Genomic DNA, 143,819 nt, shown 5'->3' with positions numbered 1-143,819 from the left:
GTTATAACCTTTTTCATTTTTTTCCTTTTTATTAAAATAGAAAAGGGGAAATATGGTGGTATTTTATTTGTACTGAAATGTGATTTTAATTGTATGTTAATAAATAAAGTTGCCTGGGGGTCAGAGCTATTAGAGCCATAGCAAGTGCATGGTGGCGGTGGCGCACGCCTTTAAGGACCTGGAGGGCGGTACATTCAAGCAGTGATGAGGCAGTCACGTGTTTGGGTTTACAACCAATGAGAAGGCAGAACAGCTAGACTATATAAAGACAGGAAGTAGGCCCCTTTCGGAGAGCTCTCTTGGCTGAAGAGGATCGCTAAATCAGGAAGGGTGAGGCTCTTAGCTCTGACCTCTTGGCTTTCTTCTCTGAATTGGCTCTGTGTTTCTTATTTAATAAGACAGTTGGTTATATCTACAGATAAGAACAAGGAACCAGGGGAGGAGGTGACATTGAAGTGACTATGAGTGGGCTTACCACAACTTCTTGGAACAGAGAGGTCTCTGTCAGGCTCCATGAAATGAAGCAGCAACAACCACACTGTTCAGTTATTTTAAAATGACATGAGACAGTACTCATAGGCAGTGTACCCAAAGTACTCACCTCTTTGATCTGGGGGCAAATCAGAACCTGAGGGCAGTTGCAGATCCAGACAGATGTTGAGGGGTAGGAGTGCATAGCTGACACTTCAGCTGCCACCTGCTCCCCTATAAGGACAAAGGGGCCTTGGCAGTTTACCCTTTCAGCTGCAGGAGGGGTACGAAGTGAACCCAGCTTGCCATGGAGGTGTGGATTTAAGTGAGCGTAGATGAGACTGGAAATCCTCCTTGCTTGAGGATGGCAGAAAGGAGAACCCCAAGACAGAGAGTACTAGGACACTCCAGTTCTATGCTGTGTCCAGGCCTGTGGAGAAGAGGGGGCATCAGAGACTTATGCAAAATCCTGGACCTACAAGTGGGCTGGCCAAGGTGGTGCATGAGATGTGAGTACCAAGAAGGCCTAGGGACTGTGGCAGCCAGCAGCTTAGCAGGTGGAAAGAAGCCCTTAGACCTAGGTGTGATCTACACACAGCCCACAGTCACATCCTGTCCTGGGGACTTCATCAGGAAGTTGGTGGTAGATGGTCTGGTACTGAAGGAGAAGGGCCTTACCCATGTGATGGATCCATACAGTAGTCCTGCTCTGAATGGCAGCAGAGGCTAGAAGGAAGGGCAAGGTGATCAATCCAACAGAGATCCATATACCCCATGTTTACCTGACTTGGAGCCCCAGGGGGACTCCTGGTCCTTCCTGTTATATTGGTGCATGCTTCCAGCACCTGTGGCCTGGTGGCTCAGTGGTCCTTATGACCACTGTCCTAGTGATTACCTCCAATCTTATTTAATCACCCAATACTCATAATGTCCCCATTTGCCTGATATGAGAAATTAAGGTCAGAAAAATCTGCTTTATAAGCAGAGGCCCTAAAGCCAGGGCCAGCCATCAGAGAGTCCTAACCTCACACTGGGGAAGAATTTTTCTGCTTCCAGCTCTGGGCACATGATGGATGAACAGAACCTGGTTACCTGAGGTGTGGGACTGGCCAGAAGGCTAAGTGCTGCCCTTGGCTGGATACTCCAGGGCACTATTCCCTCCTCAGCACCCAATTTCTTTGTCCACTAATTACATTTATCTCAGTAAATTTAGTCTCCCTGAGTTGGGTCACCTGCTCATGAAGAAGGGTGGGGTGTAGTCCTTGTATACTTAACAAGTACCCTTCAGAGAGCAACACTATATGGGAAACAGGGGAACCAAGGTTACACTGGTCATGACAAACCGATGGCTCAAGTTGCTGTGAGCTGCTTGGCAGCATGATCTGGCCACTGATCCCCAGAAAGCTTCATTGTGGGCACAAGCCAGCCAGAGCCATGTTGCCACGGCCAGCACAGCCCAAGTCATAACTGGAACTGCCCAGACCTCAGCTACAGAGCTAAACGTGTACTTCCATGTATTTGGTTTATTTCATCATGAGTTTGACTTTGGATTAAAGGGCATGTGACACCATCCTTGGCTCTGTAGTCTTCACATGCATAGGATCATGAATGTCTGATGGAGAGCAAGCTCCTGAGTTTCAGCAGCTGGGGAGTCTCCTCTATGTCAGTAAAGCCAGCTGTTGAGGACAGCAAGTGGAAAATGCTTTATTAAGAAGGTTCAAGCAAACACAGAATAGTTGTTTTCCTATTGTACAATGTCCTCCCCCACAAAAAAGAAACTGTGTAGCCCACAGGAAGATATTGAGCCCTAGGACCTTGGATGGCTGGGATGCAAAGAACTTTTGTGGCCTCCAAGGGATACCACCATGGTGCCACCCAGGTTAAGCCAGGGTGCCTGCCAAAGAAAGGCTCAGAGAAAGCCAAACAGGTGACCCTGCTCCAAACTGTGGGAAGCCTCAACAGAGATTTGTATAGATGTAACAATCTTATTAAATAAGAAACACAGAGCCAAATGCAGAGTTAAAAGCCCAAGAGATCAGAGGAGTAGCTAAGAGTTGATACTAAAAACCCTTTCTTACCCTTCCTGCCACTGTCGTCCTTCCCCTCAGAAAGAGTCCTACTTCCTGTGTGTCTGTCTTTTTATTGACTTTCTGTTCTGCCTTCTTATTGGTTGTAAACCCAACCGCATGATCTCCTCGTCACTGCCTGTCTATATAGACCTCTAGGTCTCTATGGTTGGTATTGAGATTAAAGGTGTGTGTCTCCATGCTGGCTGTATCCTTGAACACACAGAGATCTGCCTGCCATGTGATCAGGATTAAAGGTGTGTGCCACCACCATCCGGCTTCTGCTATGGCTTGCTATTAGTTCTGACCCCCAGGCAACTTTATTTATTAACATACAAATAAAATCACATTTCGGCACAAATAAAATATCACCATAGATTTGGTAATTCATTGCCCTGGTGAGTTAAGCCATCCACCTCAATACTATTGGCTTCTTCATGAGCCTGGGCCTGCAGACCATGGCTTATACCACAGTCCTTACCTAAGAAACTCACTGCAAGAAGAGTGTCAAGGAGTCTCTGGAAATACATCACCATGCAGCTGCATTCCAAATGGGTTTCCCTTCTTTGACCCACACCTTCAGTTCTGGTTAGGGCTAAAGCCACCATACAGAGCTGTGGTCTGCCATTTGTGAGCTGGGCCCTGCTTTGTTGCCCTTCAGAGATGAGGCAGAGGCTGACAGAAAGGGATGGGATAAATAGACTTGGTGAACTATCTTGGGAATGCCTACCATGAATGTGCCTGAACATGGAAGGTGTAGGTAGCAGAGAAGTCTGCTAGCCACTGCAGCAACCATGCCACAGCCCCTTTGAGACAAGGGCAGAATCCAAACAGTTGTTTGATCCTAAAGTTTGTGATGAGAAATCAGACCAGCAAAGTCACCAAGCCAGGTTAAGACAGGGTGACTGTCAAAGGCTCAGAGAAAGACAGACAGATGAGCCCGCCCCAAACTGCAGTATGGATAACAAGGAGTATTGATACCTCCAGAACAATCAGAGGTGATATCCATCATCTTAAAGCCATCCTTTGAGGGGTAAGAGACTGGCCGAGAGATCCCAGGGAAGTACTCTAGGGGTCTCTTGGCCTGAGGTGAGATCAGCCCCAGGCCCCCGTGGAGGGCAAGAGTGGGCATCTTAGGATCAAGAAGCTTGTCCTCATTTGGGAGGATCTAACAGGCACCACAACAGTTCCATCATTTCATTATAAGATACCACAGAAAAGAGGCCTCTGCTGAGCCCCAGTGGGGATTGTGCAGCCCCAAATAAATGGAAAACATTCCAAGAATCTCAGCATCGCAGTTATGTTTTCTATTGGCTTTGCAAAAGTTTAAGGAATGTGTAATTATTTATGAAATGCCATTGCACTGGCTGTGGGGGTACTGTTTGAAGGGATGGCAAGGTACAATGGAGCCCCTCATGCTCCAGGGTCATAGTGCTGTGCATTTCTGCCTCACTGGCCACAGGCATCAACATCTTCAAAATAGGCAGAGCTGGATCCATGTACTTGGTGCTTGCTAAGAGCAGGCTGATGATGGCTCTCTCCCATGATGCCCCACCTGTGTCCTCCAGGGTACCTCACACCACTACATTACCTGCAGTCCTGAGCTAAGACTGGCAGACCCTGGCACTACTGAGTTTCAGGTGAGGCGGGCAGAGCTTGTTCCAAAGGATCTTGGGTATTTACATCCAAGTCCAGAGACTGGGTCTTTCCTGCCAAGCTCTGGAAGGCTCCTTCAGAAGCAGCTTCTCTGGTTTGTGACCCTGAGCTTCTGGAGGGACCATCATGAGAATGAGACAAGGGTGAGGCTAGGTGAGAAGCTCCTCAGCCAGTCTATCTCTTACTCCTCCCAAGCCCTGGCATCATTTTACCTTGACTCAACAGGAGCAGCCTTGAGACCCAGGTTTCCATCCATAGTCACTAAGAGGGACCCATTTTTCAGATGGGAAAGTGAAGATGCAGAAAAGAAGGCACTTTGTAACCATGTCCATCTGGGTGGTGAGAGCTGCCGTGGGGTCACAGACAGACCTACTTCCTCGGGGCCCACATTCACAAAAGGAAGAAGGAAAGCATATGACCACCCTAATAGACACAGGCTCACATCTGGGAACACTCAGCTTTCATTCATGAAAAAAAACCCTCAGCAGACTAAGAATAGAAAGGAATTTCCTTAGCTGAATACGAGTCTCCTGAAAAGACCCTCAGCAAACACAGTATTAATCGGGGAAGCAGCAAACGTTCCCATGTGACCAGGGCATGGTCAGGGTGGCTTCCTTCTGACATTTCAGGAAAGGCTGCTGTGATTGTCATGTTGTAGGAGAGGTGGTGGGGAATGCCCAGGAGGACCTTGATGTCACTCTCGGAAAAGACAAAAAGAAAAATATTGTTTGAAAGTGAAGAAGAATGAGAGGAAATAATGAATATAAGAAAAAATAGATTATATGGTAGAAAATCTAAATGAATTTATAACCCAGTTGTACTTGGATCCAGCTCTGTCTCCCTTGAAGATTGCTGAGACACACATAGACACACACACACACACACACACACACACACACACACACACACACACACACACACACACACACCATGGAGTCTTTCTGACAGTGACCAGTAGAGCAGAAGTCCCCAGTACTGTGGCCAGGAAGCATGAGGGACTCAAGGACCCTCTTGAGGTAATACATACATACAGAGGCAACAAGGAGCAGGAAATGGGCTGGGAAGATGGCTTAGCAGGTAAAGGGACTTGCTACGAAAATCTGGAGACTAGCGTTTGTTCAACAGGACCACATAAGGGTGTAAGTAGAGAACCAACTCCATAAAATTGTCCTTTGACCTACATTTATACACACCATGCATGTGTATGTCCCTTCCCCACATAATATATACACAATGATTTTATATATATATATATATATAATTTAAAAGGAGCAGTAGCTGGGTGTGGTAGTACACACCTTTGAATTTTAGTACTTGGGAGGCAGGCAGGTGGATTTTTGTGAGTTTAAGGCAAGGAGGATGAGGAGGAAGAAGAGGAGAATGCTGAATGCAAATCCAGCATAAAAAGTCAACTGAAGTTCTATATTCCAGAAAAAATGTTTTGAAATTTAAAAATTTAATGCAAATAACAATATCAAAGGCAAACCTGTATGAACTCACTGTATTTAAGACTTAAATTCAAGAGGAGCCTGTGCCATGGCACAAATCTCAGTGTTTCACACAACTCTCACCCCGATAATCATTGTTGTAAAACTTGACAAATGACTGTGATGTCCATGTAGATAAGCTAAGGTGAGGGTAAACCCCAGGGGGAAACCATCAGTGACTGACTGGGCTACCTCAAAAGGATAGGGCCAAGAGACCCAAACAAGCAACTGAGCAAAAGGAGTGAGGGAGACAGACGTGTTCCCCCAGATGGAGACAGATGATGGCCATGCTGTGGACAGAGTTTGCAGTGACACTGTGAGAAAGTTAGGCATCTGTTAAGAAAAAATTAAGTTGTGTTTTTACTTCTTACCATGGGTATACTAAAGACCCAAATGATACACAAGAAATTAAACAAATTAGAGATGGCATGGGGTAAAATATTATGCCCTCTAGACAGAGGAATTTCTTAACTCAAAAAAAAAAAAAAAAAGCACAGAACACCAAAGAAGAATTGATACATTCAGTCTCATTAAAATTAAGACAGTATGTACATCCAAAGATATCACAGGAGCTGAGGAGATAGCTCAAGCAAGTATGAAGGCCTGAGTTCAATTCCCAGCACTCACATTAAAAATAAATAAATAAAAAGCTGAGCATAGTGTCCTGTGCTTATAATCCTAAGCACCAGGGAGGCAGAAATAGGCAGGAGGATCCCTGGCCTTATTGGCCAGCTTATCGCCTCAAAACAGTGTGGCAGTTTAAATGAAAGTAGCCCTGATAGGCTCATACATTTGAATGTTTGGCTATTAGTTGGTGGACTGTTTGGGAAGGACTAAGAAGTGTGGCCTTGTTGGAAGAGGTGGGAGGCGATTTCAAAAGCCCATGACAGGCCCATTCTCTCTCTCTCTCTCTCTCTCTCTCTCTCTCTCTCTCTCTCTCTCTCTCTCTCTCATGCTCTCCACCATGAGGGTCATGGACTCACCCTCTGAAACTGTAAGCCCCAATAAACTCTTCTATAAGTTGCCTTGGTAATGGTATCTCTTTACAACAATAGAAAAGTAACTATGCCAAAATTAAGTCCCATGTTTCAGTGAGAGACTATTTAAAAAAAAAAAAAGAGGGATAGAGCAGGTTGGAGAGATTGCTCAGTGGTTAAGAGCACTGGTTGCTCATCCTGAAGACCCAGGTTCGATTCCCAGCACCCTCATGTCAGCTCATGCTGTATCCTATGCATTTTGGTTCTGGAAACCTGATTTGTGTGACAAGGGAATGAAGAAAGAACAGATACACATACAGAAAAGCCAGGATCAGATGGGTTGTGCTCACTCTCATGGAGCAGCACTAACTACAGAACAATACCCCCCACCTCATTACTAACCACACAACACCACCCCCACCTCATCACTAACTACATAACACCACCCCCACCTCATCACTAACTACACAACACCCCCACCTCATCACTAACTACACAACACCCTCCACCTTATCACTAACCACACAACAATACCTCCTACCTCATCACTACACAACAACACCCTCCACCTCATCACTTACTACACAACACCCTCACCTCATCACTAACTATACAATAACCCTACCTCATTACTAACTACACAACACCCTTCACCTCATCACTAACTACACAACAATCTCCACCTCATCACTAACTACACAATACTCCTTCCCAAACTTCAGCCCTGTTATTATGTACAGTATAGGGAGGAGGGCTTAGGTAGTATCAGGAGGAGGTCTCTGTAGGTGAGCAGTCAATCAGGAGAAGGAAGCTCCTGGTTGATTATTTTTGCACACACTACCAACATTTGTGCTCACACCAGAAGAAGACTTTGTTATCCCTCTGAACCTCACCCAGAGGAAAGCTTTTCTGCTCCCACAGGTTTAATGTCTTTGACATGGTCATGCTCATGTCAAACAATACAGTCATTTAGGACATCTTCCCTTTACACAGTCACCCAGGGTTTACTTGGCTTCCCAGAAGCTTGCAACCATCTGTAACTCCAGTTCTAGGGAATCCAACGCCCTCTTCTGGTCTCCATGGGCACTAGACATGCAAGTGGACACAGACATACATGTAGACAAAATACCCACACACATAAAATTGAATAAAATAAAATCAAGAGGGAAGGCTCCAGAGGAATAAGACTTTAAGTTGACTTCTGGCCTCCTTCAATAAGCATCTGCATGTGCGCGCGCGCGCGCGCGCACACACACACACACACACACACACACACACACACACACACACACCCCTGCACATTAACAAGCACACAAAGATATCACAGAGAGAAAAGAAGCAGCCATAAGATTAAAAAGGAGAGACCTATAATGCTTCCTACACAGTCCAAATATTCAGAATATGATAAGATGCCCAGCAAAAAGGGCAAGCAACTGAGAGCACGTAAGATCTTTAACCTTATTAACAGTAACCAACTGAAGGGATTAGATCATTCTATATGAGCTACTTTTGTAAAAACTAAGAGGTCAAGCAATTCCAAGTGCTCAAGGGGAGGTGGACCAGGACGAGATTTAAACTCTTACAGCTGCTTCACAAAACATCTTGACATTATGGGGCTGAGTTTGGTATGTGATGTGACCATGGTCCACCTGACCAGAATACCACAAAGCCTGCCTGTGATGTAGGAACAAGCCACCGTGTGGGGCAGGGAAGACCTGCTACAACAGGGCTGAACCTACCACAAGCTACACACATACCATCACACTTCTATGGATGGGTCTCAAAATCACGGTTGAAGTCACCACAGGGTATAATTTCGCACATAGTACAAAGTAAAGTGACACCTAGCTACTCTGAGGGGGTTTTACTATTCCTTTGAACCTCACCTGGAGGAAGGTTTTTCTACTCCCACGGGTCTAAGGCATGGTCATGCCCATGTCAAACAATGCAGTCATGCAGGACTTATATGGTCTTTACGTATTCACTCAGGTATTCCTTGGCTCTCTTAAAAATGTGCCATTCAGCCGTGTGGTAGTGGCACATGCCTTTAATCCCAGCACTCGGGAGGCAGAGCCAGGCAGATCTCTGTGAGTTCAAGGCCAGCCTGGGCTACAGAGTGAGTTCCAAGAGAGTCACAAAGCTACACAGAGAAACCCTGTCTTGAAAAAAAAAATGTGCCATTCAAATGATATTTACTTTCACATGAAGACAGACAAGCTCATGGAGCAGACCCTGGTGATACTAGGTGTGGCCCCAGGGCCTAAGATACTGACACTCTCTAAATTGTATAAGTACTTCTTTTTTTTTTTTGGTTTTTCGAGACAGGGTTTCTCTGTGTAGCTTTGCGCCTTTCCTGGAACTCGCTTTGGAGACCAGGCTGGCCTCGAACTCACAGAGATCCGCCTGGCTCTGCCTCCCGAGTGCTGGGATTAAAGGCGTGCGCCACCACCGCCCGGCTTGTATAAGTACTTCTATACAGCTTTGTTAGAACGTTTTGCTCCATAATTGTAAAACCTCTAAGTGAACCTGGGACTCTGGCACCTGTTCCTGAACTGGCTCAGCTCTCTAGTCACTCTCCTTGGCCTCCAGTGGGCTAGCGTGTACCCCCAAGTGTGAGGATTTAATGCCCCAAAGAAGTCTCACTTCCCTTGTAACTAAGTTTTCTGGGGTATCCCATTACCACCACCAGCCTACTCCCCCAGGACATGGTTCCCATCACCCTGGGATTCTGCTGGAAGCACAAGTCCATTACTCCTCTCTGAGAACATGCAGGTCCAGGCCAGATACAAAGCCTGATCCCAGCTCCAAGCTGCTGCCTGACTCCCCTTTCCATTCCAATGGTGAGTGAATCTGGACAGAGCTGTGTTGCAAGGATCATACCATTTAACACATGAACTAGCCACACTGCTGTGGCACTACTTGACCTGCATTGGGAACTGTTCTAAGTCTGTCCAGCACACTGCCCTGGCAGGAGGGGGCATTTTCACCTTGATCTGAGTATCCCTTTCTGTGTAGGCAGTTTTCATGGCTTTTCTCCCCAGGCTCTTGTTGAGTTTGTGGTCCTCTGACATCCTCATATCTTCTCCCAAACACCGTCAATCTTGTCCTTCTTGCTCTTCAACTTGTCACCTGAATGTGTGGCTGGTGATTTTTCCCCACTATGTCCATCTTGTTAACCTAAGCCTTGCACTCCGGGACAGATCTCATTTAGACTTGATTTCACATGTCCATCAGTTCTTCTCCCAGCTTCAGCTCATTTCATGTGTAGTTAGTGGGATTTTTGGAACTTTATTCAAGTAGGAATAAGTGGGACCAAGCCCTTTACTATGGGTTTCCTAAGGCCTCACTTGGGAAGTAGTGGCCACGTGGGACTGGGAGCCAGGCTGCTAGGTTTCAACCTTATAGATTCCAAGCTGCTGTGCTGGTGATACCTGGGAGTCAGGGGTGAGGGATAGCACTAGTGAGGGGCACCCCCAGGGGAAGCTGGAAGGCTGATTCTCACAATTAAGAGTAAGGCAAGGGTATCTACTCCTACTGAGCTGTCCAATAGAACAAGGAGGACCTGGGGGTGGGGAGAGCAATTAGGCAACAAAAAGGAATTACATGCTTCTGTATTAGAGGGGAAGAAATGAAACTTTTCAGATGACATGTTCTTATAGGTAGAACACACGATGGAACCCAATGACTCTGGTAGAACTAGTAAATGTGTTGAGCAAATGTGATATAAAATCAACATAGGAAAAATATCAAGTCTGCTTCTCTGGACTGGCAATGACAGTCCAGAAGTAATACTAATGGAGCAGGCTGTGTTCTAATGCCATAAAAATAATACTTAAGAATAAAGTTAACAAAATAAGTATAAGGTTTGTACACTGAAAACTTAAATATTTTTCAAAGAAATGATAAAAATGTATTTCATGTTCGTAGGTTGGAATGCTTAATACTTTAGGGACAGCAGACAGGCATGGTAGTGGATTGGGTTGACAGAAGAGGCAGGAAGGTGACGGAAACGCTTGGAACTCACTATGGCAATGGCTAGGGTTATCCGTGAGTGTGAAAATCCATTTAATCCTTTGCTTTAAATGAACAAACGTGTATGTTTACTATTTATCAGTAACTTCATTAAATCCAAGTGTTCTGGACTGGCAAGATGACTCTGTGGGTAGGAGCAATTGCTATTAAGGCTAACGATGTAAGTTCAGTCTCTGAGACTCACATGATGGAAAGAGAATCAATTCATGAAAGTTGTCATCTGACCTCTGCACATGCACCATAGCATGCATTTACTCAACTCCCCACACAACAAATAAATATACAGGCTGCCTGGTCCAAATGTCTAGTGTCCTGGGCCACTGACTGCCTGGCTGTTGGTAGCACCCACATGGCTTGGGCAGGTCAAGGATCATGTGGAGGTAGGTACTCCTTAGCTTGGAGTGACTTGGAGCCTCTGGTGACTGTGGGTGTCTCCAGAATTCTAAGGTGATCTAGGGTGGACCCACTGATGAGAACTGCAGAGCTTCAGGTTATCCAAGTCTCTTTGCTGCACCAAGGTGAGGGGACTTCAGGGAGTTTGATGATTTTAATGAGGATGTCCCTGAGAGTCTTTGGCATTTGAATACTTGGTCCCCTGTTGGTGGTACTGCTTAGGTATGTTTAGGAAGGGTTGCCTTGATGGTGGGAATATGTGTGTCTGTACATCACTGAGGGTGAGGAAGGGTTGCCTTGATGGTGAGAGTGTGTCCGTATGTCACTGAGGGTGAGGAAGGGTTGCCTTGATGGCGGGAGTGTGTCCGTACGTCACTGAGGGTGAGGAAGGGTTGTGTTGATGGTGGGAGTGTGTCCATAAGTCACTGAGGGTGGGATATGAAATTTGGAACCCATTCCTGTAGATGTAACCAACGGTCTTATAAAATAAGAAACACAGAGCCAATTCAGAGAAGAAAGCCAAGAGGTCAGAGCTAAGAGCCTCACCCTTCCTGATTCAGGGATCCTCTCCAGCCAAGAGAGCTCTCCGAAAAGGACCTACTTCCTGTGTGTCTGTCTTTAAAGTCTTTCTGTTTTGCCTTCTCATTGGTTGTAAACCCAAACATGTGACTGCCTCGTCACTGCCTGAATGTACCGCCCTCCAGGTCCTTAAAGGCGTGCGCCACCGCCGCCATGCACTTGCTATGACTCTAATAGCTCTGACCCCCAGACAACTTTATTTATTAACATACAATTAAAATCACATTTCAGTACAAGTAAAATACCACCACATTTCTCCTTTTCTATTTTAATAAAAAGGAAAAAAAAGAAAAAGGTTATAACTAACAAAAGAAAAACTATATACAAAAGTACAATGACTATATACAATATATACAAGTAATAAATGTCTAAACAATGTCTAGTCCATTTGTATTTGACAAATTCAGAGAAAATAATTTCATTATCTATCCTATTTTGTTAAGTCCAAAATGTATCTAATTCACTTTCTATCCTAATTAATCTTCAACTATAACTAACTAACCTTTAACTATAACTACCTAATCTTCAACTCCCTCAGAGACCCAAGAAGGAAATAATATTAGCTAACAAAAATAAAAACAGAAAGTGCATGCAAGCAACTTCCAAAAATTTGTGAGTTGACAGAAACAGCCAGCTGCCTGGACAGTCACCTGAGGTTTCTCCACAGTGTTGGGGCATCATCTTTAGCCTATAGGCTTAGCATATCTGACAGACTCATTTGTGAAGTAGGATGTACACAAGGTCAACAGTTCAACCTCACATTGGGTGAGCGCAGTCCATGTACCAGAAACACCTGAATTCCACTAGTGTCATGTCATGATTCAGGATTTTAAATTCTGGAAATTGTTGTTGATTTTTTAATTTAGCTGTTCATTCTTCTTGGCTGTGTATATATGGCTTTATCTTAGCATCCCGTTCTTCTCCACATCCCTCTGTCAAATGCCAGTTTACTATTGTGAGGCATGAGCTTAGTTACTCTTTAAGAATAACTGTTTCAGCTGCTGTTCCATTGCACATCAGAAGCCATCGGCCCACTGTCTGTTCAGCTGCCTTCAAAGAAAAGGGCACTGTACCTTTTCCAAATTGCGAAGGCCACTTCAGGGATGGTGCCATATTGTCCTGGCCTCAGAAGATGCCTTTTGATAAAGCCATAACCACACTTGTTTTGGCAAGAATCAGTAGTCCTTTGTTTCATGTCCTGTCTGTCCATTTTGTCAGCAGTTTATTCAAGGATACTTTGTTGTCCAGTGGCTAACTTTTGCCACAATGAAAGTTAACTCCATACACAGTTTCTTCAATGCCCATATTTTCCCTGAAGTAGATTGGTACTGCCAGGAGCCGACATGTCTCATAATCATAACAAAAAAGAAAAATTTTCTAAGTTATTAAAACATTTTAAATGCCATATTTTGTAGATCTCTGAAGGGTTTGAAGATGACCTGTCTAAAATATATCTGCTCAATTTTTAAAACATATCTAATATGACTACAAGTTCTATTGTAATGTCTAACTACTAACTTTCATTTCTTTATATCCTAATAGTTGGTAATAATAACATTCAAGGATCAGAAAATTGCATTGTTAAATGAACGGTATAAGTACAATTAGAAATATATATATAGCATTTTCTAACAATATCAATTTCAATATATATAATTTGTATACAATATAAAACAATCCAATCCAATGTAAAGTATTTAAAACTATGTAACCAATGGTCTTATAAAATAAGAAACACAGAGCCAATTCAGAGAAGAAAGCCAAGAGGTCAGAGTTAAGAGCCTCACCCTTCCTGATTCAGGGATCCTCTCCAGCCAAGAGAGCTCTCCGAAAAGAACCTACTTCCTGTGTGTCTGTCTTTAAAGTCTTTCTGTTTTGCCTTCTCATTGGTTGTAAACCCAAACATGTGACTGCCTCGTCACTGCCTGAATGTACCGCCCTCCAGGTCCTTAAAGGCGTGCGCCACCGCCGCCATGCACTTGCTATGACTCTAATAGCTCTGACCCCCAGACAACTTTATTTATTAACATACAATTAAAATCACATTTCAGTACAAGTAAAATACCACCACACATTGCTAGTTCTCTCTGTTTGGTGCTTGCAGCTCAGGATGCCAGCCTTCAGCTTCCGCTCCAGCCTCACTGCCTGCCCCCATGACCTCTGCTCTGCCTTCGTGGACGTAACCCTCTGGGACCATAAGCCCCAATAAACTATTTCTTCTTTAAGTTGCCTTGGTCATGGTGTTTTATCATAGCAACAGGAGAGCAACCAATACAGACAGTATCAGGTAGATTTCATCAATCAGCCATTGTCCTGAACTGCTATGCTGGCCCAAGAACAGAGGTAGAAATCAGTGCTTACTTTAATTAACTGAAAATATTTGGAAGCAATTTTTACTTGTTTTTCAGCCACATCTTCATGATATAGTCTTGCCATCCATGTGGATATTATTTCTTTTTTTTATTATAATGATGGTCATGGGATTAAGTTGTAGTCTGTATGTGGGGTATATGTTGTATGTATATGTGAATATATTTAGAATCTTCAATACAAAAGAAGAGTAGTGGAACATAACAATATTTATAATAATAATTCAGGAATAATTTATAGACATAACAGAATATGAGTAAAACATACAGTACAAATGAACTAGAAAATCATCCCTGAATACTCAGCATTAAAACAGAGCCTAGAAATGGCTGGAGTTTATAAAGATGAGGAAAAAAAAACTATTCAGATAGCGTGATGGTTTGAATAGGAATGGCCCCCATATGCTCGTGTATTTGAATGCTTGGTCATTAGGGAGTCTGTGCTTGTTGGAATAGGTGTGGCCTTGTTGGAGTAAGTGTGTCACTGGGAGATATAGGCTTTGAGGTTTCAAATGCTCAAACCAGGCCCAGTGTCTCTCTATGCCTGCTGCCTACAGATACAGATGTAGGACTCTCAGCTCCTTGCCCAGCACCATGACTTCCTACATACGACCATGCTTTCTGCTATGTAGACAATGGACTAAACTTCTAAACTGTAAGACAGCCCCAATGAAAGGCTTTCCTTTATAAGAGTTGCTGTGGTCATGGTGTCTCTTCACAGCAATAGAAACCCTAACTAAGACAGATAGTAAAGGAAAATATGTCTAATTTATTTACAAAGGAAAAAACAGAAGATTGGCTCCAACTATTTTAACAATAATCTTTTACTAGAAAACAGTGGAGAAACAACTTAGAGACTCCAGGGAAGAAACAGTGAGCCAAGAATATTGTGTGCAACTGAGCCATTCATCCAGAACAAAGTCAAAAGCAGTTGTAAATATGCAACCTGTAGCTTGAGTTTTCCTGCCTGGCCCACAGTCAGGGCAAATCTCTCTCACCTGCCAGTCCCACAGCCGCTCAGACCCAACCAAGTAAACACAGAGACTTATATTGCTTACAAACTGTATGGCCGTGGCAGGCTTCTTGCTAACTGTTCCTACAGCTTAAATTAATCCATTTCCATTAATCTATACCTTGCCACATGGCTCGTGGCTTACCGGCATCTTCACATGCTATTTCTCATCGTGGTGGCTGGCAGTGTCTCTCTGACTCAGCCTTCCACTTCCCAGCTTTATTCTCCTCCTTGTCCCACCTATACTTCCTGCCTAGCCAATGGCCAATCAGTGATTTATTTATTGACCAATCAGCAACACACTTGACATACAGACCATCCCACAGCAGCAACCACTCAGGAAATGCTGCCCCTACAAGTCCTTCTTGAAGAATTTACTAAAATCTAAACTTTTACCAACCACAAAATAACCAGAAAAGCAAGAGGACTTTCTCTGGGGACTGGCCCAGGACATATTTAGTTGTAGGACTGACACCAGTGACTATGCATTGGATGACAAAAATAAAACATAAATGATACATGCTTTGAAATGTAGAGCCGATGCAGTGGACAAGTAGCAAGTTAATCATTGCAATCACCGTATGAGTATGACTCCAGAGTAGAGTTCACTTAATGGCACATCTGAGGTAGATGTTCGAGTTGCTTTAAGGGTTACACCAAATACCAGTAAAAATGGTAGTGCCTGAAAGTAGTTAAACTGAAGTGAACCGCTACACGCCACGGTTTGGATTGGCATCCTGTGTGAATTTCCAGGGAGTTGTTAAAGAAATGCCTACCTCCAAATTGGTACAGCACCAACAGACCAAAGAATGACTCAAACCAGTCCAGCTTTGTGAGTAACTGAGTTTGTCAGAGGTTACTTACAGAGCACTGGCTGCCTGGCAGGCAGCTGCACTCACCAAGGCTGCTTTCCTTTCCTAGTTTACACAGCTCCAAGTTTATGTGGTACTCAGCATAGGGCACAAGCAAACAAGACCTGTGGAGGAACTGTATTTAGGTGTACTCTATCCATATGCTTAGGAGAATGTCCAAGGTCTCAGAATCACTGTCAGATGGTGGGAAGGAAGGCTTTGTTTTATTGAAGTCTGGCACACAGCCTTAGTGTACAGAACAACTGAATGGAGGTTTCTGAAAAATGAAATTGTATGGATAGGATTTGGAGGACCATTTTCCTACCCACCTTCAAAGGTCCCACGTGAGCAGTGCTGGTAGAAGGTGGTAGAACCTTTCAGAGGTGAGGCCTGGTGGATGGTCTTTAAGTCATGGGCATGTTCTTGAAAGGGATTGTAGAGTCCTGGGTCCCTTATCATTCTCTTTTCCTTCCTGGACACACCATGAGCAATCTGATGCACCATAAGTACCCTGTCTTTGCCATTTGACATCCCCACTAGGGTCCTAAAAGTCTGCTGATCTTGAGCTAGAAATTCCAAGGCTGTGAGCCAAAATAAACCTTTTTCTTTATATGTTAACTATCTGAAGTATTTTATTATAGAGATGGGAAGCTTATTCACACCCTAGGAAATGACTAAATCCACAAGGAGGTGGAAAATGAGAAGCAAGGGGATGAAAAATAAAGGGAAAAACAAAGACCAAATAACAAAATGGTGTCCTCTATCCTAGTGTATGAACAATTAAGTCAAATGTAGATTCTCTTAAAAATCCAATGCATAGCAGAAGTGCTGAAAATGGATTTTTAAAAATTACCCAATACATGCTATGTCAAAAAAACTGACTTGAAATAACAGTAATAGAGGAGATTTAAAATTATTGAAGAGATATATACTGGAAATCAAATAAATGCTGGAGTAAATACGTTAAAGTCAAAGTGGATTTCAGAACAAAGAAAATTTCTAAAAATAAGGATAGATATTATATAGTGACTAACAAAAAAAGGGAAGAAAAATAAATTCAGCAAGAAGACATAATCCTAGGCAAGAGAGATTCAAAGCACATGAGGCAAAAATGAATAAGCTGAAAAGACAAAAAGACAAAGTCACAACTTTAGGATGACATGTCAATACCACATTCTCAAAAATTGGTAGAAACAGTAAAAACAAAGCCACCCAATGTGTATAGAATAATGAACATCGTTGACAAACCGGACCAACTGGCACTTGTAGCACACTCCATGCCACAACTGCAGAAAGCATGTTCCTGAGGCACATCAAGTCTTGTGTCATAGGAAAATCTCAATGGCACAAAACTGACAGCAGACAGCTGTGTCTGAGTTCAACTGGAAGTCGGTGACAGAAAGATAACAACCACATTTCCTAATACTTAAAAACCAGGCAGCATCATACCACATCACCCATGGGACAGTGGAGTAGTGTTAAAGGGGTGCTGTGGGATGGTCTGTATGTCAAGTGTGTTGCTGATTGGTCAATAAATAAATCACTGATTGGCCAGTGACCAGGCAGGAAGTATAGACGGGACAAGGAGGAGAAAAAAGCTGGGAAGTGGAAGGCTGAGTCAGAGAGACACTGCCAGCCGCCACGATGAGAAACAGCATGTGAAGATGCCGGTAAGCCACGAGCCATGTGGCAAGGTATAGATTAATGGAAATGGATTAATTTAAACTATAAGAACAGTTAGCAAGAAGCTTGCCACGGCCATACAGTTTGTAAGCAATATAAGTCTCTGTGTTTACTTGGTTGGGTCTGAGCGGCTGTGGGACTGGCAGGTGAGAGAGATTTGTCCTGACTGTGGGTCAGGCAGGAAAACTCTAGCTACAAAGGGGACTGTGTGGTGGGTGTGCATGTGCATGTATATGCATGTGCAAGCCAATATTTTCTGTGCCCTGAATTAGTCCAGGGTCAGATAACAAATTACCAGAGACCACTGTCCTTGTCTCCAGACTTACTCTTAGTTCTGCTGTGGCTTACCCACAGGAGCTCCTCATCCATCCCCTAGGGATTCTGTACCTTGGTGTGGACTAAGAGTTCCCCTAGCTCTTTCCCACTACCCCTTTCAGCCTTTTCTTCTAGCTCATCTCTAATCCTTTGTGATTTCCACTGACCCACAGAATCACTCTCTATCAGGTACCCTACATCCACCATACTTTTCTAAGACCCTGAGTGGGCAACAGCAATGGAATATTCACCCTACAAAAACAAGACCAAATATCTACACTAAACAACATTTTAAATATCATAACTCCAAATACCTATATCTCAGTGCAAAAACACAATATGAACAACCAAGAAAATATACCTCCTCCAAAGCCAGCAACCCTACTGTATCAGGCCTTGATAAAAGCAGTTTAGCTGAATCACAAGACAAAGACTTCAAAATAGCAATTATGGCTGGGCAGTGGTAGCCTCAGTACTTGGAAGGCAGTAGTTGGGCAGTGACAGAGAGAGAGGCAGATCTCTGAGTTCGAGGCCAGTCTGGTCTACAGAGTGAGTTCCAGAACAGCCAGGGCTACAAAGAGAAACCCTGTCTTGAAAAACCAAAAGAGAAAAAAGGGAGAAGGGGAGTAAAGAGAAAAGGGATCAGGTGAGCTGATCTTTTGAGCCTATCCAGCTTTGACCTAGATCATTCTAAATGGCTCCTGAAGGCATTAAAATCTTTTCCCTTAAACCTGGGATGCTTTTTACTCATAGGTCTCACTTTAAGGGAGAAATCTCTCCCGCAACTCCTCAGAAAGCAGAGCTGGATAATCCTGAGGCCCACAGGCTTGTCTTGCCCAGGACTTAGCCTTGCTGTGGATGTGCTACACCTACTGACCAGCCCTGCTCCAAGTTCCCCCCCAACATGCCATGTCCCTCAGCCACCGGCTGGGGTACAGTCCTGGGGGTTAGCTGCCATCGATGAACTTCCGTAGCCCCCAGTGGCCAGAACCTATTCCTCTAGCTGCAGAGGACATCACGGGCATGGCCAGTTCAGGTGGAAATGTGAGTTGATGGGAATGCATTCCACAGGCCAAGCAAATGTCACTTATACACATTACAGGGTTCCAATGTAGGCTCTCTCACTGAGACTATAACCCATACACTAAACACCCATTTCATTGTCCCTGAAAGCCAGGTGTGGGTCATAAGGACCAGAACATCTTCCACACTCAAAAGGGACCCTAAGCTGTGTTTGTAGTGATGCACAGGATGCCATATCCTTTAAAACCATCACCTTCAAGGGAGATGAAGCTTTTCAAGAAAGGGCAATTTTCTGTGTTGGATGACCATCTCATGTGATGACATCAAGGACAGGATTTCTTGAAGTCTGAGGGCCATGCAGACTCAAGGGCCTTCTGTGGAATTTGTGTGGAGTAAGGGGTTTGCAATCCATATAATTGCACACAGGAGTCTGTTCTCACCAAAGCAGTTTCTACTGTGCAGCAACATCACAGTCTGCCTTCCAGTCAAGAAACAGCTCGGAGACACAGTCTCACTTCAGATGGTTCTCCAAGGCTCATGCAGCCATCCACCTGGGCCAGTATGAACAGTACTTGGAATTTGTTCTATGCTGACTCACAGTTGTCCATCTCTGAAACAGTTTCTCAGATCAGTAACTGCAGCTAATCAGGGGAGACTTCACTCTACAAGCTTCCCTTATTTCCTGCCCTAAAGCTGCCTGTTGAAGAATAAAAACGTAGTCCATCCTCCTTTTGCAAGAACAGCCTCTTGTTGAAGACAACAAAGGGAAAGAACAAAACTACATGTACTTAAAGCAGCCCACCTGTCTGCTAGGATTAGTTATCAGGCTGCTTTGTCAACTGATGACATGGTGACTGACCTCTTAGCTATGCCTGATGGCTTCAGGGTGGCCAGGTGTGATCTGGGCCAGGGATGTAGATCTTGGATCATGTTGTTTTAATAAAAACGATGTGATCAGGTGGGCTGTCTAATGCAGGTTTTCTAGCAAAGCCTTTAGCTGTGCAGTTCAGAGTCTGGGTCATGGACAGAGTGGTCTACTTTTGGAGCCTCCTGTTGGGCCTGGCTCACAGATGCCATTTGGCTTCCCAGATAAAAGATACTGCAACTGGCAGCTGTCTCCCTAAGGATGGAGCTGGACTACTGGGAACAGAAAAGGGGAGCCCTGGGGATCCTGGGCTGTCTGCTGGACTCCAGAGCCCTAGGAGGTAATTCTTGCCAGTTGCATCTGAAGATGAGTTCCAAGGGTGAGGCCCAGTCTTGGCCAGTGACTGTTCTTTCTCCATCTTGCCCTGGGTTGTAGTCTCTTATTTCTGTAGGATCATACTCTTTTATAATTGATGATAGTGATATCACAACCATCCCCATATTACTGTCAAGCTGAGAAGGAACAGTACCCCACCCAGAGGCTGACAATGGAGTAGACAGCCTAGTACTAAGCTCACTTGGCATTGCTGCATAGGAAGAACCTTTCCTCCTGGTGATGAAAGAAGAGCTAGAAAGATCTCTAGTGCTGTGGAGCCTGCTTTCCTAGCTACTAAGCTCACAAGATGGGTCTGGCACTTGACTCTTTGGGACCTGCCTCTGGGTAGAAATGCATTAGTGCAGCCTTTAAGGACCAGGATCTCCAAGTTTATAAAGCCCTGGAAGGTAAAAGGCTATCTGTTCTCAGTAATTCCCTGGAACAATCAGGTGAGAAACTTTATTTAAAAATATATATTTTTAGATTTTATGTGTATGAGTGTTTTGCCTACTTGTATGTCTGTGCACCACGTGAATGCCTGATGCCCGTGGAGGTCAGAAAAGGCATCCTAGCTCCCGGAATCAAAATTACAAATGGTTGTGACCTGCTATGTGGGTGCTGGAAACTGAACTCAGGTCTTCTGCAAGGGCAACAAGTGGTCCTCACCACTAGGCCATCTGTCCAGCCCAAGGAAAGAGACTTTATGACAAGGCAGCCAAGTTTTGCAGAGAAGGTGGGGAACAGGGAGAGGAGGAGCAGGAGCTGGGAAGGAGAGAGTAGAGAATCAGGGGGAGGAAGGAGAGTGGGGAAAGGAGGAGCAAGGAGTGGGATGAGCAGGAAAAGAGGAGACAGAACAGGGGAGGAGAGGGTCAGGTGATAAGAAGAGGGAAGAGCCAGGGAAGTAGGGATTAGGAGGAAGTTATAGGACGAGGAATGGGAGGAACAGGAAAAAAGGAACATAGATCAGTGGATGTCTTAGTTTCATTCCTGTGGCTGTGGTAAAATATTCTTACAAAAGCAATTTAAGGGAGAAAAGACTTATTTGGTTCACATTTCTGGGTTCTAGTCCAGTATTGCAGGGGAGTAAAGACAGAAGGAACTTGAAGCAGTCAAGAGCAGAGAGCAAGGGATTAATTCATGAATGCTTATGAACTTGCCCACTCTCTTCAGTCCTGGGTCCAGCCCATGAAATGGTGCAGCCCACCACATTCGGGATGAGTCTTCTACCCTGAGAAAAAAGAGGGAAGCAGTGAGAAGGGCAGAGTGGGGGTGTGGAAAGGGAAACAGAGGTCAGGGCAGAGGAGGAAGAGGCCAAGGATCAAAGAAACAGCCATGTGTTTCATACCATCTCTATGTCAGGGTCTGTACTGGGCTCTGTCCTTGGAGACTCCGCTCACTTTCTCCAGACAGTTCTTCAGAGCCCTAGCTCTAGTGGTCTCTCCAGGTGTGAGGGTCGGTCACTTGCCTGCTGAGTGGCTCTAAACTCCACTTAAACATTTTGTGGGCAGGACTGTGCTCATTCCTTTAGGTGGCTCGTCCCAGAAAAGGGATACTTCTGATGAACACAAATTCCCTTCATGGACTCCACACCTCCCCACCACACTGTCTTTGACTTTCACCATGTCACCCCACTTCCCACCCCATAACTACTGAAAAGCCCAGACCTCCTGCTTAGGGACTAGCCAACTTCTTTAGTAAAAATACAACTTTACTTTTGGCTATGTGAGTTCTAAATTGTCTTCTGCTTTGTCTAGACATTGAGAGGAGGCAAAGGCACTGAGGACGGTGTCACATCTGCCCAGATGCACCGCTCATGCCCCAGGAACTCAGATTCAGGTTGTGTAAAAATGATGAAGGAGAAATGACTTCTTTTTCAAAATGAGCCCAGTGGTCAAGGATTTCTGGTCTTTACAGGAACCACAGCAGCTCAGATCCCATCTGGCTCAGAATTCCAGTTTCCAGTCTCAAACGGGTCCAAAACTTGGCCATTTTAGCTTGGTGCCTAGTGACCCCCAACTTTAAGGACTTTGATTTATTTGTTTCTAGCCCCTCACCTCTAGCTTTTGTCTCTGGTTTGGGTCCTGGAAGCCAAGCTCAGGGTGGCTAGAGAATGAAGAAAGGATAGACACACAGACACACATACAGAAAAGCTGGGATGAGGCAAGTGTGGTCAGGGTTTCTGGGAGGAGTCCTGCACCTGGCCCACTATGAGACACTCTGAAGATCTCTCCTAAAATCAGGAGTCTGAGAGTAGCATCCCCTTCTGTCCAGGGCAGATCCTGGAGCCCCCTCCCTGTACCCTGAATTTTGGGTAGTGGCCTTTCACAGCAATATGAGTGTCTGCACTGGCTCCTCCCTGTTTCAAACTGGGGATTGTGACAGACTCAGGAGCACCACCTCTGTGAGAAGGATGACAGGACTAGCAGTCAGCCGGGAGGCAGCCACAGAAGACCTTCAGAATACGGATTTAAAACTTAGCAAACATCCACAGACACAGGGAGCAGAGAAAGTGTCTGGGTCTCACCTAAGGCCATAGCTGTGGCAGCATCTTCCCAGAGACACTGTCAATCAGTGAGGAAGGGTGTCTTCTGCTTCCCCATCTTGAAGAAACTGAAGCCTGACCAGAGCCTGTCTTATCCCTGGGAAATATGCCACTCCAATGATGCAACAGCACTGTTTATTTTCTAGAGATTCAGGGTGAATCCCAGAAGAAAGACAATAGGAGATGCATCCAAAGCAAGGCTAGTTACAGTGGAAGGATTCAGGGTCAGTCAGAGAGTGGTACCAAATCCAAGGACTAAAGAATAAGCTTGAAGAGAGTATCTCCCCTGGAATTCATAACAAGTCTATGGGCCAACCGAGCTTGCAGCCTTGCAGTCACCTTCCTGGGGATCTGATGCCATGGGCTAAGGGTTTGCTTTAATGTGGTTCAAGGCTAACATTGTTCTCAGGTTCCCAAAAGAAGTAAAATATCAGTCCTCTGTGTAGGGTACCATACTCTCATGCAGGCCTCTTTTCAAGACCTTCCAGATAAGGAGGTTCAAGAAAACTTAGTAGCTTGCAATAGAAGTCCTTAGAAACAGCAGGAGAGGGTACTATTTGTTGATACAGGCAGCAGAGTCCATCAGGGTTGGAAGTAAAAAAAAATAAATGGGCTCCATGTGCTTTTAGACATGTAATAGAGACTTGAAAGTAGTTAAAAGCAAAACCAGGAAATTAAGCAATAATTGAAACTTAAGTCAGAGAGTTTCAGTATTATATTAGACACAAGAACTTGAGACCTGCAGGAAGTCATGAAGAAACCATCTGGAATGAAGCCCAGAGCACAAGAGAAAAGTACAGAGTGACAGTGACATTCAGGACCAGAGCCCTCAGAAAGAAACAGGAGGGAGACTGATAGCCAATGGCTCCCAAAGTGAACTGAGGCTACAGCTCCCTGGCCCAACAGAAGAATCCTCCCAGGACAGATGAGAAAGACTCTGTCCTAGAATACCCAGCTAGCTGGAGACATGGCTTGGCTGTGAGGCAGCTGACTTAAGGGAGGAGGCACAGCATGCACTAGGCAGCAGACAACAGAACACACTCTAAGGAGGACAACACAAAGGTATTATGATACAGCCAGGCAGTGGAGCTAATGCAAGAGCTACCATGCAGGAAGACCTGAAAGGGTGCTGTTGACAAAGAACCCAGATGAGGCATCCTGGGAGACGGGGAAGGAAAATACAGAAGGTGATGTGAGTAAAGATAACAAATGGGTATGAGTGAGTGTAATGCCTGGTGGGGGTCATCAGACCAACATTCCGGGGAAGTGGCAGACAGAACATTTAGGCATTAGGACATTGAGTTTATTATACCTCAGAGCAGTTCCTACAGAGTAGTTAGCATATGATAACTTCCTTTCCCATCAGTAAAGTGCACAATGGGAAAATCTCTAAAGGAGGAAAAGGCTGTACCAGGAGGGGCAAGTGTCATGGAAGGGGGCTGGCTAGAGCCTTGGGGCTAAAGTCCAAACCAATGGTCATATCCACACAGGGTCCAGGGGCAAAGAAAAATGAGTGAAAAGCAGGATACATAAAAACTAATAACCAGCAAGTTTTCAGAATAAAAATAAGACTAGATTGATTAGACATATGGTTCACTGAGAAGACTGGCAAAGGTCCTCACAACAACCATGGTAAGAAAGCTTCAGAGATCAAGGTCCAGTAGAAAAGAGCACAGTAGCAAAGGAATATAGGTGGATAGCAGAGCCAGGTGATCAGACCCATCTTTACCACGAACTTCACATAAACTATTCCACAGCTCAGACACAGAGGTGGCAAAGTCACAGACATGCAGAGACCCCGTGTGAAGAATACAGTCATGTAGGGACTGAGAAGCTGATAGGAAACAGTCTTAAGTGTGAATCCAAAGCAACTGAAGAACAAGGATGAGTAAATATGTGACTTTCACACATACTGGAGAAAGTGAGGTCCCAACATGGAAGCAGCAAAAGGTCATCAGGAAGGCAGAACATGAAGTCTTCCCACACGGCAGCACTTGTGGTAAGTCCCACTGCTTCGCTGTTTCAGAAGGAAGAACCTGAGTCTGATGAAGACTATTCCTGAGAACCATGGCAAGCACAAGGCCTCCAGAGAGATTTTGGACACTTCTGCCCTAAGTTAGGAGACAAGATAGCCCAGGTGCTCAAAATTCCCAGTAAATAGAGGCATTGGTAGCATTGGTATTGAATGGGATTATTGCCTTTTGCATCTCTGTGCTTGAAGTACCAAGACCTGGAGGATAGTGGTGTGGTGGTTCTGTCCCTCAAGCCCGTGCTAGCCTTGGAACGGCTCCTTCTCGGTACAACCACCCTTTCAGTGTGATGCTGTAGCACTGCTTCAACTGCCACTAGTAGAATGGAGTCACAGTAACAGGGAAGTCTATGTATAGGGTTTATATAGGAAACAATGGGACAAGTATGAGGGCTACCACAATGCCCCAGGTGGCCTGATGTGCTGTACTACATACATTCTGGAGAACTCAGGTCACCTGTGAGGTCAGAGATCAGCCACTGTTCCATTATTTGGATGCAACACACCTCAGGTAAAGGGAAAGGAGTCAGCAAGACTTTGGAGGGCCAGATAAAGCAATGTTCTTCTCATGGTCAGATGCAGGCCTCACTGAGGACTGAGAGGTTCCCAACACCGCTGTCTGTAGCAGAGTGTCTGGACTTGTGCTTGACAACACCTAGCTTCCTGAGGACCCCAATGATTAAGGCACTCAGCTCTGTCAACAGGCATCAATTCCAATCCCCACAAATAGGAGCTGAAGGGTCTGACTGGTAGTTATTTACAATGTAAGATTAAAGCTTTTGATCATTTAAAACTGACAGCTTGTCATTTATTGGCTGGAAGTTCAGGTTCCAGCAGTTGAACTCTCTTCTTGCATGTAGACAATGAGCTCTTCCTCTCTGGAGTGGGGTTGAGTGAATATATAAAGGAATAGCAATAGTATGGTTCCAGAAAGAATGGAGACCGCCCTGCCATTGGTGGCTGTTAGAAGTCCCTTCTTCCTTTGCAGGATGTGGCACATTCAGTTTCTCCACTTGCCAGGCCAAGTTCAGTAATAGGTTGTGCTTCATTTTCACTCTAAAATTTGAGCCAAACAAAAACTAGCCAGAATACTTGGCAGTTGTTCTCCAAAAGTGAAATACAAGAAAGCATTTCTCTCAGCAAAAAATAGAGCCCTGCCCTGAGTCAGCATTAGGTCCAGGAATTGACTTTCTGCTGGTGCTCATGTGGCTCTGACTCTCCTTGACACAGAAGACCTGAGTTCTGTTCAGCTAAAGTCAAGAGTCACCTGAGCTGTGTTCCTCACTGGTAACACACTGTAGCCAGAGGTGGAGATGGATTCCTCTCAGCCAGCCAGAGCACCTGGGGAGGATGGATAGATGGTAAGCATTGTCCTGTTGTTGTCTGATTATCACTATTAATTCTTAGATCTGCCTGGGATGTAGATAACAAGGCTGAGGACATGAAGACAAGGCCTCACTCATGCAGACAGACCTAGGCAGCGACCATGTGCAAATGCTACAAGTGCTCAACAATGTAGGTATGTGGCTGTCACATTCTTATAGTACAGCTATCCTTACACTCCAAAGAGGGGAAGGTGGCTGAAACACAAGGTGTACACTACAGACTCAGGACACAGGACCAGAGTGAACATGATGGTAGTACTATTTCACACACAACACCTCACTACAAACCCAGCTATAGAAACATGATGCCCAAGAGACTCTGGTCTATGCTGAGTCCATCAGAAATGAAAACAAATGGGGCCAGAAAGAGGTAGCTGGCAGATCATTGCCCCTTACTGCACTCAGCTGCCCTCCCAGAGAGACCTCAAAAGCCCCCTATGGAAAAGACCCTCTTGATGGGATGTGGCCTGATTCCAAACTGAGTGTGATTTGAAGTTTCCAGAAAAGAGTCATACCTACTGTATTCAATATTGTACAAGGATGACTGACCAATTTAGAATTTGTGATTGTGGAAAGTTGAAATAGTGAAGATCTAGAGCAGTGGTTCTCAACCTGTGGGTCATGACTCCTTGGGGTGTCAAGGTACCCTTTCACATGGGTAGCATATTAGATATCCCGAATATCAGATATTTACATTACTATTCATAACAGTAGCAAAACTGTAGCTATAAAATAGCAACAAAAATAATTTTATGGTTGGGGGTAACAGGATGTGAGGAACTGTGTAGCAGGAAGGTTGAGAACCACTGGTCTAAAGCAAAATTACTCTGGGTACTCTTTAGTCTCCTTTATAGCCCCTCATTGTTCACTGCTGTCTGACATAATATCTTTGTGACTATTAAGTAAAATCTTCTACCAACCTGAAAGCTAAGAATGTCATCGGATAACATGTGAGACCTATAGCAGACTTCATTACTTTGTTAACCTGTCCTACCTGATGTTTCCACCAATGTATTTGAGAAAGACCTTGATTTATGACTTAAAAAATTCTATAAGCATAAAAACTTGGTGAAATTGTATGCACAGTGGTACATGGTTTTTTTTTGGCGGGGTGGGGGTGGGGGTGGGGTGGATTTCATGTTCTTGGGTCATGGTCACTCTTACTTGGCACAAGAATTAACTCTTATTCCCTTTCAGATGAAAGTTGTGTTTTGCATCAATATGAGTGATCTGCTTTAAAAGGAAGAGTTGGACCATTTGCTTTGGTAATGTTTTCATCTCTGGGAAAAGAGCCAGTTCCTGAAGTCCACACCCTGCCCTCCAGACCCAGTTGGTGTACTAATGTTTGACAATGGCTTGCTGTTTCAATTCTGAGAAGCAGCAGCCTCCTAAGTGTGGGGTCAGGCAGCCTTCTATCTTCTTTCATGACACAATTTGAAAGAGCTAAGACTGTTATTTATTATGCACTGCTGTTTACTCATTAAGCAGCGCTGTTTATCATGCGAGAAAAGGTACAACAAAACTCACTATAAGAGTTTACTAGGGGAAGGGGAACAGAAGGGATGTGCTTATCCCTATGGAAAGATTGTGCAGGGAAAGAGGGGAGGGATAGATGGAACCTGCTTTTTTGTTTTTTTTTTTTGGTTTTTCGAGACAGGGTTTCTCTGTGTAGCTTTGTGCCTTTCCTGGATCTCGCTCTGTAAACCAGGCCTGCCTCTGCCTCCCGAGTGCTGGGATTAAAGGCGTGCGCCACCACCGCCCTGCTTTTTTATAGGTCCCCCCTGCACATGTGCATATGGGCTTATGTAGGTAGCTACGCCATGCATGTGCACAAATTATGTGATCGCGCAGCGCACAGATTACACAGGATGTAAGCCCTGGGATGACTAAGTGTCTTGCCAGTGCATGCACAGCCATGGGGGAGTGCCTATGGTCTATCAAAGACCATGCACCCAAAAAGATACTGCTCTGGATGTGGACCATGTTGAGTTCAAGGCACTCAGAAATGACAGCTGTAATAGTGTTACTTCCCTATGTCCCATTCTAAGAACCATGAAATTCCATGGGAAGGAATGCCAGAAACAGAGGCAAGTATTTTGTTGTTGCTGTTGTCTTTTTAATCAACAAGGACCAACCCATTCTGTTAAAATCACTTATCTTCTTTCAGCCTCTTTCAAGCCTCCTACTGGTCTGAGTTGGCACATGGGTGTTCTACTAACTGTGCTTTCAGGGCTCCATTTCCTTATGAAAGTTCCTATGCTTCAGGGAAGCTCTAATGAATTCACTTGTATGTTTGGCTTGGTCATTTGGGTCTCAAGCCGCTATGTCTATAGGTAAGTGCATGTGTAGGTGAATGTGCTAGTGGCACTCCCTCTGGACACTGAAGACTTGAGAAGTTCACACTCCGGAGTTCTAAACAGTCGTAAAGTGCACATCCATTTCTAGACATCACTGATATTAGCCAGCACTCTCTTCAGCCCTAGGCAAAGCTTCTTCTAAACCAGGGGTTCTCAACCTTGCTAATGCTACGTGACCCTTTAATACAGTTCCTCATGTTGTGGTGACCCCAACCTAAAATTATTTTCGTAGCTACTTTATAACTATAATTTTGCTACTGTCATGAATTATAATGTAAACCTGATATGCAGGATATCTGACATGCGACCCTGTGAAAGGGTTGCTCCACCTCCAATGGGGTCATGAACCACAGGTTGAGAACCATTGTTTAAGTATATGGATATGAATTATGTAGTTCATAGGTGGCTATTAGCAGAATGAAAATTTAAGATATCTCAGAAGGTTGCTGGTTTAAACATATTTTTATTTTTATTTATTTATTTTTTTTTTTTTTTTGGTTTTTCGAGACAGGGTTTCTCTGTGTAGCTTTGCGCCTTTCCTGGGACTCACTTGGTAGCCCAGGCTGGCCTCGAACTCACAGAGATCCGCCTGGCTCTGCCTCCCGAGTGCTGGGATTAAAGGCGTGCGCCACCACCGCCCGGCTAAACATATTTTTAAAAAAACTAACAAATCAATGTAAAATAACATTATGTTAGAAGGACTCACTAGCAGTTAAACCAACTTTGGGGAGTTTCTGTCCCACAAGAAGCCAGCCGCCACTCTGGCTCCCTAGTAAATGAGTGCTTGTGTTGGCAGAATGAAAGAGTACATGCAGCAGCCAGGAGGAAGGGGAGGGAACAGCATTTTGGAACCAAAGCTAGGTTTGTTGCCCACATGAAGAGTGGATCACAGGCTGGCCATTAAGAGTATCATCAGCTGATGGGATACCTCAAAGTTACTGGTGGCACCTGTTGTAACCACCCTGGGATAGTCCTGAGTCTGCAATCTTCTCTGGGTGGCCAATGGGAACTCCTTCAGAGGCTGTTTTCCAGTGAGGGTCAGCAGAGAACCACAAGAGGTTTGTATCAGATCCTAGGGATGTGAGTGTCCGGGCTATGGACTGTCCTGAAGCCCAGTTTCTGTGATCATACCCTAGGTGAGGCTGAACCAAGTATCTGAGCTTAATCTGCAGTCAGAATGGCTATCATCAAGAAAACTAGATGGAAAATGCCAGCAAGATATAGGGGAAGGAGACCTTCATTCACTACTAGTGGGAATTAAACTGTGCATCTACTATGAAAATCAGTATGGAAGCGCATTAAAAAACTGAAAGTAGAACTACCATGTGTTGCCAGACGATTTCCTGTGTCCCGGCCAGCCAGTGGTCAGGACAAATCTCTCCCACTTGCATCCCCCAAGAAAACACACAGAGGTTTGTATTAATTATAACTGTATGGCCATGGCTCAAGCCTTTTGTTAGCTAGCTCTTGTATCTTAAATTAGCCCATGACTATTAGTCTATATATTGCCACATGTTCCATGGCCTTACATGGTGTTCCTTGGGCAGCTCACTGGCATCTCTCCCTGCCTTATTCTGTCTCTTTTAAATGTCCTGCCTGCCTCTAAGCTGCCTTGCCATAGGCCAAACAGCTTTATTTATCAACCAATCAGAGCAACACATATTTGCAGCGTACAGAAAGACATTCCCCCAGTAACCATGTGACCCAACTAGATCAGTCTTGGGTATATTCCTAAGTCAATGCACCATAGAGATACATGTACATCTATGCACATTCACAACAACCAAAAAATAGAACCAGTCTAGTCATCTATCAACAGATGAATAAAGAGAACATGGTATATATACATAATGGAATTTTATGTAGCCATCAAGAAAAATGAAACATGACATTTACAGAAAAATAGATATAACTAGAAACCATCATGTTGAGGGAAAAAGCAAATTTCAAAAAGATAAACACTGCATGTTTTCTCTCTCATATATTGAACCCAAATAAAATTATATATATGTACATATATGCATGTATTCATATATGTGTTTGTAGGTTACAAAATTAAGAAGGGGATTATAAGAGGGGGAAGGAAGATATTTTAAAGATAAATAGAGAGGATAATGGATTCCATGTAAACAGAAAGCAGAAGGGGACTAATTCAAGAAGAAAGAATCAACTAGAGAAGGGAAGAAGGAAGTAGATTAGTAGGTAAGAATAACTGAGAACAAAGTGTAAGAAAGCATATGTAATAAGATGCCATGATGAAATCCAATACTTACTATGCTAACTTCTGGAAATAACAATATTATCTGCCATAGGAAATAACTCCTGAAATAGCTTGTCTAATAAAAGGTTTTCAAAATAAAATGAAACAAACAAAAAAAATAGTAAGGTGAGCCACAAAAGGTTTTCAGCCCTAATTCTTACAACAGAAAAGAGCCTGATAATGCCAGTGATATATGATAACTCAGTAACCAAGAAAGGTTTCCATCATTAATAACTCAGGTGGCCAAGAAAGTTTTATTGTAAACTGTGTGTGGTAGTTTGAATGAGAATGGCCTCCATAGGCTCATATATTTGAATGCTTTGTCACCAGAGAGGGGAACTATTTGAAAGGATTAGGAGGTATGGCCTTGTTGGAGGAGGTATGTCACCGGGGGGTTGGCTTTGAGGTTTCAAGAACCCATGCCTGTTGCTAGAGTTTTTCTGCCTGGCCCACAGTCAGGGCAAATCTCTCTCACCCGCCAGTCCCAAGCCTCTCAAACCCGATCAAGTAAACACAGAGACTTATATTGGTTTCAAACTGTATGGCCGTGGCAGGCTTCTTGCTAACTGTTCTTACAGCTTAAATTAATCCATTTCTATTAATCTATACCTTGCCACGTGGCTTGTGGCTTACCGGTACTTTACATCTTCCTTGTCCTGATGGCGGCTGGCAGTGTCTCCCGACTCAGCCTTCCACTTCCCAGCTCTATTCTCCTCCTTGTCCCGCCTATACTTCCTGCCTGGCCACGGGCCAATCAGTGATTTATTCATTGACCAATCAGCAACACATTTGACATACAGACCATCCCACAGCACCTCCCCTTTTCTTTTCTTAAAAAGGAAGGTTTTAACCTTTACACATCTCCAAAGTCAGCTTGGTATATTTGGGAATTTGGGCGTAGCTTCTCTTACTACTTCCTGCTGGAGGGGGGCGCTGTATCTTCTGGGGAAACAAAGAAAATTTTAGGATCATGGAGTAGTCCGTGAGGCTGTATCATCTGAGCCAGTTGTCTTGAAACGGTTCTGGATGTTGGATCATCTGGGCCATGGTGTCATCGGAGACCTTTCAGGGGGTCTTGGCTGGTCAAACCTGATGTATCTTACTCTGGAACAAATCCATAGCCTCTTGCTTTCTGTGGAAACAAAAGAGACTCTTTTCCAAAGCAACATATCCTTACATCCAAATTTTGAAGTCAAAGTATCTTTAAAATATACGTACTGGTTTAACTCAGCTTCCTTTACAATCAAACATCTCTCTGTAGTTAAGAATCCCAAAGACAACACAATCCAGACTCTCTGTGTAATAGTCATCTCTACGTGGCTTATTTTTTATATTAATTTTACTGTCTCTTTAAAGACTTTATTTTTTAAAACCATGTATTTGTTTCTATACTGTATATATCACCTTTTTTTTGTCTCTTTCAAGCCTACGTATATTTTACACACATTTTAAACTATTACATCTGAATCTGTCTTATTGTGAATCTATTGCTTTAAGCTGCAGCAGCTGTGGCTGCTGGCTCCGCCCACCTCAGCTTCCCAACATGGCGGCGGCGGTACTGTAGTTTTCCGCCAGCTCTGGGAGCTATCGTGGGTCTATGCTTTTATCCAAGCAGCGTGTAGCCCAGAAACCTCTTTTTTTGTTTTGTACTAGCAAAGGCTAAATCCATAATGCAGCTTAATGTGCCACTTGCAGAGGCTTCATTCCCGCCATACGGGGGCAGGTCGAGCGCACACGCTAGGAACCCGCCAGTAGCTCAAACCGGCAGCTGCCTCTCATTTGAGAGAGACAATTAGGAAGCTGTTTTTAGCTCCGTTTTAGAATCTTTTTTTTTAGGTTTTAGGTGGAAACTCTTGCCACCACGTTGGACGCCATTTGTAGCTAGAGTTTTCCTGCCTGGCCCACAGTCAGGACAAATCTCTCTCACCCGCCAGTCCCACAGCCGCTCAGACCCAACCAAGTAAACACAGAGACTTGTATTGGTTACAAACTGTATGGCCGTGGCAGGCTTCTTGCTAACTGTTCTTACAGCTTAAATTAATCCATTTCTATTAATCTATACCTTGCCACGTGGCTTGTGGCTTACAGGTACTTTACATCTTCCTTGTCCTGATGGCGGCTGGCAGTGTCTCCCGACTCAGCCTTCCACTTCCCAGCTCTATTCTCCTCCTTGTCCCGCCTATACTTCCTGCCTGGCCACGGGCCAATCAGTGATTTATTCATTGACCAATCAGCAACACATTTGACATACAGACCATCCCACAGCACATGCCAGACCTGGTGTTGCTCTCTTTCTTTGCCGATGGATCAGGATATAGATCTAAGCTACTGCTTCAGCACCTGCCTGCACGCAGCCATGCTCCCTGCCATGATAATAATGGACTAACCCTCTGAAACTGTAAGCAAGCCCCCAATTAAATGTTTTCTTTTATAAGAGTTGCCTTGGTCATGGTGTTTCTTCACAGCAATAGAACAATAGAGTGACTAAGAAGCTGTCTGGATGATAAGAATACAAAAATTCTTCAGTCATGAAGATGGCTGAAAAGGAGTTTTGGTTGAAAAATGAATTCAGATAAGGGGAGCAAGGGTTGCAGTCATAAGCAATAACTTGGGTGTTTGAAGAAAGATTTTTAGTTATTAGTGGTGATGACACGATGAAGTTTTCTGTTCATAGTTATGACTCAAGTGATGAAGAATGGCTTTTCAGTAAAAATGATAACTCCACCAATTAAAAAGAGAAGTCATAACTGGGAGTTCAGATTATAAAGAAAGGTTTTGTTGTGAAGGCAACTCATGTGATGTAGCAGGTTTGCAGTCTGACCAGTGATGACTTAGCTGATGCCTAAGTGTGAAATCCAAGTTACAATTCAGGCAATAGAAAAGTATGTTATCTGGTCAAAAATGATAACTCAGGCGATAACAGAAAAATGGTTTTCAGACACAAAAATTCAGATGTTAAAGATTTCCAATCATAAAAGAAAATTTATACATTAGAAAAATTAAATTTCAACCCTAAGTTAATGATAACTCAGATGACATTCAAAAACAAAGCCCCCAGTCACAATTAATAAGCCAGGCGATAGAGAAAGGACTCCAGTAATAAGTTATGATATGGTGACAAAAGTCAATCACCAAATCACAATCAAGTGATAAGGGTTCTTGTTCATGAAAACTTAGAAAATAGAAAAGGTTACCAGTCGTTAATGGTAGAACAGACAAGGAAAGACCTTAGTCACTAATGATCTCTAGGCTGAGATCATTAAATCTGTCAGAGTTAAGTATAACTCAGGTGATAGACATTGAACATTTCAGTCAAAAGTAACAGCTGATATCAAGAGAAGGAAGCTTTCCAGGTACAAGTAACTAGACAGATAAGGGAAGTTTCTGGAGTTTGACGGATCACCAAAGGCAGAATGCTTACATGGCATGAAAATAGCCCTGGATCCCATTGATAGCACCACAATGGGAGTGGGGAGGGGGGCTTCTAGTCATAAATAAGAATTCTTTTGAGGAAAAAAAGTGTTCCTGAATAAATCAAGGGACAAAGAAAGGTTTTGGTCACAAGTGACAACTCAGACAACAGACAGAATAGGTTTCTAGGCTCAGTGATTAAGAGCATTTGCTGCTCTTGCAGAAGATCCAGGTTTAGTTCCCAGCACCCATAAGGTGCCTCACAACTGCCTGTTCCAGAGGATCTGACACCTTTTCTGGCCTCTGCTGGCAACAGGCACACACATGGTACACATATACACATTCAGGGAATCACACATACATATAAAATAATAATAAATAAACCTAAAAACAAAAATAAAACAAGGTGGCCAGTGCTTGAGAATGACACCCAGATTGATTCCTGGCCTGAAGGTGCACATCCTCCCACCCATATACACCACACAAGAAAAACAGGAATAAAAGATGGATTGCCAGCCACCATGGTGCACACCTGTAGTCCTGGCACTCAGGAGGCTGAGCAAGAGGATCTCAAGTTTGAGGCCTATCTGGGCTACACAGTGAAACCCCGTCTCAAACAAAACAAAATCAAGAAAGGATTTATTAGGAAAGGTAATAATTTGCTTTGAAAAATCAGACTTTGTAGTCATAACTCACATGATTACTTAATCATAAATAACTGAGGTAAACTGAAAAAAGTGCATGGTTATTGGTGAAAACTCAGGAGATAAGAGAATGAAAGTTTCCAGTTGTAAGTAGCTGCTCAAGTGGTGAAGAGTTCTTAATTATATACCACGTTCAGGAGACAGAGGCTGAGTTTTCAGGCACAAATAACTAACTCTGATTATGATGGAAAATACCTTAGGCAACACAGGGAGAAGTTGTCCAACATGAGCAAATGTCTCCTGTGACAGAGAAGGTTTCCATGACAGGTGGAAATTCACATGAGAGAGCAAAGTTTTGGTCACAAATGATAACCAAGTTGTCAGATGAAGATGCTTCCAGCTATAAACATCTCAGATGAAGTGTGTCATTAATAAACCTTAAGCCAAGTGACAGAGAAAGACTTCCAGCTGTAACTGAAAATTCAGGGAATGGAGAAAGACTTCCATCAGGATAATGGCAGTGGAAAGGGCCAGAAGCAGGGTGCCTCAGCCCATGTTGTATGAATAGCTTGCCGTCCCAGGATGGGATTCAAAAGTGTCACACCCCTAACGCCTGTTAGTCTCAAGGGGACTCTCCAGATCGGGGATCAGAGCCTACAGTTGTTACTCTCATTCACTCAGTTATTCTTCCTACCATAGTTCCACTTTCATGTCAAGTGAGTAAGCATGGTTTTTTGACAGCCAATCTCAGGACATCGTTCCTAATCCCTGCACTCAAGGGTGGCTGATAGTAGCTGCCCAGAGGTACCCAGACATCATAAATACCACCTTCCTTTCCCACCAGCCACACCCAACAGTGAAGTTAGCTGGAAAAGGCACAGGTGGTACTCTCTGGCACAATACTTCATCTTTTTTAAAGATTTACTTCATTTTTATTTTACGTGTGTTTTGCCTGCATGTATGTACGTGCACTGTGTACATGCCTGGTATAGGCTGAGGTCAGAAAAGGGTGCTGGATCCCCTGGAACTGGAGTCAAGGGTAGAGTTAGGTGAAAGAATGATTATAGGCACATCAGGGCCCACTGTACACCCTGCTGCTGGAGTCTCTATCTGCTTCCATTTTTTTTCACTATCTCAGAAACCCTGTATCCTGGGGCAGCATGTCTAACGTTTACATTGGCACAGCTTCACCCAGGACCTATACTTCTCCCAGGTCTAGCTCCCCCTCTCCAACACATCTCTGAGATGTAGATCCTAGAAGCCATGATCAAGGGCTTCTAAGCTATTCATCTCTTGCTGGACATCTGCTTCCTCTGACAACAGTTGACCCTTGGGCTCTTTATTGAGGGTAAAGTGGATGCCACAGCCTACATAGGCAATAGACTTCTGTGGCCTGGTTTAACTAAAGGGATTAATAACTGGATGCATTGCCTGTTCTGTGTCCCTGCAGGGGAAATCACAATTTCCTGTCTCCTCTCAGGGTTCTGCACTAGATTCACCAGAAGAAATCATGCAAATTTAGTATTTTTTTAAATGAGGCATTGGAGGCCCACAAAAGATGTAAACCCCTTATGCTTTGGAGCAGGACAGACAAATAAAGGCACTGCTGGATACAGTCCTGTACACCTGTAATTCCAACTCCAGGGAGCTGAAGACAAGCAGATCTTTGGGGTTCAACAGTCTGCCAGATAAGCTGAATCTGTCTATTATAGGTGTCTTAGTCACTATTCTATTGCTGTGAAGCCACCATAACCAAAGCAGCTCTTATGAGTGAAAGCAGTTAACTGGGGGCTTATACACAGCTTCAGAGATTTAGTCCATTATCATCATGGTAGGAAGCTTGGTGGCATATAGGCAAGTGCTGGAGCAGTAGCTGAAAGCTACATCCTGATTTGTGGGGGGCGGGGGGGAAGAGAGAGAGAGAGAGAGAGAGAGAGAGAGAGAGAGAGAGAGAGAGAGAGAGAGAGAGCGAGCACACTTAGGCCTGGCATGGGCTTTTGAAACCTCAAAGCCCACCCCCAATAACACACTTCCTCCAACAAAGCCTCTACTACAAGGCCACACCTCCTAATCCTTACAATCCTTTCAAATAGTGTCACTCCCTGGTGACTAAGCATTCAAATATATGAGCCTGTGGGGGTAATTCTTATTCAAACTACCACAATAGGTTTGTTGTGTCATGAGCAATGAAGGCCTTCATCTGATTTGAGTCTTCCGTTCTCTGATAACAACTAGTTTAAAACCAGGTGCTTCATAAACGTATAGCCCTCAGTAGGGATCAGGGTCTAAGACTCCACTAATGAGTACCCTACTTTGTGAAAGGAGGCTAATTCACCATTGTCCTTGCTGGGAGGTGGTGTTCTGGACCAAGAAGAGACCAGACAAATATTACACCTTCTGCTGATACAGTGGTTGGGACCTACTGGTCAAAGGCATGTGCTTGTTCAGATGAAGGGATTAGTTGTTGTAAATAAGCTAGAAGAAATGTTGAGGGAAGTTCACAAGGAACCATGAGGGTACAGGGCCAGGGAGTCCGTGGACTTAAGAGCCAACGACCAAGCAGATCAAGATGGCTGAGTTTTCTTCTAAGAGAAAGCATACTCAAGACCTTATAGAGCCCAAGAACTCTCAGGCTTGTCCAGACCCTCTGAGGCTATCAAAGTGTCCCACTCCTAACACAAGAAAATAGGGTTAATCTCAGCACAACCCTATAGGGATCTGTTGGATCCCATCAAAGAATGAGGAGTGCCAGAGCCAGGAAGGTGATGCTGCTTTCAGCTAAGACTGTGGGATTTTTCCAACTCACCAGCTTACCCCCTACAGAAGAGAGGTAGGGTGACCCAGTCCTACACTACTCTGCCCTGGGATCTGTGGCCCCTGATCTGCAGGTCAAGTCTTATCTGGCTCAATGATAGCCATGTTCAACCATGGCTTTCTCAGAGAACACTTATACTGTTCCCCTGAGTCAGGAGACTCCCCGGGGCCACTTGACTGTTCATCCCATTAAGGATAGGACACGGCATAAGCAGGGGCTCCACAAGCATTTTCAAATCTACCTGCCTTTCCCTACTGACTGTTACAGGCTCCTCATAGGCAGTTTCTTTTCCCATTTTGATGGGTCACTAGATTCTATTTGATGTCTACACAGTGACGTGGGGTATTCATTGCTTATGGAACTTTTCAAGGGCTAGGCTCACTGTGTGAGGGAAACTGTGGGCAGTCACCTTCCAAAGGACCCCGTTAAGAGTCAGGCTTCTGGCTATCAAGTCCACACCAGCTCTCTCACATTGCTACTCCACACTCAGGAGCCATCCCTGAACTTGGAAGATAATGCCTGTCCAGCAAGGCCAGAGAATGTCGCTAAGAGCCTGCAAAGGAGCTCAAGCTATTTCCGGTGAGAGATCCAGGTAGCTGTAAGCTCTCCTCAGTCTACCTTGTTTCCTTGGCAAGATCCCCTCCTGTTCTATAGCTATTTCTTCCAAATTTTCTACTGGAGAGAAAAAGGAAGGAAATTCACAAGCAGGATGCTCAGGCAACTTACAAGACTCCCATCTCCATCACTGAGTTTATATAAGCAGCGAACAATTGCTAGTGGGAGGGGACTCTTTAGTGGAGCTTCCTGCAAGTTGCTCAAGAAACTCCAATTACAGTTTTCATAAATTGGCAGCCATGATGGAGTGGGGCTTTTAACAGTGATGCAGCTGTCCAAGTCACCATTCTTCTGTAAGTTATCCCCCAAACACTGATTTCCAAAGCTATATTTGGATGAAATAATTTGTTTGGGCTGTCATCATGCCGTCTGGGGTGAAAAGATGTTTGTTCATATCTCCCAGGAAATGTCACACAACACAAAGAGATGACCATACATGCCCTTTCACTGAACACATAGGACCAGGAGGAGGAAAGAGCTGCAGTTGATGGCTGAGAAAAACTCCACTGACAATGCTCATCACCTCATCCCTAGTCCTGACTGCTTTGCAGGATGATATTGCCCTCTGCTGGTCTGAGAGAGAATTGTCAGATTGAGATTGTCAGGTCTCTCCAGAGAGGGGCTGGCTCTTCCTTATCAGTGCCTCCCCACCTCCTGTCCTTGGCTCTTCTATCTAAGTACCTACCCTTCAGCACACACTTACGTCCTAACCTCTCTCTTCTTAGTTGCCAGACCTCATCTTTTTACCTAGACACTTAGATGCTGGATATCTTAGTTGTAGGAAGATGGTCCTTGACCACTCCAGCTCCAAATCCTAGAGTATGGAATAACCCTCCCTCACCCTTTCCTGACCTTTGTGCCTTCAGACTCCATTCATTATCTCAGGTTGTAGGAACCTGTCCACAGGGTTAGGATACAGCATAAGGGCTGGCTAGAGTGGAAAATGGAGGGGGCAGTAGAAAGCCAACACAGGGATGAGGTCACAGCTACACACATTAAGAAATGATATGTCCTGTGCGTTATCTACATTTGCACAGGTTACATATCCCCAGTATCTGCACAGGTCACATCAGTTAACCAACCTATGGTCGTTAGGTATCTGCCCATCAGCAGAGGTATTTACTCTGAGTCATTTTCAGGAAATTTTGCCAGGTAGAAACAATCACCCTGAACACTCTGTTGGGCCTATGTTACAGCTTCAGGGTTCTGTCTTGGGTCCTGAGGGCAAGGAGGAATAGCTCAGGAGTCCCCTACCTCTGCTGGACTTCCAGGGATAGTTCTGAGGTATTAACTGAGAACGGCCACCAGGGTTAGGATGCTTGGACATCAGTGAAGGCATGGGGACAAAGAAGAGCCTGGAAAGGAACTTAACTCAAGGCACCACTATTTATAGACTATCCTGAGAGCTTAAGTTACAGGAAGTATAATGAGATGTGGGCCTGGCTGTAGGGGTCTTGCCCCAGTTCCCTCCCTGAGACTTACCAGACTCAATGTGAGTAGTAAGAAAAAAGAGGAACCATCAGTGCTTTCTGCACTGGAACCTGCCTGTGCTGGTCATCCTGACATGGCTGGCATTCATCATGCCCTGACACTCAACACATGCTCACACCTGGCAAAGACCCATACAGACACACAAATAAATCTTTTAAAAGATCAGACTCCAAATAAATAATGCATCTTAAAATCAGGCCAAACCTAAAAGCAGGAGGCAGAAATAATAAACAAAACACTGAGATTTGCACTGATGAAGGAACCAAGAGAACCCTGTACTCTACCTGCTAGTCTGTACTTTTAGATTTTACCCAGTAGTGAACCATCCTGGAGAAGAAAGGCAACTGCAGAAACTGAATGCTCTTCTAGACCTGGGCTAAGCTGTCTTGCTAAGCAGCAAACCACATACAGCAAGGAGGTATCTCATATGTTCTGATTCTGTAGTCACACTCTTCTTCTGCAGGCTACCGGCTCATCTGTTTCTCAAGCAGGGTTTTGGAATCCTTGTATGGTTTTTCTTTTTTTTTTTTTATTTCTCAATATAGCAAAGTGCATTAGTTTTCAATATTAAAAGAACTCAAAGGACTGTGAAATATTGTCTTACAGGCATGAAACAGTTGCAGCACTCATGAATTCATAGCAGCTGAGATTGCCTGCAGAGGGTCTATATATAAGACCGAACCCCTGAACACTCAGTTATAGATACAAGAGTAGCTTATAAAGGCCCAGCCTTGCCCAGGAGAGCTAATGACAGTCAAAGGCTGCTGAGGAAGAAGAAGTCCTTGTCTTCAGTGGTGTGGACATTGATGAGTTACTCAAGCACCAGTGGTTAGCTTTACACCCATGACCATGCAGGTGGCCCTAGGTAAGCTCAGTGGGTCACAAAGTAAAAACAAAACAATCAAACAGACATAAAAGTTGGATGGGTACTTGGTGGGAATAGGTGGACTGTGTGGGTAGAAGGGGGATGAGAAAGGATAAAGGGATGAGAATGACCAAAGTGTATTTTTTAGATATATATATATATTGAACTGTAGTGGGTAGCCATTCCAGTTTTGATCTGGAAGTTCCAACCCTCACTGAGGCTTCGGTAACTGTCATGCTACAAGGCGGGGCCGAGAGAGGACCCTGAAGACCTGAGATCCAGATGGGCCAGCTCTCTTGGTTCCTGGACCCAGGACACTGAAGGTAGACCGAGCAGAGTTCTCCAGAGAACACCGCTGGACTGTGCTTCACCTTTCCCAGACCCTGTAAACAATCCTTTCACTTGTAAGTTACCCCACAAAATAAACCTCCCTTTTAACTACGTGGAGTAGCCTTAATAATTTCACCAATATGGAACTGTCAATGGATTTAAAAAAAAGAAGAAAAAATACGTAAATTCAAAACATAAACCAACATAAAAATAACTTTAAAAATCTAAGAGCTCAAGAGATAGCTCGGCAGTTAAAAGCACTTACTACATAGTCAAGAAAATCAAGAGTCCAGATTCTATCACCCAAATAACAAACCAGACAGTCCATACATACTTTTAAGATTAGCTCTGAAACAGACAGAGATAGGAGGATTTCTGGGATTTCTAGTCAATCTGGAACACCAAGCCTCAGGTTTAGGGAAAAATCCTTCCTTAAAGGAATAGATGGAGACCGAAGAGGAAGATACCTATGTCCCCTTCTGGCCTCCATGTCTATGCAAAGGCATGTACACCCACGTGTATATCTCTTATAGACATGCATGCAAATAAATAAAGCATTAAAAAAATCCTTGGAAGCTGGACATGATGCTATATGCCTTTAATCATAGCACTCAGGAGACAGATCTCTGTTAGAGGCTAGCCTGGTCTACATTCTGAGTTCCAGGACAGCCAAACCTACATAGTGAGATCCTGTCTCAAAAAATCAAAACCCGGAAATAAAAGTCTAGGGAAATCCTGCTTTGGTGTAACCTTGTGAAAAGTTTTGAATATATATTCATGAAAATGATATTTTCTAATTCTGTGTTTTTGTATCAAAACCATGCCATTTTCTTTTGAACTGACAATTTTCTTTTTCAAGAATTTCTGTAGAGTTCTTGTTAACTTTTTTTTTCTTTCCAGTTTGTTAGAGGTTAACTTCTAAGGTAAGAAAATGGTTTAGAAGCATTAGTCTTCCGTAAGTCCATGAATGAGAATAGTCAGAACAACAACAGACAAATTTCTCCCAGAACGAGGAAGAATACTGGGAATCATGAAACAGAGTAATTAGCTGGAAACCCTGATCCACAGATCAATGGAAAGGATGCATAGAGAAAAGCAGGAAGAGGCCCACTACCCCAGCCATCGCTGTCCCCAGCTTCCCAGGTGAAAGTGAAGTCAAAGCCCCCATGGCAGCCCCAGGAATCAAAGAGCAGGGCTCTGCTTTCAATGCCTGTGCCAGGAGGTGAAGCTGAGTTAATAGGCAGTAGCCATGGCCTGTGGTGTCTCAGAAGTACTGTTCCTAAACCTGACTGGCAGGGTGGGCATGCTCCTGCCAATGACACAACTATACTGTGAGGTCCTTGGAACATACCAGATTTAATGTGTGTGAATACACCAGTCATTATTAGTAACATTCTCAGCATTTGAAGCAGATATAATAATAAAAATGAGAGCATTCTGAAAACAAGTTTAATATTTAAAAAATTCTATGACAAAGGCAGGACCCCCTTTAAAAGTGGCTTCATGTACAAAGCATCAATGTCAAACTACTTTTAGCAGAAGATGAAGTAAAACATGATATTTTGTGAGGTGCAACACTTACACTGACTTATTTTATATTTGGCAACATGAATTTTCACATGAAATATGAATAATATTACCGGAGAAACAAAATACTGAGCAGAAATTTCCATACATTGCCTGCTTCACTTGACCATACAAAGTATGCACTGCTCCTGTGAACATGACATATGATCACTGTCAAAGAAGTCCTTACCTGCAATCCTCTTCTCAATTTCTGTATCACAGGAACATGCCTTTCTCACCCATTACACAGCATCTTGTGCTAACTGAAGCAGGCTCAGGCCAGAAAGTAACTGCTCCCTTCTAGCTTGAGCAAAGGATCTATCTTTCTATGCTGTAACTGTGTACTTACTTAGCATCTCTCTTGTTCTTGTTTCTTGATCTCCCTTTATTTTAAACAAATTTTAACGTCTTGTGTTCTGACAGGCTAGAGTCAGGATGGCAATCAATATTTAGATGGGTCTTTACATAGATCCAAACAGAATTTGAACTATCATTTAAAAATAGTGGAAAAGATGGCAGTTTGTCTTTAAATATGCATTGTAAAAATAACACAAACAGTCCTTCTCTTGACAAAGTTTGCCCACTCATCTGTCTGGCTTGCAGACCTACATGGTTTAGTGTAATTTCTGATACACACTGTGAGGTAGGTGGTGCCACCTACTAGTTGTCCATTGAAAACCACAGATATGGACGTCTGGGATCAAACATACGCTGAAAGCTTCTTTTTCTCCTCAAACTGCTTGTCCACTGCCAGAGACAGGGCCTGGAGGAAACCCTCAATGGTGACACTGGGAGCCTGAAAAGATACATGGTCATTAATCAGTGGACCTGGGCCTTAGAAGGGCTACCTGGCAGCTACTATCTATACATTTGCAGTTAGGAAGAGAGGCTCAGCTCTATGTGGGCTAAACAAGCCCACGACCTCTCAGGCCCACGACAGGGCATCCAGATGTAGTTTGTAAAAGAGGATGTAACTCGTTGTTTCCTATGGTTAGAAGAGGCTAACAGAGTAGGCAAGTGAGACCAGCAGTCAACCATCTGCTAAAAAAGAAGAGAATCTGTTTGAAAGAGAATGTGGGGCCTCAAGGCCTAATATTTTGGAACCTTTCCCAAAGAGTTCACCCAATGTCCAGGAGTTGTGAGGCACAACACTGCTGCTTTATAACCGAGAATCACTATACAGCTCAGCACCAAGCTCTCCCCTCTGTGTCAAGCACTCATACTCATGGTCCATGGGTGTTTCCTTGGTACTGAAGACCACACCTAGCATAGCAGATGCCACTGGCCAGGTAAAATGCCAGATAATGGATTTAAGAGAACTGTGTGGCTGATGAGCTTGTGTTGGGGGCCTGGCCCTGGGAAAGTAAGGGAATGACTCCAGGTCACCATTGTTTGTAAACAGAACCCAGCCTCATGGGGCACAAGTACTGAGGAATATGAAGTGGGCTTTAGACACAAGTTTCCAATGCACCACAGTACATGTATGCCTGTAAGTATCACATATATATATGCACTTAGGAGCAGACACCTTGAAGAGCCATTTCTTCTCAAGTACCCACAGACTATGATGGATAGTGTTGTCAACTTGAGAGAGTCTAAAATAACCTGGGAGACAGGCCTCTGGGCATGTCATTAGAGAATTATCTTGATTATATCAATTGTGGTGAGAAGACCTGCCCGCTCTGTTGGCATCACTCCCTGGCTGGGGTCCTGGACTATATAAATGGAAAAGGGAACTTCTCTGCTTCTTGACTGTGGACCAGCAGCTTCAAGCTCTTGCTGCTTTGACTTTCATGCCGTGATGGTTTGTACATGTGAGCTAGAACAAACTCTTTTTCCCTTAAGTTGCTTTTTAAAGATTATTTTACCACAACTAAGACCCTACCCCAGAATTCTATGAACAGTGTGGGGGAGGAACCTGGATATCCACAACACAGGGCCAAGGGAAGCTTACCTGGATGTAGAGTGCATGAGCCAGGAAAGGGAGTTTCCTTAGGACCCGGCCACTGAGGCCCTCACTCTTCCTGTAAAAAAATAATCACATTCATGGATGTCAACTTCATATACAAATGTATACAATTCAGGGATAATTTCCCTCTTCCCAGCTCAAATGCTGGCCAAGGCAACCTAAAAGTACAAGCGTCTGTGTGACTCTGGGTACAGCCTTGGCCTCAAAGACTGCTGTCCTCTCTTCTCCCCAACATGATCATCTTTGGTTCCTGCTCCAATTAAGACTCTAGGACCAAGTGCCCACGTGGGAGCATCAGGTGTAGAGTAAGACACTGTGGCACAAAGTTGCCAGCAGAATCCCCAACCAGGCCACTGCGTCTTATGTTTTTACAGAAATATCTGATGTACTTCTCATTATTTAAGTCTCCTCTCTAGCAACATTGCATTCTTCATGTTAACCTTTCACTCAAAATCTTCCACATGCTTCATGGCTTCTGAATAAAGTCCAAATTGGCCAGAAAGTGAGGTTCACAGCATGGTCCCTCTGCCTCTCCAGCACTACCACACTGATCTGTGGGGAATACTCCATGAAGATGGCTGCCAACACATTGCCTAGCAGCCTCCTGATGTTCTGCAATTGTACATATAGCCTGTCTTTTGAGGCTCTATGTCAGACTCTTACCTGCCCTTCATCCCACCTTAATCACCGAAGTTATTTCCCTTCTCACTTTCTTTCTATGAGTTGCAGGCCTCTGCTGCCCCTGAGAGCTACTCATGCCCACTTTTGCAGTGCCTGACAGCTCACCTCCAGAGCCTTCTCTGGCCTCCAAAGGAAATCACAATACCTAGTTACCTCAGCAAACCTCAGGAAATAACTTTTCTTAGGTAAAAAATGACATCAGTTTGTACCTTGAAATTTCACTCAAAAGGAGGCTCAACTTTGACACATTATTTTCAATGAAGCCAATCATTTCCAGCTCTCGGAGGGTCAGCAGCTGCTGACGAGGATATATGATCTGGCACTGCGAAACAAAGGCAGAGTAGTTATGACAGAATCCACAAAAGACAAGGTACAGGAACCATGAGCAAAAGGGCCAGTACTTCCAGAGCTATCAGAAAGTTTTATGACTTACATAAGTTCAAAATAATCACCCAAATATAGGCACTAGGAAATAGCTTTGTAAACTTTGAACTTTTGTCTGCAACATACATACCTATGCTTCTTCAAAGATCAGGATGTAAACAATAAAGCACAGCTCAGAAACCAGCAGCAAACCAGATGCTGAGTTTTTAGCTAAGCTATTTCCTGGCTACATGTCAGAGCTGGGAGGAATGGGTAGGGGGAGTGATGGGTGGTACTGAACTGCTGCCTTAGTTCTAGAAATATGTGTCAAATCTATAGGAGCAGAACTGGAATGCAGAGCCAGGACCACAGCTGTCTTCAAAAGAACAGTCTTGGTTTGCTCTTCAGTTATGACTAGGAGAATGACAGACAAGGCAGTGGTTCCTGACTCTCCCTCAAGGAACTGCACTGAGCTGTCAGAGTGGCACTGACTGCTTCCACAAAACCTTTTTCTATATAATTTGGAGGTTTGTGGGTAAACTAGGAAACAGGTTTCTGTTCAGTATTCTTACCTCTCTGGTATTACTGTTCAGTATTACTTACCTTCCAGGACCCCAGAGAGAATGAATTTATACAGGTAGGCACACAGTATCTGCTTTCAGGACCAGCCTAAGTCTCATTACAGTGTCTGAATCTCTTGTTCTTTCTTTGCATATGCATGTGTATGTGGCTAGAGGCTGACGTCTTTCTCAATAGGTTCTGACTTGAACCCAGAGCTCACAAATTTGACTAGTTAGCTATCCAGATTACTCCAGAGATCTTGTCTCCATTTCCTGACTCCTGGGATTACAGGTGTGTTTGCCACGTTTACGTGGGTATTGGGAATCTGAACGCTAGTCTTCGTGCTTGGGTGGCAAGCATTTTATAAAATAAACCATCTCCGGAACTCTATCTTAAGTTTTCACAAAATAACCAAATAAGAAACTGGCCTCAGCTCCCCTCAAAATCTGTACCTCTAAACTAAACTTCAGAACATTCCAGATTCATGTTGTAAATGACAAATGTTCCATTATGAGGGTGAAAAGACACATCAAAAGCATCTTTGACCTCGAACATATCCAGCATCCTCACTGGACCTGCCTCACACTAAGCTCTTTGGCAGTAAAGCAGCTCCACAGAGGCCCCCACCCTTCTTCCAGCTACTGAAACTAGACAGGATGCCAATGCCAGAAAAATGCTGACTTGAGCACCCTTACTGGGCTCCTGGCTGAGCTGGCTCCCTATTCCTGCCCAAAAGTGACCATGCCATCCTTGGTGAAGACAGCAAGGCCCACTATTTTATGAAGTGTCAGGCAGGCAGTCGATACAGGATGTGAGGACAATTCCACTCTGCTGACGAGGGGCCAAGATTTCACCACAGCAATTATAAATCTCTGCCTACTGGCTTGGTTGGTTACTGCCCTGGTTCCCTATAGTCTACACTCAAAAGTATGTTCTTGCAGCACGAGCTGTCAGATGCAGGTCTGAGAACCCCAACTTTCAGTCAGTCATAGTTCTGTGAACTATGACCTTCAGTTAGTATAATCCATGAACTAAAACCTTCAGTCAGATGATACTCTGAAAACTTTGGCTTTCAGTCAGTATAACCTGTGAAGCAAGACTTCCATTGTCCTTTGTATAGGCTAAGACTGGCCACTTTTATAGTCCATGGTAGGCTCAGAACCAGGATGTACCTAATAGTCTGCCTACAACCTTTTCACTAACCTTCTACACACTGGTACCTTAAATACTGAAGTGTTAATCATACTGTACCAAAAGAACAGAAACATTATTAAGGGTATGATATGACATACATATATAAAAGTGCTATACAAAAAAAGGCATTATTTTATAGGCTAATTCAAAATTTGGATTTTTTTGTTTTTTACTTTTACAGGAAATAAAGATAAAAATACTGAGTAAGCAGGTAAAATTTAAATGCAATACAACTATAATTTTCAATGTAAGATAAGATGCCTATGATAAAATGGCTTATTGGAACTAGTGTGCATTAAGTTATGCTAATTAACTACCAACATGTACAAATCTAGTGATGGTCATGAGTGAAAATAAACAAAGGTACCTTCATCAGCTCTTCTAAACAAGAGAGGTAGATTCTGAAGATGGCTGCTGTAGAGGGGGGCCCAATGTATTGTTTGATGTCAGCTCTGTCCACAAAAGCCACATCAATCTTCTCAGTGATGTTGGATGTGGTCAGAATCACCACATTGGAATGCCTGTTGTTGTGAACAGGCAAGAATCAGGCACAATGTGCTTTAAAAGCCCAGTTCTGTTCCGCCTTATTTGACAGATGCATGGGTAGGAGGAACAGTAGGTCTGTGAGTGGAAGAGCCTATCTACTTTATTTTGGTGGCTGTGCTTCATGTCAGAGTAACCCTCCAACACAGCTTTCATGTTCTGTGAGCCCTGATCTCTAGTCAGGTCTACTGGCTTGCAGCAGGTCTATGTCCAACAGACACTCCCAAGGCATTTGCTTCTAGAAAGCTGTGGTATACTCTACTGGACTTGTTGTCTCACCTACTTCAATTCTGGGGCAGATCTCACTTTGTGCAACATCTCTGACTACCCACTAAAGGGAACCTGAGGCAATGGAGACCATCAGCCTTGAGCATAATGATGGCAAAAGGGACATCACAGGGAGGTGTCCTTCTGACCCCACATCACCTTCTAACTGATGGGAAGGGGATGAGTGCCTCTTCTGGCAATGGGGAAGGAAATCAACATAATGGGGCACTCCAGGCAGGCAGGCGAGGAAGATCATAAGCATTATAAGGGATCCTAAGCAGGCAAGTGTGAAGTCCAAGAGGGGACCTTGGAAAGGATAGTGGAGAGTCTGTCAGTATGACAGAGATCCTGGGTAGTGAGGTAGAGAACTGACCAGTTTAACACAGGACCTGGGTAGAAATGGTTTGAGACTTAGTATTTATCTACAGCGTCTATCTGGTCTGTGATGGGAACTTGGCACAAAGAACTGGGAGTGATACTAGAAGAGAGGGTGGCGAGGGAGGGTTTCAGACAGGCCATGGAAAAGAACCTTCCTAGGAGACTGTAGGGAGACACTGGCAGAAGCCAAGGTGAGGGAAATGACTATAAAGTCATCCAGCTGCCTGAGAACGAGATCTAAAGCTATTTGACCATCGTACTTCTCTATCACTACTCGTGTACACTCTCACTGTTTATCCCAGTGTTACCTTTTGATCTGATCAATTTGAGTCAAGACAGCATTGACTACACGGATAGCATCTGATGGCTCGGCACCTGCCCTACAAGCATTTCGAGCAGCTGTGAGACTCTCCACCTGAGGGGACAGAGGTCAATAGGTCAAAATGAGGAGTAAGTAGCACTTCACAGGCAGCTCTGGATTGTGTCAACTGATAGAATAGAAAGATTGAATGCATATATGTGTGCTACCTGCTCCCAGAAGCTCAATGTATGGGCCACCAGGAAAAGATCCACAGGAAAGAGCTTGCAACACAGCTGACCAAGTGAGAGGAATCAGGCACTAGTAGCAAGAGGCAATTCAGGCAAAGACTAGCTACCCGTGAGTGCCTACCTCATCAATCAGCACAAACACCAGCGCTTCCTTATCATCAATCAACTCCTGAATCTTCTGGAACATCCTAGTTACCAACTTGCCACTCTGAAACCAAAACATTCTTATTAGTGGTGCCAATTTGTAGCCAATTGTTACAGGAGCACAAAGGCACCACCACTGTGATGGCCCCTCAGAAAACTCACAGCATCAGACAAGATCTAGAGATGGCTTTAGTGATCAGCACAAATATTACTGCTTTCTAGGAAATGGAGACCTGAGACTGTATCTGTTATTGTTCAGGGTGGCATAGTGTAGTGACCCCACTAATGATCACCTGTGTGAACTTATTCCCCTGGGAACAAGACAAACCACTGATGGCACACAGAAACTGATGAGGGAAGATTACAGGCACACTGTTCCCAGTTGCCTACATCACCTACCACAAGAACATTCTGAAACGGGATGCCTTGCTTTCAGGGCTTAGGAGCACCCACAACATCGTACTGGGGTACCCCCTCAGTTCAGATCCAGAGTGCATGAGCCTAAAGGCTACTTGGTAAAAGGCACAGTCTAAGTGAGACCACAGATTTGAGTATTTGTTGAATGCCCAGTGGGTGTCCTGCCTTACCCAATCAGAGGTCTGGGAAATGACCTTAGAGGGTTTCTTTTTTCAGTTTAGACTGCCTCCAAGTCCTCTAGCTCTGGAGTCCATCTCTGATCATAGTCAGGTACTTTGTTGACTTTCTCATTTCACCTACTTCTTTCCAGAAGCTTCTGTGTTTGGAATGCTTGGTCAAGACAGAAGACATTGTTTTCCAACTATGGCTGACAATATCAATAATTAAAACATTTAATACTTACTTCTGAAAACCACTTAGAAAATAGGCTGTGGCTGTTTATTTCAATCAATTGGCCATACCGGTACCTGGTAAGAAAAGGTAAGGAAACTACAATTAATACACTGCCTTTGATACAACATTCCTCTATTGCCCACATTCTGAAAGTAAACTCCCACTCTTAAGATATGCAACTCCATATAATTAATAATTGTAGAAAACCTAATAGCATGCAATTATCAAGTCCAGCTGATAGTAAACAAGTTTTCCCATATCCTCATTTGAATCAAATAGCAAAACTCTCATTTTAATCTGCTTATAACTTTTATTTCCAAAACAGCACATAAAATAAAATAGAAGCATCAAGAAGTTTTGGCAGAATCTACACATTTTTTTTTTTCTTCCACAAACCCCAGTGTGGCAATTCCTTTTCCCACAGACACAAGCCCTGAAGTGCTCAAAAGGCCAAAACACACTAATGCTGCTGACCAGAGAAAAGTTTAAATGGCACGACCCCCCACCCAGAAATAACACACACTCAGCCTCACTAAGCAAGGGGAGAGGAGGAAGCTCCTAAAACTAACACACACACTCTGTCTCTCTTTTTGAAATAGGGTCTATATAACTCTGACTGCCATAGAACTCTCTATGTAGACTAGACTTCCCAGAACTCTTTATAGCTCACCCATGTCACAGGTCCACAGAAGAATTTCTTGCTTTTAAAAAGCACCACTAGCATTCTATTTTAAAACCATAGCACTAATTACTTTTACTTTTTACAAAGTGTAGAGAAGGGTATTAAAGACAACATGACAAAGTAAAGAGACTGGGGTGAATATTAAATAACATTAATTATAAAGCACTGTATTTAACAGAATGAGGAGTAACAAATAATTGCAAACATATATACATATTTATCTCCATTTCTAACTCACAAGATAAACACAAATTCCCACATTTTTCTAAGTGAAAGTTAGATTTCTCATAAGAATATTTTGCTTCTCTAGTGTTCTAGAAACTTTGCCTTTAGAGGCCTTTAAAGAAAAGATGCAATTAAATCTATCAGAACAGGGCCAAGTTGCTAGACATAACTGGTCAAAATAAAGTACTCTCATATACCAGTGAATCTCATAGGAATCCCAATTCATATTGGAGTAGCAGAAGTGAAACTTACCCTGTTCAGGCAATGACAAATTAAGACAAGATTTAAAAAGTAACATTTGGTAAGGATGTTGTTGAACAGACAGGGAAAGGTGACTCCCAAGGGAAATGCTCTAAGCTAATCTGTCCATCCAGGCTTCTTCCAACTATAACCCAAGGAAACCCAGGCATCATGGAGCTGAGGAAATCAAGGCTGGTGGTTGAGAAGAGGTTCTGAGGCTGCAGGACAGAGTTCCACAGGGGAAGGGAAAATGAAGAAATACATTCCTGAAAACAGCATAGGACCCTGTGAGCAGGGGGAATCCATGAGGCTTGAGGGTCTTTAAAGCTCATACAGGCTAGAAGAATCCAAGCTCCTATGGCCCAAGTAGAGAAAGCACTGTCTTAACCTTCCAGGAACTCGTAGGCAGAGACCCTAGGCAGAGCACAAGAGAATACACCAGGACAAAGACAAGACTAAATAAACCCAAACCCTTTCCCCAGAATGCTGAAAACAAACCCCAGAAAGACACACTATGTTACAAGTAGTTGAAAAGGCTACCAGAACCAAGCCAGCAGATTTAAAAGGAATATGTAAAAACCTACATACTTTAACCATAATGTTTAGTATTTATGCAAAAAATACTTACATGCTGAATTAGTTGTTTTTTTTCCCCATCATTGTGACCCAATACTTGACAAGAAACAAGTTGAGGGAGGAGGGCACTACTTTTGCTCACAGTTCAGAGGAATACGGTCCATCATGGTAAGGAGGGAATGATGCAGAGTGGCTTGGCCCACAGCATCAACCGGAGCAGAGGAAGCAGAATGCTACCAGTCAGCTGGCTTTCTCCTTTCCCCCTTTTATTCAGATTAGGACACTAGCCCATAGGATGGTGTCACCCACATTTGGGGTAGGCTTTCCTTTGTTAAACTTCTTTCCTTTGTTAAACTTCCTTTCCTTTGTTAAACTTCTCTGGAGACTCCCTCAAAGACAGAAAGACAATTGCGTCCTCTAGATGACTCCAAATCCATTCAGACAAGACAATGAGGACTAAACACACATGCCAGGAAGAAGAAACATATGGCCCACAACTACATGAAAAATCAGTCAACAGAGATAACAATGCAATTAATAGGCAAGATCATCAAAAAAGCCATATATACTGGTTCAGGACTTTAACAAAAACATATGAAGGAAAGAAGAGAAAAAAAAAAGAACCAAAAGGAATCTTCACAGAAAGAAAATAAACTATGAGAAAGAAAAGAACTACTGATTGGGAGTAAAAGCAGTCTAGACACTACAAAAAAAAAAAAAAAATCCATGTGCTTAAGGGTGTCGTAACAGAATTTGTTTAAAATTAAGTGCAGATATTTTTTAAGATGAAAAAGGGGAGCTGAAGAGATGGCTCAGAAGTTAAGAGTACTGGCTGTTCTTCCAAAGACCTGGGTCTGATTCCCAGTACCAACATGGCTGCTCACAACCACTGAAACTCCAGTTCCTCGGGATCTGATGCCCTCTTTTGGCCTCTCTGGGAACCAGGCATACTTGTGGTACACAGACATGCATGCAGGCAAAATACCCATACACATAATAAAATAAATTTTTTTTTTTTAAATAAAAAGTTGAGATAAAAAGGCAAAGTACATGGGTAGTCTGTGAAACAAAACCTACGAGTCTAACATGCTGAAGAACAGATTCCCAAGTAATGACTAATCATCACACAGTCTTCAAATGTGGGGAGAACCAAGACGCCAAACAGACAGAATTCAAGGAAGAACAAATAAGTTCACAGGGACATCAAAGTTCTTTTCCTAGTAAATGATAAGCAAATGAACAGAAAATCTGCTCAGTATCTACACCTGCCACCCATGAGCAGAAACACCTTTCTTTAAGTCCACATGCACTAGGACAGTGCCAGGCTGCCACCATTAGCCTCAGGGTACTTTATTAGATTGAATCAACCCTGCTGCATACAGAGGAGTGAATTGCCCTACACCCAAGGAGAAGAACCCATGAATAACTGAAAATAAAAGCTTCAAATATTACAAATCCTGTGCTTGTTGCTCTCCTCTCTGCTGTCACCAAAGTTACCTGCTTGACAGTCTGATGGTCAGTTTCTGTGCTAATGCCTTACAAAGTGATGTTTTTCCAGTTCCTGGAGGGCCTGCAATAATAGCCAAGAAAATATATTCAAGCCAGTGCTGTAGTATTACTTTTAAACATAGTTAAGCACTACTGCTGTTATTATTACAAGTATTAATTGTTAAGTTATAGCTTAAAAGTGCTAGGATCTCATATAGCCCTGACTGGACATCAGTAATACAGACTCCTATTTCTGGTCTCCCAGCTGACACACTGCTTTCTGGCTCCTAATTTCTCTAAGCATACTGAATATATACCTTTTCTGGTCTACATCTTAGTGACACAAGCCCTTGTTTCCACACTTCCTCACTGCACTTTTCAAAGAGCAAATACACCTTTCTCAGTAAATGGAGGAAGAAGAAGAGTACCATCTCAGGACCATTACTGCAGTGGCATCTTCCACTGTTGATAACCCAAAGGGGGCCTGTATCCCACATTAGATCAGAAGAGCAATACCAGCTTAGATCTAGGATGTCACTTACATCCATTTGTTAAAGGTCTGGTCCTCAGTGGTGTTATGGGTGATTACAGAAAATGAGAGGTGAAGTGAGGTTTTAGGTCATTGGGAGTATGCACCTGAAGGGGACTGAGGGGCTTTGGTCTCTTCCTCTTTTTCATTCTTGGCTATGATGTGACTGCTCTCCCATGTGCTCCTCCCATAATATGATTCACCACAGGACCAAAACAGCACAGCCAATTAATCATGGAGTGAACCTCTAAAACTGTGAACCAAAATACATTTTTTTCTCCTTATTTGAGACAAGGTCTCACTTTGTAGCCCTGGCTGGCCTCAAACTTGGAGATCTGCCTGCTTCTTCTGCTTCCTAAGGACTGAGATTAAAGGCCTACTCTACCATATCCAGCTTTTTTTTTAAAGATTTATTTATATTTTATGTGTAGAGTGTTTTTTTTTTCCTGCATTTAAGTGCACCATGTGCATGCAGTGCCCTCAGAGGTCAGAAGAGGGTATCTGATCCCCAGGAACTAGAGTTACAGATGGTTATGTGCTGTGGGATGATCTTTCTGTACGCTGCAAATATGTGTTGCTATGACTGGTTAATAAAGAAGCTGCTCTGGTCTATGGCGAGTCAGGTTATAGCCAGGTGGGAAATACAAGAGACAGGAAGAAGAAAGGCAGAGGTGGAGGAGATGCCAGCCTACTGCTCAAGGAACAACATGCCAGCAGAATGATAATGCCATAGCCATATGGCAAAAGAAAGATTAACAGAAATGGGTTAATTTAAGATAATAGAGCTAGCTAGCAAGAAATGTAGGCCATTGGCCATACAGTTTGTAATTAATATAAATCTCTGAATGATTATTTTATAAATGGTTGTGGGACAGCGGGGTTGGGTGAGACCAGAGAAACTTCCAGCTACAGTTGTGAATTACCATGTGTGTGCTAAGACCTGAATCCTACCTACTCCTCTGCAAGAGCAACAAGTTCTCTTAACTACTGAGACATCTTTCTAGTTCCTTAAATGACACTTTTAAAAAGATCTTGGGCAATCTCACAATTATAATTGGCATAAACAGGCTAATTATCCTAAGCTTCTCCTTAGCTATAATGTGGTTACTGTCTTGATTTTGTTCTGCCTCTATGCAGTGATGAGGGTGGGATGGGGGTGGGGTACAAATCAACACTATTTCCTTCGAAAAAGGACCTGACAGAATTTCTTCTTAAAACATGGCTTCCGTAGTTCACACTCACGAAATGAAGCAGGGACTATTACACAGAAAAGAAGGGAGACTTGTTCTGTCCTAAGCAATTATGTTCAGCTGGGAAAAATAGCCAATCAATTTATATAAAAAAGGTTAGAAGGAAGCAAATAATTTGCCCTCAAGAGAAAGTCAACTAACAAGTTTGCCAGACTTCAGTGAATTGAATCAGTGCCATAGATATGGAATATCCAAGAACAATTCTGACTCTTTCAGAAAATAAAGAGCTACAACATTGTAGAAGGAACAGATATAAATTACATGTCAACTCCAAGCCATTCATTCTATCACATGAAAACCCGCCCACCTCACCGTGCAGCAGCACCACCCGGTTCCAGGTGATCAGGTTGCTGTCCACATTCCTGTCTGAGAACAGTAAGGTGGTCATCACATAATCCAGGAGCTAATATGGAAAAGCAGAAAGGCAGATAAGGCACCTCTAAGATAAAGGTTCCCAAAAGGATTCTTCAAAGGCCTGCTTCTGAACACAAAAGGGGCAAGGCCATCATGACCACCCCTGAAAGGACCGTCACCTCAGGACACTCAGAGACCATCTCCCATCAGTGGCTGTCATTCTAGAAGGCATCTTTAAAAGGTAAGAACATAAAATACTAGTTGGTACCATTCTAAGAAGAGAAACAAAGGAATTACTTTTACTTAGAATGACAACATCCAATAAGATGCCCAAGGTACTTATCAGATAGAAAACTCCCTCCTTGAAAACAACACAGCAGGTAATGGGTATGCATACAGCACATCTGTCAGAAGCCCAAGAAGTGCCTTCACCAAGTGACAGTTTTCTAGTTTGTCCCCAAAAGGGCTCAGAGGAAGAATGCAACTCAAAATAAATTCTCATCCTCTTCTAGTCTCTGACCATTTCTAAAGGATCAGTTCTATGCTAAGGAACCTCTGATGGATTGGCATTCAGGATGTAGACCACTGGTAGACAGGATTTCCAAAAGCCCACCTGAATCAAGGGACATGGAGGCTGGAGAGTGAGGCAATAAGTACATTCTGAGAAAAAGTACAGCAACTTACATGTGATTTGACCTCCACGTCATACACAAGGCTGTCCCAAAGCCCATGGAATTCAGCTGTCAGAGAGAATAAGACAAAACCCCAGTTTTAGGAAGACCTTGAACCCAGTGTTTTCACTGCTTCCAACTGCAGAGCAAGACTGATACAGCAAGTGCAGTTTTTTTTCAAAGTTCAACTTTTCTTAAAATTACAGATCCAATATAAATGTCAGTCATATAATTTTGACAGGTAAGTGAAGTAAAAGCTTTATTCTTACCAAGCCCAAGCCTGTAATCCCAATGACTTGAGAGGCTGAAGGAGGAGGATCACATGTTCACAGCCAGCCTGAGTAACTCAGTGAAATCATATCTCAAACAAACAAAAAAAGTACAAAGAGGATCTGGCAATGGAGCTCAGAGGTAGGCTGCTCATTGTTTATGTGAGGCCTTGAATTCAATCCCCAAAATAAGAGAGAGAGAAAATAAATTACTCTTCATGTTTTGGGGACTAGTCCTTTTACAAATGAATTCTTCCCATCCCTACTGGCTAACTTTCATAGTGCTAGAAGGTTCTATGCATGCTACTGCAAAAGAAAAGTTATCAATAGTCTTACACAGCTGTGAACCCTGGAAGCTACAATAATGAATGGTCTGATAAGATATGCTCATTGGTGCATTAGTAGACTAAATGTTATGGGAGTAATCAACCATTTTCTGATTGGATTTAAAGCTCACACCACAGGATAGTACTCAACCCTGGTATCATTAACTGGACCAAAACTCCATGGCTACCTAGGCTGTAGGCCCTAGGGGAGAATCTAATACTATTTGTTAAATAGACATAGTAATAAACTGCCCCCATCCCCCCCCACCCAGTTCTTCTCTTTTACACCCAAAGATTAGTGCATCTTTCAACCCCCATCAGAGAAGCCTCTTTTTGTAATAGATGTAATCTCCATATAGAGGCAGACCACAGGTGAAGGTGAAGAATAAGAGACTGGAGTTCTTAGCTCTAAATGGGACATCTATATCACACATCTCACTCTCAGGCTTAGGAGTCATCAAAGAAGTGGATTTTTTTTTTTTTTTTTTTTTAATTTTCGAGACAGGGTTTCTCTGTAGCTTTGGTGCCTGTCCTAGATCTCGCTCTGTAGACCAGGCAGGCCTGGAACTCACAGAGATCCACCTGGCTCTGCCTCCCAAGTGCTGGGATTAAAGGTGTGTGCCACCACTGCCCAGCAAAAGTGGAAAAAATTTTTAAGAGCTAGAATTAGTGGATGTCACAGCATAACAGTATTTGTTGGACATAGCTCATGAGATTCCACCCCTATCTCAGGAACTACTGGCAATTGATGGCTGCTAGGGGAAGGAGTCAATTTTCTTCAGGGTTGCAGGCCCTTCCATGTTCCAGCAGATGTCTCATACTCATGCACATACAGGCAGCACAAAGTAGATTTAGTGGGTTAAAGATTAAAAAAAGCACATGATGTTGGAAGACAAAAATGGTGGTGAGGATGGGGAGGAAACAGAGGGAAGGGAGTGGGAGTTGACTTGATCAAAAAACATTACATGCATGTATGAAATATCCAAGCACTAAAAATATTTTTCAGAAAAAAATTTTCATTGTTTCATTATTTTCAATTTTGCATTTCTGTTATATCCTTTTGTTTTCTCTGAGTTTATTTATTTATTTTTTTCTCATCAGTTTCCTCTTTCTAGAGGAAAAAGCCCAGGCCATTGGCCTAAGACATTTCTTATTTCAAATGCAAGCCTATATATTTCCATAAATATTGGTACACTGTATTTTTTGTTTTCATTGAGTGCTGCAATTTATATTTCCTCTTAGGCTTGCCTTTCAAGCTATTTAAAGTGTGTTTTAGACAAAAACACAAATGAGCTCCCCCTACATGGCAGAAACATAAAACTTTGGTGACTGGGGCTGGAGAGATGGCTCAGAGGTTAAGAGCACCGACTGCTCTTCCAGAGGTCCTGAGTTCAATTCCCAGCACCCACATGGTGGCTGACAACCATCTGTAATGAGATCTGGCGCCCTCTTCCGTATACATAATAAATAAATAAATCTAAAAAAAAAAAACCAAAAAAAAAACCAAAAACAAAAAAAAAACTTTGGTGACTGAATTAATCCCTGGACACCATTTGTTAGAACCTAGTAGCAAAGTCCTCAGAGAAGCATTGATTGTCTTAGGAGGTCAGGACTAACCAGTAGGGGAGACCAGTTGGGCAGGGATAAGGACTGCAAGTGACATCCTTAGTAGACACAATCTCTGAGGAGTCTGTCTAAAGGAACAACAGTCTCAGCCCAGAAAAGTATTCCTTCCTTTGCAATCACCCCCAATCAAATCTGTAGTATTCCCTAAAGGCCCACATGCTAACAGCTTGATCATCAACATGATGCTATTGGGAGATAGTGGAGCTTTAAAAGACAGGGCCCAGAGGGAGGTCTAAAACCATGTCCTGGAAGGGGACAGTGGGACACATGTCTCTTGCTCACTCTCCTGCATCTGGCCATGAAGAGAATAGGATTCCTCTGCCGCCCTCCACTCCCTTAATACAGTGCTTTGCCTTGCAAAAGGCACAAAGCAATGGAGCCACTCCTTTGTGAACTGAAACTATGAGCCCAAACAAATGCTTCTTACGCTAATTGTCTCAAACATTTACTACAGTGATGGAAAGCTAACACAGTGATACCTTTTCAAACATTTCATAAGGGATAAAGCATCCTACAATCTTATAAAACCAAAGAACCAAATCTTCTCACTAAGTAACTTGGCACTAGGTGACTCAGGTATGACTTAAGCTTCTGACTCAGGCCTTCCTTGGCTGCCTCCCTCTACCACTACCCAACCGTCAGGACCCTGTACCTGCAGGCAGAACCCAGTGACTTGCTGCAATTATATTTTCTGTTTCTTCATCCAAATTTTCACTGGTGGGGCCATCTTCATTCAATTGGAAGATGTGAAGTGCGATGGTGCATGCACTCAAATCAATGGGCTGTTGATGAGGTAAAAAGTAAACACATCTACGTAACTCAGAACACCTCCTTCTTTACTACAATTGTTTGTGTATGCTGAAGTCCAAAATAAAGACCAAGGCATACTGCTGTTAAAAAAAACCAGTTCTCAGATGAGATGAAGTCTAGCATTTCATTTCTGATCTAGGATTGGCTCTTAAGGTATTTATCCATTTTTCCCCTCTGAGCTCTTGACCACCCCTGCATCCACCAGAAACATGGTTTCACTATGTAGGGCTATCTGCCTGCAAGCCCTTATACAGTTCAGGCTGATCTCAATGGAACAGAGATGGAACTACTGCATCACCAGCACTGGGATCAAAGAGGTATGCTCCACCATTCCTAGCGAACCTAAGTTTAAGTGATTTTTTTTTTAAACATTGAAAAGTAATGTGTGAGGAAAATGCCAATATTTATATAAATCTATAACCAAACTCAGAGATAGTACAATTACTCACACGAGCCTGAGCAGAAAGGGCTTTCCATATAGTGTCCTTTCTATTTCTTTTTCAGTTAAGTTATCTTTATGTTTGTCCTTCATTTAGAATGGTTAAATATCTTGTTTCCTCTCAAAATCAGAGTAGGATTCTGAGTTTCAAAATTAGAAATAAAGTACCACCCCACCATGACATCATGTCAAAACACAGGATACACACGAAGTGACTGATGACTTTAGCACTAACCAAGGGCATGTTCTCAAGTATGTCCACTGAGAAATTAATGATATCTTCCCTTTTCTAATTTACCAGTTAGTTGTTACCTAGTTTGAAGTGGGATACTAAAGAAAGTCCAAAGTAGAGGAATTGGGTAGGTGGGAGGGACTAAATGATACCTCTTGAAGGGAAGCCACAAATATTCTATGTGTAAGTATCCTACAAAAAAATATTTGTATCTTTCCCTCATTTGCTCATTTATCATTTACTTGTATCACTAGGGGCTTTATATTATTTTGGGTCATGATTCAAAACTACATTATTCACTGCTACTGTCACTGTTCTAGATTTGGATACTGGAGAAAATTTAGATTCGCCCTTGTTTTCATGTGGCACATTCTCATCCTGTTGCTTAAATTTGAACACCTTGTTCTGTCACTGCAGGACAATTCAGTCTAATTTGTAATTTGCCTGCCTGACTCTGAACCTATGATCTCTGCAACAGCAACAAGTGGTCTTAACTTCTGAGCCATCTCTCCAGTCATAATGTGGAGACATTTTAGATTAGTAAGTAGAAATCTATTTCTTCTTTTTAATGGCAATATCATGTTTACTGTATATGTATCAAATTTGTTTCATTAATCTGATTGATAGACAAACTATCTCAGAGTGTTGGCTAGCAACAATGTGCAACACACATTTGTTCACATATGTATGAATTGCCTCATTATCAGGTAAGAGAAATTCCTATAGGTGACTCTGTAGTCAGGTTGCTGGAACTTTTCAGAGTACCCTAAAATCAAACTGTGCTAATCCGCCTTCCACAGCAGCACTGAAGAGCCCCATCCCAACAGTTCCTAAGCCCTAGCCAAATCAAGAATGACATCAGATTTTAGTATTGATAAAAGTGGACGATATCCAAACATTAGTCTTAGCAAATGAATGAAGTCAATGTAGCCATGGCTAGCCTTGAATTCAGTGATTCTCCTGCCTCTGCCTCCTGAGTGCTGAGATTAAAGGCATGTACCATCAAACATGGCAGAAACAAAATTTTAGGCCTAGGGCTCACTTTTCAAAATCAATATCCTATTTTATTTCTATTCACATATTTATTTTCTTTCTACAATACTAACAACTGAACTCAGGACCTTGTGCAAACTACGCAAGAAATTTACCACCAGCTACATCCCAGCTCTCAAAATCAGTTCTTTATAAGGCAAGAGCCATATAATGCTTACTGAAGCGTCTTCCTTAGGGATACATTCCCAGATGTTTTTATACTGGTGATAGACTGTCCTAGAATACCAACATTGTCAACACAAAGCTCCCAATTTCCCATAAGTGAGATCAGAAGACAGTGGGTAAGTCAATCTGTATATGAGATGAGGAGCTTTCACAAAGCAAGCCCATCTCATTTCTGTAACTTCCACACAATCTACTCTAGGGAGTCCTAACATACTCCGGAGCACACCATGACACCTGTTTACGGACAGAGGAGAATTCAGGTATTCAGGCACAGTCCGATATTCTAAAGCTCTGTACTCCAACTCTCAGACTGTCACTCTATCTGTTCCCAGCTCTGTCCAGAGCATCCGGATACATGGTATCCTTATTCTAGCACCTAGCTCCAGGACACATAGCTAAGGATTATCTAGTCACCAAAACCAACAGATAGGTAAAGAGCCTGCTATCAATGTCAATATTAGTTATTTGTGACAATTACCTCATACTCCCTAAGGGCTCAGTGACCAGCACTGTGAGCTAGGAATTTACCTGAGGGTCTTTGGCCTTTAATTCTGTGTCAACAATAGAAACAGATTGAACATTTCTGGTCAGAAAAGGCTCATCAAACTCAGTCCATGTGTAATCTCCAAACACAATATTATGCCTGTTGAGCAGTTTGTGAACACTCAGCTTTATGTCTTCTTTTTTTGCAGTACTAGAAAAATAAATAAAACATACATAAAATATCTTAGTTTAAAAAAAACAAAACACTAAAGTATAGCCAGGTGTGGTGGGGCTTGCCTGAAATCCCAGCATGCAGGAGAACTTGTTTCAAAGAAGAAAAAAAAAAAAAGGCCCAACACACACACAAAAACTTCAGACCTCGCCGGGCGGTGGTGGCGCACGCCTTTAATCCCAGCACTCGGGAGGCAGAGCCAGGCGGATCTCTGTGAGTTCGAGGCCAGCCTGGGCTACCAAGTGAGTTCCAGGAAAAGGCGCAAAGCTACACAGAGAAACCCTGTCTCGAAAAACGAAAAAAAAAAAAAAAAAAAAAAAAACTTCAGACCTCACACACACACAGACATTAATCAAGATCAGGCTGACAGTGAACGATCAACTGTAGGGATCAACCTGGGCCTGCAGTCACACCACCGGCCACCCTCAGCTCCTTATTAGAAAAAGGAGGTGGCACTAGTTCTTGACAAGCTACTATGAAGATGAATCAAAATTCAGTGTTTGGGACAAACCTGAAACATAATGAGCATTCAATCCACATCAGCAGCCACTGTTAAGGAGGGGCTGGAAGTGCAGAGCTACAGGTTCTAACTCGGAGTATGGACACCTTTGTAACAGGAAATCTACCACCAGATACAGGCTTACTAAATACTTATTCTCCTCCGTGCTCTACTGACACTCCACTCTCTTGCACCCCTGACTGTTTGGAGATCACCACTGTCCCTCAGCAGGTCAGTCCTACTACAATCACTGTTAGACTCTGCTCCACAGGCCTGTCAGTGGAGAGCTGTGAGGTCCTGTTACTAGATCATGTGGGATGGCGGTAGGGTCTGGATGGGATATGCGGGGCTGTAAGGGGTGAATCTCAGAGTAGTGCGTGGTGGATAGAGTCTCGTGCAGGGCAAAGTGGAGTCATGCAGTTCGGGTCAACTGCTGTGTGTGTGTGGGAAGTCATGTCGAAACATACTGCGTGGGTTAAAGTCAGGCTGCTCCTGTTCTGTGAAGTGGGGCCGTGCTGAGGACGCGGGACGCTGTGGGGTGGGATCCTGAGAGGTGGGGTAAGGGAGTGCCGTTCGGAGGCCCGCGTGGCGGGGTCGGGCCAGGTCGCCGCCCGCGTGGTGGGACTAGGCAGAGCTCACCTGCTGCTGCGCTGCAGTACCTCCACATGGACCGCGGGCGACTCCACAACACAGGGAAGCGCTTGCTTCAGGTCGCCCACCGCCTCGTCCATAGCGCGGCCGCCGGGAGCCGAGGGAAGGCGACCGGAGTGAGGCCGCGGTCGGCGCCCCGCGCCCCGTGGAACAGCCTCCTCAGCGGCAGGAGGGTACGCCGTGGTCGAGCCCGGGTGTGATCCACTTCCGTCGCCCGTGCCGCGTCGCGCCGCGCCGCGCCCCGCAACCCGCCCCGCCCCGCCGCGCTTCGAATCTGCCGCGCACTGAGCACCGCCCCCTGACCCGGAAGTACTCAGCGGTGGCGAAGGGGCCACTTCCGACTGGCGCAGGTCGGGCTACGGGCAGCCGCTTCTCCCCGCATCCTCTGCGACCGCAGCCATCATGGGCAAGAAGCACAAGAAGCACAAGGCGGAATGGCGCTCATCGTACGAAGGTGCGAGCCCGCGGGCGGGGTCTAGGCTGCGGGTACTGGCGGGGGACGGGGTTCCAGGGAAGGGCGTGGTCTGCTCGGGGCGGGGTTGTGGAGGAGGTGCCTGAGGCGGGCGGGGTCCTGTGAGAGGGAGGGGCGGGGTTAGGCCTGGGGAAGGGCATCAGCTGCGTTTCCTGGATCGCAGTAAGAGGCCATCGGTTTCTAGGGTCCTGTAGCCTCTGTGGACCTCCTCTCTGGCACCAGAAAGACCCACAGCAAAAAGAGGGGCCTCCGCAGCGGAACTGGGGTTTTGGGTCTCAGGTCGGGGTGATGTACTCTCTCCTGGTAGGAAGGATACCCTGAATACCCTCAGTGCTGATTATGTGGTTTGAAAGAGGACTGAACACAGCCCTGTCCGTTTGAGAGCCCATCTTTCCCCGTGGTTTTGACAACTCCCTGCTGTCTAGATTCATTGAGACCAGACACCTACCCTTGTGACACCCACAGGGGTGCAGTAGTTCCCCCCCCCCCCCCCAGCATTTTGCAAGTTTGACTCACGGTCTGTGTGCAGATTACACAGACACACCACTGGAGAAGCCTCTGAAGCTGGTGCTCAAGGTGGGAGGAAGTGAAGTGACAGAGCTCTCGGGATCTGGCCACGACTCCAGCTACTATGATGATAGGTCAGACCATGAGCGGGAGAGACACAGAGAAAAGAAAAAGAAAAAGAAGAAGAAGTCAGAGAAAGAAAAGCACCTCGATGAGGAGGAGAGGAGGAAGCGGAAGGTAAAGGTGCAGTGGCCTGTAGTGGGGACGCTGATCATGCCTGGCGATGCCTGGGCCAATGCTGCAGTCCTGGGCTTCCAGGGCATCTTTGGCAAAGGCCTGCAGTGTGTCAGGAGTGGGTCTTCTTCCCAGTCTGCAGAAGGCAGAGGTGTGCAGGGTCTGTAGTACCAATCTAAAAAGAGCTCCAGCTGTCCTGTAGCCTCTGTTCTCTGACACTCACAGGAAGAGAAGAAACGGAAGCGGGAGAAGGAGCACTGCGACTCGGAGGGGGAGGCCGATGCCTTCGACCCTGGAAAGAAGGTGGAGGTGGAGCCACCCCCAGACCGACCAGTGAGAGCCTGCCGGACACAGCCAGGCAAGACCCTGTTCCTGGACATGTTTTCTGTCTTGTCTATAGCATGGTTATCCATTTGTTGGGGCATTTAATAACAGAAGCACAGATGCCATAGAGATTAATAATATTGTGTCTCCCAAAACCTACAGTATTGTTTGTTTTTATTTTTTTGAGATAGGGTTTCTCTATGTAGCCCTGGCTATCCTAGAACTTGCTCTGTAGACCAGGCTGGCCTTAAACTCAGAAATCTGCCTGCCTCTACTTCCTGAGAGTTGGGATTAAAGGTCTGAGACACCACTACCTAGCTTACAGTATTTTTAGTCTGGTTAAAGTTGACCAATTTTTAGTCTAGAAGTTTAGCTTTATTTGCTTTACTATTCCAATTAGCACCATCAGGTTAGTGGTCCTTTCATGAGTCACATGAGAAACACATATGGGAATTCTTCTTGGGAAGAAGAGACCCCAACACAGGCTCTCATGGTAGGTCTGGAGTTACTTAAAGTGACCTCAAGATGACATGTAGGAAGCTAGAGGTCTTTGGTAAGTTTCTGACCTGAGCAGCCTGTGCCAGGGATGACATTTCATGGAGTCTCCTGTGGTGGTATTGTGTTCCCCAAAATATTGTGCACTCTAATAAACTTATCTGGGGTCAGAGAACAAAACAGCCATAATGTTAAACATAGGTTTAGGCAGTGGTAGCACACACCTTTAATCCTAGTATTCCAGAGGCAGAGATCCGCCTGAATCTCTATGAGTTCAAGGCCACATTGGAAACAGCCAAGCATGGTGACTCACGCCTTTAATCCCAGAAAGTAATGGCAGGAGGCAGAAAGGTATTTAAGGCGCGAGGACAAGGAACTCTAGCTGGTTAAGCTTTTAGGCTTTTGAGCAGCACAGTTCAGCTGAGAGGCATCCAGTCTGAGGAAACAGGATCAGCTGAGGAATTGGCAAGGTGAGGTGGCTGTGGCTTGTTCTGCTTCTCTGATCTTTTAGCATTCACCCCAATACCCAGCTTCAGGTTTGTTTTTATTAATAAGACTCTTTAAGATTCATACTACATTCTCTGTCTTGGCTCTTAGAGATTCCCTGGCTTCCAGACTTCCTGTATAGGACTCTACAGGCTCTGTTTTTAGGCAAGAATGTCTCTTCCTACTTGGAGAGAAACTGAGAAGGCTGAGTGTCAAAACATGGATTATCAGGAAAGCTAATATTAGAATCAGATTGTGATGGCTGCAAAAGAAATGTTCATGCCTCCCCAGTCTGTGTGGGGATTTTTCTCTTCAGAATTTCATCCTTTCACTGTGAATTTGACCACCCCTGATTTATCAGGGCCACTTGAGATATCTGTTATAGTCCTTGTGGGAAAGGATGCTATTTGTTAGTATCTTCCACCCCTGAGCAGCTCACTATTATAGTAAATTTTCAGGAAACAACAGTCAGGGACTGTCTTCAAAGTGGCACAGCTGCTGACCTCAGTGCACCTGAATGACACAATGCAGTCATTGTGACCTTCAGGGGACTAAAGAGATTAGTGCTGCTGTGGACATACCCTGGACAGTCAGGGACATGCTGTCAGGCTGACTGTGAGCTCAGAGACTTAGTTGATACCCACAGTCCTCATGGGGTGTGTGTGCATTGTGTGTCTCTTCTGCTTCATAGTGAGAATCAGTCTCATGTGACTCATGAAAGGGCCACTAACCTGATGGTGCTAATTGGAATAGTAAAGCAAATAAAGCCAAACTTCTAGACTAAAAATTGATAAACTTTAACCAGATTAAAAATACTGTAAGCTAGGTAGTGGTGTCTCAGACCTTTAATCCCAGCACTCAGAAAGTAGAGGCAGGCAGATCTCTGTGAGAAGTTTCAAGGGAAGTACTGACCAGGGAGTCCAGAATGAACTCCACCCACACTTTTGCTTCTTCCATATCTTGTCTAGAATACCAGACTGGATTTTGATGGGAACTGGAAATAGCCTTATGGTCTTGAGACATGCTGTGTATCCCTTTGCCAACCTGCCTATGTTGAGGGAGCTGTGCCCAAGTTCTCAGTTCTTGCTTGGGCTTCAGATGCTGTGAAGTTCCACAAGCAGATGAATATGGAGATTTCTCATGAAAGAAATGAAGTCTTGCTGTTTGATTTTATTTCCTTGCTTTCTCTTTATAAACTCAGCTGAGAATGAGAGCACACCCATTCAGAGGCTTCTGGAGCACTTTCTCCGTCAGCTACAGAGGTAACCCCGTGTCCCACCTGTCATCTGTCACCTATGAGACAGACACCCTACCTTCTCTAGATACCCTAAACCCCACGTCCCATCTCCTGCCTCTACAGTACACTCCCCCACTTTCTCCCCATCTTGAGACACTTTGAACCCTGAATCCCACCCACCGCCACCACAAGATGTGACATTCCACCTTCTCTAGGCACTCCCAGTCTGGCCGGGTGTGAGAGTACGTGTGTAGGCCACAACTCTAGGGCCAGGGAGCTCATACACTGCATTCCAACCTGTCTCATCTGAAGTTGGTGTCGTAGTGTTGTCTCCAGAGCATTGCCTGTCAGGGATAAGCTGGAACAGTGTTATTTTGTTCTTAAAAAGGCATATGTGTTTTTCCACTGAACTTTTAAGAAGCAAATTTAAAATTTAGTCAGCTATATAAATTTTTGGATTGTAAAAATTCTTACGTCACTTAGAAATTTAGACTTGAGAGTTTTTTTCATTTCAAAGATATCTTTGCTTTCAGAAAAGATCCTCATGGATTTTTTGCTTTTCCTGTCACGGATGCAATTGCTCCTGGGTATTCAATGATAATAAAACATCCCATGGACTTTGGCACAATGAAAGACAAGATTGTAGCTAACGAGTATAAATCTGTCACAGAATTTAAGGTAAATGAGTTTTACTTTCTGAAATAATGTTTGCAAAACTGTGTGTGTGTGTGTGTATGTGTGTGCATGTGGGTATGTCCATGACCACTCACATAATGAACACTGTGTATGTACCTCAAGTCATTTTTTAAAAATAATTTCTTCTAGATGTATTGTTTTATTTTATGTGTATAAGTGTGTATGTGCACCACATGTATGCCTGGTGCCTTTGGAGATCAGAAGAAAGCATATAACCCCCTGGAACTGTAGTTACATATAGTTGTGAGCCACTCTGTCAGTGATGCAGAGCCCTTCACTCCACTTCTCACTTCTGGTTAAAGAAGCAGACATGTTGGTTTTTATTCCTATTTTTGTCCATGTTCCTACCAGATAGGAAGGAGGGCTGGAGTAAAGAAGAGATCTTAGAATATTTATACAGTCTTTCTCATAAAATCTACATATTAATATACAAAAGGAAATTGGAGACTTTGACCAGATTTTCACTGGGAAATTCCTCATGCAAGTAAAAACTCATGGATCATTATGAAAATCTCTGTCTTCCGAAGTTTGTTTTTTGCTGAATTTCTTTCCTTCCCTTTTGGCATCATTTGACGAGAATGGAGAACTTTGCTGTTACTTATATGGCAAATTCCCTGTATTTTTCTTCTTAGGCAGATTTCAAATTAATGTGTGATAATGCGATGACCTACAATAGACCAGACACCGTGTACTACAAGTTAGCCAAGAAGATTCTGCACGCGGGCTTTAAGATGATGAGCAAAGTAAGAAACCCACTAGAACAATGGCACTGAGCCGAAGTCTTCTAACTTTCTGTGCCTAACAGGCTCACAATGAATGACACGCTTCATCCATCCGCCACACCCAGGTGCTGACCCTGCTCTAGACTGCCCTGTCCTCCAGGCACTGCCCCCTTCTGCACCTTCATACAGCTTAGAGGTGCCATTACAAGAGCTGGTGAAAAGTTCTGGATCTAGGACCAGTCTGGCTGGATCACAGCAAGCCTTGTGGTTTTGCTTTGTGGGACAGCCTCACTGACCTTCAACAGTACAAGCTTATCCTTTGGCCTTTCCAAGTGGCTTCCTAGATCTATACTGTAAGCTAGGCTGTATGAGCCTCACATAGGCAAGGGACACTTGCTGGGCTCCACCATTCCCTCACCACCATCTCTGGGCCATATCTTGAGTGCTGAGCCCTCGCAACCATTCCCGCTGCAGCATCTGGGAAGGTGGCGATTAGGCCAGGTGAGGCCGTGGCCATCCCATGCCATCCCATCGTCACGGCTCCGTGGCTAAGGGAGAGGTAAAGTCCTGCTGCTCTGTCCTTTCTGATTCTAGGAGCGGCTGTTAGCTTTGAAGCGCAGCATGTCGTTTATGCAGAACATGGATTTCTCTCAGCAGGCAGCTCTCTTGGGCAGTGAAGACCCAGCAGTTGAGGAACCTGTTCCTGAGGTTGTCCCAGTGCAAGTAGAAACTACCAAGAAATCCAAAAAGCCGAGTAGAGAAGTTATCAGGTAAGGCTTGTGGAGCTATTGCCTGCAAGCAGGACAGCAATGCTTTGCCGAAGCAAGGGCGAGGGGGACCTGTGGCGCATCTCATCCTGGATGGAGGAGCATGGTCTCTAAGGATTCTTAGGTTCCACGAGGCCACGTGGTGCAGCCCAGAGGCCTTGAACTGGATGCCTTCCTGGTGCTGGAACTTGAGAGGGCAATGCCATCCTGTCCTGCCTGCCCCCAAATGAGGTGATTGTGTCACATAGCTGATACTAGCCTGTCACCTGTGTATGTTTGCAGACTCTGCATCTTGCAGGGCGGTTCTGTGGAGTAAGATAGTCACTTATTGCATGCTCTCATGCCGCCATCACAGCTCATGCTACTGATGAATGTGAGATGCAAGGGGCCTGAGACCACTCCTGTGTGCTAGCCACATGCACTAGGATTCACACACCCATGGAGCTGGCCCTGCAGTACATTTTGCCAGTTTGTCATTACCATATGATATACATTCTATTTTCTAATAGTCATCCCTTTAGTATATGCCCTACATACACAGCACCTGCTAATGACCTATGTATTTATCTGTGCAGAGCACAGTTGCGGTGAGCCCACTCTGGTTATCAGCACTCACCATGGAACAGTGTCCATAAGCTGACTTCTTTAGTGCTGCAGGGAGATGGGTAGCCTGGTGATGAGCATCAGGAAGGTCAGGGTGTTTCAGACATAGTTCCCTGAAGCTTTTCGCTTGTCTATCAGGCCACAGCTAATTAAGGGACCTTCAGAGGACTTTATCTTTATCCCACACCACAAGGTTTTCATGGTGTCCTTTTGTCTCATGGATAGTGAGATATTGATGTTATCTCTTCAGTAGCAGACCCCAGGGAGCATTTAGGCAATCATAGGAAGTTGGAGCCCTCCATGGTTTTACTGTCCAGCATGTGGCTCCTCTAACTGTGGTTTGAGCTATGTTGGGGGACTGAGTAGCTCAGAATAGAATGATGAATACCACACAAGTAATGGGTGGGAGGTCTCAGTTTTATTTGTGAAATATACTTCTCTCTGGGTTAGTGACCAACCTGTGACCTAGGATCTCATGAAGTTGAGAGAAGGACACATTTTCCTAAGGCAGGTTCCCTCTCAGCAGACAGCTCTTTGTAGGGCACTGTCCATTGTCCTCTCTAGGACACCTGCTGCCTTCATGTGTTTCTGGCCTCTCAGGTTGCATCAGATTTGCAGAGTTTCTAGTTAATGGCCTTGGTGTAGATGGTCTTGTCACTGAGATTCTTCCCTCATCTGTGGGTTCTATGGCTTTTAAGTAGAATGGATAGTTGTGGAGTTTTTTTCAGAATTCCCAGACTTCAAAGTCTGAGTTTCTACACTGAAGTCCACCAAATGCTACAGAGCATGCTTTCGTGTCAGTGCCAGTGCTGTGGGACCCTGATAAGAGACACCATTATCCCTGGGCTGGATTTCCATGGAGCATCTCTGTCGGTCATGGGGCCATCCTCTTGTTGCAACATCTCTTAGCCATTTGTGCCAGGGCAGAAAAGAACCTGCCCACCTGTTTCTACTGTCTGCAGGGGACAGGCTAGCTCCATAGTGCCAACACTTCTCCTTTGATTCAGAACTGTTCCTCCTTGGGGAGCCCAGGGCTTCTTGCAGCTCTACTTTACTGCAAATGTGACACTCCACACAGAGGGGACTTTGTCACATTTTCTTTAATATCTGTAATTTCTGTCACCTTTTTTTTCCCTCTGTAAGAAGACAAGTGTTTCTCTGAGATGTGGAAAGTATAAGGGTTTGTATGTTTGCATTTTTTTGCTCCAGGAATAAGAACATGATTAGAACACATAGGAATGTTATGAAAAGTGGAAGGATTAAAATCTACCCAGTGCTTCCCTGCTGGCCTCTGCAAGGGGTGTTCATAGAAGCTACTGTTGGGAAGCAATGGGCAGTGCCTATGATGACACTTGGTTTTCATGCCTTACAGCTGCATGTTTGAGCCTGAAGGGAATGCCTGCAGCCTGACAGACAGCACTGCAGAGGAGCATGTGCTAGCCCTGGTAGAGCACGCAGCTGATGAGGCTCGGGACAGGATTAACCGGTTTCTCCCAGGTGGCAAGGTAGTATCTGTGGCCCTCCCCTGAGGGCCATGCCACTTGGCCTCAAACACTCAAGTCTTTGCAATCAGGTACCACCATCAAAATTGGGAGTACTAGGGTCTGGCCAGAGTACCTCCTGGATGCCAGGAGTTTAGGCCAGCGTCAGATCAGCTCTTTGATTGTCTTGGTCTTATTTCCTCAGAGGGGTCTGGGATCATGTTGGCAGGGCTACTCTGAACATGGAATATGGTATTTCCCCACTATATCCAGCTTGGGTTAGGGCCACTTGTGACTGATCCTATTGCTTAGGGGAAGCCTTGATTGCCAAGCTTCCCTACAGGTAAAGCCCCCTTCATAGTAAGTATTCACAAGGGTGTTACAGCATTTCCACCTCTTTGTTCATCTGTGGCTCTGTCCTTTTTGTGAGCCATTCATAGATTATTGCTGCCATGTCTTAATGCAACTGTCTGTGTCCCAGCTATGGCAGAGGATCCACCCAACTATTGCCTGCTTCTCTGTAGACCAAGGTGCTACCACTCTCAGATCATCTTTCCTAGTATAAGGTGATCTGGTGCAGAACATCTGTAGATGATAACACAAGCCCCTGAAAAAGAATGAGGGCACATGGTAAGATGAGCCTGCTGTGTTCCACCAGACCTGACATAATCTAAATCTATCTCAATGTGAGGTCTGTATTAACAGTAATCAGAACTTTACATCCTTTTTCATGTCAAGTCTTCAAAATGTGCATTACATTTTAAATACTGAATGTTGAATTTTGGACCCTCCAGTTTTAGGAAATACCTTAAGCTAGTTAGAGGTATGGCTTAGTGGTAGTGTCTTGCCTACCCTACATAAGACTTTATGTTCCTTCCCTAGCATTGCAAGAAAGCAAAATGAAACAAAACCCCATAAACACCTTAAACTTAGTTTCGCCTGTTTGCTTGCTCTTGTAAACATGCCTATTAAAAAGCTCAGCATCAGCTGTGTGGCTTGCAAGAAGTTCTGTGGGTAGCATTGCACTATGCTCCTGCTGTATTCTACCCCTGGAATTGGTCATTTCTCTGGGGAGCCTTGGTTCCTCCAGTGGGAAACCTTATTTAGAAATGGATATTGTCTTAGAGCTTCTGTTGCTACAGTGAAACACCATGACATAAAGCAAGTGGGGGAGGAAAGGGTTTATTTGGCTTATACTTCCATATTGCTGTTCATCATTGAAGGAAATCACGACACAAACTCAAAATAGAGCAGGAACCCAGAGGCAGGAGCTGGTGCAGAGGCCATAGAGGAATGCTGTTTACTGGCTTGCTCCCTATGGCTTGCTCAGCCTGCTTTCTTGTAGAACCCAGAACCTCCAGCCCAGGAATGGCACCACCCACAATTAAGAAAATGCCTTATATAACTGGATCTTTTTGGTGGGGGTGGGAGGTCAGTGAGAGGTGGGGTGTTGGAGACAGGATTTCTCTGTGTAGCTTTAGCTGTCCTGGAACTAGCTCTGTAGACAAGGCTGGCCTCAAACTCACAGAGATCTGGCTGTCTCTGCCTCCTGAGTACTGGGATTAAAGGTGTGTGCCACTACCTCCTGGCTACAGCTGGATTTTATGGAGGTATTTTCTTAATTGAGGCTCCATCCTTTCAGATAACTCTAGCTTGTATCAAGTTGACATAAAACCAGCCAGGGCAGATATCCATGTGGTAGGTAAAATGCTGTCAGGTAGAGCCAGGAAATGTACCTGTGTGGGTATATACCATGTATATAGCAACTTAGGTTGCTATGTTGGTAACTGTGTTTGCATGTACTGAAGTCTTTGCTGTCTGGGGAAACTTCCTGTTCCCCCAATACCACAGGCCACGTCGTGTCTCTTCCCTTTTAGTTTGTAGTACTGCATTGAGAAGCCTGACCCTAGTACCCTGGGTTTATTGTTGGTGCCCTCTATCCAGGATCTGTACCTCTGCTGCCTCTGCCCTACTTACTTGCTCTCTGACATTCCCCCTTAACAATCACAAGAGCCTACTCTTCATGCATCTGGCCAGTTCCCTGCACATCTATCTCATTTGCACATGTACACCTTCCACACCCTGACATACTGTCCCTGTATGAGACTACAGGTGACTGTGGGGAATAGTCAAGGCCTTTTGTGGAAGATTTTTAGTGGAGTCATGTTTCTACCTATCTTAGAGATGGAGGTCTATAGTATGGTATGATGCTTTTACTTAGCTGGCATTCTTCTCATTTTGTTCAGGCTTAATGGATGGTTTTTAATATTTGCTTCTGGGACAAGGCTTTTATTTCAGAAACTCTTTGGAAGGGGTCATGTGCCTAAGCAGTGCTTTGACCGTATATAGGTGTCCTTGGTCATAATCAGGTATATTTAATCATGAGCTGGTGCCGTCAGTCACAAGCAGGCCAAACTTCAATCCCTTTACATGTGAGAGGGAGTCTCTGGTTCTTTCTCATGGAGAAATTGGTGGAGAAGTGACTGACATGTCACGTGTCTCTAGTAGACGGCACAAGGTTTCCCCTGGGGAATGACATTTGGATGCTACTTCCTTGCAGATGGGGTACCTGAAGAAGCTTGGAGATGGAAGTCTGCTCTACAGCGTGGTGAATGCAACTGAGCCTGATGCTGATGGTGGGTGCTCTTTCAGGGCTTGGTTGCTTGCATGTTGTCCTCTAAACTCTGTACATACTCTGAGCATATATAACACATTCACAAGTCACCACTACTGCTTGCCTGGCTTCCCATTTCTACATACATCCTTGGTGGCATATGTGTGTACAGTGAAGCCTGTATGTGTCATGAAAGGGGCTAGGATGTTATTGGACCTCCATTGGGTTTCTCAGGGTAGTGATAGATTCTTTTTTTTTTTTTGGTTTTTCGAGACAGGGTTTCTCTGTGTAGCTTTGCGCCTTTCCTGGAACTCACTCTGTAGCCCAGGCTGGCCTCGAACTCACAGAGATCAGCCTGACTCTGCCTCCTGAGTGCTGGGATTAAAGGCATGTGCCACCACCACCCGGCTCAATAGATTCTTAAGGGCTGAATTTCATTGATGATGTAGGAAGGTTTTGTCTCTTGAGTTCTGCCAGTGCTGCTTCCTCATGGGCCAAATGCTGACCTACACAGTTGAAGCTCAGAAGTATTCTGGAAGGAAGGTTAGATCATGTCAGGGTAGGTCTTAGTGGAAATGTGAATGCCACCAGGCGCACCAGCCTGGAGATTTCATTCATCAGAACATCTTGAGAAGGTAGCAGCTGTGCGTGTGAATGAGTCCCTGGGATTGCAACATGTCCACAGACACACTTGGAGACATTGAGACACAGTGGATGTTGGCTCACACTTTCCTGCTTTGCCCTTGGGCCTCTTGACATTCTTCCTCCCAGCCCTCAATCAGCAGGTTGTTTCATTTTCTCTAGTGTGTACAGGATAGACACTCTGATTTTAACTGTTAGTGGAAACAAATTTCTGTAGTCTTCAGGAGAAAGTAGATGAGGTAGCCCATACTTAGGCCAGAAAGTCAATGTGGAAACTGAGGTTCCTGCCAGGAGTGGAGAAATGATGTGCATGTGAAAACCAATAAGCAGATGTATAACCAGATGAGCATGTAGAAGATGGCCATTAAATGTTGTTAACAATAGGTGCTGAGTGAGCAGTTTGCAAAGGTGTAAATATTGCTGGCATGATAGCTCACAGACATGAGAAGGACAAGCCTGCACCCATTTCTACTTCCCCAGCACTGGGATTATAAGCATGTACCTTAAAAAAAAATTTTTTTTAAAGTATAGATTTGGGGAATTGAACTCAGAAGTTCATGCTTATAAGGCAAACACTTTGCCAAGGGAACCATCTGTCTAGCTCCAGACATGATATTTTTTCATGGTGTTGACTTTAGGGCAATTACAAAATCAAATTGAAAATCAAATGGTGTTAGTTTTAAGAATTATATTTTGCTTTTGCAAAATGATTTTTAAATGGACATTGTAGAGTCTTTATGCCTCCACCCCTCCCTGTCCAAGTTGCTATAGAAAACAGGCTCATCACTGCTGAGGCCAAGCTAGCTTGATCATTCCCCCTGTCCTGTGTCTTCTGCAGAGGAGGAGACACACCCTGTGGACCTGAGTTCACTGTCTAGCAAGTTGCTCCCAGGTTTTACGACACTGGGTTTCAAAGATGAAAGAAGAAGTAAAGGTAAGTACAGTGACTGGTGGGAGCTCTCAGGAGCTGAAGGGTGGCTGGGCAGGCAGGCAGTGGCGATGATGAAATTGCCAGTTCCTCCTCCGTGATTCTCTTCATGGTTTTGTTACTGTGACTGGATTCAGATTTCAAGACAAATGAAGTTTAGATTCATTAAAGTAGGTGGATTAAAGTCATTCTGGGTGGAGAGTTCCTGCTTTGCATTCTGCTCTCCACTAAGGGTGAGTTCAGACTGAGCTCCTAAGCTTCCTCACACAGGCTGCCATCCCCTCTCTCCATAGGAGTCTTGGTTCAGGCTCCTGCTAGTTCTTACGGAGGAGTTCGTTTCTTACATCAGACTTACATTTTAACCATTTGGAGGGTGATGGAGCTGCCTGGCAGTCAGGAGACCTAGACAAGGTGGTTGTGGGTAGCAGCATGGCATGAGGGAGGAGCAGGTATATTTGTGTTTGTGGGGTTTGCATTTATAATTGACCTACTAGTGTGTTTTGGAACGTGTGTGGTTGTATGTACGTGGCAGTATGTGTGCTCGGGTGCTTATAGGACTTGCTTTGACCTGTTCGTGTGTTATGTGTGCCAGAAGACTCGCTTTGGTGTGTGGGTATCTATATGTGCACAGGTATGTGCTTAAGACTGGAGAGCATTCAAGCTGAATGCTTTGTGGGTCTCAGCTAAAAGTATTATCACTTCCTTCTTCTTGAAGGCACAGTAGCCATTCCTGGTCTGAGCCTAGATGTGCTTTGATGACATTTCTTCTGCCTTTACTGAAGTATAGAGGTGTTTTAAAAACATGTGGAACACTTTAGCATGTTCCCCTTAGACTTGGCATTTCGTTATATTTCCTGTCTCTGTAGTTCTTCCAGACAGATTGTTTCTTGAGGGATGGGTTAGGGGCAGGGATGGGATTGTCCTTTTCTGTGTCTTTGCATTTGTTCTCCTGTGTTGTGTCCTGTGGCCCTCACTTTTACTGTGGCTCAGTCACCTCTGAACTGTAAGCTTTTACCATACTTCTTTATCCCTTCAGTAGTACACACCATCTGCTTTCCTTGGTATTCACTCTAGGTACAGGGAGGCTTGGTACCGCCTCAGTAGAGGGCATTTTATTTCTAGAATGGTGTTACATCTCTGAATATGAGAGACCAGCCTGCATTTGGACCTTCTGTTAAATTGTACCTTCTGTGATGTGTGATCTACCCACACCTGCTTCCATCCCAACCCCTCCCTTGACATTGCTCACACTTTGCTTTTGAGATGTTGCTTGTCTTTGGTTCTTAGCTCAGCAGTTTTGTCCCCAGGAGGCATTTTTATCACAGGGAAGAAGAGGGTGTGCGGCTATTGTCCTGCAGGAGAGAGGGAATGCTATAGCAGAGTGCAGGACATGGCCTAACTTCTACCCATAGTGTCTGTCAATAGAGAAACACAGCCATGTAGACATAACCTGGTTTACTATTATAAACCTGGGTAAGAGTGTATTCTGTATTGGTTCAGCTCCTGGTTCTTTCAGAGAGGGTTCATGAACTGACTGGTCCCAAGCTCATCTTTACCCAAGGGTCAGTCTTTGCTTGGTATCCCTTGGTCCACAAGTATGAAATGGGGTGCTGAGTGGACACTGCAATTATCCATGGGCAGTTTCTGCTACTGAGTCTGTGCTCAAGCAGGAAGAAAAAAGTTAGAACCAGGCATGGGCTCAGGTTGAGATCACCTGGAAGGAAAAATGGCTGTGGCCGTGCTGGCTGTGCATTGAGCATGACTCTGACCTTCCCTCTGCTTCCGTCTCCTTAGTTACATTCCTCTCCAGTGCCAGCAGTGCACTTTCAATGCAGAACAACTCTGTGTTTGGGGACCTGAAATCAGATGAGATGGAACTTCTGTATTCAGCATATGGAGATGAGACTGGTGTGCAGTGTGCACTGAGGTAAGCCAGGTCACACATATATGTGAGATCTGTTCCCTAGTGATCAGCTCGGCATTGCTGTGCACTCTGGGAAATACAGAACTGGCTGGCAGCAAGGCAGTGTCAGCAGAAACTCCAGGACTATTTGCCACTGTCCATTCCTCTGCCTTAGGCCTGTCTTGCAGTTCAGCGCAGTTTGAAGAAGGCAATGATCCAGGCTGTAGCATAAGTATGTGTTAGCAAACTGTGTATACTTAACAAGAAGTTTTTTTCACAATTGTTTTGAGATATTTTTCCTAGAGACTGTTAGTCTGCTGGAGCTATAGTAATCAAGTTCTAACATCAAGGCCTAAGGAAGGCCTCACTGTGCTGAAAGCTGGAGGTCTGAGGCCCAAGATTTGGCAGTCTTGGTTCAATACAGACACTGTCTTCACTCCTGTCTCTTCTTCTATGACACTAGTTAGGATGGATCAGCAACTACCCTGGTGGCCCCTTTTTACCTTAATCACTTCTCAGAAGACTCCATCTCCAAATACAGTTACATTCTGAGGTGCTGAGGTTAGAACGGCAACTGATGAACTCGGGTGGGGTGAGGTGGGATGACATAGGCAAAATTCAGCCCATAATACAGCCTAGAATGTAACATAAAAGTACATTGTAAAGCTAGAGAGATGGCCTAGTGATTAGGTGCATACTGCTCTTGCAGAGGACCTGAGTTCCTAACGCTCAAGTCAAGCACCTCATAACTATTGTAACTTCAGTTCCAGAAGGTCCAACTCCCTCTTAAGCAGGCATCTACTCATGGTCACACACCCCACACAGACATGCATGCACACGTGTAATTAAAAGAAATAGTAAACTTTTTTAAAAACACAGATGCAAGACTGCATCTTCATAGTGTCTGTTTTGTTTTGTTTTCTGTACAAAACAGAAGTGGGCCGTCTTTATAGAATTAAATTTTTATGGATAATTAAACTTTGCTAGCCTCTAAAAAAATAGAATCTTTGAAAATACAAAACAGAAAAATTCCATTTAGTCCTTAATAAACGAATACGCAGATTTTTGTGACCAAAGAGGCAGTAAAAATAGACGTGAAAAAGAGGTTTCCTTCAGGAGAGAAAGTGTGACAGGTCAACAGGCAGGCTTACGTTCCACAGTCAGAGCACATGCTGGCCAGCAGGCCACCTGGACTGAACTCTACTCCTTGAGGGAACTGGGGGCAGTTTGTCCCCAGGCCATTAACATCCCACTCTCTTTCCCAGTGACTGATCCTGGAATGTGTTTGAGTTACACATGTCACACAGAAACATTGGGTTCCAGTGTCCCACAGAAATACCTGAAGATGGCAGCACCTCACAGTTGCAAGGGCAATATAAAAACAAATGCCCAGGGGCTGTGGGGTCATCAGGGTTGATCTGTGAGCACTTCAGGTCTCCATCCTCAAGATCTGCCCTCTGTACACATGGTCAGAGTATCCCAGATAACCCTGTGTTCTGTATCTGTATCCCAGATACCCTGTATGCTGTATTCTGTCAGCAAATGGGTTTATCTAGCTGTATAGCTCTAGGCCAGCAGCCTTGCTTCTCTCTCTGAAGGCCTTCAAGGTCTCGGAGTCTTATGAAGTCATCCTTGATGCTTTATTCTAGGGAATTTTTGTTCTTTGACTACATCTTGAATTTTATTTATTTTTAAGCTAATATATTCATAGGATTCAGAAATCAAAATGCACCAAAAGGTATGCCCTGACTCTTACCCCCACCCCATATCTGCCCACTTACCACTTCTACATCCCATGCTGCCTATACTTTTACATGTCAGACTGGCAGATACAGAAAGCCTTCTTTAGATTAACCAACATGTCTTACAATTTTATGTGGATTGTGAACCTGCATGTGTTACTCCCTTTTGTTTTTTCCTTTTATTTTCCTGGAGACCTTTTAATCTTTTTTTTTTTTTTTTTTGCCATGAACCATTTTGAAATTGTTAAGAGCTGTCAGGTCCAGTCCCCTACATATACCTAGGAAGCTCCCAGAAGGCTGAGGAGAGGTGTTGGCAGTGGACTTCTGGAATCAGAATCATTGTCACTGTTGGGGGTGAATCTTGAAATTGGAATGTGATGCTTTTTCAGCACATTCCGTCATACGATTTCTTTCTAGCCTGCAGGAATTTGTGAAGGATGCTGGGAGCTACAGCAAGAAAATGGTAGATGACCTCCTAGACCAAATCACAGGTGGAGATCACTCAAGGATGATCTTCCAGCTGAAGCAGGTGGGATTTGAAGTTGCTGTGCCTTTGTGGGCACAGGCTCTTGGTGCTACTCCAGTACAGAGAGCCCATCCAGCCCCCTAGGGTCTAGGGAGGCAGGCTCTGGAGGTCATTGCTGGGTGTTCTTGGCTCATTGAGCTCTAAGTTATGATTTTAAAAGCTGTCTTTAAAAAGGTTTGACAGTTGCTTGTCATGGCTTTCTTAACGTATGCCCATGTTTCTTTCATTGGCCATCATCATTCCTCCTGAAAAATAGGCTATTTTCTTACAGCACAGATCTGAAGACTGAGCTCTTCTCCGCTTTTGTGTATCTGAACATCTTTGCCTTTACCTTTGAAACTTGTTTTCTCTTGGCATGGGTCTAGGTGGACTTTTCGTTCTACTATAACACAGACTAACATTGTTTCTGAGGAAGCATCTGTGACCCTTTGTGTCTTTACTTTCTGTTTGTGATGTGTCTATCTGTCAAGACTAAGCCTGACACACCATAACCTGAGGCCAGCTCAGATGCCTAGTGTATATGTTCACAAGCCAAAGATGTGTTTATGTTCAAATTAGACATGTGTGTGCAGTAGTTTCTGCTGGACAGTACCAGTAGGACATTTTTCCATTACTAGGGATCAAATACAGGGCTATTTACAGTCTAGACAAGTGTTCTACCACTGAGGCACACTCCAGTGCAAAGATGAGAGAGAGAGACAGAAAGAAATGTGTGTGTGTAGTGCATATGGACGCCAGAGGTCAGCCTCCAGTGTTGTTCCTCAGGTACTTGATTTTGGGTTTATTTGTTCGGTTTTGTTTTTTTTTTTAGATAGGGTCTCACTGACCTGGAGCTAGCTGGATGGACTAGGCTGGCTGACCAGCGAACCACAGGGATTCACAGGGATTCTCCTGTCTCCATCTTCCCAGTGCTGGGACTACAAGTATACAACATGTCCAGCATTTTCTGTGGGTTCTAGGGATCCACCTCAGGTCCTCATGCTTGTGAAGCAAGTATCAAACAAAGATTTTGCTTTCTTCATTTGAAGAACATTGATCTTCATTTTTGACAGGAAGTTAAGATACTTGTGATCTTTGGTCTAGGGCAGACATCATTCCAGGGCTGTGTGACCATAATGCTTGCTGGGTCTCTTCTCATGGTCAGAGTTTCCCAGAAGGTCTCTGCTCTACCTGGGGGGGTTCTAAAAAGTATCTGTCCATATTAGCTCTGAGACTGTGTTGGCCGTTGGCCCCCATAGCTCTTGGTCTGGCCTGGTAGCCTCCTCTTTGTCTGAAGAGAGGAGCATAGAAATCTTGTGCCTCATCCAGAATTCAGGCTTTCCAACATGTATTTGGCTCCTGTTCTGGTTGCCATTCTTCACATGTGTTTCTTTCCAAGCAAAAAGTTAGCCTTAACACAGGCCGTTTATTTAAAACCTTTTTCTTCCCACTTTGTGGATGTATAATGTCTGATACACATATGAAGAAAAAAGGACAAATTTTTGCTTTTACCCAATGAGGCATTTTGCTGGCCCAGCACAGGCCATTTCTAGTTACATCTTGTCTGGTATGGCAAGAAATTGCTCTCTCTCTCTCTCTCTCTCTCTCTCTCTCTCTCTCTCTCTCCACCTCTCTCCCTCCTCTCTCTCTCTCCTCCCTCTCTCTCTCTCTCTCTCTCTCCCTGAAATGAGGTTGTGCTGTTGGTGAACTCTGGGTTCATTGTCTAAGGGTGAGTTCTGTCAGTAGGGTTGGATAATTTCACATACACAGCAACCCTAAAACTGGCACTGAGTACTCAAAGAAATGATGCTAGAGGAATGTCCTACAAGGAACAAATGGTAAAATAAAGGCCATATTTCTAATTAAAAGTTGGTGAAAAACTGCATAACCAAATCTCAGAAACATTGGGACCAAATTCATGGATGTGGAAGTACATACTGAATCATCCCTTTTGAGGAATGCACATGAAAATAGGGTGTTTTTAAAGGTATGCTCTTGCCAGAGCACAGGACAAAGGTACATGGGGAACATGTAGCTCATCCCATTTCAGCAGTGGAGTAGATGTCACCACTCCATCACACCACATCCAGTCTCAGGTACTTGGTATGTACTAAGAGCAAAGGGTGTTTGCTCTTAGTAGAGATTAAAGTTGTCAGAGGTGTGTTGATCTGAGTAGGTCCCTGGACATGGATTTGCACTTCCATTAATAAGCTTAGAGTCCATGTTCCCTGGACTGCAGCCTCTAGAATAGTGCTCATTTATGTTACTGATAGGTGGGCTCAAATTTAGCACATCCTGTTGACTGGCTGGCATTGGCTGACATTTGTGCTGTCTGTTTAAACAGGCCTGTTTTTCTCAAGCTGCCCATTTTTGTTTGTTTAAACATTGGCTTCGATATAAATTTGGGAATCCTCTTACCCATATGCCCCTTCACCCTAACCCCAGCATGGTATCTGAGCACTTGGCTGATATGGAATGAGCTGACCAGTCATGGTCTAACTTCACTACCACCTGTGAAGAAGAGTCCTATGAAAGCCCTGCTTCAGCCGTGGATGTAGTAAGGTTATAATGAGAACCCCAGGCAGTGAACAAGCTGCTGTTAGTGTAATGTGAATGAATTACCCTGTAAAAGTGATGGAAAAACTTGTTTCCTGTCTTGTTACTTGGCAGAGGAGAAGCATCCCCATGAGACCTGCAGATGAAGTGAAGGTGGGTTTCCCAAGCAAGGGAATAGAAGCTTGGCTCTCGGGGTTTGTGTGGCTACTAGTCATGGCAGTAGGTGGCCAGACAGCCTCTTGTCATTCCACTCAGGCAGCTGCTAGTTTCTGAAGAGGGGCTTCAGTGGCACTGCTTTCCTGTCACCTACTTGTCTTAGTGAACTGAAGAGAGGGATATAATCTAAGCTGAGAAACAAGTTGAAAGCAATCAGCGAGGCACTGTCCTCAAGGAGGGTGGGGACCCCGTTCCCTGTGTGACTTGACATAGTAGGCAGCACTATAGGCTTGTGCTGCAAAGTTTATCCACTGGCCAGCAGAGACCTGCTCACCTGAGATGATCAAGTGTGGGGTTGAGTCTCAGATCCCAGGGAATACTGTGAGGCCTTAGTATGCGGACACGAGCAGACACTGGGCAGCAGGAGCTCCCAGAGCCCTGGGAGACTGCAGTCTCCCCCTTCCTGGGAGAGAAACCTTTGGTTTCGAATCTGCCACATTGCTCCTGAAAAAGGTGGTGGAGGGCCCTTGAGTTCCATGTATGTACTTGGTCTCCCTGTGGCCTACCTTCCGTATTCCCGTAGTGTTAATGAATTCCCTAAAAGGTTAGCAAAGGGTGTTTGCTCTTAGTAGAGATTAAAGTTGTCAGAGGTGTGTTGATCTGAGTAGGTCCCTGGACCTGGATTTGCACTTCCATTAATAAGCTTAGAGTCCATGTTCCCTGGACTGCAGCCTCTAGAATAGTGCTCATTTATGTTACTGATAGGTGGGCTCAAATTTAGCACATCCTGTTGACTTACGTGGCTGGCATTAGCTGACATTTGTGCTGTCTGTTTAATCAATATTTTTCTCACCTTCTGCAGGTTGGGGACCCACTGGGAGATAGTGGTGGCCCTGTTCTGGATTTCATGTCAATGAAACCGTACCCTGATGTCTCTCTGGATGTGTCCATGCTCAGCTCTCTGGGTGAGGCATCCTGAGCACTATTTTATGTGGCTTCTCACATGGACTCCATCCCTACCTGTGATATGTGATGTAGTTAGAAAACATCATTTGGTTTCTCTGTGTTCACAAGCTGCCCTGGCAAATAACAGCCAAGAAGAATCTGTGGGGTTAACTTACCACTAGTCAGAACAAGAAACACCCTGGGGCTGTGGTTAGGGCCTAACTGTACCTCAGCATATGGGATCAGATGCTGTCTCCAGGGGACAGTGTCAGAGCTAGAGGACGAGGGCACCCAGGTGATATCTGCTGGTTGCCCTAGGAGTTAAAAACCCAACTGAGACTGGTGTTGGAAGTACTGTGTAGCTCAGTGGTGGAGTGCTTGCTTAGCATGAACAATGCCCTTGGTTCAATTCCTTTTACCAAAAATACCAAAAACAAACAAAAATTTCAAACTAAACAAACCACCAACAAAAGGCACTGGTTTGTAAGAGACTAGGAAATAAAACTTAAGTGTGTCTTCAGATTCCCTTGGTCAGACTGCTATGTTTGGCTGAACAGAAATGACATCTGTCACTGACCCCAGACAGGTCTGGTACATGCCCGAAGCCACAGTTCTTCTGACTTGAAGCTGTACCTTTTTGTAGCTGAGATGCTTGGGTTATAAAGCACTTTGGTTTGCTTTTCTTTAGATTTATTCTTCTCAGACCCTGGGGTTTCCATATCCAAATGTGGAAATTCCTGGCTATAATTCCTTCAGTTACCAGTCTACTATCTTATGCAAGTAAGCTCCCTGGTTAGTGTCCCTCTGTCTGCTGCGGCTGGCCATGCCCTCTGCCAGTTGAGCATCTAAGGGCTCTCCTCTCCTTTGCTCTGGTTGTGTCTCGGCACAGATGCTGCTACCCTTATCTTGGGAAGTCCCACTCAGCTTGCCTGCCTTCTCATAGTGCAGTGCATTAGCCTCAGGCGCTCTGTTGAGTGCTCTGCCTGCTAACTTTATCTCAGGTATTTGTACCCTTTCACCCCCATGGTTTGGGACATTTTTCTTGCTGCCTTATAGGTTCATTTACAGGTGTCAGAGTTTATATCCTGGGTGCTAGGTTGGGTGATGCTTTGGATTATGGCACCCTGTGCTCTGAGACCAGTAAATGGTTTGAACCCCATGGACCATTCCCAGGTCTTGTTGGGAATGCCCCAGAAACACCTTTTGGGGTTTGTTTGTTTGTTTGGGGGGGATTGTTTGTTTGTTTTTAATGTTTCATTTTATTTTTGAGATTATATAATTATAAAATTTCTTCTTTTCTTTCCTCTCTCTAAACCCTCTCATGTATCCATCTCCACTCACTTTCAAATTCATGGCCTCTTTTCTTCATTAACTGTTCTTACATGGTTATAATGAATATGTATATACATATATATTCCTAAACATAACCTTGGTCCATATAGTGTTACTTGTATTATGTTTTCAAGGCTGACTATTTGGTATTGGACAACCAGTTGGTGTTCTCTTCCCTGTGAGAGACCACCTCTCCCCACGTCCAGTTTTCCTTAGTTGCCTATTAGTTTCTGATATTATTAGGAGACACAATCTCCCAGCATGCTCCCTGATCCTCTGACTCTTACAATCTTTCTCCTTCCTTTTCCATAATTTTCCTAAGGCCACTCTTAATACAGGGCAAAGGTGGGCTCCTGGTTCCTCTGGCTAAGCTGTGTCCTTTCACAGGTTCAGGGTAGTTCTTTGCTGAGACAAGTCAACACTAGGCCCTAGTTTGTTCCTAGACTCGGGATCTGGGTGAAGACCCTGCTCAGTGTACTTATTTGCATACTCTGTCCACTTTTTCTGTTTATGGCAGGAGGCCATCATCAGACAGACACATCTTTCCTGTTGACAAAATTGTCCATAGTGTTGGAACATTGGGTGGCTGAGACTCAACATGGCTTTCTGCTTGAGTGAGAGAAACTGGGTCTGCTCCCTTGCATACTACCAGCCCTGGCCTGTCATCAGATGGGGTTCCCTCTGCTGTGAGCTCCTCCAGCAGTGGTGCTACAGAACAGTTGTGCTCTGTGTCTGGTCTGTGTGTGCCAACTGCGTTCACCAGCATTGCACCATTTTTGTCACATAGGGAAAGTGAAGAAGGAGCTGGACCATGATGATAGCCACTTGAACTTGGATGAGACAGCCAGGCTCCTGCAGGACTTGCACGAGGCACAGGCAGAGAGAGGAGGCTCCCGGCCGTCCTCCAACCTGAGCTCTCTGTCCACCGCCTCTGAGAGGGAGCAGCACCCTCCAGGTAAGGGCCTCACAGGGGCTAGTAGAGGGAGCCTGCATGGCCAAGATGGTGGCCTCCGCCCAGAGGTTTATTCTGAGAGGTCCCCATCCTTGTGCATGTGTAGGGCCAGGACATTTGTTTTGTATTGTAGATTTGTTACCACCTGTCTTCTACCATTCCATATTTTATTCTTTGACTGTATTAATCAATGGAATGTTCATTTTCTATTGGGAGAACATGTAACCATCCCTGGTGAGGGGTTTCTGTGTTTAAGGAGAGATGAGCCATACCACTAACACTCTGAGTGTCCCAGCTACATGTAGGATCTCAGGTGTTGGCTCTGTAGTTCCTTGAAAATGCTTGAGCCTGTTGTATGAGTTTTCCCCAGATGTGGCACTGACAGCAGCCCAAGGAAACAATTTTACCCAAGTGTGTCTTAGTGACCAGTGAGTTTATTGGAGTTATTTTTAGGAACATAGGTAAGTCATTCCTTTTGTCTCTCCTTCCATGGTGTTCCTTAAGCCTTGGAGTGAGTAAATATGATTATTTTCTCCATCTGTGACTGATCATTGGACCACTATGCCATATCAATAGTCTTTTTTTATTCTTAAGAACTGAGGCTGACAGCAGTAGTGCTCTATGGGCGTAAACACAGATGTTTCAAAGGCAGATTAATAGGCATATCATATCCATTTAACAAAGCAATAGTGGTTGCTTCCCTATTGAGACCTGTGACCTCCCCAGACACTGGCATTTGCCCTGGATTACAGTACTATATGTGAGTTTTTTCCTGTGTTAATTCAATCAGAAAGTGGGTTGTTGTACATAAGTCATGACACTATTCTGTCACTGGTTATACCTTGTGTGGTGTCTTAGTTACTGTCCTGTTGTGAGGAGACACATGACCAATGAAACATAAAATAAAGCATTTAAAGTGCCAGGCATAGTAGCAGTCACCTTTAATTCCAGTACTCAGGAGGCAGAGGCAGGTGGATCTCCATGAGTTCAAGGCCAGCATGATCTTTGTGGTAAGTTCCAGGATAGCTAGGGCTACACAGAGAAACTGTCTCCAAAAAAAAAAAAAATTAGTTGGGGACTTACTTACAGTTTCAGAGAATTAGTCTATGATCATCATGGCAGGGAGTGTGGTGGAAGCGGGCAGGTAGTCATGGCACTGGATCAGTAGCTGAGAGCTTGCATCTTACCCACAGGCAGCAAGCTGAAAGAAAGAGACATTGGGCCTGGCATGGGCTTTTGAAACCTCAACTCCCAGTGACACACCTCCTCCAACCGGCCACACCTCCTAATCCTTCGCAAATAGTTCCACTGAGGACCAAACATTCAAACATATGAGCCTATGGGGACCATTCTCATTCAAACTACCACATGTAGCATGTTGGTCCTGTGGCTGACAGAGTCCATAACCAAACAAGACTGTTGATGACAGTTATCTCCAAGTAGTAGCTCACCTAACTAAATCTAGCACTGTGAAAACCAACCAGCAGGAAGAGAGCTTGCAGCTCAGTCTCAGCCTGATTTTTCCATTACACAGGCACAGTGTGTGTGTCATCAACAATGGATAGATAGCACTGTCTCGTTCTGGATGCAGCTCACAGCAGTACAGTGATGAAAGCCTTTGTGGTTGAGGAGCCTCAGGGCCTCCTCTCCAACAACTCTGGGTTTCTCACCTAACAGCCTCATGGTTTCTGTCCTCGTTAGTCTTTCTGTTGCTGTAATAAAACACTAGCCACAAGTTGGTGATGAAATTACTTCATCTTAAACTACACAATAGCAAGAGAAGCTAGGGCAGGAGCTCAAGGTAGGAATCTAGAGGCAGGAACTGAAGCAGAGACCATGGAGGAATGCTACTGACTGGCTTGCTTTTTCTGGCTTTCTCGACCACTTTTCTAATACAGCCAGGCCCACCTGCCCAGGGTTGATAGCACCCACAGTAGGCTGGACCTTCCTGCATCAGTTAGCAGTGAAGAAAATGCCCCACAGACATGCTCACAAGCCAGTCAAAGTTCCTTCTTCCCAAGTGACTCACAGGAACCAGCCTTCATTCAGACTCTTAACTTTGCTGCTTTCACCTTCCAGGTACTTTTCCAAGTCTGTGAGGCACTCAGCCATTACATAATGAAACCTTTTTACAGAGTAGGAGCAAGATCTCTGAAGACCTACCATAGTCCACTCCAAACAGGTCCCAGTTGATCTTGGCTGGCTAAAGAGCAACTGAAAAGGAAACATTAGAACAACACAACCTCATCCGTTGTGTTGTTTCACCAAAGCAGTGTGTGGGGACAGTAAGAACGGAGACACTGTCCCATCTAGACCTCCACAGACACATTTGTTTTCCGTGAGCCATCAGCCCTTGTCCTGGAGCAGTGCTGCCGTCATGGACCCCTGATAGTCTTGGTTGGGCCAGCTTGTGTTGCTCATTTTGGCATAAGACCAAGGAAATCAGGGCTGCACCCTTGCCTGCCATGCCTGCCACTGGAACTAGATACCTAAGTTATGACAGGCTCTGAGCTAGCCCCACAGCTCTTGTCTTCCATTGGCCATACTTGACTGTTGAAAGGACTAGATCTGGGTTAAAAAAAACAACAAAGAAACCCCCACCCCAAGTATACTTTGTTGTAGGGGAGAAATACACACCGTAACCTCTGGGGGATAATTGCCCATCCCTAGGACAGCTTAATTTTTTTCATTTGAAGTTTTATCTTGTATGAACTGTTGCTTAGGCTTTAAAGCCTTCCGGCAGCTTACTAACATAGCTTTTGACTTCCTGTTGGATTTTTTCCTTGTGAATTCTGGCTTGACACAAATCTTACCCTATTTGCCTTTGAGTGACTAGATAGACTCCTTTGTTTGCTTTTCCTTTTTCCCATCACCTCTTGATTGCTTTTGCACTTTAAAATTTACATGCCGATACAAGTAACTGACACCCAGTAGAACCTCTTCTTCCCACATGGGTCCCATCCCATCATAGGACTCAGCAAAGCCATTATAGCTGCATATCAATCCTGAGATCCCTGCTCAGTCAACATCTTAACTCTCTGTGAACGTATTGCTGTTCAGTCTGGTGAACACAGCATCAGACACTGCCTCTTGCATGCTCGTTTCTTCAGTAATGTCTGTCTTCTCTGTGGTCTTCTAGTCCCTGATATTTGTGGGAACTTGAGCTAAAGATAACCAAGTCTGCCTGATAGAGCAAATGAGCTCAGCCTTTAGGGGCGCCTTTCCTTTGCCTCCACTGCCCTCTGTTCTCTTTTGACCTCACGTGCATCCTGAAGTATTCTGCATACAGAATGAATCCTGATCCTTTCAAAGGAAGCCTGGCTGCAGCTGCTGGAAGAAAAACTAAGATTTTTTTATTTTGATCACCTTGTGTATCAAGCCAAGTAGAGCCTGAGGAGGTTACAGGCATCCCTGATTCAGATTGGGATACGAATGCACCTGTGTCTGGTGCCGGGAAGGGCATTTCTCTTTGTAGATATCAGTCACACATGTTGGTTTTATAAGCTTTGCAGATCTGTTTGGTGTGCTTAAATGCTGTGTTCTTTTAAACCTACAGGAAGTCCTTCTCGCCTTAGTGTTGGGGAACAGCCGGATGTCACCCATGACCCTTACGAATTCCTTCAGTCTCCAGAACCTGCAGCTTCTGCCAAGAACTAACTTGTGGGCTTTCTAGATGTTTTATTTTTTTTCCCTAAGTTTTATTTGATACACAGTTTTTGTCACAAAGCAGAAACTTTTGTCTCATCCTCTCTGGCATGTAGCAGCCTGAGGAAGATGGTGGCCTGTCTGTACTGTTATGTCCACAGTAGAGGCCCAGCAGCACCGAGTGGTGTCCCTTAAGTTCTGAGCAGTGACAGTAGAACATAACAAGGGTTGGTCTCTTCTGAGCCCCAGAAACCAAACTTGTTTATGATAATGCGCACAAAGTCATTGTACATGAGTCCTAGAACAGGCCTTCAGAGGGTAGCTTCTATTTTCTCTTTGGTCACTTGAGGATGGAGTTGTCTCCATGAAAAATAATGAACCACCCCACATTTTAGAATGAAGTATTCAGAGCCATAAAATGTTTCAAAACTGGATGTATTTGCTGAGTACCTGTTTGTATTTGTAAAATACATGAACATGGGTCCTAATAAAGAGATGCCTAAGGTGGTGACTCTATGATCATCTTGTCTGATGTGATGGTGGGGACACCTGTTGTATCCTGTAGACCAGTTGGGCATCCTGCTGCTTTTCAGGAATAAAAAAGCAAAGAAGACCCCACCTTCACAGGCCAGCTGCAGATGGACGTTAAGTTTTGAGGGGAGAAGGGCTGTGGCTGGAGGGGTATAGTAGGTGGCATTCCTGGTATAGGCAAGCAGGGCTGGAAGCAACCATGGTCTATGGGAGTCCTTGAGATTTGCCACAGTCATTGGAAAAGGACAGAAAACATCTCACATCTGGATTAAAGTATTAGTTAAGTGATTGCAGCTGAGTCTGATCTGAGCCAGGAACAGCATTTGTTAAAGACTGCCTGCTTCCTGGGACCAATGTCAATGTCCCTTGGCCTTGAGACTGCCACCTCTCTTTTAAGGCTAACTCAGCTCTAGACCAGTGCTCCCACTGGGAGGGAGACTGGGAAAGTTGATTCTGGGTCTGCAACATCATGTGATGCACTGCGCTGCTCCAGTCTCCAGGGGGCTCCCAAGCCTAGGCAGTTCTGCAGCATGACCGAGGGGCAACCTCGGAACAGAGATTTTCTTCAGGGCCTTTCTCACTGGTACACTGCCCTAGGTCTTCTACACATGACCAGTGTGGCCTCAGTGTAGTGAGCTAGAATGGGAGCCTGGGCTAGCAAAGGGCATTTGGGCTGCACTCTGGAGGTCCATGTTCTGTGGTCCCACAGTAGGAGGACTACACATGAGCCTTGGGAGATGCTGTTGTTTCCTGGGTCTCAAGCCTAAGGTACAAGTAGAGCCATGGGCACACAGACTGTTCTTGACAGTTGGACATTCAGCATCTTTTCAGAGGAAAGGAAGAAAACCCAGTGCCTTCACTGTTGAAAGACCTTTTATCTTTAATTTGGTGACATTAACACCATAAATCTAAACCATTTACCATTTATATTATATAACTCATTTGGTACATGTATGTTATACAGCCACTACCCCCATTAAGTTTCAGGACATTTCCATCACCCTATAAAGGAACTCCATGCTCACTGAGGTCACCAGCTCATTCTCTGGATTTGCCAGTTCTGGGTGTTCCACAGTAGTAGGATCTTGTATTTGCCTCTCACTGTTTTATCTTGGAGTCCAACCTTACTTAGGTGACCTCCCCTTACCAGATACTGCAGTTTGGCCACTGTTCAATACTGGGTACTGGGGAGGCCCTGGAAGCCAGACATTTCTGGCCAAACCAGAAACTCATAACAGCTGACTAGGTAGGGTACAGGGTGAATCTTCACCCTCACTGACTGGATGTCACCCATAGACTTGCCCTGTACCTGCTTCTCACTCCTGGGAAATCATCAACATCTCAGGAAAGGAAAGGTGAGATCAAGATGTAAGATAGTAAGATAGCCGGGCAGTGGTGGCGCTCGCCTTTAATCCCAGCACTCGGGAGGCAGAGCCAGGCGGATCTCTGTGAGTTCGAGGCCAGCCTGGACTACCAAGTGAGTTCCAGGAAAGGCGCAAAGCTACACAGAGAAACCCTGTCTCGAAAAACCAAAAAAAAAAAAAAAAAAAAAGATAGTACGATAGTTGAAACCCACTTTGCATCTCTTTTAGATTGGAATTGTGTGTGTATATACATATATATATATATATATATATATATATATATATATATATATGATTCATATATATTCATGAACTCTCACAAGTCAAATGGAAGGTGTGTGTGCAGATGAGGGTTATACAGATGAAGATGTGTGCAGGTGAAAGTATGTATATGTATGTGTACATGCAGGTAGGGATAAGTACTGGGGTGTTTCTGGGTGAGCATTACACAGGTTAAGGTATGTACTACTATGTGTGCAGATGAGGATGCATGAATGTGAAGTATATACAGATGTGGGAGTGTGCCGGTGAGAGGTGTGCAAATGGACTACGTAGAGGTGGGATGTACAGGTAAAGATATGCAATCAGGTGTATGTACACAGGGTACATTTCTCCAAATCTTCAAAAGGAGAAGAGTAAAGCAACACTGGTACCACCTTTTGCTCTAACAAGAGGGCCAAGTGAATACTGGTCAGACTTTGGGCTCAGCAAGAGTCCTCAGTTTTCATTAAAAATGAGAAAGTTTTACCAAGACTAATTTCCAGCTCTGCGGAGAGGTCGTGAATACATGGAGAGATCCTGAGAGCCACACAATAATGTGAGAGGAGATGCATTCTGGGAGGTTTACTGTCACCTTGAGAATCCAGCAGCCCCCAGCCCCAGACTGACCAAAGCAGAGATTCTGAATCCCAAGAGTTACGGTTGGTGCCACACCATACCAGACTGGTTCTTAACCTACTCTGCCCAGTGTCTTCAGTACGTTACAGTCTCTTAATAATGTGCTTCCCATACACTCTGGACAGTGGCTTCAGGTTAGACTGTAGACCCTGGTCTATGTGGGCACCTGGCAGCAGAGCCAGACACAGCAGCCTTCAGCCACCAACAACATCCTCCTGCAAGTGGCTTTCTGGGGGTGATGCATGCTACCTTAGAGGTGGCTGTGGATGGAAAGGGTTGTATCCTGTCCATCCCATCTCAGTCTCGGGTGCATCAGCAGTCAGCCCACACTGGGAGCATCCACATCGTTTTAGGAGTCCACAAATAGGAACTGACATTTCTTAAGCTAAAATTTGAGACACTGAGGGAAAAGACTTAAGTAGTATTGTGTTTGGAAATTTTCAGGAGAGCATGGGGCTTCAACTCACCACTCAGCATCCATAGTCTAAGAAACATCACTAGGTCATCCAGACCTTTGGCCACCAGAGAGGAGTAGGCTGCAAGCAGAAGTGGTCAGGCTCAGAGTTTTGTGTTTCTCCATGAAACGTGTGCCCCTCAGCTTCTACAGCAGAAAATGATGGGGATCAAGTGTGAAGAAGTTGGAGTTGGAAGTGCATGTCAGAGAGGCCCCCACACAAGCTGATGGCCTTCATTAAGAGATTACGATAGTTTTCTAGTCAAAAATCAGGACCAAGTAAAGCCAATTCAGGTGTAGGTGGTGAAGCTGGACTCTGTCTTCAGAGTCCCATCTACTACGCTACCCATTTTTCTCCCACCTCTGTTCTGTCCCCCAGCCAGCATCAGGTAGTCTCCTTGGTTGCAGGGGCTGTGGCTTTATGAGCTGTGGAACCTTCCTTTGTGAGGTGTTCCGTATCTGCTTTGTACGTGGGAAGGTCCCGACACTGTTTAATGTGTCAACACTGAGCAAGAAGTGTCTGATCTTTGCTGCTCAACATGATGAGAGAGGTGAGAAGGCAAGAGTAGACAATGGCCGTGGGTACAGGGATTTCACCTCGTCGCTCTCCAGATCAGGGCCTCACAGATAGAGATTCAGCCCATCACAGACCCCAGCTATCATGGGACCTGTTTGGTTTCTTGGAGCTGGCAGGATTTCTGTCTGATGAACCTCTCTACGGGGACATACAATGAGATGTCCAAGACTGGGAAGGCTCCTCCTGAGAAATGAGGGTACTGATGGGGAATCATGAGCAGGATGGGTGGATAACAGTAGTGTTGGACAGTTCAAAGAGAATTATGGGAGGCACCTAAGGCCGGATGTGAGGACAGAATTCATGACTGTAACACATGCAGGAAGCTCTGGAAATGTTGGCTGTAGCTGTGTTAGCCATGGCAGAGTCCCACACTGAAACCTACAATGAAAGTTGGGGGTATAGAAGCAAGAGACCTGAGCCAAAATGGTCACACATGCTGGAAGCTCCCAACACCACTGCTTCTTGAATCTGAAATCACAGCTCACCAGACTCTGCTGTTGATTGTTTTTCCCTTTTGAGGGGCTCGCCACCCACCTCCCAAATAAATCACACATAGAGGCCTTTTCATAGTTATAAATGCCCAGCCTTAGCTTTGACTTGTTTCTAGCCAGCTTTTCTTAACTTTAATTTATCCCTTCTACCTTTTGCCGCTGGGCTTTTTCCTGTTCTCTTACTTCTGTAATCTTACTTTCACTCTTACTCCACAGCTGCTGTGTAGCTGGGTGACTGGCCCCTGAAGTCCTCCTCCTTCTCTAACTACTTTTTTCCTCCCAAATTTTTCCTTCTATCTATTCTTTCTGCCTGCCAACCCTGCCTATCCTTTCTCCTGCCTTGTTGTTGGCCATTCAGTTCTTTATTAGACCATCAGATGTTTTAGACAGGCACAGTATTCACAGAGTTAAACAAATGCAGCATAAACAGAAGTAACACACCTTAAAATAATATTCCTCAGTGAGGGTCACAGGCATCCTTAGTCTTCAAATTTTGAGAGGATCAATCATGCTCTTATGAAATGAGTGAATGGAGGGACTCCAGTTCAGATGGTGGGGTGCCACTCTGAGGGAGGCAAGCTGGGGTATTGGCAAGTATCACAGGCAGAATATGGACAGATGTCTAGCAGAGGAGACAGTATGGGCATGCCAGCAATAGGAGGAGTCCAGATGTCCTACGAGCTGTGTGATGCACATGTTTGATGTGGGGAGTAGTGTCCTGTATGTGTTGAGCTGTATGTTCTATGTGTGGTGTGTAGCTTTGTGTGGTATGTATGGTTCAAGAATGTTCTCACACAGCAACAATATCAAAGTTGAACTTCGGGCCTATTAGGAAGATGAGGACTCATGTTATTGGCTCACTGCCTGGGCCCTTTCCTGTAAGATCAGTCTACTGTGCTTTTCCCCTTGTCCCAGCCCCCTTTCTAACATTGTCCCTTCATAGCAGCACCTTTCTAGGAGGGAGTATACTGGGCGGTAAGGTCCTAGGGAAATGGATGAATTTGAGTTCTTGTATAGGATGGCCTCAGTGTTGTTTTCTTTATGTATTTTCTAATATTTGTCACTTGAACATTCAGGACAGAATTGTGTCAAGGAGAGAGGTGGTACTCTAGCATATCTGACCCAACCAGGGGTCTATTCACAGATAACTGTGCCCACAGAGGTGGAATAGACATACCTAGCCTTGTGCCCACTATTTGGGTGGGGCGGTGCTGCAAACCTCCCTGTCATATCAGGGATCTCCTTCCAAGCCTTGTCAGCCATACCAACCTGCCATACAGATATCAGCTTTTGGTCCAGGTCCTGGTGACCCCCTAACAATGGCAAGTGGTATTGCAGGCCACTCATTCTATGCACAGGGACAGACAGCTTTGTGCCCTTTCTGTCTCTCAGATGAACGTCTGTGGTATGAACCGGAACCGGGTCCTCCCAGAAACCCAGGTCAACAATGTGAAGAAGATACTACCACGCCCTTTGTCCAGGGTGAATGGCTGGTCACCACCCCTCCACTCCTTCCAAGCAATAACCTGGACCACCTATCTGGCCATGTCCATTGTCACCTTTGGGATCTTCATACCCTTTCTACAAACTAGCTGGAAATATGCTGCCTATGTTGTATCCTTTGTGCTAGTGGGGTGGGGTCCTGGGCTGCCTGCCTCTTGGAGGTGGAGGGGCTTCTGAATGTCTTCAAGAACCCCATCATGCCTATGCAATGGGCTCTGTCTCTGCCTAGACCACTCGTTTCTGTGGCCCTGAAGTCAGTCCTGTGACTCCACATTCCTGATAGAAGGGGCTTTTGCTACTGTGAATGTAGAATCTGCTAGATACAAGGTGACAGTAGGGGTCCTGGAAGTGGTGACCCAAGGAAAGGGAAGCAGCTACAGACTCCAGTCATATTATCTTTCTTACAGCGCACAGAGAGGCCCCTCTCTGTTGATTCACAGAGTATCTAGGTCAATAAGAAAGGACTTTAGAAGCATATGCTTGGCTGCCTCCAACCCACATCCTGCCAATGTGTTTGTATAGCCCTACAGAGTCTAGTCCTAAGGCATGGAAAGGCCTTTAGAGATGGTTCCACAGGAAAGTGGGAAGACCTATGTCCATATACTGACTTCTTTGTGGTATGGTGTATATCAGGGTGACCATCTGGGATCTAACATCACACTTAGCATCTCATCAGAGAAATCAGGTCCTTACGCAAGGGTCCACATTAGAGCCAGTGCCAATCTGCTGCAAAGTGGGCCTGTGCCCAGAAAATTACATCCACAAGCCCTAGGTGAGCCCTGGATGACCATCTTGGTGAGAACATAATCTGTCTGTAGGCTCTAAGGGGCACTTTGCTTTGACTGACATTCTGCAGGCCCTGGAGTAAGGAGAACCAGGCAGACATGAGTAGTGGTTAGGAAGAAGGGAGTACAATACACAGGATTGAGTAACTGTTACAAGAGCCAGACCAGATACTATGATATCTTGGGGGCTGCTTTGCTGAGACTGGGTATGGTAGTATCTCACAGTTACCCACTTCAGCAGTCAGGCCTGGCCAGTTTTCCGTTTTTCATATGCATGTTCAGGGGATATTCTTTAAAAACCTCAGATGTCGCCGGGCGGTGGTGGCACACGCCTTTAATCCCAGCACTCGGGAGGCAGAGCCAGGTGGATCTCTGTGAGTTCGAGGCCAGCCTGGGCTACCAAGTGAGTTCCAGGAAAGTCGCAAAGCTACACAGAGAAACCCTGTCTCGAAAAACGGAAAAAAAAAAAAAACCTCAGATGTCATAAACTATCACCTGTAAATGCTGTGGTTGACATCAGAGCCTGGCTTTTATGCTCATACCCACCATGCTATCATCTTCCAGGAAAAGCATGCAGCAAACTCTGTCACTCATTTCCCAGTGTCCTTATTGCCAGCACCCCTATTTTCTTTATTATTTTATAGTGAGTCCTGGGGTTGAACCCAGAGCACTCACTGTTCCATAGCTTGTAGTTGCAGCACCCTGAAACTTCCCACAGTGTGGAACCTCTAGGCCTTTGGTTGAAGAAACTGGGGCAGAATATCTCCCAGTTTAGCTATGGCTGATTCTTTTCTTCTCAGTGGTAGAGGTTTATCTGTGGGAAGGCTCTTGATAATGAATTCAATGTAACAGGTAAAAAGTTATTCAAGTTTCCTGTTTCATCTTATGTTCATTTTAGTAAGTTATGTTTTTCATGAAATTTGAATATTCTAAAATGTCAAATTTCTTGGATAAAGTTATTCACAATATTGCCTATGCTTTTCATTTCATCTCTGAAGGATACAAATGTATTTTGGATAGGTTTTTCTGTACAACCCAGTCTGGCTATGAACTAGTGATGCTCCAAACTCAGCCTCTCAATGGTTAGATGTGTGCTTCACCACTACTTCTGGCTTCAGGACATGTAGTAACATATCTTCTTTGACTTCCCGTCTTCCTGTCTTCCTGTCTTCCTGTCTTCCTTCCTTCCTTCCTTCCTTCCTTCCTTCCTCTTTTCTTCCTCGTTTCCTTCCTCCCTCCATCCTTCCCTCTCTTCTTACCTGACATTGGATCTGCCATGCAGCCCAGGCTCCCCATGAACCCCCACCCTTCCTGCCTCAGCCTCTCAAATCTGGGATCGCAGGTGAGCACAACTGACTTTCTTGTAGAGAAGAATCACCTTTCCAATTTATTACTTTTCTCTACTGTTGGCCTCTTTCTATTTTTAATTTTTCAGCTTTTATTTTTATTATTCCTTATTTCAACTAACTTCAAGATTACTGTGATGGTCTTTTACTATCACTCTTAAGTGGAAATACAGGTCATTGGCTGACTCACCAGAGACTTAGAGTTCAATCTAAGCCTTATGCAATTACACTTTCCCCGAAAGTTTGGACCCTATGCTGTCTAGTTTTTATGTCAGTTTGACACAAGCTAGTCCTTTCAGAAGAGGGAAGCTTAATTGAAAAAATGCCTCTATAGTATAGGCAAGTCTGTGGATCCTTTTCTTGATTGATAATTGATGTGGGAGAGCCCAGCTCACTGTGGGCAGTGCCTTCCCTGGGCCAGGCGGTCCTGGATGGCACGAGACAACAAGGCAAGCAAGCCATATCAAGGAAGACAGTAAGCAGTGTTCTTTTGTGGCTTCTTCTTAAGTTCTTGCTTCCAGGTTCCTGTCCTGCTCAAGTTCCTGCCCTGACTTCCCTCAGTGATGGACTGTTACCTGGAAGTATACAATGAAATAAACCCTTTCTTCCCCAAGTTACTTTTGGTCATGATGTTTTTATCACAGCAATAAAAATCATAACTAAGATAGGCCCCATTTCCTGTACTCCTGGAACAGGCCAACACTAGTTGACCATGCAGTCTTTGCTAGTGGTTGGAGACTTATTTTTAGGGAGAAACTAATGATGCCCTTGGCAGGCACACTGTGAGCACACACACATCCTGGCAACACACACCCCGGGAACACACATCCTGGAACACACATCATGAGTATATATACCTTGGGTACTTACATCTCAGGTACATTCACCCTGAGCATATGTATATCTGTCACAGGCATACATGCATCCTAGGGACACATATGCCTGCGCATACATGCAAACACACACACACTTCTCAGATGTAAGTAAGCATCCTGTGTACATATATCTCAGGCACACATGCTTCCTAGGAAGACTTCATCTACCCTGTATCATGCATCCTGGGGACACATATGCCAAGCACATACACACATATCCCAGATACATATACCCTGGGCATATGTACATTCCAAACACACTCGCATTCTTGGCAGAACCCCACCCCCACCCCGAGCACATGTACCTTGAATATGTACACATCCTGGGCACATATATCCCAGACATGTGAATCCTGGACACACTTTTACTCAATCCATCTTGCAACATCAGGTCCTGTTTGGGGAGATAAGATGAGGATGGCCTGTAGGTATCAACTACAGGTACAGTGAATAGCTTCAGATCCCTGTCTGCCCCATGTTCAGGATCCAAATAGGCAGCAACATGCTTTTCCAAAGCCCAGATTTGTAGCTAGAGTTTTCCTGCCTGGCCCACAATCAGGACAAATCTCTCTCACCTGCCAGTCCCACAGCCGCTCAGACCCGACCAAGTAAACACAGAGACTTATATTGCTTACAAACTGTGTGGCCGTGGCAGGCTTCTTGATAACTGTTCTTATATCTTAAATTAATCCATTTCTATAAATCTATACCTTGCCACGTGGCTCGTGGCTTACCGGCATCTTCACATGCTGCTTGTCCTGGTGGCGGCTGGCAGTGTCTCTCTGACTCAGCCTTCCACTTCCCAGCTTTATTCTCCTCCTTGCCCCACCTATACTTCCTGCCTAGCCACTGGCCTATCAGTGTTTTATTTATTGACCAATCAGAGCAACACATTTGCCATAGAGAACATCCCATAGCACAGGTTCTATCCAGTCACCAGGATAGAGTGAGCATTTGAGCCATGCAGCACTAAACCATGTAGAAGTTCAAGTGTCCACGAGGGAGGGGACAGGAAGCTATAGTTGCCTGTCATGCTCTTCAAACACACAGCACTCCACCAGCCTGTTCCCTTCTTCTCATCAGGGTGACAAGTGCCAACTCTCAGTGGTGGCCCATCTCAGTATACCTAGTATGCATCCCACAAACCCTGCTGTACCTTCCTTGGTCCTCCAGAATCTCCAGACCTTGTTGCTGGCCTACTGAGCCTCCACTGTGTCCTGAAACCCAGACCCTCTGCCCTCCAATAGCCTCTGTCTTGGGTAGTCCCCTCTTACCAAGAGCCCTCTAATGCCTCAGGTCTGCAGAGTTGAACAGCAGAGCTAGTGGTTCTGTGTGCTCCTCAGTGTAGCCTGTGGGCCTCCTGGGCCCCCGACCATGATGAGGGATAAGAGATGATACAGAAGTCATCAGTCCCATAGCTCAAGCCCCGGCTTCTGTCCATGTAACACCAGACAGGGCAGCCTCACTAGATGTCCTCAGCATGGGTGGAGAACAGGCAACAATTCAGCAATTTCTAATGTCTCCCAAGAGAACTTTTTTTAAAAACTATTTTTAATTTAACTTTATTTTATGTGCATTGTTGTATTGCCATGGGTGTCAGGTCCCCTGGAACTGGGGCTACAGACAATTGTGAGCTGCCAGGTGCATGCTGGGAATTGAACCCGGGTCCTCTGGAAGAGCAGCCAGTGCTCTTAACCACTGTCTCCAGCCCCCTCCCAAATGTACTTTTATAAGAGTTTTCAAAGCCCAGAATCTAGACAGCTCTGAGTCTTAAACATGAGGATAGAGCCTCTCTGTCTCTTTAGTGGAGCATGGCAGCTGCCAGTCTGATCTTGGCTGAGCATTTCTGAGATGTCAGGTAATCTGTGGCCTGTCAGGTTGACAAGTGTCGGCACAACACACTGTCATTAGGGTGTAGCACCCGTGGGGACATAGCTACAGTCAGTGCTAAGTCTCTAGATATGCCACTGAGCTAACCCACCTATGCCCTGTAAAGGAGGGCTTTCCTTCTTACTCCCTACCTTCCATCTTGTTTCCTTTGTCCTGTATCTCTCCATCAGTTCTGTGGAATAATGCATGTGAGACCTATGGTTGTCTTAACAGAGCTACTCAAGGTGTCTTAGGTGAGAGATGTTTCTCTCTTAGTTCTGGGGTAGCAATCTAAGATGAAAGTGACCAAGGCCACAGTCTCCTGAAAGGCACTGGAGAGTACTACGTCACCTGGTCCTTGGCCTGGGGATGCATTCTTCTCCCTGTGTTTATCCATCTCCTGTTCTGATAATTCAGTCTGTTGTGCTTCCCATGAAAATGTTATTTATTTTATTATTATTATTAGTAGTAGTAGTAGTAGTCGTGTGTGTGTGTGTGTGTGTGTGTGTGTGTGTGTGTGTGTGTGTGTGTGTGTGATTGCACTGTAGCACGTGTGTGGAGTTCAGAGGACAATTTTCAGCAGCTGGTTCTCTCCCTCTACCTCAGGATCCAGGTTGTAATGCTTATACAGAAAGCTCTTTCAGCTACTGAACCATCTTGTCATTCTACAGTTCCCATTTTTATAAGGTCTGTGATCATAGTGGATCAGATTGTTCCCATTGACCTAATTTACCTGGTTTGTGATGACCCTATTTTGCAAGTGAGGTCTGCCAATTTTGGTGTCAGGACATGGATATGTTTAGGAGATATGTACTGCCTCATAATCACTGTTTTCCTTCTTACTTTTATTCCTAACTTGGCCTTATTTGGCCCTGCATCTTGTCTGGTGGTTCTGTGTTTACTGCAGTGGGCCTGAGCTTGTCTTGCTATCTGCCCCATTCCTCCTGCACACCCAAATGCCTGACCTCCATTTCCTCCCAGAGCCCTGCTACACCCACTCCATAGCTCAGTGCCCAGTCAATGTCCAGAGATGTGCAGCTCCAGCAGCTTTCCTGGCTTTTCAGGTCAGGCTATTATCTCTGGAATCCTTTCACTAGCCTGTCCCCAGCCTGGCTACACTGGCATGATGTTCAAACCAGCAGCACTAAGTGCTAGTTAATGGCCACTAGAGGGCACCAGCATCACTTGGCACCTGCTAGGCACCACGAGGAGCTGGGAAGTGAGGGTCTGGGTTAGGGGAAGAGCAATGGCTTTCTGTGGAGCGCACCTGAGGGAGCTAGAGACAAAGAAAAGCCTGAAGATCCCTCTCGTGGTACAGAAGAGAAAAGGCCCACCATTCTGGTGGCCCATGAGGGTCCTTTCGCCAGTGGGAATCCCACCTTGCTGACAAGGGAATAAATACACAGTTTAGACAACAGGGCCCACTGTGTAGTATCAAAATTTAACCATAGAGTTCTCTTTTAGAGTCCTGGGTTTGGAACAATGTGAATTAGAAGAGGGGACATCAAGCAGGGTTGTCAGGCTGCTGCTGTCGATCAGCTACAGAGTTTGCCCTGGAGGAGTCATGAGCCCAGACAGTACCAGACTGTTGGCTTCTCCTGGGTCTCCCCTCTTCCTGCGGAAACAGGACAAGGGAGAGGTCACTAGTTCGAGGAGACTGAGGAGGGTGGCGTCCTGAGCTGGCGCCCTTCCCTTGTTTGTTTACTAAACACAGATTGTTGCTAGGGAATGTTCCAGCCAGCTGTGGTTCTCATAGGCTCCCACATGGAAACTTCCAGAGGGAGTTGGAGGGAGGCCTCCATGGAGGATGCCTCACCCTGCTCCTTTCACATTAACTATCCACTGAGACAGGCTTATGTGAGGGCAGGAGCAGACCCTGGAGTTTTTCTTCTGGGCTCCCTCTTGGGATTGTCACCTTGGCGTGTGGTAGGGAGTGTCCGGCCAGGTCATTTGGGACAAAATATAGTATAGTAAGGTCACCAACAAGATTCTTTTGAGTGACAGGGTTATCCTTGAATGGTTCAAAATTTACTGGCAAAGTGTTGCTGAACAAGCTTTGCACAGGAAAATGTGATTAAAAAGATGTGCTGTAACTGTCTTTCACAGGAGAATTCCATTCCTAGAGGACAAGGGACGGTTATGTCTGAGGTCTGAGTCCCCGTGGGACCAGAGTCTTTGTGTGCCATATTGGTGCTTTTAGGGTGGCCTCCTGGTACTCCACATGAAGGCTGGGTGCTGGCTGCCCTTTAGTGTCTGTGTGGCAGGTCCAGGTACAAGGGAACCTGGCTCAGTTGCACCCTGAGAACTGCTTTGCAACCATAGCCTCCTTATGATCGGCCTGTGTCCCAGGAGTTTCCAAGAGTGGGACTTACATGTGTGAGCCAAGAATGGATACTGGTGGTTTAGAGAATATGTGAGGGTATCACAAGGTGTGGTCACAGAGGGCAGTTCTCCTCTCAGCCTCACCTCATTTGTTCCTCAAAAGTTCTCTTGGGCTTCCTACTGTCTACTGGTTTCCTTTAGAACAGGTTTCCTTTAGTGTTACAGGGAAAGAGTTAGCACCCAAGCAGTGTCAGACTTCCTGTGTCCTTGGACCTCATTCATCAATGTCCCGGACTCTGAACATGCTCCCCTCTACCCATCATCGTGAGGGCAGCACATCAGCCCTCAACTCAGCCTCAAAGGGTGGGAGCAGCTGCTGGACCATGCTCATGGTCATGGTAGTATCAACAGCTGTGAGTGACTCTGTGCCATGTCCCACTGGCCTATACAATAGCTACAATCTGTTCTGCAATAGACCAGGTGGTATTGTCCTCAACACTATGAGGTCAGAGTAGCCATAGGATGGGCTTTGGGTATCTGTCACGCCTCCCTGGCATGGCATATGAGTCCATCGGGGCTCAGATTACCAGATGTACTGCCTAGCCGCTTCTGCCACACACTCACACAGCTCCGCACCAGCTCCTACTCTGGTCCTCCTGGAATATAGCTGCCTGTCTTCCTCACAGTCACTTCTCTGTGCTCCAAACCTGCTTCTCAGTCCTGTGCCCATGCCCAGGGTAATAGCCAGCTCCTGCTGGAAGATGAGGTGAGCAAGACAGGATCTGCACCAGGGTATGTGTCAGTATCTGGGCCTCTTACAGGCTTGTCCTACAGCATTGATTTTTTTTGGAACCCTCATTAGGGCTCCCCTATGCCTGCAGCCTTATGTCTCTGTCTATGTCCACGACTATGCCTATGGCCTTTGTCTTGCCTGGACACAAGGCAGCCTGACCACTGCATAAGCTTAGGCTGTGATGCATAGGACCCTGTTGGCTCCCTCTAGAGATGCTGTAAATGCTGGCACACCAGGCCCAGAAGGCAAGGCAAGAGAGGAGAGCCCTTATGATCAGTATCTCCTTTTATATATTATCCTAGGGACAGGAGGAAGAATGGAGGGGACAAAAACCTTCTTCTCATGGCCATGTAGGCTTAGATGGATAAAACCCAAAGGTGCCTGAGAGTCTGGTGTCCCCAGAAGTTCTAACTCAGGTTGAGGTTGGGAGTTACCCTCCAACTGCTGACTAGCCTTCATATTTCTGGTGAACATAGTGTTCTGTGTTGCAGCTCACAGTAACTCTATTGCCAATGTGATCCACATATCCTGCATGGGCTGGCATAGACTGGTCTCACTTATAGCCTAGCCCTTTCCCACCTATGAAACACCCACCACCAGGTAAAACATTTTAGGCCTCTGAAGTTATCATTCCAAGGTATAAAATGCCATTTTCCATAGCTTTTCCTTGTACCTGGTCACATAAGGCATTTCAAGGCTTGTACACACTGTGGCCAGCAGTTGGCTGGCTTGGCTAGGTTTCTGAAGTGAATGTCTCTATGGGATCTGCTCTTGGGTGCTGCAGACAGCAATGACTAGGAGTTCCAGGGTCCTTCCTTAGTCCCTGACACTGTCTGTCCCCCGGGAGACACCTTACATCATGTCAGCCAGGCCCAGGGCTGTGTGTTCCTTGACAGCCCAGGTGATGGGTGTGTTGTCCCTGTTCCACCTCATCGTGCACTTGATTGCAACTACCATCGATCCAGCTGACACCAGTGTCCGACTCAAAAAGGACTACTCAGAGCCTGTGCCGACTTTCGACCGGTCCAAACACGCACATGTGATCCAGAACCAGTACTGCCACCTGTGTGAGGTTACTGTGTGAGTGGGGTATCTGCTGAGCAGTGGGGCAGGGTTGCTTTTAGGAGTCTGGGTGTAGAGTACTGCTGACCCACAGCCCCACAGTCGACCAGCAGATCCTGCTGTTATTGGGCACTGGCCCTTTGTGGCACTCTATGGAGGGCTCAGTCATGTGTTCACAGCCTTCCAGCCTTCCAGGAGGTACACTGCCCTACCCTATAGACTGACAGTTCTGCCTTCTAGTTCCCAAACCCCTCTCCCTAGGGATGAAGACTGCATGAGAGACCCAGTGTGCCATTCTCAGGTCCTATTGTACACACAGGCCCTTCTTTGTAGTAGTGGTCGGTGGGCAAGTGTGCCACTTCCATGTGGTTTTTCTGATAAACCTCACATCCCCAACTGGGAAGGAGGGAGGGCAATTTCAGCTGATACCTGGTGGATATCAGGACCTGAGGAAGGCAGCACACTGACTTGGCTACAGGAAGGCACTGTAGGTACTGGGTGAGATACCAGCCTTTAACTCCTAGGTTTTCAGGCTCCCATCTAGCAAACAAGCCTACCTACAGGGAAGTCCACAGTCTGCCTTACAAAAACAATGCCCATGGGCTCAGGCTCATCTCTCTCCCAAGATGGCCTTGTCTTTCCTATAGGCTTCCAGTGCCCTATTCAGATGGAGGCCCCACCCTCCATTCCATGGTAGACATTCAGTTCCCTTGGTGCATTTGGGGCCAGCAGGCTGTTTCTCCCAATTTCTCTCCCAGGAGCAAGAAAGCCAAACATTGCAGCTCCTGCAACAAATGTGTCTCTGGCTTTGACCACCACTGCAAATGGCTGAACAACTGTGTGGGCAGCAGAAACTACCGGTGAGGCACTCTGAGGGTCAAGGCTGTGACCCAAGGGAGGGATCTGTGGCCTGGGAGTCATAGGAATAGATGGCAGGTGACAGAGTGAGGGGGCTGTCAAGGCTGGGAACAGCACAGGAAAAGGGTGACCTTTGGGCCATGTCTCTGTTTCCAGCTATCGCAGAGCTTAGTGCCCATGTTCTGCTGGTTCTGATATGTTGGTGGGGTTGTTCCTGAACATGTGGAGCAAGCTCACACTCACAAAGTCCATCATTAGAGAGCTCATTATTGACAGTTGGTCACACCCTGGCTGAGCCTTCTAAACTTCCTGCTTCAGGCCTATCTACCTTCTCAATGCCATGACTACCAACCCAAGAACAGTGGCTAGACTCTTGAGCACAGGAATGAACATCTAGGCCACCCTCAAGCATTGCCTTGGTCATGAGTGCAGAATCCAAAAAGCTATTGGGCACCAGGTCAGGGTGTAGGACAGTAGTGCTCAAACTTCCTACTGCTGCAACTCCCTAATACAGTTCTTCATGTGTGGTGACCCCCAACCATAAAATTATTTTCATTGCTACTTCATAACTGTGATTTTGTTACTGTTATGAATCATAATGTAAATATTTTTTGAGATAAAGGTTTGCCAAAGGGGTCTCTACCCACAGGTTGAGAACCACTGGCCTAGGCTGTCCATCAGCCTTGGGAGTCCTGAAGATGAACAGGGTATAGTAGCTCCTTACCCCAACCCCATGCCTTGCTCTGCCCTGACAGTACATTGGGCTGTGGGGTCTCTGCCATCCATCCAGTGAAGTGCCTGGAGCCACAGATTTAGGTTTAGATACCTTCCTGATTGAGCTTTTGAGCTTGAAAAAAAAATGCAGCCACTGTTACTAGGCATTCCAATGTGGTGTGTCACCATGGTTCTGGCAGTGACTGGGTTAGCCAGGAGACCCTTGACCACAGTTCCTTTGAGTGTCTCACACTGACTTACAGAGAATCAGGAGGTTCTTCAACTAACCAAGCATTTCTAGGAAGGCAAATTGGAATAGGTTAAGGGTGTGGCCTGCCCATGAGTCAGGGGAGAGGACAGAAAAAAGGCACACTTAATGTGCATGGTGTTGAGAGATAGCCTCTGTGTGGTGAAATTGGGGTTGGGAAAGAGCAGAGGGTGATAGGTACCACCCATTCTCACTAGATAGCCCTTGAGCCTTAACATCTTCACTTTCTGTCCCCTCATTCTCCAGGGTCCAAGAAAGCATGAGAGGGGACAATGGCATTAAAAAACATTTTAAAATTTATTTCTATTCCATGTATATGGATGTTTTTGCTTGCATGTATGTCTGGGCTCCTCTTGGCCTTGGAGGCCAAAGGAGGGCATCATATCCCCCTGGAACTAGAGTTACAGACAGGAACCATGTGGGTGCTGGGAACTGAATCCTAGTCCTCTGGAAGAGTAGTCAGTGCTCTTAACCACTGAATCATCTCTCTAGCCCTGCAATAGCATTTGGCACCAGGGTTGAACAGAAGCCCTGAAAGAGAGTCCCATGTCTCATAGTCCTAATAAACAGGAAGCCAAATGGGTCTTTCAGAGTGGGGTGCAATAAAGGCTGCAGGAGGTCAGTCCAGTGCATGGGAAGGTAGTGAAGGAAGAAGAGTGGGGGGAAGGGAGGAAGAGAAGGAAGAGGAGGAGGAGGAGGAGGAGGAGGAGGAGGAGGAGAAAGAAGAAAGGCTGTGATTCCTGAATGGCCATGATTAGAGCGTGCTTGGTGGAAGAGGTTCTGTCTGCCTAGGTGATAGTCTGCCATCTTGGGGATTAACTTTTCCCATCGGATTGGAATGATATTCTTGTCCAGACTGCAGGATGGGAGGATATGAGGGCTCAGGCAGAAGGCTGTAGGGAATGTGGAGCACGATCAATACAATCAGGAGCCAGCATCTGCCTAGGATATGTGAAAGACAGAAGAAAGAACACAAGAGGGAAGAGTAGAGAAGGCACCCATGGAAGAGTTTGGGTTCTGTGCTTCCATGAGATTGCCCACACCAGACCTGTGTGTTGACCTCATATGCTTGGCTAGGTGTTAGTCTGTCCTGACCTCTCGCTCGCTCATCTCTGAGCAGGATCTCACTCCTCTCATGCAGGTTCTTCTTCTGCTCTGTGGCCTCAGCTGTAGTTGCCCTGCTTGGCGTGATGGTTATCTTGTTGTACATCTTCATCCAGTACTTTGTCAACCCCAATGAGCTTCGCACAGACCCTCGGTATAAAGGTACCCTTCTGATGCTTAGGGACTGCTTCTACCTGGTCCCCATGTGCCAAGGGTTAGGCTTCCCAGTATCACCCTCCATGTTCCCTCACTCTCCAGTTGACCTGAGCTCCTCTGAGACCTAACATCCAGGGATTAGAGTGAGGTATACCCTGACCCTTCTGTCCTTTCAGTCAGTCTTGAGCACCTAGACAGTGGACCCTTTAGCAGTGCTGGGTGGAGAAGGCAGGAGCTTATCTTGTAGGACACAGCTACTTATAGAGATGAACAGCAGAAAGTGGAGCTATTACGTTGAGCCACAGACTCTGACAGGAAGCTCAGAGATTATATGAATAAATAGGTCCAGAAGCACAAGTCCATGGCACAAATGTCTGAAATAAGAGAGAAAGGGGGTGGGCTGAACATGGCCTCCAAAGTGTCTGAGTCCTGACCCAGACCTGAGGTAGCACATTATTTGGAAAAAGGATCTTTGTGGATATGATTAGAAATTCTGAGGTGAGGAACCTGTCCTAGGCCCCTCATGTGCCCAAATCCAATGCTAATGTCCTCAGGAGAAACAAGAGGAAATTCTGACTTGCAAAGGACTTATGGAGGTAGGAGGCGGAGGCTGGGCCATATGACCACAAGCCCGAGAGGGCCTGTGGCACTCAGAGCAGGAAGAGGATGGAAGGGTTGTCTCCTGGAGCCTCAGAGAGAGGATAATCTGATTTTAGGCTTGTGGTTTATAGATATGAGAGAATTATTGTACTGTGTAAGTGCCACCAGCTTATGGCCATTTTTCACAACAGCCCCAAGATACTGACCCAGGTGACTGAAGTGGGATGTTCCTTTGCTGGTTATCCTATGGACCAAGGGGAAGCCACCCATCTCTGTTCTAAGCATCACAGGCATTTGCCCAAGTCCTGCAACAAGAGATGTTAGGACCTGTATGCCGCTTATCTCAGGGCATCCCTGGAGCCAACATGACAGGATGTTCTTTTAAGAAAGGGCTCTATGAGTTCCACGTGGAATCACCTCGGCTGCTGCATCCCCTGTGACCATTTAGAACTTCCTGGTACTCCTGAGCACTCTCTGGAAGCCACCACTACGGCCTCTTCATTAGTAACGTGTCCTTTCCTAAAGACTCGCCATGCTGAGCAAGCAGAGAAAAGGACAAGGAAGGAAAGAGGGATATTCAGAGTGGTGGTGACCTGGCTGGGGCTATTGACCACGGCATCAGATGTGGTGCAGGGAAGTGGATCACATCTCTCCTTGGAGCAGACTTGTGGTTCTGAGTGTGGGTGGAGGTTACTTCCTGGCTTGCCATTCCAGGACCCTACAGAGTCCATGGCCTGAGTTCAGAATCTTATGGGCTGGAGTTTACGCCATCACATTTTGAGTTGACATCCCATGGCCCAGCCCACAAGGCAGTATGTAGTATTACCTTTTCAGATAGCACACCTAGGAGTCCATTCTAGAAAGAGCTAAGAACCTTTCTGGAATGTGATATGGATCAAGATGCTTGGGTTTGGAGTCTAGTCCTCTACTGTTCTGTCACACAACCTAGGAAATCCCTGTGGTCTTCATTTTGAGGGCCATGGTGGACAGTGCTCAAGAAATGCACCAAGAGGGCTCAGTTTTCATTGATGTCTGTGAGGTGATTGATCTGAAATAAAAGGTCAAGGCTTCGGGGAAGGGCAGGAGAGGGACTGGCCAGTGGGCCCATGGGACCCACAGTAGAGCAGGGCAAATACATGGCAACAGCGCATCCGTTGGCTGGCTGTCCTCACTCGCCCTAGCAACCTCTGTTGCTCTGCTTACCTGACTACAGGTGCTGCAGTGTGGGTAGGTGCTAGATGGACATGTCTCTTTGTCTTCATAGAGATCAGCTCTGAGAACACATGGCTGCTGTTCCTCCCACTGTGGCCTGTGCCTGTGAAGATCCCCCTGGTCCTTTTCATCGCGGCGGTGGTGCTGCTGCTAGCCATTGCCAGCTTTGTGCTGCTTGGGCACCTGCTCCTCTTCCACGTCTACCTGAGTATGTACCCACTCTAGACTTGCCACTTTAGCTCGCTCGTTCTGAGGCAGACAGTGCTTTGGGAAGCCTTGCCAGACATGAGCTCATAGAAAAAGGACAGACTACAGGGAGGAGATACTAAGAGAAGGTCAGCAAGTCCAGCAAGGAACTGAGCTCATGTTCAAAAGCCTGCAGAAAGCACAGGAGAGACTAAAATACACAGAGACAAAGGAATATGACTATTATGCAAGAATAGGCCATTAGGACCAGGAGGATTTAGGAGAGTACCAAGTAGAAATTATAACAATGAAATGTAAGCTCAAGGGACTAGTTTTCCTCATCCAAATAGAGCCAAAGAGGAGGCTCTATATCCACAAATGTGTGTTGGACACCTGGTTGCGCTGTTAAGATCCTCTGCCTGAGAAAGTGTTTCTGTTGAGTTAGAGCCACCTCCTCCCCTGGGCGTATGGTTTGCTCTGTGGGAACTGGCCATGAAGCCTCTCTGGTTTCTGGCAGTGGTAGGCCAGGCTGGAGGGCAGCAGGGCCACTCCTGCAATACTAGTTTCTTGCAGGTTGACTTACCCAAACCTCAAGGATGGTACAGACTCTGCCTGTGGCTGTGAGGACAGTGCCTGGCAGAGTGCTGACCTCCTCCCATGGAAAGACCTCACGTATGTCCAATGGTTCTTACCAGCAGCAGCATCCTGAACCTACAGAGCATGCTTCTTAATCTGTGAGTGTGTTTATTAGCACACGTTCCTGACGTCAGCATTATAATAACTTGAAACTTAGACCCTCCTCCTCCTCCTCCTCCTCCTCCTCCCCCTCCTCCTCCTTCTCCTCCTCCCCCCTTCCCCCTTTTCCCCTTCCTCCTCCTCCTAATATAGTGAAAACCCCTGAACTAAATCTTGTTGGTGCAATTTATGCTTTAAGGTTTTTGTTAGGAACAACCTGGTTCATTTCTATTTTCTTGTGTTTAGATGTATTTGTAGAGTGGGGTAGAACCAAGTCTCAAACCTACATCAACTGAACCTATATGTTTCAACAGAACACCATGTGCTATTTTATCAGTAACAAGGCTGGCTGAGAGGGCACCTCATATTCCCTGTGACTTAAACCCTCAGAATGGTGCATCTTTTGGGTTACCTTTAAAACTTTCCATTGCTTTTATAAATAGGAATTTATAAAAAACAAAACATTTACTCTCTAAGCTTATCTGGAATGTTTTCTCACGTCTAAATGCTTTCAGATTTATCAGTAATGCCACCTTTCCTAGCACCTGACCTCAGGTTGAACTCATTTTCCTCTTTATCTGGTTGTCCCCTTCTCTCAGAGTTAGGTCCAGCAGCTGGTGTCACGTCCAGTGCTTCCTATGCAACCTACACCTATAGGCCTGAAGAATACTGGGGCCCAGGAACACAAATTTGGTGTTAGCCACTTTTCCTCCACTTCATAGTAAGGACTTTGTGCCTACCATGTGAGGCGCAATGGTGCCTACCAATGTGGGGGGCAATTCTGCATCTGTGGATGAGGTTTGAAGGCACCCACATTCTGGTAGTGAGGGGGACAATGGCATTGAGGCACATGGTGTGAGCAGAACTTTCCTGAGACATCCTTTGTGGACAACAGACTGCAGTGAAATTGCAGTGAGGTCTGAATGTGCTGAGTCCAGAGTAGTGAGCACAACAGGCTTCTTCCCACAGAAGGCCCCTAAAAGGGATTGTGTCCCCTGGAATATGCCAGACACCGTGAGCTGCTTTGTCCCTTCTCTGCCATGTATGAGACGCTCAGCAGCAAGGACCCAGGAGCTATCAGCTGTCCCTGTCTGTACTCTTTTATATAGCAACTCTTTAAGACTAGGTTCTGGGACTGCACAGTCTAGACCACACATGAAGCTACCAAAACTGAAGCTTCAGAGCTTAAAACCTGCACCTCTTCCTCCTTCACCCCAGAACCCCTAGGAGGCCAGACAATCTGGGTGCATTCCCTGTTGCTCATTTAGGCCGAAGAACAGCCTGAGGACATGCTGACAGCCACATCCTGAGTCTTAATGACTCATCAAGCCAACGGATGGGGGGGGGGGCTAAATATGTCACACAACACTTCACTGGTGTCAGAAGAGTTGTGTCATTGACACTCATAGACCCAAGCCCCGCAGATCCACACGCTTCCTGAGGAGTGCCAGTTCCAAGATCCAGTCAGGATTTTGGCTCCCGGTTCTCTCATCTTCTACCACCATGCCTGCCCTCTCAAACAAGCTTCATAGACAAAGATACACCATAGCAGCTTTTGTCATGACCAGAAAGAGTGAGGAGGCCTCACATGACCCAAGAAAGGCAGACGTGTGCAGTGATGCCCTGTAACTGTCCATGATATCGTTACCTGGCTCTGTGAACGTAGACCTCAGGCTGAAAACTAAAGAAACCAAGGGCTCCATGCAGGGAAAACTCCTCCACAGATGGAGAGGAAGGCATGGTGCAGAGAGCCCTGACTGGATCTTTAAGGCCCTGGCACTGGACCAACATATGCTTCAGAGGAAGGCACAGACAGGAACTTCTGATATGGCATCTCTGATTTGACTCCCAGGACAACTTAGACTGCAAGGTGACTTTTCTAACCTGGAATTCCTCCACTTTTTTTTTTTTTTGAGACATCCTTGCCTGGCCTGGAACTCATTATGTAGACCAGGCTGGACTAGAACTCACAGAGATCTTCCTGCCTCTACCTCTAGAATGCTGGAGTTAAAGGTGTGTACCACCACATCTGGCTTCCTCCACTTCTTGACAGCACTTCCAGCTTCAAGGTGTAAGAGACTGGCCACTTACTAGCTTTTGGCCCCAAGATCCTTGATGCTGAAAATGACTTGTTCATAGTACTCAGGGTCAACCAGGCCTCTCAGGAAAGGGTTGTTATGCTGCTATACCAGCAAGGGGAAGGTGGCAGAGGCCAAGAGAATATTGCTCAGCCCTCATGCTCAAGTGCCCTCAGCAATCTGCTTTTCCCTCCCAGAACACTGACTTGGACTTGCTTTCATCTCTCCTCTCCAGAAATGTAACCAAGATACGTGATAGCCAAGGTAATCCCATTGGTCAGCTGCTCTGAAGTCAAAGGCCTGTGAATTGGCTGGAAATGTGTGTGGGGTGGCCACAGATCTAGACTTCTGTTCTTGTAGCTGCAGATATGGGCTGGCTTTTTTGCCCATGGTGAGCTGCAGTATGCCTGCACTGTTCCTTATATGATGGGTAGGTGATTCATAGAGAGCCAGATTGCTGTACTTCCTGAAGAATGGCATGCTTCCTTTTGTAACCTCTGAGAGAAGGTGGTGCTAAAAGGGGCCTGCCATGGCCATGAGAGCATTTCTAGCTCAGGGCATTCTCTGCGGGCCAGGGACATGCACAGAATTGGTACCGAAATTGCTCTTCAAAAGTGTCCAAGTGTACCATCTGCTGCACCACACTCCGGAGAACAAGTCAGGAGCAGCCAGCCACTGAGAGCTGCTGCCACCACTGTTACTTATGACACTAAGATGGGCTCAGAGGGCTGAAAGCAGGACAAGGTGGAACTGGTGGCAGCTGGAGCTGGAGTTATATTAAGGATAGGGCTGTTTACAATAAAGGGACTGGAAAGTGTTCCTCTAAGATGGAAGAATTGGAGTGAGACTGAACATGTTGAGTTCAGGTCATTTAGACATCAAATAGTTCCAGGACATGTTGGCTATTGTTATATACTATTAAGACTGCTCCAAACTGTAGCTCTCACTCATCACCACAGCTCAGCTGGGTGCTCTACTCAGGACATCCACACTGGGCTTCAGTGGTCACAGTGCCACCATAAGATTCTTCTTCTGAACTCCCTGCAAGGTGACTGGCAGATGTAGCTCCTCTAAGTCACTGATCTGCCACCTTGCTCTGATCCTTCCTGGGTGGACTGCAAAGTGTCTCACAACAGTGACTGGCTTCATGTAAGGAGCAGGACCACAGAGTACCCTGGCCATGGACAGGGCTCACTGATAGCTCAGTCTGTAGATCTAGCCCGCACTCAAGGACTGGATCTCAAGGTATGAGCATCTATGTGGATTGCCCTCTATGAGGCACCACTTTGAATATGGGCTGGAGATTCAAGGGCCCAATGCCCAGCAAGTGTAGGAGGCTAAAGTACCTGCAATAGAGGGATGAGGGTGTGTGTGGTCATGCTGGGGGAGGAATAATGTGTTGAACCCAGTAGAGAAAGGGCAGGATCCATACACTGCCAGAACTGGCTGTTGGTTGGTGCCCGGTCACCCTAAAGGACACACAGGGACATTACTCAGTTTTGGATGTGCTCATCAGTTGACTTGAATGGCATTTCCAAAACTCTTGGAAAGAAGGGAGGTTTTAATTAGAATGTTAGCAAGTACAGGCCCACAGGCTTACTCTGACATGGGTGCTAGAAGCTGATGAGACTGGATCACAGCTGGGTGGGCCTAGGGAGATTCATCACTCCAACAACACAAAGCCAAGTTCTGTAAGAGCTCTGGATTGGGGCAGCCCATACCATCTGCTTCTTGAGCTACAGATAGGGCCATTGGGTGGTCCTGTAGCTCCTCAGAAATACTTGTAAACCACCTGCTCTTGTGTGTTGATTTTGAAAAGTCAGACCCCTCCCTAGAAGCACAGAGCTGAAATAGACACTTAGAGCTCTTTCCTCGAAAACACATCTGGTCTTCTTACAATAACCCAAATTGCTTCTGCTAAGTGTGGTTGCCAAAGTCTCAGCCTGAGCTGGGGTTGCTTGCCATGCCTCACATTTGTTGGTAGCCCTGTGTTCTCTGAGGCAGAGCATCTAGGGTGAGGTGGCTGCATGGGGTAGAGGGAAGCAGGCATAGGGTGGTAGGCAGCTGGCAAGGTCAGCTCAGGGATTCAGTACTCCTACCAGCAGGACTTCTATTGCCTCTAGGCAGCTACTGCTCTGAAGATGAAGGTTTCTCGAACCCTTAGACAGAGTAGTCTCCCCTGAGCCTAGCCTCTGGGCGCCATCCCAGGAGGTTCTGGAGTCATCTGTCATGATGCAGAAAGCAGGGGACCCATGAGAGGTGCCACAATCCAGTTCCTCTGGGACACCCACCTCTGAGCTTAATTAGAGGCTTTGCTTTGGGCAACAGGAAACAGTTAAATCCTGTCACTCATAAAATATGCAGAGCATAGCTTGTCTGGTCTGAAATACCTGGTCCTCCTGGTCTTGGGACATGCAAGGCAGGGCAGTCACTCCCTGGCAACAATTACTATTTTTAAATACTTTACATTGGATTGGATTGCCATATATTGGATTGTCATATAAAAATGATAAAAGGTAGATTACTGAATCGAAAAAATACTTTAAAAAAGGAACTACTTGTTTTAAATAGGATAAGTAATGAAATTTTTTTGTCTGAGTTTATCAAATGTTACTGGACTGGACATTGTTATATATTAATGGAGTTTTTTTGCCTGAATCTGTCAAATGTTAATGGACTAGACATTGTTAATGTAATCTTGACTGTGTATATTGTATATACTTATTGGGTATAATTTTTCTTATATTAGTTATAAGCCTTTTTAAATTTTAGACAAAAAAGGGGAAATGTGGTGGTATTGTGTTCCCCGAAATATTGTGCATGCTAATAAACTTATCTGGGGTCAGAGAACAGGACAGCCACAATATTAAACATAGAGGTTAGGCAGTGGTAGCACACGCTTTTAATCCTAGCATTCCAGAGACAGAAATCCCTCTGGATCTCTGTGAGTTCAAGGTCACAAGGATACAGCCAAGCATGGGGACTCACGCCCTTAATCCCAGGAAGTGAGCCTTTAATCCCAGGGAGTGATGGCAGAAAGCAGAAAAATATATAAGGCGTGGAGATCAGAAACTAGCAGCATTTGGCTGGTTAAGCTTTCAGGCTTTTGAGCAGCAGTTCAGCTGAGATTCATTCTGGATGAGGACTCAGAGGCTTCCAGTCTGAGGAAACAAGACCAGCTGAGGAACTGGCGAGGTGAGGTAGCTGTGGCTTGCTCTGCTTCTCTGATCTTCCAGCATTCACCCCAATAACTAGCCTCAGGTTTGATTTTATTAATAAGACCTGTTAAGATTCGTGCTACATCGTGACATTGTGCATGGCTGCTGGATGACCCTGTCCTTTTCTGCCCTTCCCTTTGCAGTTGCCAAGAACCTGAGCACATTTGACTATATGGTGCAGACCCGATTCCAGAGGAATTCACGTTCAGCAGAAAAGAAAGAGCCACCTCTGCGGAAAAAGGGGAACCTTTCCCAGGTGTGCTGGTCCTTTTGTGTCATGCTCGTGGGAGGGCTGAGCCAGTGTGTGGATGCACCCTATACAGGGACCTCCCAGCTTTGCACTGAGTTTCACTGTTGATGCTGTTCTAAGACTCATTGGAACTGTGTAGTCTGTAGAGTGTCTGTAGATACAGTACTTAGTGTGTATGTCTGCATAGTACATAATGTGTATGTGCATATGTGCTCATGTATGGTATGTGTTTCCATGTGGTATGTAATGTATGTAGTGCAAGGTATAAGTGTAGTTTGGTTGTGTCAATGTATGGTATGTGTGTCTATGTATGGCATATAATGTATATATGTTATGTGTGTAATATGTGATGCATGTATATGGTGTGTGATATGTCTTTGTGGTGTGGGACGTTTTGTGTTGTGTGTAGTGTGTTTATGTGACATATGGTGCATTATGTGGTATGTCTATTTGTTGTATATGGTATCTGATGCATCTGTGTAGTATGTGGTATGTCTGTGTCTATGAGTTGTGTTTGTGAGGTATGTGATGTGTATGGTATGTGGTATGCCTGTGTAATGTGTGGAGTGTATGGTGTGTGAGGTGTTGGTATATTTGTGTGGTGTGTCTATATGGTGTATTGTGTGTGAGGCATTAGTATGTTTGTGTGATGTGTCTATGTGGTGTCTGGTATGTGGTGTATGTGTTGTGACTGTGTGGTGTGTGAGTGTATTTTGTGTGACCACATTCCAGGTCAAGCTTCATTCTCAGGAGTAGTTAGCCAATACAAATCAGACTCCATTTCTTTTTTGTTTTTTTGTTTTGTTTTGTTTTTATTTGTGTGTGTTTTCTTTTGTTTTTAAGAAAGAGAAAGAACATGAAGTTGAGGGGAATCTGGGAGGAGTTGGGGGAGAGGAAAGAATTTGATCAAAGTGTATTGTATGAGATTCTCAATGAAAACAAAACAAAAAGAGGAGGAGGAAGAAGAAAGCACACGAACTCAGATCACAGAGGAGGGAGTAACCCATTGAGTGACACCAGGATTAACTGAATACTGAAGCCAGAAAGTATCAGCACAAGAGAAGACTGTAGTGAGGCAAAGATATTCAGTAAATACAGGCAAAACCACATAAAGCATCATCAAACTAACACGTCGTAAATGCACACAAAGGATTGATTGTACACTGAGAGTAAATGTGTGTATTCTAGAAATGCATTTGTTTAACATCTGTGAATCAATTATTGTAATAAAATACTAATGGGATAAGGGTCAAGAACCTTTTAATCATATCAACCCACACAGAAAATAAATGAGGACTCTGTTAAAACCCTATTTCCAGTTAAAAGAAAATACCCACAGCCCAAGAATAAAATGAAAACTATGAAGAGCTCATTAGTCTGTCATTTTCATGGTGGAAAAGTGACCCTTGCCCCGCCTGCTGGGAACAGGCAAGGACATCCACTCTCACCGCCTTTGATATCATACTAAAGCCAGCGCAATGATCGCTGAAGGCATACCGTGAACAACAGGAAACTGTTTGTGGGCAGCATAATCCTTAAAAACGTGTAAGCTTGTAGATTAACAGCTTTACAACAGCCATGTGCCAGAGGGATGGAATAAAGGCCCAGACTTACACCTTTCGTTTCTGATCAGCTTGTGTTGAACAAAGATAGCAAGGTTAACTGGGGAGATGTGCTGGCTTCCCTGCCTGGCCCTGAGCTGAATATACCCAAGACTGAAGACCATTTTGAGTCTTTCTTTATTCCTGCAGAAAATCCAAAGCCAACCACAGGTCTAAGTTTGAGACCTAAATTATAACATTTATAGAGAAAACAAAATCTTTGTGACCTTGAACTCAGCAATTTCCACCAATGCAACAGTAAAATCAATGTCTAGGTAAATGATACAATGAAATGTATGAAATATAAAATTTTATTTTCAAAGATTGTCATTAAGAAAATGAAATGGAAGCCATTGTCAAGGTGTTTCTAAACCACACACTTGTACCAAAAATACTAAGAGCTTTCTAATGAAATGGCCCTAAATCTGATCAAATCCTTTGCTGGAGAGAACATGGATGGCAAGGAAGCCTATGGAAAATGGTAGACATCATCTGGTAAGACCATAGGATTCCCACACACCCAACAGTTAACCTCCTCCAAAAGGCCCGACAGTACCAATGTTAGTGACAAGCTGAGGGACCAGACAGCTCGTCCCAAGGAGCAGAAATGGGATTACAAACTCACCGGTAGTGAAAACAGCAAGTGGTCCTCAGAAAGTTGCATAAATACTGCCACCCCGGCCAGCTGTTGGGCCCTCTCCCACCCAGCCATGGAGAAAGGAAGGCATGTGCACATAAAAACGATTCTGAGGGCCGGGCGGTGGTGGCGCACGCCTTTAATCCCAGCACTCGGGAGGCAGAGGCAGGCGGATCTCTGTGAGTTCGAGGCCAGCCTGGTCTACAGAGCGAGATCCAGGAAAGGCGCAAAGCTACACGGAGAAACCCTGTCTTGAAAAACCAAAAAAAAAAAAAAAAAAAAAACGATTCTGAGGAAGAGTGCTGTCTGAGGAGGGAGCTGTTCCCATGACGACCTCCCTAGGTGCTGTCTCTCAGAGTTGAAGACAGACTCTAGTTGTGAGCAGCAGGCAGGAAGCCCACCATAAGCAGCTTCTTGTGTCACTTCTGCGTTTTCATTTGCTCTGTAGGAAAAGAGTAACAACTTGAGCTGGTCTCAGGCCCCACCGAGGTGAGTGGCAGCTTCCTGGTGGTATTTTATCTGAAAACAGCTGTTGCCTCTTAGCTCAAAGGGCTTTAGAAAATAGTTCATTTGTGGTGTGATGTTTAAAATGATGGAATGACACAGTATAAAATACGGTTGCTTCACTTAGCTTCCTGACATCTATAGTTGTTTATGTAGTTGTGCAAACTGAGATATGTCCTTCACAGCTGTACTAATGCATAAAATAAGGATGCTTCTTTGTGTGCATGCATGTTCATGAGTATGTGTGTGTACATGTGTATAGAGGCCAAAGATGGATGTCTTCCTTGGTTGCCTTCTGTCTTATTTTTTGAGACCCAGTATCTCTGTTTCTCTTTGTCTCTCTGTTTCCCCAGCCCCACCCCACCCCATTTTTGTCTTAGCTAGGTTGGCAGGCCTGTGAACCCCAATGCTGAGATGGCAGGCATGTGCTTCCACACTCAGCTTTTCCCACGAGTGCTGGGGATGAATTCAGACCCTCATGTTTGCAGGGCAGGAGCTTTCCCACTCAGCTGTTTTCCCAGCTCTGTTTGTTCGTATAATACATCCATGTACAGCCACCCGGGCAAATGGGTACCTATCAGTCTCTGACCGTGTTTGGCTTCGATTATAAGATCCTGAGAGTCAGAGCTTATCGTTCAATTCCATCTTGAGTCAAGGAAACACTGAGTAAGAATGCTCCCTAGTGACAGCTCTGCCTGAAAGCAAGGCACATGCCACCAGAAACATGAGACAGAAATTGGCCCTAACACAGAGGGGAGACACACATTTTATAGTGTTCTCTGTTCTCATTGTAACAGAGACATGGTTATACACACTAACTGAATGTTCCACCTTGGTTTTCTGTTGTTCTTTGCTCCTCACACCATAAGCCCAAATGCATGTGCGTTTGGAGGAGTTACCATACAAAGTATCTTTCAGACTTGTGGATGTTGCCTTTTTACTCTCTCGTCTCTGTCACCTCATCTCTAGGGTCTACTAACACAAACTAAAGGAAAAACAAGTAGACATTCACTTGAGCCTCCTCAGACAGACACACATGTGCAAACCCCCATCCAGCCCTCAGTCATGGTCCCTCAGCCAGGACACTGCAGTTGACCTTGTCTTCTGAGCAGGCTAGGAGCAGCTACTCTGGGTCCTCACAGGTTAGTGCCCTGCACAGGGCGGTCCTATATCTGCATCGTGACTTCTGTAGCTTCTTCCCTGCTGTCCAAGCCTCAGGGGACTCTGTCATGAGCACAGGACACTATTCTTCTGAGGGGAAAGCCATGGCCTCTCGATGAAAGGTAGCAAGAGGTGGCAGGCCAGAGGTAGGGACAAAATAGGGGATGGAAGAGAGAATCTCCACTCATGTCTGTTGGAGAAAGGATACATTTCCATGATTCTCTGAGAATCAGCATTAGACACTCCCTTTTCTTGAGGAAAAGCTGGTGTTTGTCGAGAGAGGAAGAGTGAAGAGGAACAGGCTGGCCCTGTGGCCCCTTCCTACCCTCTGTGCCCAGAAAGTTTCTATCTTACAGAAGCTTCCCATTAGTCAGCCCATTCCTCCCTACGGTTCAGGTTCAGAGGTACTCCAGGGCCCCAGGACATAACTGAAGTTTCACACTTCATTCAAGCAAATACTGAGAGTCGCTTTAGTTTTTCCGTCTATTGGTCAGTGAGAACAGCTTATTCTGAAAAAACAATGTCATTTTCTTTTAAAGAACTAATTTTTTGGTCTAAATTGCCTTTCTTAGAAACTTGATCGGCAATACTATTGTGTAGCCAAATCATTGGGAATGTTGGTTTAAAATGCTGCCTAGTCTTTTAAGCAGACTTCCAGAGTGTCCTCTCTCTCTCTCTCTCTCTCTCTCTCTCTCTCTCTCTCTCTCTCTCTCTCTCTCTCCCTCCCTCCCTCTCCCTCCCTCCCTCCTTCCCTCCTCTCCTCTCCTCTCCTCTCCTCTCCTCTCCTCTCCTCTCCCTCTTCCTGGAAGGCTGGCAAACCCTAACTGTGGCCATGACTATAGCGCCACTCCAAACCACTTCATTTTGTTTCTGATTACCAAGTAGATGCACATTATAGACAATTTTGGAAATTACAAAATTTTATAAATAAAACTTATTCCCTCACCCAAGTCTCCTGCCAGAGAGCATGGTTATTGTCTTAGTCTTATGTGGCACTGCACCAGTCACAAAGCACAAGTAAGTAACCATGGGATATAGGTATCAATTACAGTTATTGGTTAGTGGAGTATTCTGGCCCCAACTTCACAGAGCACTCTTTCTAATGGTTGGTAGACCATTTACTGGGAATATTTCCTCTAGCATCTGTATCTGTTGTGAAATATTCCATGAAATAGATGGATAGAGTTAGGAAGCAAACAGGAACAAAGAATGGGACTTTACATAGGAAGAATGTTCTTGTTTGACTTTGAGGGAGTTCCGGTCAGCTGCTGCCTTCCATGTGGTTTGAATTGGTTTTCTCCTGCTGCAGAAGACATTAGCACAAACTCATTGTCTCTATACACAGCTGGGTTCTCCAGTGTCTCACAGGCAGCATTACCCAGAGGGATTGAGGAAGAGTCTGGCTAAGTACATTCAGGAAGCTTCTGGAATTGACTTTTCCTGCTTTCAGGAAAGCATGTTGGCAGCATGGCTAGTGCCATCATTCTCCTATGTCGAGTCTCTGAGTTCTGCCTTCCTGTGCCTTAAGGTGGTTACACTAGAGCTCCCTGGATACTCCAGATCAGCCCTCTATGTTAGCTTGCTGGATCTGCTGCAAGAAACTCCCATGAGTTGGAGATGCTGAGGGTGGATAGGGTGACCTTTTATCCATTTGCAAAGACTGAAGATTAGACTTGGCAAAATAGAGGTCTGACACAGGGCCCACACAGTATGAGGATGTACCTTTCTATGTATACTACTGGCTAGAAGTCAGGGCCCATCACACTAGAATCCAATCATGGATTCCCACTGTGTAGTACACATGACTACAGCCCCAAGATGCTGGGATGAGATTCTTCGGCCTCAATTATGGGGACTCCCCCAAGCTGATGTGTCTGTCTTTTCTCTTCAGAGTGGAGCCCCAGAAGTTCCTGCTGTCTACTCTTTCACAGCAGTCAAGCATGTGTTTTAAGGCTCCAGCTCCAAAAGCAACTCCACAGTAAAGGTGACTATAGCGTGCCAACTGGGGCTTCAGGACACAGGCCTAAGTCACCTGTAGGTCCACAGTTCCCCCAACCTGAGGAGAGAGCAATGCACTGGACTCCTGTTTGACTGATATTAAGTTTTACAGTTGTGGGATGGTACTCAGGGGCTAACGAAAGTGAGAAACAGAAGGACAATGGAGTGACAGAAATTCTCAACCATAAGGGGTCTGGGGGACAAGAGGAAGTGGGGGTAGAAAATGAAGTAAAAAAGTCAAACCACTAAAACTGAAGCAACATTTGTACATGTTAGTGAGGCACACCGGAGGCTACAATTGTAACATACACCCGGAAATAAGATTTACAGTTAAGTGACTAAAACAGATGGTTAAGTGGCCAGTGATGTTCCCTGATGTAATGGCACAACTTACAAGTTTTTGATTTTGATATGGTACAAAATTAATATGAGAAACCATGCTTCTAATTTGGTATTTTGATCTTTTCCAGGGCTAGTGACAAGTATGAGCCTCTCTCAGGATGGCAGTATCAGGCTGTCAGCCCAAGATCATGAGGAGACACCTCTACTCTGTGGCACATGATGCTGCTGAGCCGTGCTCTTCAGTGGAGTATATGTATTACGTGTATTTTGGACTTAAGATATCTTCAATTTATGATGAGTTCCTCAGAATGCAAACCCCATTGTCATTCAAGAATCATCTATATAGAAGAATGTTAGCAATGATAGAAGCTAGGTGTTAAGTACATATGAATTTTCACTTTCAAATTTTCTAGATGTTTGAAAATTTTCACAATAAAATGTTGAGATATGAATTGGTAAAAATAAACATGGCAAAAGTTCATGTGTTATGTGTGTTATGTTGTGTATAATGTGGTCTATAGTACATAATGTATGTGTGGTTATTTTGTGTGATATGTGGTGTGTGATACCTATACTATCGCTGTATCTGTATGGTATATGGAGAGTTGTGTGTGTGGTGTTTGAGGTGTCTGTGATGTGTGTGTGTGGTGTGTCTGGAGTCTGATAAGTGATGTCTGCTGTATGATGTCTTTGTGGTATGTGGTGCATCTATGTGGTGTGTGATATGATGTGTCCTGTGGAGTGTTATATGTGATGTGTGTTATGATGTGTATGCTGTTTGTGTCTGTGTGTTGTATAATGCATCTGTGAGGTGTGTGATATGTCTATAATACATCTGTATGTGTCTGTGTGGTGCATGATATCTAACATGTGATGTGTGTGGTGTTTCTGTGTGGTGTGTGATGTATATGGTAAATGTATCTGTGTGCTGTTTGGTGTGTCTGTGGTGTTTGATGAATGTGGTATGTCTGTGTGGTGTGTGATGTGTATGTGCATGTGTGTCTGTATGGTGTATAGTGTGTGTGTGTTTACAAAGTCTCTGTCCTTTCCTGTGGAACAGTCCAAGAGAGCTGACTGAGTCAGACCCATCTGCACTTGTATCCCTCCTCTGGGGGCAGCTGCTAGTGGGTTCCTGGTGGTGGTGGCTGAAGAGGTATGAATTTTGAAAAATTTGAAGGTTACTGAGGCTTCATTTTGTGAGAAGGAATTCACTTTGCTTCAGTCACTAATGGCTTCTGAAAGAATGCTTCCTAATTTGCAGAGGGCTCCTCAGCTGCCTGGAGTGACCCTGAGGCTGCAGCAGAGTCCTCAGGGATTCTTTTATGGACCTTTCTTGACACATGGTAGAAATTCTGTTGTGGCCTGGCTGACCTACCCCAGACTCAGCCACTAAAAGTGATGCTGGGTTATGCCACATCATAGTAGGTAGCTCTGGAGCTTCCTTACTGCTTTCATGATTATGAGACCCCCTGTCCCTGGTTGGTATCATCCTGGTGTTATCTCAAGTGCTCCATCTCAGGAGTGTCTGGTTTTAGTGATGAGTTACTCAGGAACTCTAACCCACTGTGATGCTTGGTATGATGTCAAAAAGCAGCAGCTCACATCTAAATCCACAAATCCTCATAGGCTCCAGGCACGCTAGAAAGGACACTGAAGGTCATCAATGCCGTTAATGGGGAGTTCCACCTGCAAAATGGGGCTTCTGGCATGCCCCATCATGGATCTGAGTTGTGTATGAGTTTTCATGGATGTGAGAACAGCTTCATGGTACATGGTGCAGGGAACAGCACAGTGTCTTCATGGGGTCTTCTGGGGTCACGGGGAAAAGCATTTACAAAGGGGACAAAAGGTTACAACAATGTGTGATGAGTTCCTAACTATGAACTGTACCTGAACAACATTGCAGAGCTGATGTCTACAAGTATCCCCCTTCTCATCTAGTTGGGGCCCCAATGAAACTGTCATTTAAGGCCACAGTTCCAACCAGTGCTGCTGAGTGTGGCAACCAATTGCTGATATGTACCAGTACAAGTAGGTCTATGTCCCTCAGCACAATAAACTTACTGCTTCAATGGGATGGCTTTGCTGGGAGTCTCTCGGGCCACTGGGAGAGATGAAATCCACCTAGGAAGGATACGCCTGGTAAGTTTGCTCTGCAGCAATTCTTCTTGAACCCAGAGCAAAGATAGTCCAAAGTGGGATTGGATGTGACTGACCAGATCCTAATACATACATACCCCTAGCCTGCTGGAGTCTGACACGATCTCTCCCACTCACCAGTTGCTCTTGGGTCCATCCATTGTCGGGACCCCATACCTTCCACTAATGGAGCCTCAGCCAGAACCAGACTCTGGGAAGATCAGTGTAGCGCTCTTCTCCAGGCACAGGTATACCTGAGGCAGTAATAAGGCCAGTGCTGACAGCCCTGCCTTTGAAGAGCTTATCGGAGTCCATCCCCAGTTTCCCTAGAGTCTCACAGAGAAATTTTGAGGAAGCAAGGGACAGAATGTATGAAGTTGACTGTAGGTCACTGAGTTGACACTTGCATCCAGATAAGCTAGCACAGATATTCCTCTGCGTGTCCTGCAGCAGATAACCCATGCAGGTTGGAGGAGGAGCAGATTGAAACTCAGCCTCATCTGAGATGTACATTGCCTGTGTAGCCATTATCAGACTCTTGCTTATCTGTTATCAGGTATAATTCTGATAAGTTATAAATTCTCGTTGCTGCCGTTGTGGTGGTTAGGGCTAGATGATGAGACCTATCAACGTGGAAAAAGACCCAAGAGCTCACAGTTTTCACTCCACCTGCTGTGGGACAAATTTTCATCTGCATTTAAAAACATGAATGCCCAATACCTGACAGCAATATGCTAAAGTAGGCACAGTGATGTTAATGGATCCAGCCTCATAAATCTCTATCTAGTTCTAAATTTTTCCAAGTTAACTGTGTCCTTTCTAATGGGCACAAGTTGCTTTTCTCAGGCAAAGAACACAAATTATTATTGTGGGTTCAATAAGATATAGAAAATTTTGTTGTCTATATTAGGGAACCAAATTGCTGATTTGAATTTTTCACCCAGTAAAAATTCTGGCTTAATGATTTGTGAATTAAACAAAACAAAAATTTAAGTAATAATACTTTATGTAACCTCTTTCAGGAAGTGGAAAAGGAAGAAAAATATGCCAACTCATTCTGTTTCCATCTGATACAATGACTCTGTAATGTGGTCATTTAAAGTGCCCTAAGTCAATACTTTTTATGAAAATCTAGCTTTGGTGAGCTATAAAGACAAATTCCTGAGAATGTGGGAAACTTATCTCCAAAATCACACCTCAGCAGGTTTCCAAACCTGTGCATGTGTGATGAGCATAGAGACTCACCTGAGTGAACATTAGTGGGTGTCATGAACAGAGAGGGTTATGTATTTCATGGAGACTCACCTGAGTGAACATTAGTGGGTGTCATGAACAGAGAGGGTTATGTATTTCATGGAGACTCACCTGAGTGAACATTAGTGGGTGTCATGAACAGAGAGGGTTATATATTTCATGGAGACTCACCTGAGTGAACATTAGGGGGTGTCATGAATGGAGAGGGTTGTGTATTTCATACTGCACTCCTGTCCACGAACTCCTCAGCCTCCCTATATTGTGATCAAGGTCACATACCTGAGTTTTGTCAAGGTGTTGTAGACACAATGACACCATCACTTCCAGGTCACCCTCCACAAACATCCCCTCACCTCAGTCCACGCTGGCTTCTCATATCCCGCGGCACTAAAGTGCAGATGTCTCAGGATGGCCCCGGGAGTCATCGGTAGAGGAAGGTCACTGTGACTTCAGACAGAAGGAACTTAACTTTCTATCTTTAACTCATTGTGTTTTCCATAAATGGAAGCATCAATGCTATTCTCACCTCCAACTTGCGTGCTTTACATGAATAGAAGTATCAGTGCTGTTGAAAAAATGAACAAAACAGGAGTACCTTGAGCCTGGCCACAACTGATTAAAATGTATTCCAGAAATGTAGAATTGTCTTAAGATACTGAAAAACAATTATGAGGCATGGGGATTATTGATTTCAAGGTCAGCCTGGGCTTTCTCTAGAAAGAAGGGAGTTACGATAATCAGAGTTATGTGTATGACACCGGCACCGAACATGCTCAATTAAAGTTATTTTAAAATTACAGTGAGATACCATCTCACACCCATTAGGATGGTTATATATTTAAAAAATAATAAAGCCCAGAAAAATATCAAATATTGGTGACAATGTAGAGAGCTAGAATTCTTGTACCCCTGACTTGCACTCAGAATCACTTTTGCTACTATGAATTCCCATATTCACTTTAGGACTAACCTCTCAGTTTTACTTTAAAAAAGCCTAAAGAAAATTCAATAGGGATTGTGGGAGATCTACAATTTTAACAGTATTTTATGTCCTAATCCACGAACTATAAATAGATGTCTCATTTCTCTGAGCAATTATTTTTAGATTATGTACAAATTTTATGCCAGTTTTCTTAAATTCATTGTTTTCAATGGTATTCTGAGTTGAATAATGTTGTAATAATATATTCAGTCTTTGACTTAACATATGCAAATATAAATTGAATATTTGACTTCAATTATAAAATAAATATTTCATCTATAACTTTGCTTTATTATTTTTTATTAATGTTTTTTTATATATTTTGGATCATGTTGATTGGGATAAAGTGTAGCATGAATCTTAAAAATTCTTATTAATAAAATCAAACCCGAGGCCAGTTATTGGGGTCAATGCTGGTAGATCAGAGAGACAGAACAAGCCACAGCTATCTCACCTTGCCAATTCCTCAGCTGGTCCTGTTTCCTCAGACTGGAAGCCTCTGAGTCCTCATCCAGAATGAATCTCAGCTGAACTGTGTTGCTCCAAAGCCTGAAAGCTTAACCAGGCCAAAATGCTTAACCAGCCAAATACTTAACCAGCCTAATGCTTCTGGTTTCTGGTCCTCAACGCCTTATAAACCTTTCTGCTTTCTACCACCACTCCCTGGGATTAAAGGCTGCTTTCTGGGATTAAAGGCGTGAGTCACCATGCCTGGCTGTTTCCAATGTGGCCTTGAACTCACAGAGATCCAGAGGGATTTCTGTTTCTGGAATGCTAGGATTAAAGGCGTGTGCTACCACTGCCTAACCTCTATGTTTAATATTGTGGCTTTTCTGTTCTCTGACCCCAGATAAGTTTATTAGGATACACAATATTTTGGGGAACACAATACCACCACAATAAAGGATAATTTTTAATCGGTATGTCTTCAGTTTGAATTGTTGTGGGAATGTACAGAGGAAAAACTGTGTCCTGAATTGTATCCACCCTCAACTGTTAAGATGTTTCTACAGTGCTGTTTGAGAAGGTAGAGGATATTTGTAGCTTACTGGTACTACGGGTTGGAACTTATTCATGAGCATGTATTAGGCACATAATTTTGAATGAGCATGTGGATGTCATATGTAAGATGCTGATGAAACAGCAAGTGTAGGCAAGTTCGGGCACCTGCACACAGGTGTGTGGGCAGGTCCCACACTATGGGGAAAGAAAGAGCCGGGATAATGGGAATACGGATGCTCACATTCGGGTAACTGAGATGCTTCCTTTGGGAGAACTGCAGGGTAGGTTTTCAGAAACACCTGCCTAGGAAAACCCTTCATGACACCAGCAAGTTCAGCTGAGGCCCCAAACCTGGAGGCCACAGTCACTGAGAGTGACATTGGGAGCTGGTCAGGCCCTCAGGCTCAGTGTGTATCTAATCTTGTTGGATGAGGTCCCCAGCTGCCTCTCTCTGTTCACCTTCCAGATGGCCCAGTTCTGAAGCTCCTGTGCTGGAGACTGGTGAGCACAGGAAACGCTCATGGACCTGGGTGTCACAAAGACCTCACTGCAGGGATGTCTGGGGAAGTTATTGTCTGCAACCTCAAGTTTCTGAAACTTCTCTGGGCTCCTAGTTCCTCATCAGCCGAGTTGAGAAGTGGGCTGTGTGTGGGACCGGAACGGACTGACGGAGCAGTTGCAGCTCTTCTCGTTTTAGACCTTGGCCCACAGGATGCGAATTGCACTTCTTGGTTGGAGACAGACTCTGTGAACAACTTGCTTTTAAATAGCCTCCATGTTTTAGCTACTTGTGATGGCTATTCTTGATTACATCTGGAATTAACTAAAACCCGTGTCTGGGTACACCTATGAGGGATTTTTTTCTTAATGCAATCATTTGAAGTGGGAAGACTAACCTTTAATCCAGATCTTTTGAGGTAGAAAGACCAACCTTTAATCCAGATCTTTTGAGGTGGGAAGACCCACCTTCAATCTGAGTCGCACCTTCTGCTGGCAGCCTATATAAGGACCCGGAAGAGGAAGCTTATGCTCTTTTTGTCTCTTTGCTCTTACTTTTGCTGGCAAGTCCATTCCTTCACTGGCATTAGAGCCTACTCTTCAGGATTCTTGTGTATACTGAAGATCAGCTGAGACATGGAGCTTCATGGACTAAACAACTACTGGATTCTTAGATCTTCTGTCAGTAGACAGCCATGTTGGACTACCTGAACCAGAGCCTGTAAGCCATTCTAATAAACACCATGTATATGGTAGTTATTAATGAATATATATACATATACATATACATATACATATACATTTATGTTCATTCTATAAGTTCTGTTCCTCTAGAGAACCCTGACCAATACAGTACTTTTCTCTGGAAAAGAAGTACCTGGAGCTAGAGCAGGATGCAGTGTGGTGTCAGCTTCTGCAGCCTGCCTTCTGAGCCTTGTCCACTCTGTTCCTCTTTCTTTCATTTCTTAGGCCTTTACATATACTCTTCAAAAAAGACATAAATGTGCTTCATTGATATGTATTGTTATGAATCTTTGGTATTAAGGACAAAGTAAAAACTTCCAAATTGCCAAATCTTCCCGTACTTGACATCCTGTACTCCTTTTTTTTTTTTTTTTTTTTTTTTTTTTTTTTTTTTTTTGATGGGCACTGGTGTAGCCTCTGTATTGTTGTTATCAAAATATGCTGCCATGACAGATGTGTGAAGGCTTTTTCTGGGTCTGCTCTTGGCAGTCAAATTGTTGGGCTTCTGAATGTTCAGCTCGGCAGATGAGGCCAAACTGTTTTCTAAAGTGGCCTTACAATTCACACTCTGATGGCGATGTGTAGAAAGCCATGATAATTTAGAGCATTCCAGTCCTGCCGGTGTTGTGGATAGGTAACTACTAGGGGATCTCCCAGCATTCCCTTCATCACTAATGAGGCTGAACACATTGGTCTGCTGAGCTTTCTCTTCTGTGAAACAATTGACTCTGTCTTGAGTCCATTTTTTTCATGGGTTCTTGGTGCTGTTTTTCCTCTTCTCTCCCCATCTCTTTCCCCTGGTCTCATTCTTTTTTGTTTGAGACAGTTTCTTATGTTGCCCAGGCTGTCCTCAAACTTTTGATGGTTGAAGATGACCTTTAGCTCCCATTTTCCTGCCCTTACCTCCCAAATGCTGAGGTTATAGGTGGGCACCACCACACCTGGCTTTCTTTACTGATTCCGGGGAACTTGAGACACACCCTTTGTCAGCTGGGTAAACCACAGGTGGAGTTTTCAGGTGTAGAACTTGACTGTTTTTCATTTAAAACATCCAATGAACCAGAGCCATGTAGCTACATTTAAACTTACCTTATAGATAACACCTTTTCAGTCTTGATTAATGTCTTTCTGCTCAAATACCTGAAAGAATAACAGCAAATATCTTTTCTGCTAATACTTAACAATTTTTAAAATTGTGATATAAGTCTTTTCCCTGTGGTCCATTTGAGTATAGACTGTGAAGAAGGTATTTGACTCCCTCTGTACCAGATTTCCATCTTGCCCTGATCATTTCAGTGGCATGTATCTGCCTGTCTCTTCCTGCTCATGTCCTCCTGTATTCCAAGCCTCCTAAATTCTAATAAACAAGACTGTCTTCCAGGAAGGCCCCTAGTCTCCAGTATTGCTATTTCTATTCTTTCTTTTTTTTAATAAATATTTTTATTTTATAATTAATTTAATTTTACACATCAGCCACTGATTCCCCTGTCCTCCCTCCTCCCACCCCCCAGCCTTCCTCCCCAACCCACTCCCCATTCCCACCTCCTCCAAGGCAAGGTCTCCCCTGGGGAATCAGCCCAACCTGGTAGTTTCAGCTGAGGTAGGTCCAGTCCCCTCCTCCCTGCACCAAGGCTGAGCAAAGTGTCTCAGCATAGGGCCTATTCTCCATGATGGCTCCCTTTGTCTTGTGTCCTAACAGCAGAGTCTCCTTGCTTCCCATGGAGTAGAAGAGGCTGGCTGTTAGCTCTGTAGGACCTGCTGAACGCTCTGCATGGAGACAATGGGCCTCCATTCCCAAACCTGTGCTCAACCACACATCTCATCACATCCCTCATCCTTCACCCCTGCCCCTGCTGTCACTCTACTCCTAGGTCTCTTGCTTTCTGTGGCAAAGATGACTCTCCTTGGCTAAGGATCCACTCCTGTAATCCTGTAACAGTGTTCTCCTCTCTGTTTTTCGGCCCCTTCTCTTATGTTTTCCCCTTTAAAAATGTGCTCAACGTGTTTATCTGTACTCTTTGCCTCCCCAGCTCTGTGTCATCAGCATGATGTAGCATTTGCTACAGTTTCTGGATATTTCTTCCAGGACTGTGAGCAAGTGTGTTTCAAATGCATGTTCAGCTTGAAGTTGAACCATCTCTGCATTTAAATTTTTCTTCTTGGGATCTGGAAAGATGGCCCAGTGGTTAAGAGTATGTATTGCTCTTGCAGAGGATCCAGGTTCCCAGCACCCATGTCAGGAGGCTCACACCTACCTATAACTCTGGCTCAGGGCATTCGATGCCTCTGGCCTTCAGGGGTGCTACATGTGCATTTTGCATTTTTTACTGAATTCTAGTTTAATTCCACTATAATTAAAAGGTGTAATTTTTCATGACCATAACATAGTTTTTACATTATAGCCATAACATAATTTTTACAGATCATAACAAAGTCACACCACCACATACACACAAACAAAAAACCTTTTAGTACATTTAAAACATTTAATTGTGTGTGTGTGTGGTGGTATGACTTGGTTATGGTCTGTCCTGGGGGGTGTTCTATGTCACACTGTTTGGTACATGTCTGTTAGGTGTAGTTTATGGTGTTAACTTCTTCATTTTCATTTTGATGTATGTCTGATTGCTCTGTTGATTATTGAAAATGGTATTTTGAAGTCTTCCATAATTATTGCAGAATTGTCTTTCTCCCTTCAATTTTGTTCATTTTTGCTCCATATATTTTAGGACGATGTCTTTAGGTGTGTAAATTGAGCCTTTTAACAAGAAAAATATAATGTACTTCTTTTAACACTGCTTTTTGGTTTGTTTGCTTAAAGATAGACAAAGGGAGTGAAATTTAGCAGATGACTCAGAAGAATTTACTTTATATGCATCCAACATAATTACTGTTAAAAAAGACTTCATGGTTTTTATTATTTTGTGACTGCCATGGATTATATTTATTCACTGTGAACCCAATAGTAACCATTTATTCTTGTTTTATGTATTTATCTTTAAAACTATATAGAAAATAGAGGGGTTAAAATGTAAGTATAACACTATGGCTTTTGTTGCACTTGTATTTAACCTGTTTTCTTTATTTATTATAGCTTTGTATAACACTTCTTTGGTCTGAAGAATTCTTTTTAAGGCTAGGTTTACAGGTGACAAATTTCCTCAGTTTTTGTTTTTGTTTATCAGAAAATATATTAGTTTCTCCATTCTTGAAGGATAGATTTGTCAGATGTAGAAGTTTTTTGCCTTTTAAAATTTTTAATTGAAAAAAATTTTATGCAATATATTCTGATAATGTTTTTCCTTTCCCCTAACTCTTCCCAGATCCTCCTCACTCTCCAGCCTCCTGCTGAATTCCACTCTCTTTCTCTGTTTTTACACAAACCAAACCAAACAAAACAAATAAATAAAAACAAGAAACACATACACACACACACACACACACACACACACACACACACACACACAACAACAACAACAACAACAACAAACAGGCCTAAGTTTTCTCCAATGGCATCTCACTGGCTATAGTAACCACACTTCAGGTAGGTCCCACGCCCAGTTAGTAGAAACAAACTCAATGGTATTTTTGTAGACTTATGTCTTATCTTTCTTTCTTTGAGCATTTTTTGTCAGATGTAGCATTCTTATATGATAGCTGCTGCTGTCCACTCTTTTCCTTACAGAGCTTTAAATACCTCAGCCCCCGGCCTTCAGCAATGGTAGTTTCTAACGTAAAATCAGTTACTAACTTTACTGTGGTTTCCTTGTTTGTGTTAGTCACTCGATTCTTTCTACATTCTCTCATTTTCTAGGTCTTGATAAACTGAATGTGATGTGTCTTGTTGTGAATCTTTGGAGTTTATTTTACTTAGAATTTGCTAACATTTTTAGATGTGGAGATTTATGTCTTTGATCAGATTTGGAAAGTTTTATTTCACCCATCACTTTTTTCTGTGTCTTTCCCTCACTCTCTTACTCCTAAGATTCCTCTGGTGTATGTATTGACATTCTTGTTGTCTCGTGGGTTCCTGGGACTCTGCTTTGCTCTGTTGGTCCTCATTCTTTTCTTTGCAGTCTTTAGATTGGATAATTCCAGTTGTTTTCAGGCTCACTGATTCTTTCTTCTGCTCAAATCTGTTGAACTTCTTGAATGAACTCTGTTTCCGTAATTGTACTTTTTAGCTCCTGAGTTTGTTTCCTTTCTGTAATTCCTGTGTTAGTATTCTCATTTGTCCATGGCGGGCTTTCCTAGTTTACTTTAGTTCTTTGCTGTTATTTCCTTTAATTCATCCAACATATTTAAGACAGCTGATTTAATGTTTTTTGCCTATTAATTAAAAAGTCTGAAAAAAATAAAAATAAAAAAAAAACACAGCAGGGTGGTTGTGGTGCACATCTTTAATCCCAGCATTTGGGAGGCAGAGCCAGGTGAATCTCTGTGAGTTCAAGGCCAGCCTGGTCTACAGAGCAAGATCCAGGACAGGCACCAAAACAGCACAGAGAAACCTTGTCTCAAAAAAACAAAAAACAAAAAGTCTGAGCTTCCTCAGAGATGGCTTCTACTGTTTTCTTTTCCTAGGAATAGACTGTTTTGTTTCTTTGTGTACTTTGTAATTTTAAGTTAGAAATACATAATACTATGCGTTAAAATGTGGTAACTCAAAATCAAATTGAGAATTTCAGGACAGAAATTGTGAGTTTTCATTTGCTGAGAGCTAAGACCATCCCTTTGTAACTTTTCCTAATGAAATTTGAAAATGTGTATTACTAATATTAAAGCTTTCCTGTCATTATTAGTCAGGGACAAAGATCTAACAAAATTTTAAGTAACAGGCCATTTTAAATCTTGAATTCATTTTAAATCTTCTAGTATACGCTAGGGGAACCCAGTGCTGCCAAGAGGGACAAGAGAAGGTGTAGTACAAATTTCTAATATGTCTTTTAATAAAAACCTAGAGCCAGAATATTGGGATAAATTCTGAAAGACCAGAGAGACAAAGGAACAAACCACAGCCACCACCTCTTACCTCACCAACTCCTCAGTCTGAAAAGCTCTCAACTGATAGGTCTCTAGCTGAATGAGCTTCCTCAGCCAAAAAGGCTTCAGCTGAAAAAGCCTCTAGCTGAAAGGGACGCTTCTGCTGAAAAGTCTTTGTTCCTGTCTCCTCACGTCTTATATACCTTTCTGTGCCCAGCCATCACTTCCTGGGATTAAAGGTGTGTGTGATTCCCAGTACTGGGATTAAAGGTGTGTGCCACCACTGCCTGGTTCTGTTTCTTTCCTAGACTGAGTCAAAATCTCATGTAGTCCAGGGTGGCTTTGAACTCACAGAGATCCAGACGAATCTCTGCCTCCCTAGTGCTAGGATTAAAGGTGTGTGCCACCACTGCCTGGCCTCTATGTTTAATCTAGTGGCTTGTTCTGTTCTCTGATCTTCAGGCAAATTTTATTAGGGTACACAATATATTACCACAAGAAGGCAGGCATCTGCGCTGGTCCTTCAGGGTACCACCTAATGAACTAAAATGCATCATGTAAACTTTTGGAGAACAATACCTCCCTGCTATCAGTCAGGTGCCTCATAGATGGAGGTGTATTTCCCATAGCTACAGGAAAAGAATGGGAGGTAGTGGCTGGCTCATGCACACCATTCACTTAGGAAAAAGCAGCAGCCTCACTCTCCTTAACATTTACCCATTGTTTCAAGTACTCAGTGGGCTCCAGAACTGTAACTGTTGATCTAGCTGCTGCTCATAGCTTCAGGGCTGCTGTGGTGTAGTTTTTCCTGGGGAGACATGAACAAACATCTGTTCATTCCAGATGAGTCCCCTATGAAAGACCAAAGAAGCTCCACCCAGTCTGTCTTGGTGTGCCATTCTGGTTTACTGTAGCTGCTTACAGAAATATGAGGAAGAGGTTACTTACGGGGTATCACAGAAAGCCCACCCCAGTATGGATGATGACTCACAAAAGCTGAATCCTTAGAATTCTCTGCAGGACTTACAGGCAATTCAGCTGTCTGAGTCTCCTTTCTCCAGCAATTGCTTACTGCTTTTATAATCTTTCTGGAGGGACTTTGTGAATCTTGTGACTTTCTGAGTTTCTAAAGTTTCATGAATTTCATGAGCTTCCTAAACTTTCCAAGTTCGATTAGCTTCCTGAGTTTAAGGAACTTCCAATTCAGGAGGGAATGTTTCAATTCAAAGGAAATAGCTACACAGCAATAGTCTCTTTCTAGGGCTTTAGGAATCACAATGATTCCTTTGATTACATGATTTTTGGGTTAGATTAATGCACTCAAATGTGCATTTCCTAGTAGAGACACTGATAGCCTTTTTTTTTTATAAATCCCTGCCCAAGTCTTCCACAGTCTCACCCACTCTGTTGTGTTTTTATTTTAATTTCAAATTAATAGTACATTTTCTTCTTATTCTTATTTTTTAAATTATTTTTATACAGTAATTTAATTTTTATGTAATTTAATTGTAATGTGTCATTTTATCTTTGTTCCTTGGGTATTTTCAGTTCCTTCTGTTTTTCTTGCATTTCCTTGTCTGTATTAACATTGCTGATGGTGCTGTTTTGACTTGAGGTGAGCATCCCATTGCTGCCTCAAGATTCAGTAAGTTTTGTGGTAGGGCTGGTTGTGGGGCTGCTCATCTTGTGGTTCTCTGAACTCCCCCTACCTCAGCATCCTCTGCCATGGGACAGGATATTTTATCTTCTGCCACATACTCGCCTGACCAGACCTTCTATACTCTGGTGCCTTTGGCTTCTCTCCTCCTGGATGTTGTTTTTGGCTCACTAGTTATTTCCCTGTGGGATTTCCTCTCGTTATAATATGTTCATTATGAACCCACTGGCACTCTTACTATGTTTTTTTCAGAATTAGATCACTGAAGGGAGACCATATCATTGAAACAAATGATAAATGTCCTATTTTGACTTAGAAGTGTCTTATAATGACTTTACTGGTTGCGAGTCAAAATCTACAAAGAAAAGTTTTACATAGTAGTTACCTATCCATCTTCTTATACACAGGGGCACAGACTCATCAGCTGGCTGGCTAGACAATACAAGGCCAGGGCCAGGAACAAAATACTTCTATTTAGCATGTAGGTATAAAACAACTGGAATGGAACTCACTGCAGCCATCACTGGGCCTGAAACAGCCTAAGTGCCACACCATGCTTCTTTATTCTCATGCTGGGAACTTTGCCTATCTCAGACCCTCTACTCTCAGGCTCTGCACAGCTCATCTTTCCCTGGTGTGCATGAAGGAAAGAAACGCAACATCCATCCCTGATGCAGCTATGCCTTTGTCCCCATAATGGTCATCTAGGCCATAAGACCCAGATGGAGGATGCGATTGCTGTCTCTCAACCTCTAAGTATGCTCTTTCTGATTCACTTTACCCAGTTTTGCAGACTAACAAACCACACTAACTGTGTCTATTGCTTCCTTTTCTTCTATAGATTGTGCTAAGTAACAAAGGAGACAAACAGCTCTTTAACAAAGACAATGATGAAAGCAAACACTTAGTTCACATAGATAGTCTTCAGTTACGGTAATATCGGATCTATCTAAGTTTGATTCAATAGAATGTTGAATATTTACTTTATAAAAAAAAAAAGTCATCAGGGCCAGCAAAATGGCTTATCAGGTAAAGTCAAGTCAGATGACCTTGATCCCAAGATCCACACAGTGAAAGGAGAGAACCAACTTCTACAAGTCCTCTGACTTCAATAGGCTTGCCATGGTGCCCCCATTAAATAAATAAATGTAATAAAAATATTTTAAAAATAAAAATAATTCATCAATGAAAAGTGGAGGGTCCTTGTGATCCTTCTGCCTCCCCATGAAGGTAGTTACTGTCTAAAATGCCAACACTGTTTTCATCTTCAGAAGCATGCTGCTGCTGAGCTACAGAAATGTTTATTTTACTATTTCTAGACCATTTGTTTTTATGCTTGAAGTTGGCTAGAGTTATTTTTCCTCAATTACACTAATATGAGAATGCTTACAAGGGACAAACCCCTGAAATTCTATGATAGTTTCTTATTAAATGCTTTTGACCTGATCTGTCCTATATGTCTGCTTACACACTTAGGGCTCTATTGGCTGAATTGAAAATGCATTACAAGATGAATGATCAGTTCTGTCAGAATCAAGTAGGATGTGTACACATTGTAAGGATGTCCTAGTTAAGGTTACTATTGCTGTGATGAGATGCCATGACCAAAGAAACTTGGGGAGGAAATGGTTTATTTGGCTTACATTTCTACATCATTGTTCATCATTGAAGGAAGTCAGGACAAGAACTCAAACAGGGTAGGAACCTGGAGGCAGGAGCTGACATAGAGGCCATGGAGGGGTGCTGATTACTAGCTTGCTCCACGTGGCTTGCTTAGCCTGCTTTCTTATAGAATCCAGCCCAGGGATGGGATGGGCCTTCCCCTATCAATCACGAATAAAGAAAATGCCCCACAGGCTTTCCTACACCCCAGACTTTATGGAGGCATTTTCTTTATTGAGGCTTTCTCCTCTCCAGTGACTCTAGCTTGTGTCAAGTTGACATAAAACTAGCCAGCACAATCTGGCCAACTAAAATAGGAACACGTTCTTAATCTCCTTTCCATCTGTTTCCAGATGAGAAGTATGAGGCGTGGTTGGACCAGAAAGTGAGGTTTCAGGCCCTTCCTATTCTGTTACTGTGACTTTCTAAGGCAGAGATAGTTCCTGATCCCGCCATTCCAACTCAGAACCCTCTTACAGCCTTTCAGAAACAAGCCGTATCAGAAAGCCAGGAAAGACATCAAGAACCTTTTCACCTTGGGTTTGGGTGCTACAGAATCCTCTGGTAGATCAGTATCTCTTCCCAGCTACATAATCTGAACATGTGAGCAAAACTGATCCATATTCTGGAGAGAGAGAGAGAGAGAGAGAGAGAGAGAGAGAGAGAGAGAGAGAGAGAGAGAGAGAGAGACGAGAGACACTGCAACTTTGGGTTTTGCACATGGTCTGGGGAAATTCTAAGAATTGAGATGATCTATTTTCCTCCAAGTCTAGAGAGAGAACAGATCTGCTCTTTCTCCCTCAGACCTTTGACCAATGTATGAGATATGCAGCATAAAGTCTCCAGGAGGCGCAAATGAACACATTCAGAGGAGACAAGCTGAGAAGATAATCAGCAGAAGTCAAAGGGGGACATAATGAAATGTGAAAAGACTGGAAGACACTGAACTCACAAGAACAAAACTGATACCTTCAGAAGATAGAAATAAATAAGACTGCAGAAAATTGTCTCAGTGAGGCAGAGGATAAGCTTGGGAAGCAAAAGCTTGAACTCACATAGAATGTCTATGGGACAGCCATGAGCTGATGCATCCTATCTGCACTGCTGACTATATTTCCTTGAGGTGACTGAAGACTGTGGGCGGAGAGGGCCAGACCCTTGGCTGGTTACCACAGAAGCCAGGGTACCCTTGCCATCCTCTTGTGTGGCCAGCAAAGAAACATGGGTTCTCTCTCTCTCTCTCTCTCTCTCTCTCTCTCTCTCTCTCTCTCTCTCTCTCTCTCTCTCTCTGTGTGTGTGTGTGTGTGTGTGTGTGTGTGTGTGTGTTTGTGTGTTGGCTTCATAAAGGATGCAGAGAGCAGAGCCAGATGGAGGAGTCTATGTTAGCAGTGGATACAAGGCTCCATGTGATTTGCAATGCTCACACTATAACCAGCCTGGCAGAAATGAAGATATTCTAAAGAGACATTTGCCTCTCTTGATCTAACTATCGACTATTAAACACCAGACCTTCCCCAAATGAGAATTTCCCCAGGAATTTCATTCTTGGAGATGGGAAGAATACCAGGCAGAGAGAGAACTTGCCTTCTGGAAAGAGATTTCATTTCAATAGTTCTCTGTTTAAATTTTGATCTCACCTCAGGACCTGCAAGATGTACCTAAGGAGTTCGCTTAGGGATCTTTTTGTCCCTCTTCCCAATGTGGCCACATTGGATAAATATTTCTCTGCCTTCCACTTTTGATTGGCTTTTTTTTATTGTTTTCTTGAAGACTGGGGGTTAGACTTGACTTGGGGACAGCTTGTAACCCCCATGTCCAATAACAAAGCCTGGCCACTCCACCAGCCTGCTGAAGTTAGAGTGTCTTAAACACTTGTTTACAAAACAACTGCCATTCGGTTTTTAAACAACTGGCGCTATGATGATGCCTCTGAATGAGTCACTGGGAAGTCTTGAGTATGCATTCAGTCTTTCAGTGTGTCCTCAGTACCTCATAACTCTAGAAAAGGGGCTCCAGACAAAGAGAGCCATATGGTTTCTATAAAACCACAGGTTAAGGTGCATTTTAAAGACCACCAATACAAATGTATGGCAAAAAGGAGGGAGGAGGAGGAAAAGTTAGACTAAGGGAGCCAGATCTCATAGAGATCCACCTGTCTCTGCCTCAAGAGTGCTGGGAGGAGCCAGGCAGTGGTGGCGCACGCCTTTAATCCCAGCACTTGGGAGGCAGAGGCAAGCTGATCTCTGTGAGTTCCAGGCCAGCCTGGGCTACAGAGTGAGTCTCAGGAAAGGCATAAAGCTACACAGAGAAACCCTGTCTCAAAAGAAAGAAAGTGCTGGGAGAAGAGGAAGAATGGAGAGATAAGAAATTGAGTAATAGAGGGGTGAATTGTGACTATGACCTGTGGCCCCAGCTGCTGACCTGGCTCATGGCAAGTGACCCTCTGAGTACACAGAATCCCAGGGACTGGGGGGATGGCTCACTACCAACCTAACCTCCAACCTTCCTCTAAAAGAGGAAGAGGTCAACCTCTGGTTCTCTAGAAAGAGATGATGGACTCCAGGGATGCCTGGCTAAGGAGGAATATAAGAGCGGCATATGTACTCTGCAATATTGTTCCAGGTCAGGGTACCTGAGTCTGGAACATGGACAAGGTTTAAAAACTAAGATTTTAAAAGGGAGAGTCCAGGCTATATAGTAAATCTTGTGCTGTAAAATTACTAGCTCATGCATAAAAACAGACTTTCATTTACATCTGGGGTCTACAAAAAAAAAAAAAAAAAAAAAAAAAGAAGAGACCTTCCAGAGGCTGGAGAAGAGAGAGCTTAGGGAAGTGGGGTCACCTGATGGCAGGGCTTCTTGGATGAGAGCTGAAAGTTAGGGACAGAGCTGCATACCAGCACTGAACTCTAAGCAGGAGGGGCCAGTGTAATCTCCGCCTAATAGAGACATAAACTTAACTCATGATCTGAGTCAGCTACCTACAATTTTAAGATCAACCAAAATATATGCAAAAAGATCAAAATGTGTACAGAACCCCAAAGTCCATTCATCAGAGCTGGCTTCTGGTAGCTCTCATGGTACTGTCTTTCTTTCTTACCTGGTGTCCAGGCCCAGCTCAGGACTTTACTTCCTTCCCATGATTATTTTTAAGATTTCCATTTAACAGTGTACCATAATGCATTTATATTCATTCTTTTTCATATTCTTTGTGTCTGTGTCTATCTCTGTGGTGTGTGTGTGTGTGTGTGTGTGTGTGTGTGTGTGTGTGTGTGTGTTTAGGCCAAACTTCAGAACTGTTCACCTTGCTTTTCTTCTTGAACTAATCATATATTTGGTGACATATCACCTGGGTAATCTCTTCCTCTTTTCCTTGTGAAAAGCTGATATAACTCTAGCCTCACATGGATGGTCTTTCCTTCCTGAAAAGCTACTTTATTACTCATCCCATCCAGTGTATTCATTGCATGTATATAGTTCTCACCTCTAGAAATTTGATTGGATCGTTGCATTTCCCAAACAGGAGGAAATAGTTATGATACTTTTAAAATGTCCTTATGTTTGTCTAGGGTTGGTAAATTGGTTTGTATCTTAAGTATGGGTCAGATTTTCTTGCCACTTTGCCTAATATTTTTGGTTAGATGCCAGAATATGTGAAGCTTACCTTTTCTTGGAGTTGACTATTTCTATATTCTATATTATTATCCCTTGATATAATTGCTTAAAAACAGTTTGGTCTTTTTGTGCCTTGCTATTAAGTTATAGATAAGACCAGAGTGGAGCTCATTCAAGGGTGACGACCCGGTCTGTGAAACCACACACTTCTGCAGTTCAGTTGTAGTGAACATTGGTTTCGAGTCTCCTGACTTGTCAGGTAGGAGTCTGTCCCAGCCTTGCTCTCTCTGATATGCTCTCACCTTCTCTTCCAGGATTAGATGGTTTTCCCTTTTGTCTGAGTGATCTGTGCTCAGCTGAACACTTAAAGGACCTTATGATGTTCCCTCTCCCAGGTCTCATGGTTTTCCCAACTTGGAGATCACTGCCTGGGTTCTCCACTCTACTCCACAGTTGGGGAGCTATTAGAGCTGGGTGTTCCTCTTTCAGAGACCATAGTCCTTTGCTGTCTTGTTTTCAGACATCTGTCTTGCATTACTTCATAGGGAGAGAGAACTCCATCTTGTTGGGAAGCCCTTTGTGACAGTTATTCACATATCTTAGTGAAGACTACATGTCTTTATAAATATTGCTCATGAGCAAAGTGTTGCTCAGACATACTCAGGCTCCTTCTGTTATTGAGTAGGCTGTGAACCACACATTTCATACAACAGCAGGGGCCTTCAGGCCTGTACTCCCCCCCTCCCTGTACAAAGGAAGGTGGGTGATCCTTTGTCAGGATATAGTAGATGTCCACCACATGGGGTAGAGTACAAAGATGTCATTCTCTGCATCACAGCTATGGCCTTAGGAGGAAAGGTGGAACTGGCTGACAGTGCCCCTCCTTCTACAGGGATGGAGACTTCCTGGCCACGACAGGTTACTGTAGCTCCATTTAGATCTCATCTTCCATTAGGGCTGAGCTCCCATTGTTGACCAGTGTGACTAGAATTCCAGGACAAGGCTGCATAGGCAAATTTCAGTGTGTGCTCCCAGCAAGAAGGAAGCTCTTAAAAACTCTTGTTGCAGGATGGGTGTCTGCAGCCAGTCTGAGCCACATTTTGTCTCCATAGGTTTCATTCATGGCTACAAATGCAATTCACACAAGCTGAGTTATCTCTTGCGGAGGGGGACACTATGCCCAGCCTTAAGGCTGTGTGGTCAAGAATGTTTTTAGCCAGAAAAAGCAAAACTTTAGGTTCTTAAAACTTGAAACATTTTAATATTAAATTTGTACAGTTATAGCTGAAATATAAAATGTGATATTTTAGCTAATGAGATGTATAAATGTTTTTCATAGGTGATAATAAACTTTGTCATGAAGAAGTTCAGTGAAAACCACTGGCCAGGTGAGAAGGGTTTGTTGAGCTGGCTCAGATACCTCCCAGTGGAAAGGGCCACTTGTCCATCTCTGTGCTCTGTGGGCCAAGCTGCCTCCAACATGCTTCTTCTCAGTCTCAGATGGGATTTCTGGGGGTCAAAGTCAGCCTGGAGTATTACTGTGGCTGGTAAGGGGCTCAGTTACCAGAACTCCAGGCTTATAGAAGCTCACCTATTAATAGAATTTTCTGTGACTCCTTGACTGGCCTACACTGTAACTCATTGACAACCTGACCCTGCCTGTGATTCTAGGAGACAAGCTCTCTGCATGGAGCAGTGCTAGATAGAAATTAAGCTGAGGCCCAAAGCAGATCCTTGTTTAAGGGTCTCTAAATTTGGCCCCATATGGGTAGAAAGATGTAGGGTATGCAGGGAGGACACTTTGCCATCTTCAGGCCTGCTTGCTCACAAGGCAAGCTCACAAGGGGAGCAGAGGACTGGCAAGGCCCCAAGGCTAGGTACTCCTCTCTTCCCTTGGAGTTTAACCTCTGGCCCAGGCCCAGAGCTGTGAGACCCCTGGTCTCAGTCTAGCTGTCATGTTTGACAGCCACTTAGGGGCTGAAATTTGCTCACGGCTCATTGTCAGTGAAGGCCATAGGCAGGGCCTCCCTGGCACCTTCAGCAGTGGTATGAAAAGAAACTGGCCATATCTGTCCATGAAGGTTTGAAATATGCCAAGCTTTTCCCAACAGTAAGAGCATCCTCACAGTCCTTCATCCTCAGAACAGTCCCCATACCCCACATTCCAGCTACCCTTATCACCTTCCTGGAACTGTCATGGCTTGAGGCTGTGTACATCCCTGTGTGTACTTGCAAAGCAGGACCTAACTTTGGCTGGCAAGGCTCTAACCCATGCAGAGTCAGCCTTTACCTTTAGCAGTGCCGTTCTTTTGTTGCTGAGCCTGGGACCCCTTCTGCTCATGTCACCAGTCTGCCTAGTTCCCATAAGATTTGGAAGGACTAGGAAGCTATCTATATAGGGCCGACCAGACCTCATCAAGCTGCTCACACCTACAAAGAGATGTGATTTGGCTTGGGAGACATATATCCTACAGAATCCACCAGAAGATACACTAGAATTCAGGCTAGGGCTGCCAGCAGCAGCAGATGACTTCATGTGTCTACCTCAGGACTTTAGAGAGACACAAAGACTGTCAACAAAGGCTCCTGCCAGGTAGTAACAAATCTCTGGAACTGTTTTCTTGGAGACCCTGAGGCACTGGTTGCTCTCCCACAGTGGGCTGCTTTTCCAAGCCTACTAGGACTACACCCAGTAGGCCCTTGCAGGAGGCTGCACCTTCTGGTCTTTGTGACCCTGATGGAGAATCCTGTAGCATGTTCCTAGGACATTGCTGCTGAGGCCTTCAGAAACCCCTGTGCAATCCAGCTGGAAACCTGCCAGTGCCTCAGCATAGCTCCCATTCCCCCAGCCACTGTCCTCAGACTTTGGAGGTTGTGCCCTCCCGAACTCCATGCTGTTCTAATAGGACCCATCTTGGCCAGGCTACTGCTCTGGTGTGGGTATCTCCCCTAGGCCTGGGTCACAAAGAAGACAGCTGGACTGTGGGAGCCCACACTGGACCTTACCTTGGTCTGCCGCATTTGCATCTCTGGAAACCTGGACATAGTGGTCTGCTTAGGTACTCTGATGCTGTAGGGGTCATGTGGACACATACTTGTTACTGGATTTAGGGTCCACTAGGATAATCTAGGACGAGGTTTCATCTGAAGAGTAGACACTAGTTTCATATGCAGACACCACTCATTCACTTTTTGTGGTCCTGGGGATCCAGGTAGGAAGGAGCCTTTTCCACTGAACTATACCCTCAGACCAAGACCCTGTTTATACATAAGGTCACATTTTGAGGTTCCAAATGTAGTGAATCTGGGGGCCCACCATCACCCCAGCAGAGGTGTTTTGCTGGGTCACTATGGAGGGATGCTCATCAGAGGCACTTCCATCCAGATTTGGTGCAGGTCCCCTGTACAGGCTGTCTGCAGGTGATGCTTGTGGCTTCAGCAGCTGCCATGCTGTAGGAGGGTCAGGTCAGAAGACATCATCCGAACCCTAAGGCCCATCAAGCTGACATCTTGGACTGTAGGTGTGTTAACAGCAAGTCCTCCAGAACTTTATAGTATTGATATAAGTCTGCAGAGGACCTGGGTTTGGTTCCCAGCAACCACATTGGGCATCTCACAATTACCTGTAACTCCAGTTCTAAGGCTTCTAACATACCCATCTGGAACCCGAGGGGCACCTGGCATGCATGTGGTACACATACTGACAAACAGGCATATATACATACAACAAATAAAAATAAAATTAAAACATAGTCATCTTTTGAAAATATGCTAGTAGGAACATAAACATGAATGCCAGTTTTTCAGTACTTTGCTTACATTTTGATTTCCAGGAGATGACAGGGCTTGGGGCTTTGTGGGACATAAGACAAGTGGCCAAGCCAGGCTCCCATAAAGAAGGGTGTGGCTCTCCATTCCTCATACCCCACGGTCCTGTACTCATATGACTTCCATAGTGGGAATTCGCAGGAGAGCAAGAATTAGAAGTGACTTTAGACATTTTTGAGTAGCTGAAGAAAGCAGGTAGTCTGAGGGATTTGAGAGTCAGAGACCACCATGGGGGAGGGGTAAACTGTTCCAAGTGCCAATGTGGGTCTGGTTTCTTAAGTTTCAGAACAAGGTTCCCTC

The 143,819-nt window shown here is 44.6% G+C and overlaps 3 protein-coding genes across 7 annotated transcripts; 2 read left to right on the top strand and 1 right to left on the bottom strand.

Annotated features, from left to right (window-relative positions):
- Window positions 1-42,331: 42,331 nt before the first annotated feature.
- Window positions 42,332-62,962, bottom strand: Trip13 (thyroid hormone receptor interactor 13). Its single transcript, XM_052742893.1, has 13 exons — window positions 62,712-62,962; window positions 61,387-61,552; window positions 58,812-58,941; window positions 55,952-56,007; window positions 55,226-55,316; window positions 53,144-53,216; window positions 49,934-49,997; window positions 49,091-49,177; window positions 48,729-48,835; window positions 47,600-47,753; window positions 45,324-45,436; window positions 44,419-44,488; window positions 42,332-43,260 (listed from the first exon to the last, which is right to left on the bottom strand). The coding sequence occupies exons 1-13, from the start codon at window positions 62,801-62,803 to the stop codon at window positions 43,165-43,167; spliced, it is 1,299 nt and encodes a 432-aa protein (XP_052598853.1). The 5' UTR covers window positions 62,804-62,962; the 3' UTR covers window positions 42,332-43,164.
- Window positions 62,963-63,042: 80 nt separating this feature from the next.
- On the top strand, window positions 63,043-89,183 carry Brd9 (bromodomain containing 9). Of its 4 annotated transcripts, none has more exons than XM_052742892.1 (16): window positions 63,043-63,177; window positions 63,725-63,939; window positions 64,162-64,294; window positions 66,443-66,503; window positions 67,012-67,156; window positions 67,807-67,917; window positions 68,554-68,666; window positions 70,639-70,771; window positions 73,308-73,383; window positions 74,842-74,937; window positions 76,726-76,858; window positions 78,994-79,105; window positions 81,752-81,790; window positions 82,656-82,758; window positions 84,858-85,025; window positions 88,579-89,183. In XM_052742892.1, the coding sequence occupies exons 1-16, from the start codon at window positions 63,126-63,128 to the stop codon at window positions 88,677-88,679; spliced, it is 1,791 nt and encodes a 596-aa protein (XP_052598852.1). In that variant the 5' UTR covers window positions 63,043-63,125; the 3' UTR covers window positions 88,680-89,183. The 4 variants fall into 4 exon arrangements, with proteins under 4 accessions (XP_052598852.1, XP_052598851.1, XP_052598849.1 ...); XM_052742891.1 differs by having other exon boundaries at window positions 68,551-68,666; XM_052742889.1 differs by having other exon boundaries at window positions 68,491-68,666.
- Window positions 89,184-94,064: 4,881 nt separating this feature from the next.
- On the top strand, window positions 94,065-124,335 carry LOC128113317 (palmitoyltransferase ZDHHC11-like). Of its 2 annotated transcripts, XM_052742887.1 has the most exons (9): window positions 94,065-94,610; window positions 103,376-103,554; window positions 104,295-104,396; window positions 106,518-106,642; window positions 108,501-108,656; window positions 114,809-114,921; window positions 117,602-117,642; window positions 120,710-120,802; window positions 121,287-124,335. In XM_052742887.1, the coding sequence occupies exons 1-8, from the start codon at window positions 94,332-94,334 to the stop codon at window positions 120,798-120,800; spliced, it is 1,086 nt and encodes a 361-aa protein (XP_052598847.1). In that variant the 5' UTR covers window positions 94,065-94,331; the 3' UTR covers window positions 120,801-120,802; window positions 121,287-124,335. The 2 variants fall into 2 exon arrangements, 1 of the variants encoding a protein (XP_052598847.1); XR_008219410.1 differs by lacking the exons at window positions 94,065-94,610; window positions 103,376-103,554; window positions 104,295-104,396; ... (1 more) ...; window positions 108,501-108,656; window positions 117,602-117,642 and having other exon boundaries at window positions 114,377-114,921.
- The last annotated feature ends 19,484 nt before the right edge of the window (window positions 124,336-143,819 follow it).

The sequence above is a fragment of the Peromyscus californicus genome, unplaced genomic scaffold, assembly GCF_007827085.1.
Source record: "Peromyscus californicus insignis strain IS unplaced genomic scaffold, ASM782708v3 Scaffold_18__1_contigs__length_77618521, whole genome shotgun sequence".
In the NCBI taxonomy this organism is placed as follows: domain Eukaryota; kingdom Metazoa; phylum Chordata; class Mammalia; order Rodentia; family Cricetidae; genus Peromyscus; species Peromyscus californicus.
This window is presented reverse-complemented; position numbering and strand designations above follow the sequence as displayed.

What these genes read in the sequence shown, in the direction of transcription:
- Trip13 (XM_052742893.1), bottom strand. Translation starts at nt 62,803, where the DNA reads ATGGACGAGGCGGTGGGCGACCTGAAGCAAGCGCTTCCCTGTGTTGTG. An exon ending in TCACTGGGTTCTGCCTGCAG is followed by an intron (nt 56,008 to 58,811) that starts GTACAGGGTCCT and finishes TCTCTCTGACAG; the next exon opens with CTGAATTCCATGGGCTTTGG. An exon ending in CTCATGCACTCTACATCCAG is followed by an intron (nt 43,261 to 44,418) that starts GTAAGCTTCCCT and finishes GTATCTTTTCAG; the next exon opens with GCTCCCAGTGTCACCATTGA.
- Brd9 (XM_052742889.1), top strand. Translation starts at nt 63,126, where the DNA reads ATGGGCAAGAAGCACAAGAAGCACAAGGCGGAATGGCGCTCATCGTAC. An exon ending in GCTTTAAGATGATGAGCAAA is followed by an intron (nt 67,918 to 68,490) that starts GTAAGAAACCCA and finishes TTCTGATTCTAG; the next exon opens with GAGCGGCTGTTAGCTTTGAA. An exon ending in GACCTGCAGATGAAGTGAAG is followed by an intron (nt 81,791 to 82,655) that starts GTGGGTTTCCCA and finishes CACCTTCTGCAG; the next exon opens with GTTGGGGACCCACTGGGAGA.
- LOC128113317 (XM_052742887.1), top strand. Translation starts at nt 94,332, where the DNA reads ATGCACAGGGACAGACAGCTTTGTGCCCTTTCTGTCTCTCAGATGAAC. An exon ending in GTGGGCAGCAGAAACTACCG is followed by an intron (nt 104,397 to 106,517) that starts GTGAGGCACTCT and finishes CCTCTCATGCAG; the next exon opens with GTTCTTCTTCTGCTCTGTGG. An exon ending in AAAAGGGGAACCTTTCCCAG is followed by an intron (nt 114,922 to 117,601) that starts GTGTGCTGGTCC and finishes TTTGCTCTGTAG; the next exon opens with GAAAAGAGTAACAACTTGAG.